The following is a 109,285-nucleotide window of genomic DNA, read 5'->3' as shown; positions in this document are numbered from 1 at the left end:
GCTTGGATAAAGTCATTTTTATCTCGACAACCCACTAGTTATAAAACAAGCATAGAGTAAAAGATTTTTTTTTTTTTTGAAACTTAAAAAAATTAAAATACTGAAAAATTCGAGATAAACAAATAATTAACTTTAAGGCCGTCAAATTTCAAAACTTTCAACAAATTTATTATTACTGTTCAGATATATTGACCCACTTTTTTGATTGCCTTCAATAACGTCGCACTCCAGCAGTTAAAAAAAACTCAAAAGCACATAAACAGAGTTTGGACTTAACTGCTTTCCCTAAAAAGATCACCAAGTCTATCCCACAGCAAGTATATATCCATCTTTGATAAAATTGTTTCCTATCTGACTATCTCAAACATGGAGCTGAAGAGGAAGTTAGGTAGCGTCGTCGAATATATGTCCTTCCAGGTGGAGGACATACATTCTTTTAATCATCACCCTATGCTGAGTGCTAATTTTTCATCAATGTTTTTTACCCCCCAATTAGGATATCTTCTTCCACCACCAGAGAAGCTAGTAGAGATCTCTCAAAAGAAGATACCGTAAACAAATAAATTCTTTTCACAGGATATTTTTCCTTCCCACTCGACAAATAATGCTGTAATGGGCTCCATCATAGAAATGGAGGCAGATGTTTGACAAACATTAGTCAGGACTCAGAAGCATGTGTGAAGGTGGTTCGTAGCTCAACTAATCTCCAAAGTGCGATGACTAGATGGCACAGATACCAAACATCGAATCGAAGAATGCAAAACGTTAATTACCACGATGGATCCATAGAATCCAACCCAAAATATACAAATTTTTCGGTGTCGTCAATTTGTGCAGGCATGCTAAATTTGTTAACACAATAGATCCATAAAATCCAACCCAAAACAATCAACGTTGACGGGCAAAACTTGCTTACCAATGACAACTTCAATAGAAATAAATCCTTTCATATTACACCTTTGAATGATTCTCTTTACCTAGAATAATCATGGTATATACGACATCCTTGTGAGCATCCACCATTAATAATAAATGCAAGGACTCGTGTTTCATGTGGTATAGTTTTGGGTGCTTATATCACCGTCTCCATTTTCATCAACTTGCGTGTTGCTCGTTGCCTTTTTTTGTGTGTGTGTGTGTTCACCCTGTTAATATGCCGATTTCAATTTCCTATTCAGATGAGGTAACTTCAGCAACTGTGGGTAGAGACGATGGCACTGAGAATCGAGCAGACGAAGCTTATAAGGACCCAATTGGGCCGTCAATGGAAGGCGGTGAGCTGGAAGGAGGAACGAGTTTCACTTGGGAAAGGAAGAACTTTCCCAATTGGGAAACGGTAGTATAGATAGAACACCGTAAATCACCTTTTCCATAGAATGAAACATCCTGTTTTTTTTTTTTTTTCTTTCCAGTGAATTCTAAATGCAGCACAAGAACAGCTTGCCCTGAACTTAAAATTCCATATTTTACTCCTTCCGTAGCCTCCTAAAATATATGATTTCACAATATAGATTGACTGCTGCTTAGCTTTTTCTACAAGATAGATTGAAGGTTCCTGTCAAAGACACATGACAGGTCGGTTAATCATTTCTCATAATATATGTAAATTATGGAGTTAGAACAGTAAAAAAGGGATTTGAAGTAACAGAGACTAGAAAGTTTCTGGTGGAACAAGAAACTACTACCACGCTTTGAAGGAAGTTCTGTGGATTTTGCGGGGTGCTTCCCAAGACTCAGGACATTCTTATTTGTCATGCTCCTACATTATTATTAAAAAGAAAAGATTTTTTTAAAAAAAGAGTTCTATCAGTTATACACTTAGAAAGATCTGTCATGGAAATTAGTGTTTTCTTATATTAAAAAAGAAAGGAAAAATTAAAAAGAATATTAAAGCATGAGGATGAAAAAGGAAAGAATGTAGCATATTATAAAGGCCCTTTACATTTCCATCTAAAGACAGACAGACTGATACAACATAGCTCAGCTAATACACCTTTCCTTTTTCCCATTACTGAGTCCACTTCCATATTACAGAACTGTACTCAGGTCTGTGATCTCCTCTTTTTGAGGAACCACTGCAGAGCTAGATGATTCTAAATCTGCACCAACTTTTAGCCCTTATTCTGAATTTACATTATTGCTCGATAATACAACATTATTGCCTAGTTCTGAACTGGTTTCGTTATTGAGATATGGTTCGATCTTCGTGTCATCCTGGGCACTGTTACTAGTAGTTTCGGCTTCTGAAACTCCATCCCCTTGAGACTCAACTGATTCACCGTTTACAGACTTTGAGCTGTTCTGCTCATTTTTGTGGGATGAATTCGCAGCTTCATTATTGGATATTGATTCAGTCGCTGTTACTTCAGCTGAACCATTACCATTATGTTCATCCTCAGTGACATTGATTATTTGAGACTCAGAATTCACATCACTAAGCTCTCTGTTACCTTCCCTGTCTACATTAACATCTCGAGATTCAATTGCCTCACCATCAGGAGTCACACTGTTTGGAGTCCCTGAACTTTTCTGCTCATTGCTGTCAGAGGAATGTGCAGCTTCATTATTGGAGGTAGTTTCACTCTTTGTTTCTTCAGTAGAACCATTGCCATTAATTTCAGCCTCATTGGCATTGACATCTTGGGACTCACCTGCATCCACATCAGTAGCTTCGCCGTTTGCTGGCTTATCCACATTTTTGTCTTCAGAAGCATGTGATGAATTTGCAAGTTCATCATTAGACTTTGAATCACTGTTCTCTTCTTCATGCACATTCTTAGGAGTAACTTCAACATGTGAAGCCTTATCACCATGGGATTCAACTTCCACATTGTTTTGCTCAGAAGCAAGGGATGACTTGGCAAGTTCATCATCGGATCCTGTACCAGTAACAGCCTCAAGAATACTGTTATCGGATTCAACTGCTTCTGTTTTAGGAGTCTCCTTGTTGGTTGGCATCACTACTTCATTGTTATCTTCAGCAGAATTCAATGAGTTAGTAATCTCATCCTTGGATCTTGTGTCACTTTCCTCAGTTTTTTCAGCACCAGTATTGTCTCCTTGGGATTCAGTAGTTTTCCTTTCAGGAGTGTCATCGTTGGTTGACGCAGCATCATTTTCTTCACTGGGGAGGGACAGACTGGAATGCTCATCATCTGATCCTCCATCAATTTTACCATCTCCAACCTCATTTCTGCCACTAATTTCAGCATCTGAAGCAATGGTCCCTTTAGATTCTACATCCACTTTTTTATGGAATTCATCACTTGTTGATGCATCGACATTGCTTTGATCTTCACTAAGAGACGACTTGGATGATCTTGCTGCTTCAGCCATTGCTTTATCACTTAATTCACCATCCGTTTCAAGATGCTCACTGTTAAGTTCTACAATTTCACTAGTTTCAGTTTGACTGGTGGAAAGCCCCTCTTCATCTGAACTTGTCGCTTCCCCATTATCACTGGTTGCCCCATTCAGTAAAAATTTTTCAACAACATGGTCATCTTTTGGAAGCACATTTTCTTCAATGGAGTCATCTCTTCCATCTCTATTTTCATTTTGATCAAAAGAATTATCAGTATCCTTTTGACTGTGCAGCCTTATAACTTCCTCTATGGCTTCATCTGTACCATCACCAGCACCTTCCTCTCCACCATTAATATGAGAATCAGCATTATTATCTTCGCTGCCTTGTTGCTCCTGTTTACTTCCTGTTGTCTCGGTATCTGTGATGTCTGCTCGAGGTTCCTCATGTTCTTTGATAGGAATGGCTTCTTCACCCTTATCATCAGGGTGCTGACTAAGAGCATCATCCAGACCTCCTCCAGCTTCTTTTGTTTCAGATGTCTCCTCAAAGTTTTCTACATGGTTGTCTATGACAATCACATTTTCAGACCCTGCTTTTGCTTTACGCCCCAGATGAATCTCTCCAGCTCCATTGCTAAGTTCATTTCCATCATTTTCCGTGTATCCATTATTCTTATCATCTGAGTGCTTGATCCGGTAGAGCAACCATATGGCAACAACTAGAAGCACAGTGACCTGTACTATGTTTTTAACCTTAGATCCTTTTGATCTCTGGTACCGGCTATTAGATTGGAGAAGCATCACTGACACCTGAACAATTTCTGCAATATTAAGAACCAATTTTCAAGGTTAGTAAATCAACTATGTGGATTGTGTTCAAACTAGTTCAATAGGGTATTTAGTTCCCTGTTAAACCGTTCTGTCTAGACAACTGAACCATCTATCGATCAATAGGCATCAAAAATCTTCAATTTGTTTCTTAATCTTACATGTGCATCTGGGGATTAATCAAAACACCATGTGTTAACACCAAAGATTTTTTAGTCTTGGAGGACTAAATGGTGTACCAGTCTGAGTAATAAAAAATTTTTGCCGATGGAATCAAAATTGATTATTTCATTGCAGAGAGAAGTAAAAGGTGGTTTTTGATTACAAGATTTACTAACAAATTCTAATTTTGCTTCAGGTTCAGTAAGAATGATTTGGAGAAAGGAAAGATATTTGCTAAATACAAGCAAAGCATTAATATTATTCGCAATAGAATAAGAAAGAAAAACAAATGTCTGAAACAATGGTCTCTTAAAAGTTATATTCAGTTAGTCTCCAATATAAGGGAAGGGGCCCATGTATTTGCATGACCCCTGCAGATTTTACCCTACCTACACCCGGAGCCAATCCCCTAGCGGTCCTACCCCCACGCCGCAGAACGGGAGCTCGTGTGGAACCTTGGATTTCTGGCGTAACTTTCTTCATAAGATAACCGCTTCATCCATACCCCGGTCTTTTTTGTCTCGTCGGGTAACGTAGGGGGCAATTTTGATGTATCAGTCGGAATCACTAGCCATTTCGACCGATCCTCTGACTCCTCATTTCTGGTTGAGCAGAGACAGACAAACTAGACTCTGGAATTCTATGAATCATTCATGTCCACGCCACAAGTTGAACCTATTGTTCCATCCAAATCCTCAGGAAGCAGAGAAGAGACAATTGGTCCTAATTTCCAAGTTATAACACTTTAAGTTAAATGCTTACCTAGCGTTATTTCTGTTTTCAGGTCCGATTCTATTTACAAAATAGCTCGCAATGGCTGATCTTAATGGTCATTTGATATAAAAAGTAACCCCTCCCACTTCTCCCTCATGTAATAATAACAATAACCTTATAAACCATTTTATGAAACTCATCGTGACCTTGAAGCATCCAGGATACTTATTCGACTATTAAAAGCAAACTAGTCGAAGTGTCCACATTTGTAAGGCTCAACTTCTTTCGACTCCAATTTTTCCAATTTCTTAAAATAACCTTCAAACATTACAATTTACATCAATGATCCTCCTTTCTTCGACTTTTCCGCACTCATGTCTGCACGCAGCTCCACGACATGGACCTACCATGCCATGTTTCTCACATGCATCATATATGCTGTACTCTATTGATATATGAATGACACATGGATTTCATGTGGACTTTAAGTTCTGATGACCTAAATATATGCAATAAACAAAATTATTTCTTCCAATCACTTGATAGACTCCAAACTTCACATAATCACATTTATCATAACCCCAAACAAAACCAAGAAAGCTCAACTTATCTGACGTCTAGAGAGTACAGAGCCATTTTCCTCCTATGAACCTATGAGGAACTAATCAAAGAAATTGTTGATAGCCAGCATCTGAGCTCTTAGGCAACCAATCCTCATAAATTATCTTGCTCAAAGTCTTCACAAAAATTCCTTCAAAGGACAAGATAGCCTTCGATCTTATTATAACTATATTCGATAAAATGTACATGGCAGAGCATACGTTTGGATCCCGTGGATTTTTGTAAGATTAATAGCAAATTAGATGTTACGAGAAAATGCTTTCTTTCCTCCAAACTCCAAGGGATTTTTTTTTTTTTTTGAGCAATAGGGAGGAGATCTACCCAAAACAACGATGGAATCTTGAATGCACAAAAGCTATCGATAAATTAATTCAACAAAATTATTACATAATACAAAGCAAGGCGATCTCGAGTTTCCCAAGAAAATCATACATCGACGCAGTAAATCCTACATTTTTTTCAAGAATTCCGGATCAAAAACAAGATCAAAAACAAGAACAGCGATTTTTCGTTAAAAACGTCAAATCTCCAGAGAAAAACAAACCCTAGACAACCAATAGATCTCGAGCATTCATTTAACCACGAACACAACCTAAAGATCCCGAGAGCTTATCGCAGATCTAATCATCAATGCAGCAAATATAATTCTAAAAGGATTGGGAAATTAAAAAAAATAGAGAGCAAGCGTACAAACCTTAGATCAGCAATACAGTGGCTTCAAGAAATAGAGATCGGATCAAGAAAAAAAGAGCCACTCAGCTGCTGGGACGCAAGCGAGAGGCGGAGATCCGAGGAAAAGGGTGCTTCGAAGACGAGATCCAAAGAGGAGATCCACCGCCTCTAATCCGGTCTTTCAGTAAAAAAAATAATAAAAATGAAGAAAGAAACAGCTGGAACTCAAAGAGGAGGCCGTTAATTCGTTGCCAGGGTTCCCAAAATGCCCCCGCTCCGTTTCGTCTTGGCGTTACCCTCACCGATGCCCGTTTCTTTCTTTCTTCTATTTGACGGAGAGCCGGCAGCGGAGCAGCCGCAGCTGCCGACATGTTCATCAAAGCGAGCATCTGGATTTCGACGGCTGTGATAACGCTACGTAGGCCTTATAAGACGTGACGTCGATGTGCTCTCATAGTTTGAACCCGGTCCTTATTAATGTGGCTCTCGATTTGTCATGCTAATCCAAGCTTGCTGTTAGGATGGCGTAGACATAAATATTTCTCTGGGCTCTCACGGATTTTGCATCCAAAGTTGTAGGCTTGATGACTTGATCATGAATTGTAGATCCTCAGATCTGCATAGAAAGATGGTGTTCAGCAAAAGATGAACTAAAGTTCCAAACACTTACGTATGGTATGATTTGATCGATGGAATTCATAGAAGGTTCTTTCTATGAAGAAATTATTAGATAGACCAGATCTAGTAGATCAGTCCAATAATTACTCGCCACATTACCCCTCTCTTGTATTTAAATACTTGACCAAAACAAGGGTTGGAATTCATTTTGTTATCCATCATGCACATGCCCTAGTATTTGGACCGGTCCAGTGGACCTAGTCCATCTAATAATTTCTCCTTTCTGGAAGGTACTTACAACTAAGCAAATACATTCACATTTTAGATCAGAACCAGCCAAGTTTTTCTTAAATAAACACTAAGAGATAGGTCATCTTTATCGGAAATGTTTCGAGGTATGTTCGAGCTACCAGCACAAGCAAGGTAGACTTCATACTCACCAAGATGCACCTTTTAGTATATTAGAAGAGATAGCTCTAGGTTTACCTGTATAGTAGTAAGCAACATTCACTTTTGGTTGATGATGTATCAAAGCAATTAATCTAGCTGGTTTACAATTAATGAAATTTGGAGCAATTGTGTAGTTTACAAATTTTGAGAAGCTACTAATTTGCAAAACTTACAATATCAAATCAAGATAACTGGTATAACTTTATGAATTAGATATAGATTTGTTCATATTAATTGTAATTGTTGAAAGCTGTCTTTAGTAATCCAGGCAAGATTAGAGATTGGCTTTTGGAAATTATGCAAATATATATTTGCAATTAGTCTTTTTAGGAAATATTTGCATTTAGAGTTGAATACTTATATTGCCACATTAGCCACACCCATATAAATTTCATACCTGAACCTACTAGATGTGGCTCAACATGGAGGTGTCATCCAAAGTTGAGAAGAGATTGGTTATTTTTCTTTTTACTTTAAAGCTAATGTGAAAGAGTACTACTTACAACAATTCGAAGCTGCAAGGGGATCAGAGCTGATGATGAGCTAGGCCTCATTTTAGCCGGGCTTCAGGCCGACCTATTTAAAATCTGTTATTTATGCCCAAGCTCGGCCCATGATTTGCTTCAAGGAGAATACATGAGCGAGGTGCAAATGTTTATAAAGTATTTCTGAATTTGTAATTTAAAACTCCAGCTGGACGTGGGAGATGGATTCTAGGGAGGTGGATACTACTTGATTTTTATGAGAAAAGAGTCCACATAGAAAAATAAATGCAAAGATTATAAAATGGATACGTAGGACATAATTATTTATATATTTTGTAACTTGTAAGATGGATCGCCTCAGACCTCATCAAGTTTGTAAATCCTCTTGGATCTGAACTCAGCTCTTGGCTTTACGAAATTTCTGGGGTCCATCGCCCTTGACTTAATTAAATGGGGTTTGGTGCGCATGTCATGCTATGTTATGATGTCTCAGATTCCTCAAATTAAGAGTCAAATTCATATGCATGATCTAAGATGCAGAACGAAACTTCTAACCTGTTTGTCAATTGGACGGATCTCTCATGCATGACACGAGCCCAATCCGGTCCCCCCCGGGAGAAGATGCCAACAAATGAGTCACCCTCATCAAGTTAGCATGGCCTGATGAGGAAACTACGATACCAACCTGAATCTCTATCAGCCTTGAAGAGCTGTCCCCTCGCACCAACAGCTGTAGATCATCATCCAAATCAAGAGATAGCGATACCTAGTTTTGACACGCGTCATCTCAAATAAATTATCGGTTGGACCATGTCCGCTAACTGCGACCAACCACGAGACGAGCATCATATGTACTACGTGGCGGTGCACTATGCCATTCATATGTGCATGTTCTTATGAACCAGTCAATGAGACGAGCACAAGATGAATGGAGTTCCTAAAAACGCGCATATATGATTGGTGTGGTGCACCACTATATAACACACGTGGTGCAAGGCTTGAAAACTAGAGAAGTCATTGTGCAGGTTAGGTGGCGGATGTGGTCTAACCAAAAATTTCAGCTCTTGGACATAGGACAAGCATTTCATGCAGTGGTTGGCCTACGTAATAGAGCTATTAGATCTTTTCCCCAAGATGGTGACATGAAAACTAGAGAGTGGTATCCCAAATTGAAAAATAATGGAGTATAATTGAGAAGTCAGTCGACAATGGAGGGATGGGAGGCTCGTGAGACATGCACCCATTAAAATGCCTTTCATTCAATAATTTTTTTGCAGTGCAACTTGCTTAGTCAATAATTAGGCCCTCTACTCTTTCACACAGCCTTTTCCTTTTCATGGTGCATATCATCACTTGGCCTACCATTGATAAATCTTAATCCACTCCACACAAAAGAGCGAGAATCACACAAGCTTTAGAGAATGTATGAGGGATATGGGCCCTCTTGGTTTTGATATGGTTCAGAATCGGCCAACTGGATGTTGCTTCAACTTCAGGATTGCCATCTTGCCCTCCAAAACCTGGTGAAGACGTTCAGAAATGCCCATCAATCATTTAAACGACTCTCACTATCATATGGCTTGTTGTTGGTCCCCGGTTGTATCTAGTCCAATTTTACCACACTCTCTCTTGATTGAGTTTTCTTGGCTCCAAAGTTTGCAAGATGGCATTCTCAACATACTTTAACTAATCTAGAATTACATAATCAACATAATTGATTCCGTTTGGATGCATGTATGTGATTTTATGTTGTTTTAGACCGGATTAATTTTGGACCATGATGGCGAGTAGGAACAGATTCTATTTGATCATACATGAGTCCATGCTTGCTTTGGGTCAATCAGGGTTGGGTTCGTGCAAAAGAACGATCGATCTTCTTTCACGATGTCATTCATCGGATCACACTCCATGCAGTTCTCAAAGCACTTCAAACCTTTTCAGTCATCTATCTGCGTAGATTTGGAAGCAACTATTGTGCAATCCAACGGTTAATTCGCGTGAAGGAGGGTGAATCCTTCTTTCGCGCGCAGAAGATACAACCCAGTCCCTATGAGTTAGCAATTTTGTTGTGTCAAATTCTATACCATGTTAGATATGGAACTGGTGCGGGCTGGTTCTTCATCCTCCTCGAATGATATGCCCATGAAAAAGGAACTCCACTGGCACAAGAGTGTCCTGGAAACATACTTTAGTGGACTATTGATGTTGTTCCTTTTGCCTTTTTTTTTTTTCTTATGCACTAGTGAACTGCCCCCAATAATATAATAATACTGCTGTGCCACTTTCATATATAAGAAAAATCGTGCGCGCCCAGCTACAAAGTTTAAGGCATTTGTGTGGATTGGGAACACCACCACAAAAGCAAGAGGGGGATCTTACCGGATCAAATATAAAGAGTTCAAGCAGATAATTTAATGTCACTTTGATAAAAGGAAAGACATAAAGGAGTTCACCCTTGCATTATATATAGAAAAATTAAAGATAAAAATAATGCATGGTGTTGTGGATGGCTTGAGAGCTAGGCTACAAGTCCATCTTTTAGAAAAATGCTCTTAAGGAATAGTTTCTTTCAGATATCCTAAGAGATCACCACTTAGGACGGTCGATCCGGGCTAATATACTTGGAAAACCTTTCACTTAAAAAGCAGAATCAAAAGCCTTAAGTTCCTGGAAGAAAGCAGTTCGACACTAGTGCATGCTTGTATTTCCAAATTTAGTACTTCGAGGAATGCTCCTTAGAATTAACATGCCTTTTTTTACTCGTTCATCCTTTCATTTCTCATAAATCATAATGGACTTATATACCGGGACTTTGATTCGTTCTTCTTCCAACTTCAATGGACTAGATGTCTTCTATCAGACTATTCCGCATAAATGATCTTGATCATGGTTCATGCTCATAAAGAAGTACAAAAAAAAGGCCAGTTTATTTAGCCAATTTTTTGGCTACAGAATTGTTTTTGTTAAAATATTTGTAAAAGAAGAGAAAAATAAGAAGAGTCCTTCAGCTTATAATTTGGACTGCTCATTTCTACCTCTTCTTTTGCGGTTGGCATAAGATGATCAGAAGTTGTTCTTCAATCATTCATTTTTATTTTTTTTTTTAAGATATGAAACAAAAGGAGCAGCTTGATTATTATTTTTTTTTTTTGATGACAGCACGATCAAGATATGCTCATCATTAACCATGATCAAGATATGCTAATCATAGTTGAATATTCAGCGCCAATGATTACAAGGAGGGGTTCAAGTTGTATCTTAGACTGCGCTCCGCATACATCTCAAACCAACCATTGTGCGATCTAACGGTGGATTCGCGCCCCTGTCCTATCAGGAGGAGCCTAAAGTTGAGACACCCTCTCTCCCTACCATAAGTTTCTAGAAGCATATATTGCACCTATGGTGGAAATGTGGGATCACCCATCTGGCTGTGAGAGAGAGCAAAATATTTCAATTGCTTATCCATTTAAATAGTTCTAAGTTAGGATAAAAGGCATTAGCTAAGTTATAGGTACTCTGGCCTACGTCTCAAAGAGAAGCTCTCTTACTTTGTGTCAGTTCCGGAAGTTGGACATCAGGGCTTTCCTTTTGCTTTAGTTCGGGAAAGAATGACTTAGATAAATACACAAGGTCCCGTTGGCACTGCTTTAGCTTTCCTAGTGGATAAACTTTCAGCAATAGTGCAGATCGATTCTCACCCACATAAGTTATTATTGGGGTTTATTATGAGTGGCACAAGGAGACCGAACAAGGAGCATTTCAATGAGCTCGTCTTCGGTTTTTTTTTTTTTTCTTTTTTAGGAAAAGGGAGGCTGAGCCACCCAATTTATTAAAAATGTGAGAGAAGTATATACATGAGTGTTGAAGGAGATAGGGATGGAATGTACAATACGAAAGTAGGAGGAAAATAAGTAACAGCCAGTGAGAAAAAGTAGATGAAACAGCAGGCAATATGATAAAAAGAAGATCGCACACGACTGATAGTTAGGAGTTAAGTTCAGCTTTCTTTTAGACTGGTCTTTGATTTAATTTAGCTTTCTATCAAAATACTTTCTTTCTTTGTTGTGGAAGCAGACTTTTTATGTCTACCATGGGGAAACTAGAAGGAGAATACATAGTAGGGGAAGGAAAAAAAACAAAGGGAATAGACTCATATTTCATGCAAATTACCGATCACTCGTTAATCATAATGGGAGCAAGCTGATCAGATGTTCATCGGATCTTTTTAATGGTCCGATGAATCTGTGGTCTCACTTTTTTGATGCATCTCGGCATTTGATTAATAGCCAATTCTACATAACTGGACCATCAAAAGGTCTTAAATCCTGATCAACATGAGATGACCTCTGCAGTGTTCTATTTATTGGGTTAGGTATTTGTTGACACGTGTTTAGTTGCTAGTTTGCGTAGTTCCACCATGCAAAGTTAGTGTGCATGCCATTGGTTGGTTTACCTTTCAAAATTTTGTTGTTGGGTGCCAAATTTTTGATCTTTCATTATCAAATATTGTGTTTTCTATTTTTTTAATAAAAATCTAGAGTGATACTTAGGGTATCTCTTTCCGCAAACAATTCACTCTATCTCAAAGGAGAAGTTGCCACAAGTAGAGAGCATGTCCGTAATGAGAATGAGAATGAATGTGTGATTCCACTCTAGTTGTTTGGTTGAGGAAAATCTTATTCTTATTCTCTTTCAAGAGAAGATTGGGAACATCCCAATTTTTCAAAACCCAATCTTAGCTCTCTTTCGGATATTTAAATCCCATAATGTTAGGTTTACTTTAAAAAAAATGATTTTCCAAAAACATCTCTCTAATTAATTGATTTTTAAAAATTTACTTAAAAATATTTTATTTCTAGCTACGAACCAAACATACCAAAAATATTTAATTCTAGTTACACGTACGCCAAGTAAAAATACCATCCAAAGATATCACTTTCATTCTCATGCTTCCATTAGAACTTCTATACTACTGTTCCTATTAGCTTAAACTTGATTTAAAGCAAAACACTGTTAATTAATTTTTCTTAGAAGGATGTTAACATTAAGGACACGCCGAGGTGTCCACGTCACATTTATAAAAAGGCCCATTTACCTTTCCATTGCCACGTGGCTTGTTAGGTGTCACCAATTCATGCTTGCCCACCCATTGAAGCAGCCCAACCAAGCTTAATTACCACAAAGCCCCTTTACTTTCCCTCTAAACATGCACAAATGCCTATTAAATCTTGTCTTAATCAACTTAAAAAGCCACTAATTAAGCTTAATATTCCATGTTTATCCGCCACGTTTCGATCTAGCTGCCATTTCGTGCCCCTCCAGTCTCTGATCTTTTCTTGATTGAGGACTTTCTAATAATTTATGAACCAATAATTGCCAAAAAAAAAAATCTCCATCCCTTTCTTCATCATTAATCTTCCCACTAAATATTAAAATAACCCCCCTCATTTTTTCTGGTCTCCTCTCCCTTCACGTCCCCTTTATATACCGTCCCCCATCCTCCACTCCACCCGCACCCAACCAACGCATTAACTCTTCTCTTCCTCCTCCTCCCTCTCTCTCTCTCTCACAAAAAATTATCTCGGAAAATTTTCAAAAATCCCCTGTAGAAAAACGGAAATAGAAGAAAGGACAGAGACCGACACGGCCGCAATGGAATCAATTGTAGCCAAGCGGCTGTGGCACATCGTACGAGCGGTGTACTACATGCTCCGCAAGGGAATCTCCAAGCGCAAGCTCTTGCTGTGGGACCTCCACCACGTCCTCCACCGCGGCAAGATCGCCGGAAAAGCCCTCGGCAACCTTATGACCTTCCATCACCACCACCACCACCACCACGACGGCACCGCCTTTGCCTTCTCGAGGTTCTCTTGCCGGTCCATGGATCCCAACCTCTCCTTCTACAACCCCCGGGAGGTGGAGTTCAGCTGCAGCGACACCCCCGCCTACCCTTCTTTCTTCACCGCCAAGCGAAAGCATCGCCACCGCCACGACTGCTACAACCACGACGTTGCCGCCATCGCAAAGGCCTTCGAGATCCTCAACTCCGAGGTATCGGATACCGAGTCGTTAATGGCATCGCCGTCACCAGCCCCGATTTGGAGCAGCTTCGGGAGGAGTCCGGCGGTGGTGCGGCAGCTGAGGATAACCGACTCGCCGTTCCCGATAAGGGAGGAGGAGGAGGAGGAGGAGGAGGCCGACGGGCAAGTGGACCGGGCGGCGGAGGAGTTCATTAAGAGGTTCTACGAGCAGCTTCGCCTCCAGCGAAGCGTGGCGGCCACACCGGACTATGCATTCCGCCGCGAGCCGCTGGTCGGCCGAGCTTGAGATGGCCATCGATGGTTACTTCAGTTGCTTTGTGGGAATAAATAAATTATAATTAAATAGATCTGTACGATGTGAATCTATGTTGTTTACTTGGCTCCGCTAGCTTTCCACCAATTGCTTTGGTTGTTGGAGAGGGTAGAAAGTGGGGGTTGAGTTTTTTATTTCTCTTGCACTTTTTTCTCTACTTGTTTATTTTCTTTAAGGGCTTTTTTCTCTACTTTGTTTATTTTCTTTAGAGGCTCTATACGATCGATCCTTATTGATCTTCTTAGATTCACTGGTATTCAGTATCACCGGTTGGGTTTTGAACTTTTTAATTTAGGGTAGGTAAAAAAGTGAGGATTCCCAAACTGCTATCATTGCTGGAGGGCCATAGGAATCCTATGGATGACCATAGCAGGGGGAAAGCTTATAGTAGATATATACTGGTTTCACAATAACATTGCTGAAGACAAAAACCATCCTCCATCAACTACGCCTCCATTGACAAATCCTTCAAGTTTAAGCAAAACAGCTTCTCGGAAAATTTCACCTTCTTAATTATGCTTCTGCGCCATGATCCAACTTGAAAAACTTATTAGTAGCTCGGCATGCAAGTGATTTTTCTTGGTTGCTATCGTTGGTACATGAAAAAAATATCACGAGAACTGCATGTACCATGATCTTGCTCTGTTTATCTATTATACTGGCCCTTGTCAAAGAAAATATGTATCACGTTCAAGTGGTAAAATCCTTGGGTATGATAATAATGGAACGTGCATGCAATCAATCATTCTTAGAATGCCCCAGGATCAATGACTTGTGGAGACATAAAAATGGGAAGATCAGTTGAAGTTGCTTTTTTTTTTTTTTTGATACATTGGCTACTCACACTACTCTCGCATGAGCACAACCAGCTACATCACTAGCAAAAAGACTAAATAAAGCAGAAGGAACAGAAGTTTGCTAGGTGCTGAAATTTTTTTCAAAATAATGAGTAGCAAGTAAGACGATCCAATCAGCAGTTTCTTTAATGCATGACTTAGCTAAGGCAAGCCTCTCAAGTCTCGACCAATAAAGTAGCAGACCGGCCAGATGTGCTTCTTTCACACGTGTTAACAAAAGAACAAGCTAGCAAATAAACAATTCATGCAAGCCTCCTTGCAGGCAATCCTCTTGTTGTCTTTCCCTTGGGTGGAAGCAAAGCTTTTCCCATATGTCCACGTATCCCCACGCTAAAGTCAGGAGACTTGACTTACGGCACTTTGCCTCTCTGCTTTTGATGGCCAACAGCTTAATTGCTTCAACGAGGCCATCACGAGTAATATTTTTTCTTTCATGAACTTTTATTAGGTAAAGTCGAGCTCGCTCTCCTAACCACTCACTCAAAGGGCTCGCCGCCCTCCGGCAACGCCATCGCCGCCGCATCACACCCGGGCACGGCGGCCGTGCTATTGCTATCAACAACCTCTATTACACTTCTACTGCACAAAAAAAAAAAAAAAAACCCTCTATTAAAGGATGTGATAGCTTTAGCGGTCAACAAGAACGGCACAAATCTCTCTCTTTTCTCGAAGAAAGAAAAGAATTACACAAATATTGATAGGCGAAAAAAATCACGGCAGACAAGGTCATGTCATGCATCACATAACTCGCTGAGAGAGGCCTGGTGGTTTCCGGGCTCTCTGGAGCTTCGTCTTCTAGAACATTGGTCCGCACCAGCTTCCCAACTGCGCCATCTTTGATACTTAGTATTAAAATAATATTAAAGGCATCATAATATTTTTCTTTATCAGCGCAATTCTGAGACAACTTATATTAATTTTTTTTATTAACATAATCTTACCAAAATAGTTTTAGAGACCTGTATCATTTATAATATTTTTTATTATTAGTGAGATTCTATATTACTCTATATTATTTTTTATGTATAAAGTCTGTACACGAGTATATTTCTTCTAAGATGTATCAAATATGATGAAGTAGAGAAATAAAATCACTTTTCTCTCTTTCGTTTTCTCTTATTTTTTTCTTCTTTTTCAAATATTTCAATACTTAGCATGATTGGAGAAAAATTGCAAAACAAACATATGCTTCGATGGTTTCCGATACACTACTATCAACCGCATATTCAATTTCAAAGCTTCGGCAGATAGAGAACTGGCAAAACAAGTACTCCACCTCTTCGTGCTGGTGACCTGCAAACTATGTGATGAGAAACTGAAGACCCCACATTTATTCGATGTCAAAACTGGACATCGATCAAAAACTAAAGAGAAGACGAAGGCAAAACTCCTTCATACATGCATTGCGAGAACCGCAGCCTACGTTCAGCCTGTGCTTCTAAGACGTTCCTCTGCCTCTTGTAATCTCCAAAGTGGAGTCCATTTATTCAATACCTTTTCTCCTCTCTGTTCCTTACTGACGGACCCTTTGTTTCAATCTGAACTTTTTCTGTACCTTAATTCGTGGAAAGAAAAAAAATGCAGCCATGGTTCTGCTGCTTGACAAATAGTGAGCTTACTCAGATGTCTAGGAAGGAAGATGAGAAGCTTGGGGAAGCAAAATCAAGTAGAAAAGAGTAATTAGGTTGATTGTGTAGAAAAAGATTTTAAAATCATTTGCCCGTCAAAAAATTCATGAATAAATTAGTCATTATTTTGTTACACCGCGACTACAATTTTGAACCTGCCATGATATAAATAAGAGTTTTTTGTATGAATATCCTCCTAAATATCGAATTTTGTATGTATATCCTCGTCAAATACTTGTTTTGTTATTCTATCCTTTTTTTTTATCTTTATTTTTGCATATGTACTCACATTATCTAACGCCGTTATAAGACGATCGTGATGGAGGACAAACAAAGTAATTTCAAAATTTTATTTTATTTTTAATTAAAATAAATATAGTTTTTATTAATGGTATTAGAAAAACTGTTATATTAGGAACATTTGTGAAAAACAAAGGTACGAAAATAAATATTATTTTAAAAGGGTATTTATGTAAATTTAAATTTTTAGAATGGTATTTATGCAAAAAAAAATTATAACTAGTTTCAACGTGTTGGTTGAATCAACATAATCAGGTCAACAAAACTTAGTCGCTCTTTGACCCGCTGTGGGATGACCAGTTTGACCAGTAAACAAGACGAGCGATCCAGATGGGCCGGCTGAGGGCACACAGAAGCCCAAGTGTCCCTACACGCATCACACTGATTCCAGCAATTTGGAACCTGACGTGGTGACATTTGGCACATATCAGGTGGGGTCCACGACCTTCAACTAGTTTTTGATATAAACTTAATGAATTGAAGTTGAAATTCTGTATATAGGATCTAATTTCGTACTAAATCGGAGTCGAATCTAGCTATGCTCGAATTCAAAAACCTTTTAATTCCAAAAACATTATATATATATATATATATATATATATATATATATATATATATATATATATATATATATATATATATATATATATATATATATATATATATATATATATATATAGCAAGTCTTCATAGAGTCCTACGCACTACAAGTATACGGGTAGCCATCACGATTTATGATTCATTGAATTGATAGAAATCCAACTCATGACAACATCAACATTAATGTGGGTTACCATGAATGGAATTAGAAATATCATCTAGATTTTATTGAATAGATCTTTTTATGCACTACCCGATCATTTTAAGTATCCAATTATGTAGACATTATCCACCGCAATGCCCATTTCATCTAAAAAACTGATTAAAATGATGATGCAGTTATTTTAATGGTTTTCTTACAACTTTTAAACAAATACGCCATGCTAGATGCATTTTAGTTTCTCATGTTGGATAAAATCAAGGATTCATTTTTGTTTCCACCCCATTTATATGTTATTTTTCATGCAGCCAAGTTGTTTTGCTCGGGGAATGCAGAATATATTTTTTCTTCTCATGAGAATGATTGGGAAAAAAAAAAGGTCAAAGCAAACAAATAAAGATACTATATACAAATTTGTGTTCCGTAATATTTTTTTATTAACTTCTTCTGTCTGGGCAAAATTCTTGTGTAGAAACATGTTTGCATTCGGTCCAAGGGCGAGGAATAGAAAGGTGGTGGAAAGTAGGGTGAAGAGGTAAAAAGAAACACAAGTTTTTTTTGCCAAAAAGACCAAGGGCTTGTTTAGTTCTGGAAAAAATATTAAAATATTTTTTTTTTGAAAAAGTTGATATTTCAGTTTATAATGTTTGGAAAAATAATTTTTGTATGTTTGGCTAACTACAAAAAAGTGGCACATTCCATAATGATTTATATTTAGTTGAGATCTACTTTTTTTAAAAAAAATATATAAAATGTCTGTTATACCTTTAATAATGAGAAACATCTTACCTATTTTATCTAAAGCTTAACATAATTTTTGAAAAAAATTACCTCTTTTTTAGCTAGTGAGAAAGTGAATTTTCTATATCCCACGTGAATTTTTATTTTTTATAAAATATGAAAATATTTTTTTAATGAGAAAGCTATTCTCTCTCTCTCTCTCTCCTCTGTAAACTTTAACCACATGTGAAGTATTTTTTTTATTTTTCGTTGGCCATACTTTTTTCTCCTCCTTTCTGTAAACCAAACGAGTCCTAAAGGAAGAAATGGATGCTAGATCATCCTTTCACCGGAGCCATCTCATTTTTCTTGGGGTAAGTGTTTTTTCTTTAAATTTAATTATGTTTTGAGTTTATTAACTCATTCATTAATTTTCCGGTGCAAGCATATAATTTGATCACATTGAAATATCAAGGCCATGAGAACGAAGTCTTCCACTGACATGGCGAGGTATGTGGTTTAATGGTCACTTTTAATTCAATCTATTATTCCATTGTGCATTCTCTTGCTTTTTTGATTTCGAGATTGGTTGATGTGTTGTCTGGTTTGAGTGATGTTTTCAGAACTGTGGATCTGTGGCTTGATTGTGATTAATTGATGAACTTTTGAACAAAACGTTTTTTTTTTTTTTGAATGGAAATGGAGGAAGCAAGAAATTTCCCCTAATTTTTAAGAGCAGGACTCTCCTGGCATAAATAGGAATAAAAATTAATCGATGTTTAAATCAGGTTTCAGCCTCGAGTCTTGTTGTAGGACTTAAAGGTCAGCTCATCTAATTTAGTTTGCAGCAAGTTAATTTTTCTGGATATATATGATCAGAAATAAGGGTGAAGTATGAGTTTGTTCATATCGACAATAGAATAGCCGAACTGGTATAAATATTGATGAAGTTTCAGTAGCCCCTGAAGTGCTGCCTGGTGAAAAAAATCAGAATATAAATTATGATCACCCTGAAGGAACAAATTCAACATATGTAGAAAGTTCACTGTTTCAATGTTGCACTTCATTTTTCACTCCCCCAAAAAGAGCTGCACTTAGTTTTTAATCCAAAGAAGTTTGTTTCCTATATGATAGGAGCCCTGTCCCCAAATGAGTAACTATAACAGGATGATGGAACAGAGTTCTCTGATTCATAAGAAAAGTCTAACTATAAAGATATACAGATGCATTTCTTGTCCTACTCTAAAGAAAAGCTTTCTATTAATGTGTCAATTTTCCTCTTTGGCTTATAATCTGTGCCTGAAACAGCAATGACTTGTTTAAATACCCAACTCACTTGAAAACAACCCTTTGGGTGGAGAATTTTCTACGTATGAATTGTCCCGATCCATCACCAGAGTTTAACGGTTAGACATCGGGCACACTTTATTACTGATCGACCGGACTCACTCCTTGCTCAGAATTCGCTGCATGGAATTCTTTCTATTTGTATAGATTAACTGATCTAATTATCGGTTTTTCTTGCGGGCTTGCCTCTTGCTTTGCTTGCTCCAAACACTGGTCCTTTTTTATCTCTGGCACATTAGCTTTCAACTGAATACTAGGTTTTATAGGTCCTCAGCATTTGTTGATAAGTCTATCCTTGTATATGGTTAGAATCATTCAAATATTTCTTCAAGGAAAGTAGAACATATGATGATGCAAGACAACTGCAGGAAGAATAGGGAAGGGGGAAGAAGAGGAGGGGGAAGAAGAAGAAGAGGAGAAGAGGAGGGGGAAGAAGAAGACAAAGAGGCTAATTTTCATTCATCATTCATCAAATCCTAAACATGAGCATGGACCCATATATATAGGGTCACAAAATAACAAATAAGCCCCTATAAATAAACAATCCCGAAAAGGCCCTAAAATGACAATATGCAAATAAACACAATCAATATAAAATAAACCCAACTAAAATAAATCAATTCAAAGTAAAATCAGGCTGGCTGAATCGGCTGGGACCCGCTGAGTTGGCTGGATCCTATAGCGACTGGCTGACCTGGCACTAGTGTCTGCACCATTTATCACGAAATGCTATTCTTTAGATGGTGTACAAGGACAGCCAAACACCTTAAAAAGTAGTTCTTCGTATCAAAGCTTGCCTTCTCGCTCTTTGCCTAGACTTGTTCCAGTTCATTGACTTAGAGTTACTCTCTGGCTTCATAAGCTTAATTTCTGCAACTGGGTCATCTCGGCTTTAAGACATTGAATAGTTCAAAACCAATTCCCACTTACTTAGGTTTGCTATCAGCTTGAGAACCCCTAAAAACTTGAAGGATTAGACTTTGCTTGGGTCTGGATATATCTTCTGTTCTATTCTAAGATATAAACTTGATTCATGTGTTGCCTTTTTTCTTGTTATTTGATTTTTTTTCCTGGTTTTTTAAATACAAGTGATGTTGTGTTTCTTTGCAGTCTCTCCATGGCATGCGTAGGTTTCAATGACCTATAGTGAATACTCCAAGGCCAACACCCCTTTCTTTGCTGCTGCATATCGTTATTCGATTGAGGCCTCCCGAATCCCCTCCCCTTTCTTTTATTCATGGATCCTCATTTAAAAATTGAAATTATTCCCCTAGCGCTAAGTTTTGGGCAAAGTAGAAATTCAACCCCTAAATCCTCAGGCAACTTAGCTACTGCTTTGAGTATGTTCTCATGCATTCAATCTCCTTGGTTCCGTTGTGAACCTCCTCCCTTATCACATCATGTAGGTCCTTTATTGCTATCATTAGACGGGCCAATCTTAGTTAGAGACGTGCTGTTTATTGAATACATGTAATTTGAAATTTTTGTCCAACAGATCCAGTTTACTTGGAAGTCAAAAAAGTATATTTTAATAAAATTTTGGTGTCTATATATATATTTTTTATATACAAATGTAACAACTTAGGACTTTATCTAAAATGGCTAGCCGTAAGATATAATTTAGATTCGTTGATGCTATATAAGTACCCAAGATATATCTAGCGAATAATCAATGTGGGACTAAACACACGCCTACACAAGTCCTCACATATTTTTTCTGTTTAAATCCTGACATCCTCATCAGTCTAAGAGTTTAAATTCATTTAAATCTAATCACAAACATCACGATCAGTCCGTGGTCAGCTCCAATAGATCCGTGCTACAGTGTCCTCTAGTCCGTATAGGTTATAAGCTAAGTCCGCTTTGATACTATTTGTAACAACTCAAGACCTCACTCAAAATGGCTAGCCAGAATGTATTATCTAGGTTTTTTGATCGTATATAAGTACTCAAGATTTATCCAGTGAATAACTGATGTGGGATTAAACACATGGCCGCATGAGTCTCACAACAAATACTTCTTAGTGCCTATGATGGATTTTGGAAGCATAATTCTCATGTAGTATGATTAGTAGGATCCTAGCAATGCAATATCCTATGTGTTGTTACCGTGTCTAATGTCATACTAGCCTTGTTCGTGTCACCTTGAATTCGTTAATACTTTCTAAAGGGCAAAAAAAGAACACGTTCTGCATCAGGTCAGCTTGCATTAACTGATAGCTAAGGCCACTGATATATCAAATTCAACCAACAGAAGAAATACATGTTGTATTTTCCTCTGTGGATGGTAGCAAACTGAAAACAAAGTCATTTTTTTCCATTTCGAGGAAGTATTTTTGACACTATCAAGGCACATTGATCTTCTGAGTATTCTGTTGACAAATATGGGAAAAACTGCATCACTTGAATCCACAAAAAAACTACGTTTGCTTGCTATCAAGGTTTCCTTGAGAACTCTTGTGAACCTTCTGCATCGAAGGAAATACCCTGGAGTAGTGGAGCTTTAGAAAATCAAAAAGATTAATGGAATTTTTGTAGCTAGTTTTGGAATAATATTCCTTTATCTTATACAAGACTCGTCTGCAAACAAAGTGAGCATCAACATGTGTGGATTGTAGCGAGATTCCTTTACTACTAGTTGTGATAAACATGCCATCTTTAGTAATCAAAAGATGTTATATCTTCTATTTTCTTGTAGCACTGTGATACCAGTGGAATTGTTTAGTATTGCATTTGGTTCTGGAAAAGAAAAATAAGAACAGTAAAAGTTGTACCTGTAGGAATAGTAATGACATGAGTTATGCCAATTTTTGTTTGGTTTCACTCTTGAATAGAAAAAGGTACTCCTTTGGAATAACTTTTGAATGTTGACTTCTTGGTCCATTGAAAAAAAGCAGGCACAAAAAGTGCCTTTATGTCAAGGAATAACTTATTAAGGCTCCACTTGGAATAGTTAATGCCAACCATGAGCAAGTTTGACCGGCTATCTCACACATTGATAGATTGAGTTCTAGCTACCTTAACAGTGGATGCAGAGGTGATCATGTGGCATCACTACGTGAATGAATTCATGGCTGAATGACCTTTTATGAAGTATTTTTTTTTGTCTAATAAAATTCTAATTAGTTGCTTGATTTTGATTCTTGAGTGGTTGGAATCTTGCTTGATAAGAGAATTGAAGTTCTGGTGCTAATATATCTCAATGTGTAAAGCGAATCAGAATGTCAAAGAGGCTCTGCAATCTTCCAAGTTTGTATTATATTAATGCTCAAGGGAGTTAACAGTTTTTGAATTCATATCGGAAATAGTTATGGATTGTTTATCAGAATCAAACAATGATGAACGAGAAAAAAAAAAAAAAGAAGAGGAAAAATCACACATTGTTTATGTAGATCATTTTGTACTGAATTTTTATATCTGTTCCTTTATTTCAAGCAATCTTAGTTCATGAAGAGTATAATAATTGGTTTTGGGACTCAATGAGACTTTATTTTTTTAATGATTTATTTTCAAGAAATATAACTTAACGAATGACTGAATTTAGGCGGGGTTAATGCATGATCATGCTTCAAGAACCATAAAGGAAGCACAAAACTTGACTTGTGCTTGCTTGTTGTACCCTACACACACATGCACAATTTATGCTGGATTCTAATAATTAAGTTATATAGTGTGTTTTTATTCATGCGAGATTGTAGACGGACTTAACTACTTGGTCGAAGAGTATCAAAATAAGTCTATATAGATCAAAACAATGGTGCCCAAGTTGGTGCGCTAATGCTAGATCTAGGGCACATTGCAACAAAGTTTTCGTTCTCTTTTATGTAGGAACAAATATTTTTTAGTATTAAAAATTATATACATATACAAATAAATATACAACCTTAGGCATCTAGAAACAAAATGTCTCTTAGGCCATGAGGGAAAAAAAGTTGTTCTGCTCGACATATACAAGATGTTGGGTGTAAACCAGCGAGATGCTTGCTAATGTGATATGGTGGGAGTAAGGCTACAAAAGAAACTATTTTTTTTTTATAAACTAATCAAACCTTTTCTAAAAAGAAATCCAGTTGAAGAAAATAATCAAGTTTAGGTCCAAAAACAATAATAAATAGAGTTAAATTTGGACATGACCATATCCATACTACTAGTGAGAGAAATAAAGTATGGTAATTTTTGCACATCATTGTCATGTCTTCCTAATAATTTTCATGTGTTCGGAAGAAGGCTAACAATTTTATGTGTCAAGTTATAAAAAATAAGCCTTCTCGGTAGGTGTATTATTCTACATTTTCCCAAAAGGACATTCATTCATTTCTTTCTTCCCCGTCTTTTAGTAAGAGTAAATTGACTTTCTCAAAATCGATGTTCGAACCGACTAACGCAAAACTAACAGCAATTCCATACAATCTTATGTATTATTAATACATTGATAAGTTGACGTGGTCATTTCTAGTGCTGGATTCTTGGTAGGCCTTCTCTTCCTAGGGAATGGGGAAAGGAACAATGTTCTATTCGTTCCTTCAGCAATAAGGAGAGGAATTCCACCATTTCTCCAGCTTGAATCTCATTCAATCCATAAACACGTGCAATCCCATCTCCAACTGAGACCACTGGAGGCAACTTTCGTGTAGACCAAATCTCTATCGCGATTGATTCCGTCCTATTGTGGGCAGTTTCCTAACACCTCCTACTCCTAAGCAGTAAACTCATCTTGCATTTCTTTGCGAACAACAGAGATAAAAAAAGCTTATTTAAATATGTATCTCAAAAGTATACTTAATAAGAGCTTTTGCTATGGTACTCTAAAGGGTATTTTTGTTCTTTTTATCATTGCTCTATTTCTAGCTGTTCGATTCAATGTGGATGACTTAAATTTATCCACTAGTAACTAGCTGTAGCTGGTTACATGTACGGCTGGTACGGTAAATATTTCAAACTTTACGGTTATTTTAGTATTAAAATGAATGGTAGGTCTGGTAGTTATTTCAAACGTCAGAGACTGTTTTCCAACTCCCTTCTCCCTCAGTCCCGATGGCTATTTTGGTTTTTGAGAGAGAGAGGGGGAGAGAGCACCACGACAACGTTGGACTCGATGCCTTGATTAGGAGGAAGTGACAACGGTCTCGTTAACGGCGGAGGCGGCTAGGTCATCATCAGGGGTAGAGGAGGAGGAAAAGGGAGGACTCGGTGCAATTGCCGACAGAATACGTTCATGAAATGAGAAGCATAATTATTAAGTACAATAGCAAAATCCTTTTGGGCTCGTTTGATTTACGGAAAGCATTTTTTTTAAAAAATATAATTTTTAAAAAATAAATTTTTAGAAAGAGAATGCCTAAAAAAAGTACTTTTGGAATGTTTGATTGACCATGAGAAAGTGACAAATTTCTAAAGTACTTATGTTTGGTTGGCCATCCACTTTTCTGGAAAAGTTATGTATAATTTCTATTATGCCCTTAATAAAAATTAGGTTTTTAATGCCTCTTTAATGCTTCTTTAATGTTGAAGAGTGTTTTTGGAAAAAAATAAAAATAAAGTAATTTCCGTCTAATGGGAAAATAACTTTTCCATGTTTCTCATGAGAAAGACTTTTCCATGAAAATACAACTTTCTCGTCTCTCTCCTTTGAAAACTCCAACCAAACAAGAGGTATCTCATACTTTTTTGTTGACCATACTTTTTTTCTTTCTTTTTCCGCGAACCAAACGGGCACTTAGTAAGATGATCGAAATCGAGAAGAAAGGCCATGTTTAGAGGGTTTGAGTTTGGACCTCGTTGAATTCAACTAGACCAACTCATTCGGACGCACCCTAGTGTGGAGGCTTCTGAAGCCTTGACTCGTCCACCCTTCAATGATCAAAGTAGTTGACCAAAATAAAAAGATTCGCAGGCAATGCGCGCAATACAGTGCGCAAAGATCACGTGCAGTCATCAGCGGTCAGACGAGTCCACCGATACGAGTAACAACCGTATGATTTCGCATAGCCGCCACGTGTACGATCGTATGCGCTCCGGTATACCATCACTCCAGCACGAATAAATACTTACCCTATCCCCCACCTCAACGCGTCATCCCCGTCGCCTGCGTAGCTTTCCCCTGTCGATGAACTCCAAAGCGCCCTCTCCCTTCCCGCTTCGCCAAAAAATCTCCTCTCTTCCTTTCGAAACCCTAGCCCTCGATCTATCCTCCCCCAAATCTATCTCAATCGAAGCCGGAATTCTCCCCATTTCCCAATTCCCTTGACCTCCGGTCTCCGATCGCCGATCCCGCCACCCCATCCGTGCCGCGCCGTTTCGAGATTCCTCTCGCTGGGCGCTTCTCTTTGAGGCAATCGAGCTAGGGTTTCGAGGAACCGGTGTGGAATCTAGGGTTTTGAGGGGATGGGATTGGATGGGTGAAGGATGCCGGAGCTCCGCAGCGGAGTACGCAGGGGCCGGGCACAGCCGAATCCGATAGTCCAGGCCGAGAAACCGGCAGCCGGCAGAAGGAAGAGGGCGGCGAGGAACAAGCAGCAGGCGGCGGGTGATGAGAACGTGGTGACGAGGTCTGCCGAGCGGAAGGAGGAGATCAGGTTTCTTGAGGGCGGAGGGGAGATCGGGGAGGATAACAAGGAAGGGGTTGGGGAGAGGAGGATGGATGAGTTTGACAGTGGTGCCAGGAGCGCCGATAAGCTCCCTGGTGGGGAGGATGAGGGGAGCACCGCGCCGGTTCCAGAAAAGGTAACCGTTTCTTGTTTGAACGGAAAATTTCTTTTTGATTTCTAGTAATGATTTTCGGGGATCTGGAAGAAATGTTGCAGGGGGGTGTTTGGTTCCCATGAAAAATGCTAGCCTTTCCATTTCAAAAGAAAGAAAAGATTGTATTTTGTTTCATCTTGTGGTTCATTTCGCAATTGTATTTCGTTTCATCTTGTTGTTTATTTCTCTATGACCGAAGATTCTTTTTTCAATTAATGAGGAAAGAAATTGATTTGTTTTTCTGCTTTTTGTACAGTTTTTCCCCTCAATCTGGTTTTCACTTGTTTGATTTTGGATTCTTGGTATCAACAAAATTTGTTCTTCGAATTGTGGCATCCATCAGACTCGAAACTATTTGAACCGAATGAATACCGTTAACATGACGACAAGACCTCATTTAACATTTTGGTTGGCATTTATGAATTTTAGTCCATCAAGATCTATGTCTTCCGTCATGGTGAACTTCGAAAATTCCTTAAACTGTTTCTGTCTTATAGTCTTCTACTGGAATTATTTTCGGGTTGTGCTTGATGCCCCATTTAAAGTCTCCTCCTTTCACAAATTCAGCTCTTGTCTTGTTTTGTGCCCATGTACCGTCTTTTTTTGCTGAAGAACATATGATTTAGAATCATGTATAGAATTACTTTTTTAGATTCTTTAATTATTTAGAATTTGATAAGAACTTCTAACTTCTGCTAAAGTTATAATGTATAATCTGATAATTGCACAAAGATTATGTACCCTTTCTGGACACTTGACTCCTCAGTTCCATTGCATGTTCTATCTTTGAATTGCTCATTACATGTACTGAAACTTTTGTATCATAGCTTGATATATTTCCTTTTGATATGTGACTCTTTTCTATTTTCCCTCTTCATTCTATAATCATCGATTCTGGTAATTTTTCTTGAGAAGTGAAGAAATAGTCTAGAATCGAATAGGATATAGATAACTGGCCGGATAATACTTTTATTAAATAATAGATAAGATTATCTGTTTGTGGAGTACTTCTACTAAAATTTTATTGGATTATTGATAAATTATTCTATGTATTGAAGATTTTTTTTACTAAAAAATGAAGGAATAATATTGCCGATGCAATGTCTTACTGAGTTTATTATATGAGCGAAGTTAAGGCGAGCATTTAATAGTGGTGGGGCTTATGAGAAAAGATACTAGATTAATGCAAATAAGGCTTAGTAAAGGCATGGATTATAAGGAAAATTTGAGGAGGGATCCAATAGGCGAGAAGGAAGGGGGGCAAGAGGTGTCTATGGCAATCCTATATAGAGACATGACAAGTGTTCCAAGTACTTAGGTGTTGTCCAGTGCTTAGGAATTTATCTTCCAAATGACATGGGTTCATTTGTGTATAATAATGATGGCATAAAAAAGTAGTTCAATATTTGTTGGCATTTAAAAGGTCGTTACTGAGGGCAAGCCTGAGCACAACGGTAAGATTGCTCCATGATGATCTGGAGGTCACGGGTTCGAAACATAGAACTGCCTCTTCGCATGCAGAGGTAAGGTTGCGTACTTTTGACTTTCTTTAGATCCCGTAATGCGGGAACCTTGTCCATTGGGCTGCCTTTTTTATTCTAAAATGTTGGTTACAATGTGTGGTCAGTCAAGAGGCCATACAAGGCATATGCGGTATTAGGCTGAATATGTGAATTGGGGCTTGTCCCAGTGGTTATACATGTTTTCTTAGCAACTAGATATTCGAGTTTGATTCTTAGACGGTGCATCCTTGAAATCTAGACTTGGGTAATTATAGTCTGGTTGGGTCTTCCTGTTTCTTTTTAAAAAAATAAAAGATAAGTGAAACATTTAAATACAGCAAAAGAAATGATAATAACAGCAACATTTTTTGGATAAATAATAGCAATATTAATAGCTATACAACCAAAAATTAGTGCTTAAATGGTGCCTAAAACCTAATAGGCTAATAGTAATAGTTATAGCATAACTAACATGTCAGTATTATTAATACCAATATCTGGCCCGCTCAAAATTGAACGCCAACCTAAGCATCAGCTTGAACATGCTCCATTTGCATGGGACGACATAAAAGTGGGATGTATATACAGATTCACAATGCTAAATGGACTACCTTTTTGGGTCATATGCGGTATGTTTGCATGTAGACAATGCAGTGCAGCCAAGCAGTTGCATCTGCATATGTGGCTAAATGCATCAGCATATGTTTCTGAATGCACCACATTTCAAGGAGAATGAATTTTATTGCATTTTTTTAGCTTTCATTAATGTAATTCTGAAGTGGGCTTCAAGGTTTGTTTTTAAGTAGGACTAGTGTGCAAGAGTCTTACTTTAGGTATATGCTGGGTTGGATAATTCAATAAGTTATCAGGATTTATTAAAAAAAAACTCGGTTGTTTTAAGTATCTCTCTCTATATATTTGGGATCCTGTATGTTGCATTTCATGAAAGATCTTGGCTGTTCATGTAGAGATTGGTTTTTTGGTTCTAATGAATTCTAGTTTACTTGTAAATCATGTCACGTAAAAGCTATAAAGGGCCTTATGGCTGGCTATTAGATGTTCTGGGAACTATTTGAATGAATGAAAGATATCGGTTGGTCATGTTCGGCCCTTCCTATCCTTTTTCTCTCCCCCTCCTTGATCACCCATATCCACTCTTATTATTTCTGATCTTTACTAATGTTATCTATCTTTTTACTCTTCTAAACTGTACTTTTCATCTTATTTCATAGCTAAATATCTGTTATGAGATTATCACGGACAACCACCAAATGGTATGTTAATTTAGAAACTTATTCTTAGGATTTATATATCCTCAAAAGGCCAAAACATAATTTTTTTATTGGCCTTTATAACTTTTAATATTAGTTAAAAGCATCTTTCCTTTCCTTGTTTTACTAGTAAGATGATTTCTTCCCCTAAATCCTATTCCCTTCCTCATGTCCAGCTATGCCTTCACAAGCCATCGTCGAGTACTTCCGCATCACCTACAATCTGTAAAAGGAAGGAACAAAAAACACAAATATCTTAAAATATGCTGATGGCTAGTTAAAAGCACTTTTATTTGAAAAACATTATATTTGTGCCATAATAACATTAAAGAAAAAGAAAATAGGTGTTTCATTTCACTTGAAAGGTCTAGACGCATTAGAGTAATATTATTTAGTAGTAACATCATTACAAATTCGTGTGTCACTAATTGGAATAAGGTGTTCTTTGATAAGACATTCCCAAAAAAGTGTGCTTCTAGCTGACATAAGCAGGACACTCCAGCTTTTTAGTGTCATTGATTGTTGCACAATGTCATATTCAGATGTGTAGAAGTGCTATTGCACTCCATAATTTTCAATTAAGGAAGATAAGTAACGTATATTCCTGATTAATTGGGTTATATGAGAGACAAGCTTATGAGAATAGAATCTTTTCTAGAGCTCAGTTATATTTGGAAAGAGAGCTAAGATGAATGCCCATTAATTAGGACCTTCATGATAGAATGGAAAAGTTTGTTAGTTATTATGAGGGTATGCAGTTTCTAAAGGTGGCTCCCAAGCGTCTATAGATGAGAAAGATGGACATCTAAGATAGTAGGGCAATTGGTTTAAGATAATTACCAAAGAAACTAATAGCAAATTCAAAAGAAAAATGACAGACCTAGAGTTACAACTCACTGCTGACATGTATATACACATGCACACTCTCTTCACTAAAAGAACATTTGAGGTAATAATGAGCATACAATGGGGAAAGTATTAAATACCTTCAAGAGTGGCCTTTCAGATTTGATGAATGGAATAAAGGGGTTCATGACCCCCAAGCCCCCCTCTCTGTCGCAGCACCACCACCACCACCACCACCACAGCAAACAGGAGAACAGGGGGGCCAAATCAAGCATGAAGAAATAGAAGTGCGCATGTAATGTACTAGCACGAATTGCGGTTCTTGCATGTTGAACTCATACCAGAAAGGAGCAAATCTACTTGGAAACAAACAAATCTATGGATTTATGGATTTGGTAGTGGAAGTTGGCTACTGGACCAGCATGGCATACAAATCATATCCGACCATTAGAAAAGGGAAATTATATTGGAAGATCTAGTGAGTGCATTGAAGGCTTGAAGCCCTTCAGATTTTGTAGAAAATTGGCCATTTTCAAGCAGTTGTCTGGGGTTGATTCATTCTGTTGCTGGTTTAGTGAAGCATTCTTGCAATGACGTGGCATGAAGAGAGGGATGGACTCTTCATACTTGTTAATGGGGATGGAGTTTTAATGGATTACTATTCTCTGTACCTCTTATAGAAGGCCCAAAAAGAACTTTGGTACCATATAAGAATACAATAAGTGTTTGAAAAGTAGCAACAAATGTCCCAACTAACCACCCACAGCATTTGTGTGTAGTAGTGGTGGATTTAAATAGTGTCAAGCTTACCACAATGCAAGGATTTCAAAGGATAGCATTTGAATCTGATGTATGGTACAAAGTTGCACCGAGCAAAGACTTGAAGTAACCTTTTACGTTACTTAAGTTACATGACCATTCTGGTTATTCTACTTTGCTTCAGAATGTGTCCCTTTTATCCAATAACAGAATGTTGGTTCCCATAAATGAAATAATATCACTTGAATGGTATGTAAAAACCTAACGAGCTTTCAATTGCGGCAATCATAAAATGCTTTCTGAAACACTCACTTTGCTCATGCATATACTTTTCCATCTCTTCACAGGTCCAGATTGGCAATTCACCAACGTATAGAATTGAAAGGAAGCTTGGGAAAGGAGGCTTTGGACAAGTATATGTAGGTCGCCGTATTTCTGTGACCAATGCAAATGATCGGACTACCGGTCCTAATGCTGTAGAGGTATGCATCTCTTCTTTCTGGTTATTTTGTATCTGGAACATAATTGCTTTCTTTTTGTTACTAAAGTCCACCATGTGACATGCACCTTTCTGTTCATGCGATTTAGGTGGCATTAAAATTTGAGCACCGGAGCAGCAAAGGATGTAACCATGGACCCCCTTATGAATGGCAGGTCTACAAGTAGGTGACCTTATTCTCTTTATACTATTTATTACTATTTTCCCATAGTTTTCTGTATGCTTCTAACTTCTATCTAGAAATCTTAAGTTAGCGTCGCATTTCTTCTTTATGATTCACATTAACTAGCATCTGTGCAGCACTCTTGGTGGCATTCATGGTGTGCCCCAAGTCCATTACAAAGGCCGCCAAGGTGACTATTATGTCATGGTAATGGAAAACCTTCTCTACAAATTTACCATCTCCATTTATATGCTAGTATTCACATTATTATTTTTCCCCACATCATTTTTGATATGCTTAAAATATGATACCATAATGTACAGGTCATGGATATGCTGGGTCCAAGTCTATGGGATGTTTGGAATAATAATTCTCATACGTGAGTATTCAAATTGCTATTGGTCATTGCACTTAATCTTTTTCATTTTCACTTATATAACTTGACTGGTTTGTCCTTTTGTTTCTGAGTCATACAGAATGTCTATTGAAATGGTTGCATGTATTGCTATTGAAGCAATCTCCATATTGGAGAAGATGCATTCTAAAGGGTGGGTCTTTTTCGCCTTTGGGTCATAAGCTCCGATTATTTCTGTATTTTCTTGGAATTCTGTTGTCTTCTCGCATCATATAATTAGATACTGCTATTTTTTCTTTATGGTATTAATATATAACTTTGAGCCCCTATTTTTGACAGTTACGTGCATGGAGATGTGAAGCCTGAGAATTTTTTACTTGGCCCTCCTGGAACTCCTGATGAGAAGAAACTTTTTCTTGTTGATCTTGGATTAGGTAATTTTTTGGCATTATATAACATTGTCGTCTGTCAAATTATTGTCGACATGGAGATTTCATATATCCAAGTATTATGTATCACTTAGGATGTCGCGTTTTCAACTGTTTCATTTTCAGCCACTAGGTGGAAGGAGACTGCTACGGGTCAGCATGTTGAGTATGACCAAAGGCCAGATGTTTTCAGGTATATAATGAAATTAATTATTGATTTTTGTATAGCTGTGGTCTTCAATAAAATGAAAATTCACGGTTGTAGTGCCTTTTGTTGTTATCCTGTTGACCATGTCCTCATATCTTAATCCTGCATCTCAATATTGCAGGGGAACAGTGCGCTATGCTAGTGTGCATGCTCACCTTGGAAGAACTGGGAGCAGGAGAGATGATTTAGAATCCCTTGCTTACACCCTCATTTTTCTCCTCCGTGGTCGTCTACCTTGGCAGGGATACCAGGTATAGCTGTTTGAAACAATATCGAAGTGCTACGACTCTTTCCTGCTCATCTCATGCCTTTTCTTTCCCCGCTGTTTGTAGGGTGAGAATAAGGGCTTCCTCGTTTGCAAGAAAAAGATGGCTACTTCTCCAGAGTCTTTGTGTTGCTTTTGCCCACAACCATTTAAACAGTTTGTTGAGTATGTTGTCAACTTAAAGTTTGATGAAGAACCTAATTATGCAAAGTGCATCTCCCTTTTTGATGGCATAGTAGGTCCAAATCCAGATATTAGGCCGATCAACACAGATGGTGCTCAGAAGGTACATTGATGTTCTTTCTTCCCTACTCTTTTCCATTAAAGTAACTTTCTGCTTCTAGCTCATTCCATTGCCTATCTAACCTCTAGTTATATGTTATGAAGCTTATATACCAGGTTGGTCAAAAGAGAGGCCGGCTGATGATCGAAGATGAGGATGAAGAGCAACCAAAGAAGAAGGTCCGAATGGGGATGCCTGCAACACAATGGATTAGTGTCTACAATGCCAGGCGTCCTATGAAGCAAAGGTTGGGCCTCAACAATGCATTGTGCTTGGCAAAAATTGTAAAAATAAAGAATAATGGCTCAGTTCTCTTTGATGTTGCAGGTATCACTACAATGTTGCAGATGCAAGACTCGCACAACATATTGAGAAAGGAAATGAAGATGGATTATTCATTAGCTCGGTCGCTTCTTGCACAAATCTCTGGGCCCTGATTATGGATGCTGGCACTGGTTATACTGCTCAAGTTTATGAACTCTCACCATGTTTTCTTCACAAAGTGAGTACCCAGGCATTCTTGCTTGTCATGCTATATCATCTGAGATAATGTCATTCACATCATGCACAAACTGGCATGTATTTTTCTGCTAATATATTATTGTTATGCCTGGTGGTTTTGTGTAAAGGAATGGATAATGGAACAATGGGAGAAAAATTTTTACATTAGTGCATTGGCAGGGGCAAATAACGGAAGTTCTTTGGTTGTGATGTCAAAAGGTAATTTCCTTAACGTCTTATTATTTTGAAGTTTGGAAATGTTAAGCAATTGTGCTCATAGCTCATAAGCTCTCATGGTTTCTTCTCCAGGTACACAATATGCACAGCAGTCCTACAAAGTTAGCGATTCATTTCCATTTAAGTGGATAAACAAAAAATGGAAGGAGGGATTCTATGTAACTGCCATGGCCACTGCAGGTACCAGATGGGCAGTTGTCATGTCTCGAAATGCTGGTTTTTCAGATCAGGTCAACTTTTCCCCTCTGTCTATTTGTATTTTGGTAATGGGGTTACTGCAGGAAGCTATATTTTGATGTTGTGTTGCTGATTTCCTATCCTGTTCCCCAGGTTGTGGAGCTTGATTTCTTATACCCCAGCGAAGGTATTCATCGGAGGTGGGATGGTGGTTATCGTATAACAGCAACTGCTGCAACATGGGACCAGGCGGCTTTTGTTCTGAGTGTACCCAGACGGAAGCCTGCAGATGAAACACAAGAGACTCTCAGAACCTCAGCCTTTCCTAGTCAACATGTGAAGGTAGGTGCATTTAATCTTTTTTGTTCGATGTCTGCAATCAAGTCTTTTGGCTTTGTTATCGACAAATCTATTTACTTGCAGGAAAAATGGGCAAAAAACCTCTATATTGCATCCATATGCTATGGCAGAACGGTATCATGAAGTTCCATTTTCTAGCCATGACAATCGAGAATTCGCTCCCTCGTGCAACAACAATCTCATACATTTTCCTGTCCTGGAGATGAGTGCCTTTGGGCTAGAGAATTTTGATGTGCAAGCTTTTCTTAATTGTAACCCATCTGACATGTCAGCTACAACTTAAAGGTGGTGCAGTATCACTAGGAAATTCTGGAGATGTGCTTGCATGAGCTATTCAAAAATGGATTGCAAGCATATTTATTTAATGTTATGTTTGTATAGTGAATTAACGTGACTGGTGACAAATGTATGATCTTAATGCTTTAGAAAGTTATGCCAATTTGATATGACCTGCATTTTATCAATGGCACTGGTACAATTTCTTTTTTCTTTTTGAATTTATTGGTAGTGCACAAGGTTTATTTTGGCTATTTATTCAATTACTGGCTGAATTGAGGCAAGTCTTGACAATTTTATAAGAATGTCTGCGGTGCCGCATCCAATGCTTGCCATTAATAAGCTCTGTTTAATGGTTAATGTTGTTGTTCTGTTAAATATTTATTTGTAAATTTCATTGCGATTAGGTCATCTGTTGATCTCCATTCATGGCTGTGATCTTCATGCTTCTTACTTGTGAGATCTTTTTTTTTCCGTTTTGTTTTTTTGGTGAACATGTGAGATCTTAATTGAACTAGAAAATTCTTGCATTTTTCCATCGATTTGTGGCTTTCCACTTGCTTAAAGTTATAGGGAAAGCAAGTTTGTATTGTATATGTATATTGTCATTGTGGCTATCAGTTAGCTTTGTTGATCAGGGCAGTAGCAAGATGTTGTTTATATTTATATTATACCAGTATGAAATTTGTGTTTTGCATTGGGATGGCTTTGTCTGGGAGGTTGTTACCTTCCATACTTCATGTTAATAATTTTTTTTTTCAAAAAGATAGTTGTCAGTATTGATGGCCTTTCAAAATGTCAATTGGGGATGGACCTTTTGGTGGACTTTGTAGTGTATGATTGGCACGTAACTTGCTGGATTGCTTTCTAGATTGAAAAAATTGACAATTGTTTGATGTTTTCTGACTACCATGCCGAGTCGACGGACCGTAAAACTGTTTTCTTAACTGAAAGCAAACGGTCCCGTTGAGAAGGTGACATGGCTTCCGCGTGCACGTGGTCAAATGCTCTGAGGCGGCAACGAATTTACGAAATTGTTCCATGGAAGACGCCGTCAGCCTAACGTCACACTTTCTTCAATTTATTTTTGACACGCTCTATTGTGCCAAAATTTGCAATTAGTCAGGCTGTTGCAGAGTTAACGCCGTCAGTTGGGTCGATTCCCAGTTTCCTCGGATCGCCCCTCCCTCCTCTTTTTCTGTGGTCTTCACAGCCTTTCAGGAGCCGAAAGCTCTCCATAGACTATAAATAGCACCGAGTCGTTCGTTCGTTGGAAGAGTAAACAAGAAAAATAAAACACGAAGGAAAGGAAAGAACGAACAAACCAAAAATAAAGGTCGGAGGTTTCGCGGCTCCAAGAAGCCCAACAGTCTCCACTTGTCTCGGGCTCCCCGCATTCCATTCTCCTCTCCTCCCTCTCAATCTCCTATTTTCGGTCTCCAATCTTGGCTGTCGAAGAGGATGATCTTTTCTTTTTCTTGGTTTTATATCGCCAGCATTGTTCTTGATCCTTCTTTGGATATTTGAGCTAATCAAAGATCCTATCTGTTCCACTTCCTAGTTCTTTCTAGAGAGCCTTCTTTTGGCAGTTCGAAGGATCAAAAATTTCAAGAATTTTTGGTGCGAAATCGCCAGCGGAATTGTTAACATTGGCGCAAGAATGATCGCACCTCGCATTTTTTTGAGATTTCTTGGTTCTTTAGGAAGATCGCTCATCATCTTGAAGTCTGGGAACAGGTTTGGTGCAAAAATGATCGCACCTGGCATTTTTTTGAGATTTCTTGGTTCTTTAGGAAGATCGCTCATCTTCTTGAACACCATTATCCGTAGGTTTGCCTCGTGGTGAAATCGGTGGTCTGAATCAACATGCCTCCTGGTGAAGATAATGTGAACCTTGATGCCGATATGGGTGAGGAATTCTGACTTCATTCCTTGTTTTTTCCTTCCTTTAGTTTCCTTGCATAATCATGGGGGTTTGTGATAACATGAAGAACATCTTTCTTTGCGGTTTACTCAGCTAAAAAGCGATCAGAAGTAATAGAGTGGCTCAACGACCTGTTCCCGGACTTCAGCATGGCTCCGGATGCATCAGAGGAGGAATTGAGGGCAGTGCTGTTTGATGGTGCTGCGTTTTGTGCTATTCTAAGGAGACTGATCAGTCCCGGCAGCGCAGAGGAAGTAGAATCATTGGCTACTCAAAGCCTTTCCGGTACCTGAATCAGATATAACATGTGATTTTATGCTGCAGGTTAAAAGTGGTGGTTGTTCTCCATCGGGGAGATGCTTGGAAAATATAAAGAAGTTTATTTCAGTTGTAGAGCATATGGGGTTGCCCAGTTTCAAAGTATCAGACCTAGAGCAGGTATTTTCACTTGTTAACCACAGAAAGAAGGCAAGAAATCTTTTATGTTTTGAAATTACGTACAAGAATATGCAATAGCCTCAGCTTGATCGATGAGTATGGAATGTCCCAACTTACAGCCTCCTGTTTCTTCTTACTGCAGTTGAAACTGAATGGATTAGAAACACTATCTTGTCTTTTTAAACTAAAATTTTATCTGTTTATTTTCTTATTCTGGGTTCAGGGACATATCTCTGCAGTAGTAGTGTGCCTTTTGTCCCTTAGGGATCGTTTTAACTCTAATCTTGGTGAAGATAGAGATACAAATTTGCCAGCCAAGTGGGTAATTGAAGCAAAGAAGAAGTTGGAGGTTATGGATGTTTTACGAGGAGATAACACTCTAAGTGGGCAACCGTCTCGAATTTTAGGAGAGGAAAGGAGACCGAGCCTCACGGAAGCAAAACTTCAGAGAGTTCTAAGAAGTCCTGTTATGTCAGGTATGGCCACTTTTTTGAACACTCTTTGAGTAATTGTGGCCCAAGGTTGTGAACACTCTTGATAAGATTACACAATATGAAGTGGCTTGTGATTTTTTTCTTCTTCTTTTAAATGCATGTTACTAGTTAAACTAATATACAAATAAGGAACAATAGAGAGAGACATGCTTGATAAGTGGTAGATCAACGGTTCGAGATCGGATACCTTGGAGTAACCAAGATGATAGCCAACCCAAATGAGAAATTATCATGCTAGCAACAATAAATAACCATATTCTCACTAACTCGATTTTCTTCACTTTTATGTTTCTTTTCATCTTCTGAACTTCACAACATTGTGTTGTGACTCAAGACCTCAAAGTTTCTCACCTTGCTGAGAAAGGGGTCTAGCAAGCAATCAACCAACATGTATACCTCTGGACAAAATGCCAAACCAAAAAACCTGATAGGTTCTGCATGAAATCACAATTAATAAGAGAAGGCATGGTGTCTCCCAAAACCTCACCATGCACATCATAGACATGATTGCCATAACCATATAATCGTATCCCACAGATTAGTGTATCTTTATGAACTTTTCTTCACTATACAATTTCTTAAAGGTTTAGATCCCTTCACTAGTGAGATTTTATTAATCTTTTATGATTTCCATTCTTATCTTTGTGAGGCTGTTCCATCCTCTTTTCCAACTCCCCCTCACATATTCAAGGGCCATTCCTTATTTGTGTAACCTTAACGCATTGGTCTTACTATCATAACCATAAAATGCCAAATGGTTGTGAATCTTTTAACTGCTTCATCTCCATTTCCTATGACTCCTATGCTTCAGATAGCATACACATTAGATGTTGTCCTTTATCCTTTGACCACAAGTCCATGCAGTATTATTTGTCATCACCATGATCATCTATACAATTTACTCATTCTATGCCGTTGAACATATTGATTTATGATGCATGTCTCGCAAGTCTTAGTGTAAGAATGGTGTTGGCAATGATACAAATTTTTCACCAATGCCCTTGCTGCTGGAGATTTGAATTTGAGATTCTGGTCTGCTTTCCTTCCAAGCCTTTCACATTTATCAAGAGGCCAACTAATGTGATGGTTGGCTAGATGGTGAGGGTGCGAGCCACCTCAACAACTTCAATTTAGCATAAACTACCCTTCTTTCTTTATTAATCAGTGCTGGCTGCAATTGCACTATCAAGGGCCTATTCCAATCACAAGCATTTATTTTGTTAATGAAGTTTAAGGAATGAGATAATGGGATATGAGATTGTTAGACTTGTCCTACTATAGTTAGAACAAAACAAGTTGTTATGTGTAATGTTGTGAATTTTACTTGAAGATATTGTTGATAAAGAAAAACTAGGATGATGTTTAGTGATCCACACCAAAGAAAAGGGAAGGGGCATCTCTGACACTATAAGATGCTACAATAACTTCGAGTAAAGAAGCAAAAGTATGTAACAAGTTGAATAAACAATTTGTTTTTTTAGGCGTGAGAAAGACAAGATAAATGCTAGTGGTTGTGCTTTTCTGCTTTAAATAGAATGAAGAAAAAGAAGGAAAAGGATGATGAAGTAAAAGTCATAGAAAAGAAAAAAAATATAAAAAAAAGAAAAAAGATGATATGATGAAGGTGAGAGAGCTGGTGAAAGGAATGGCAGTGCTGTGCTTGGATGATGTTAGATGACATGAGAGTGATGCTTGATATGATGATAGGATGATGGTCGGTCATAGTGGTTAGGGATGTGAAAGCACTGCGTAAAAAGCTATATAAGCTTCATTATATCATTTTGATCGAGTTATCGAGTCAAGCCATTGAAAAAACTTGGATATTTTATGCATGCTTTTTTGCCTGTTAACATCATAATCAAGGTTTCCTTTACCGACCCAATGCTTGGCACCCGGCTTTACCATATTGAAAAGGTATCTGTATCTTACTGAGCCTTGATATGGTACTGTATTAGACTATTAGCACACCATATAGTTGCTGTCTCACCACTAGCAGCATACCATGTATTGATATAAGGGTGTATTGTACTGGTCCCTACCATACCAATAAGCTATTGGAACAGTGCTTGGTATTGGTACAACCAAATCTTGATCATAATGATAAATATGAAATTGTTGCAACATAACAAAACAAAGGAAAGATTATGATGGCGTCTATATGTTAGCAGCATGATTTTTGAAGTTGTAACAATGCCAAAGGGGGTTACTTGGAGGAGTTTTCAAAAATTTACACTAGTGTTCACCTTGTAACATACTTCAGCCCCTCAGTCATGTACCATTAATTTAATGGGCTACACCTTATTCCTTATCCCAAGTTTCTCGTTGTTGCAGCATAAGATTCTGTTGTTGCAAAGGACCAAATCAAATAGATTAGTCATCTGAGAATGGCTTGAAAGAAATCTTTCATCCCCCCATCTTCATCTTCTGCTTGACACATTCTCCAAATCCCTCAAGAAGAAAGATTCTCCATCTATGTGTGAAATACAGAATTTTAGCCTTATAATTCCTTTCAGCAACTCTAGATGCACCCACTGCAACTAGATTTCGTTTGTTATTTTGCTGAAACTGCTTATTGATATGGAATGCTTACTCTTCTAGTAAATACCCATGGAGAGGCATCTACCACTAATAGCATAACGTTAAGTATAATCTTTACATTCTTTTCAGGGTGCTTCAGAATGTCTGTCCAGGTGGCATGGATGGAAGAAGTTGTAGATTTTAGATGCAAATTCATCCCAATAGGATTTTTGTAAGATAACCTCATGACAGAAGTTCTTTCTTTGATAGCTTACCTAGGCCCCCTTCCCCCCTCCCCACTCCAAACAAAAAATCATGAAAAAGTATAGTAGCTCTAGCTCATGCTCCCCACATCTGCTAGCTTGTTTTATAAAACATGTACTGATTGTGATGATACTGGTGATCTAGGCTTATCATGTACTTTGACCTAGGATAGTTGGATCCACAAACAAGCTATAAATTTTTTTTGCAGTATGTCAATATTGGTATTGTGTATTTTCCTTCTCCTTGTTCTCACCTCTTGTATGGCACTTAATTTTTCATATTACAGTGTTCATCTCATCTTGTTCTGGAACATGTTTATAGTTATAGGCACAATAGAGATGGGGCACATGGATTTGTTAAATGACGTGAAAGAAGCATATCTAATATCTTGGCACAACTGATTAGTTATTTCAAAAAAAAAAAGCAATAGTTATGCAACACTTCTACATATGGTTGCCTTTATCTTCTGTACATGGTGCCCATATATGTCAGTGGTACAAGTACAACAGTGTTCTAGAAAAAAAAAACTTCATGTTTTTTTTCTATTCATTGACTTATCATCAGCAGTTATCATGTCTAGCAAAACATTTTTTTAATTATTTTGTAGAGCCAGCATCTGCTCTGTCTCATCATGCTGGACACAAGTTTCATGAAGTTTTCCAGTTAAAACAGGGGCGTTATTCTGATCTTCCTCCTGCTAAGATTTCAGAAATGATGAAATCAAACAGTTTAGATGTAAGCCCACTTGTATATTGAAACATGAAATTTACTTTTTTCTGTTTCAGCACTTTCATGCGGATGATTTCTTAACATCACAAGATCCTTTTCTAGCAGAATGCCCCTACCCAGTCACTTTTGAGTGTTGTGAATGGGATTCTTGATGAAAGCATTGAGAGAAAGAATGGGGAAATACCTCAGGTATGCTACTTTGATTATAGTTGGTTTGTGCTAAAAATATATATCATTACGTATCTAGTCTTTGATTGCCCTTTACCTGTTTAAGCTCTTGATAAGCTGTAGAGAAAAGTAAGATGCAGCCCTTCTTTTTTCTCCCCTTAATTTTTTATATCATGATTGTTTCCCTCTAGCGTGTAGCATGCTTGTTGAGAAAAGTGGTGCAAGAGATTGAACGACGTATTTCAACTCAGGCAGAGCATATTCGAAATGTAAGATAGAATGCTTTTGCATTTGCTTTTAGTCTTAAGACATTCTATTATGATTGTCTTACCTTCTTACAGCAAAACAATCTTATCAAAGCACGTGAAGAGAAGTATCAATCAAGAATCAAATTGCTTGAGACACTAGCAACTGGGACAAATGAAGAAACCCAGGTATTTTATGAAGGGGCAGGGATCATATTTTGCAGGATTATTTATAACAAAAAATGAGTTTTTTCTGACGTGGCATAAATAAATTTTTCGCTCTTTCTTTCAGATATCAATGAACCAGCTACAGCAGATAGAGGTCTATTTCTTCTCTATAAGTCCGCTATTCTATTTTATAAGACTATTCTTATGATTCCTCCTTATTATTATTTTTCTTTCTAGTGTCTTTCATTATTTTCCCAAGGAGGGCAAGCCATCTTTTTGAATGTGAACTCCTCTTTCATTTCCTTTTAACTTTGTCGTTTCACATGAATGACATGAATTATGATCAGCAAACAAGATGAGCTGCAAGTTGTACAAGTCAAAATTTCAGAATTACCCTATCCCACAAGGATCGTTTGCCTATAACTACACAATATCTTTATGAGAAAAATCGATAACATCAGAACATTTCTATACAAGATTGTAACAAACATTCTCTATATTCTCTTGTACCTGGTACATACTCACATAGAGCCGTACATGCATATATTATGTGTTTGTTTCTGGTCATAATCTTGGAGAACCACTTCTCCAACAGTCACTGGGTATCTACAGGCTTAGAACTTTAACTGATGCAGCGATACTTTAAGTCTTTAATTTCCATGTTTCTGATCATAATCTTGGAGAACCACTTCTCCAACAGTCATTAGGCATCTACAAGCTGAGTTCTTTAACTGATGCAGCAATACTTTTATTTCCATGATCCGACCTAATGACCTCCTGGGTGCCTTTGTTTGAACTGAGTTGATATCATTGGTGGAATATCTTTCCAAATTGATTTTGAGTTAGAATGTATGCACTCTGCAGAGTTATCAAAGTTAATGCTTCAAAATAGATGTCACTGCTCCTGTTGATGTCTTAATCAAATCACAGGCATGTTTAACTTAAGCCTCATCTGGAAAACTGTAGGAATTTCTAGTGAACTTCTATCAAGGTTGTGCTTGACCCAATGGCTACCCAAAAACAAAAGGATATGCACAAAAGAACAAAAAATCAATGAACAGTCTCAAATGACTTGCTGCAGCATGCAGTAATTTTGTTATAAAAGGGTTAAAGCTACTTACAAAGGCTTGAATTAGGCATCTTGAAATGGCTCCCATAGGCCATATTAGAATATATGGTTTCATCAGAGGTTAGATCACATAGCGCTCTCCAAGAATTCAAATAAGTGTCCAATGTAAAAAACAACAAAAATGCTTACCTCCTGCTGTTATTTCCGTGTCCTGCAAGGACTGCTAATTCCAGTCATATTCTAGTCATTCTTATGTCATGAATCTGGCATGCCAAGTTATAATATAAGTGTTTCTCTCTGCTGGCTGGACCATTACTTTTTCTTCTTCGCAGATCAAAAGGCTTAAAATATCGAATGATTCTTTTCTAATTGGGTGAACAACACAAATGTTATATCCACCAAAAATTTCAAGGATTCATGATCCCCAGTAAATTTCTTCCAGATAAGCATGTCAGGTGCTAATTTATGCAAAGATAGAACAAGTTCTCGTTATTGATCATGTTGCATATCTAGATGTTAAAATTATGGTCGAGCAAGAGTTCCTTCAGTTTTATCATTGATCTCACAATATGATGTGCTAGGACATAAAGCTGGCTGTCAGTATTACTAGCATATTTGAAAAGGCAAATTGGTATTTCTATGATCCATCAACTGGAGGATTAAATTTTTTACTTATTGAGCATAAAATATAGCCCTTGTAAAGTTGGATTTTTATGAACCAGTTGTGTAATTAAACTTGTCAGGTGGTTTAACATGAAATGAACTCAGAGTGAAATCTTGTGTCTCACACAATTCTAAACACTATGTATCCAAAAACTACAGCTTATATAGCTAATGATGTTATAGCTTTGGTTCAGTATAATATCCATTGTTATAATCCACCTTCCAATCGAAGGGAATTTCATGTTTCCAACATCTTTTCTGTGTAATGTTGTTTCAAGCACAAGGAGCTATTAGTCATAGGTTCCCATTGAAAGCAGACTGGACAATATCTATGTCGAACTATATTATGGAAATCCATGTCCTAATGTCCCGACTTCTGGTACATGAGTGGTCAACCAGTCATGCTCAAGAATCGTATAAGTTCTCTCAGGTTAGGCTTTGCTGTGAACTCCAATTATTCCTATTTACTTGGGCCACTTTCTTGGACACCTTATATTAACAATTTGATACTTGTTGGTTAGTTTATGTTACCCTGTAAACTTTTATGCTCTATAATAAGCACAAAACTCAGTTGTTCAATTGTTGAATATTATTTATCATACACATTGGACGTCTGGTGTCACAAGGAATATGCATGAGCAAAAGCTGATTATTGTAAGAAAGAGGATAAACTAGAAATCAATATTCAAGAGTACAACTGATAGGGGATAATAGAAATTGGTTGTTATGATAGAGGATAAATAGAGGACATAAGTCAAGTAGCTCTAGTCAAGTAGCTCCAGTTCACTTCTCGTGTTAAAGCTGTTATTTGACCTTTAGCTCTATAATGTATCTTTAATATTTTGATTTACATTTCTCTTATTTCCATTTTTATTATGAGCGAACTTCCAATTGCAGATGGAGAAAAACAAAATTGAAGAAAGAAAGAAAGTCAGTGAGGAAGATGTGGTTAGGTTGATGAAGGAGAAGGAGGATAGTGATAATATAGTTTCAAAACTTAAAGAGGACTTAGAAACAACAAAAAACTCATATGAACAACACTGTCAGCAACTGGAAACTAAGGCTAAGCAAACTAAAGAGGAATTAGAGCGGAGAGTAAAGGAGGTTGAATTCCTTTTAGCAGAGTCAAGGAAGAGGACAAAAGAACTCGAGACATTTTCAGAATCAAAATCTCAAAACTGGAACCAGAAGGCATATGTTGTCCACAATTTCATAGATTTACAACTGCAGTCAGTGCAGGTATTACAAGCTTAATCATGCAAGCAGTTTTTCTTGGTATGGTGCTCAAAAAGACTAAGCATCCATACTTGTCACAGGAGTTGAGGATGTCTTCTGCTTCCATCAAGAATGAAGTCATAAATACTCAAAAGAGATGGTCTGAAGAATTTACTACCTTTGGTAGGGAAGTTTTTGCTGATTAATTCATTAATTCATTCTCATGTTTTGATACTTTCACGACTTTTGTGATACATATATCAAATAATTGTGTTTTTTGCAGCTCAGAAGCTGAAACAATTAACAGACGCTGTCAAAAATTATCATACAGTTCTTACAGAAAACAAGAAATTGTACAATGAGGTTCAGGAATTAAAAGGTAAAGCTAGCATTATAATATCAGCCTATCATGTAAAGTTCTGGTTTTATAATTATCATAAATACTTTTTTGACTTAGTTTGATTATGCTCCTTGGTTAGGCAACATCAGAGTTTATTGTCGGATAAGGCCATTTCTTCCTGGAGAAAACCGAAAGTCAAGTACCATAGATTATATTGGGGAGGATGGTGAGCTTGTTCTTGTTAACCCCTCCAAACAGGGAAAAGATGGACAAAAGATGTTCAAATTTAACAAGGTTTATGGTCCAGCTGCTTCTCAAGGTTCCATTTATGAACTGTGAAATTTTGTGCTAAATACTTATTTTCATTTTGTTTTATCGATCAACCTATGTGTTCTCTATATATTGTCATGAAATTTGTTGCTTCACTAGGACAGCAGGTTATGATTAGCAGTTTGAGGCTTGATTTCCTTCTGATTGTCTGTATCTAACTTTTTTTTATATATATATATATTAATAGAGGAAGTCTTCTTAGATACGCAGCCTTTAATACGGTCAGTTCTTGATGGCTACAATGTATGCATCTTTGCATATGGTCAGACTGGATCAGGGAAAACCTACACGATGGTATGCCATTTTGTTTTCCCCATGGTGGCTACAATGTATGCATCTTAATATGTAGTGGCATAATGTTGATATTTCCCCATAAATTGTTATTGTCAACCGGAATTATTCTTTTATCTGTTGTTTATGATGCAATTTGCTAATTTTATTATAATAATGAAAATTTCTTTCAGACCGGGCCTCACTCACCAACTGAGGAGGAGCGGGGTGTAAACTATCGAATTCTGAATGACCTTTTTCATATTTCTCGAACTAGGAGAGACACTTTCATGTATGAAGTTGTTGTTCAGATGATTGAAATATATAATGAGCAAGTCCGTGATCTCCTCAGCAATGATGGTTCCCAAAAGAAATATCCTTTCATACTTATCTTTTAATATAGCTTCCTCTCTAAGGACCTCTCTGTTACATTATGAAGATCATGAGACTTATCAAGTGTTGTGAGTCTGCTGGTTCCTAAATAAAATCTTCTTGGTATTTTTTGGCCTGGTCTTTAATCTTGCATAGGCCAACAATGAAAACATGAGTTTTCTTGACAACATTGTGTTTTCTTTAACTTGCGAACACTTGGGATTGCAAACACTTCTCAACCCAATGGACTTGCAGTGCCCGATGCAAGTATGCATCTTGTTCAATCAACCTCTGATGTGATGGATTTAATGCAAACAGGACTGAAAAACAGGGCTATGAGTGCTACTGCTCTCAATGAAAGAAGTAGTCGCTCACACAGGTTTTCCTTTATGATCAGTTACATGAATATGAATTTTCAGATGATTTCTCAATGCTGCTTATATGTTTTCTGTTACAGTATTGTGACAGTTCATGTTCGAGGAGTGGATTTAAAAACTGGAGCTACTTTGCGTGGTTCTCTTCATCTGGTAGATCTTGCTGGAAGTGAGAGAGTTGATCGTTCTGAAGTTACTGGAGACAGGCTCAAGGAAGCACAACATATCAACAAATCTTTGTCTGCTCTTGGAGATGTCATATTTGCTCTATCACAGAAAAGTCCTCATGTACCATATAGAAACAGCAAGCTTACTCAAGTCCTGCAGAGTTCTTTAGGTATAATATCTTATCCCTTTTGTTTTCTCCTTTCATTAATGGGGTTACAACTTTACATTGTTTCTGCCGGTTCATCTTTGGCGTAAGGTTGAACTAGACTTCTTTCTTTACTATGTAGGTGGACATGCAAAGACACTAATGTTTGTACAGATAAATCCTGATGCTGGATCTTATTCAGAGACTTTAAGTACCTTGAAGTTTGCTGAAAGAGTGTCTGGAGTGGAGTTGGGAGCTGCTCGGAGCCAAAAAGATGGCAAGGATGTCAAAGATTTGATGGAACAGGTTTTTTTTTTAAATGTCAATTACGATTATCTTTCTTATTTCATAGCTCATTCAATTTTGATGAAGTAAAATAATTACCAAATGACCTGGTGGATACTAGGAGCAGAACTGTATGTTAAAGAAACACAATAACCTCCTCCTTGAAGGAGGTTTCTTAACCTTGAATAGGACACATGGTAATTCTGTCTATTGTCAGAGCCTCGGAGGATATTTTACAGCTAGCCTTTTCTTTCTAGTTCACTGAAAAGAAATACAAGTATTAAGCATGAGCTTCAAGTCTACATGGACCCATCTGAAATTACTTAACCTCCGCCAGTGTGAAAGTTCAATTTGATGGCTTTCTCAGGGAAGATTTACTAAATAAATATCGTTTTACGGATGGCCTTTAGAATTTACTCATACATGTCTGTGCATGCGTATATTGCAGAGTCAATCTGTCTCTTTCATGGTTGATGATAGTAAATGAACTAGCAGTCCATTGGATTGAGAATTCCAGTTCCAATGCGAAGAGTATGTAGTTAAAATTTAAGAGCTGAGCATTTCCTTTGTCATATTATATTCTCTGTGTCACCTCATCTGCTGATGCTCCTATATTTGTAATTGACATGCACAACTATGCCCACTATTACCAGAACAACTTTTATGCATATACCAGAACAACTTTTATGCTTTAATATATTAAATTTCACAAGGTGCCATGTTGTTTCTTATATTTGTCATTGTAGGTGGCATCTCTTAAAGATACTATAGCAAGGAAAGATGAAGAAATTGAGCAGTTACAATGGCTCAGAGATACAACGAATCAGTCTCCTAGTGTAAATAGTGAAAGACAAGGTGGTAACGCATTAAAACATTCATCTTCTGCTCCTGGCATTTCATCACGAAGTGGGACTGTGCAACAGGGCTGGAGGCTGTCAGGTGGAAAAGTAGTGATTTCTAATAATAAAGCAGCTTCAGATCCTGAAAATTATTCAGACCACAGTGATAAGCAATCTGAATCTGGTTCACATCAGTCCACAGATGATTTGAAGCACCAAAAGGAGATCTCAGGCCAACCTAAGCTCACTGAAGATGACCCAGGTCAGAGTTCTGCAGATCTTGAGCTTTTGGGCTTTGGAGATGCCGATTCAGAGGAACGATTAAGTGACATATCAGATAGTGGTCTTTCCATGGGAACAGAAACTGATGGTTCAAGCAGTGTCATTGAGCTTACTCTCTTTCCTGAGCAATGCAAACCAACAGAGATCACAAAAGAGAAAACAACGTGAGTATATCCATATTCTTAGGATGGGTGAATTCATTTCCTAATATGGATATAGTCTGTCCAGTTGCAATGGGATAAGTGTTCCCTCTTAATAGAATTTGATGACATTTACAACAATTGACGTTTAATCTTATCATTCCCTTTTCCGATGGTCCAGTTCGTGAAGTTTATAGGATAATTTCATAATTTTGAATCTGGAAAACTGGGAACCATCTCTTTATCACTATGCTTTCTTGCAAGCTCTACATTGCATGAATTATTTATATATTTTTCACTTATGTATAATAGCCTCATAAACTTTTAATGCTACCACAAGTTATTGGGTGATGACACTTTTCTGTAGATAAAATAGGCATTTTCTATTTTTAAAGGGGTGTGTGTTATTGGCAAGCTTGAGAACTTGGAGGAGAATTTTCAACTAAAATCCCAAATATATACATTTTCAGATGTTTTGGTTTCTGTGACTTCACCAAATAACTAGAATCAAGCAAAAGGCACTAGTTTCCTTTACAGTATAGACATATGCAGAAATACGTTTTCATACAGTCTATCTACCTTGGCACTTAGACCGAAGCTCTCAACTATTACTGCCACTAACAGTATTTATTCCTTTTATTGTAGAACTGTTCCTGAAAGATATTTCTAAATGGTCAATTTTATTCCTTCTTCATAAATGCAGGCCAAAAGTTCCAACTCGAATACCAAAACCACCTCCACAAAAAATTGGGCAAACAACATCAACACGACAAAAACTAAAAGAGACTCCGAAGTCACCAAGTAAGTCTAAAATTAGTTAATGAAATAGTTGATTCTCAAGTCTAACTTTCTGGGGTTTGTGATTAAATTCTCTGTTTCTTCATTTTCAAATCTACGCATGCGCAACTGGACGCCTTTATGTTTATAAAACCGGATTCTTTAAGCTACATGAATCATTGAGTGGGTTGGAAAAAAATTCCAACAAATTCCTAGCATGTAACAATGTAAATGTGGTGATCCACTTTCAGGTACAGTTAAATAAGATTGATTTGGAAGTCAGTCAACTGGAATTGAAGCACCTTTAACTAGTTCTTTAACACTTCATGGTATAATTGTTATCACAAGTACTAGCAACACAGTTAAGTCCATTTGAGCTTGTATTATGCAAAAAACAGCACATACATTTGACAAGAAAACACTGTTTTCAACTCGTCTATGATGATCCTGAAGGCTGTTATTTTGATCTGATCTGAAGTAATCCACTTTGTTTCTTTGCCAGTAGGACAATTCTCTTTATATGTTGTTAGCATCTATATTTTCTTCCTTTTAGTATATCTTCATGCAACTTGTCTTACAATACCAGGTTTAAGAAAAAGCGTGGCCAGCCAAGGGACAGCATCTTCAGCCAGGCTTGCAAAACGTTGGCAGTAGAGCAAGTTTTTTTTGTGGGATTTCCTTGTTCTATATTGATACAATTTTGTAAGTGATTTACACAGCATTAAAGCATGTTTCTCTAACAACCACAGTGCTTTGTAGCTTACTTTCTGATTCCACAGTGCCAAGTGTGATGCCCTGTATTACTATGTAGCCTATGTACTTTATAATTCATTATTAATGATCATTATAGATGATCTTTTGTTTTTGCATATCAAGATATTGGTTTGTTGATGTTAGCACGAAAAAAGTTCCATTGCAATTTTGTTCAAGGCCAACCCCAATTATTCTCCTGGATTAGAGTCTGGAGCTCACAGACATCATTGCCGTTTTCACCGGAAAAGAAAAAAAAAAAGCCTGCAAGGCAACGAGAGAGGATGTCAGAAATGTAGAGTGCAACCAGACCCAATTCTATGATACTCTTATGGCCAGTCTACACTTCTGACAACATTTGGCATATGCCATGGTAGTAGTTAGCATAGAAAAGATGAATATATAAAAAAAAAATTATAGAAAACTTTTCCTACCTACTTTATGAAAGAGTCATCCTATATATTTATAGTTGAAAATGTACAAAAAAAATTATAACTAGAATGATATAAAGATAATAAAAAAAAACAAATAGATCTTGTATTTCTATTAGGAGCCTACTGTTGCTCATCACGTGCGACGCATGCATGGGTCCAGCATCCATTAAGGGCTGGTCAAGTGCATTGGCCCTGACCAGGCTATATTACATCTTGACTGTCATTTAAACTTCTCACTGAAATAGAGTTGATGGGTTAATTTCTAGAAACTACCATGGCCCATCACCAATCAATTCAAAGAAGTGAGAGTTAGCTCCACCGAACCATCTTCAAATTAATGGAGGATGGGTGCAACTTCAATCGCCATGCGAAACAAATTCTATCCATCGAACTGGCCGCTGAGTTGATCAAACACCCCAAAGTTGCAGCCAACTTGAGTCGGTGCACCATAGGGCTGCCGGACCGCCTCCATTTCTAAATGTGGGCCTGTGGCTCAAAAGTCCAGTCTTTCATGGGTATCAATCGGGTTGGGCTTACCATATTTGACAGCTAAGTCTATAGGATGAGTCAGTTTTCTATACTGCTAATGCAAAAGAGAAATAAAAAAGAATAGATAAATAAAAAAAAATCTAGAAATTAGAATGCCGAATGCAGCCAATTCCTGAGAACGTGAGTTTGGTCACTCCCTCTGTCTTTCTTTTGATTTTTTTCTCCATAATTTTATTTTTTTTACTCATGTTCATGGCACATACCCTTTACTTGTATCAATGAATATTCAGTTGGTATTGCTTGCATGCGACATATGTATGGCATGATGCATCTTGTGCATAAGTTTTGATATACCATGCATCTTATGCACTTTGCTGTGTGATATTTGACCTGTGCATCTTATATGGGCATTGTATTTTTTCCGTAATTCTCATGGCTTTTTATTATTATTATTATTATCGATCTTTAAGACGAGTTATGCCGATGCACTTGGTGTTCTTTATTATAATATTATTTGAATATTTTTGACGAAATTTTGAGGATTATGCTCTAAACTTCTAATACTCTAAATGATGAGGACTTTTCTGAAATTTCAGAGAAGTCAATAATGATCATCCAACAGTCTAGAACTAATTATATTTCTTTTACAAAGTTCTATATTTTAATATTTGAGTAGATATGATTTGAAATGGAAATGTGATTGATTTGATGTTTCTTTCCAATTATTCGGAAGTTTCACGAGAAGACGAAAGTACGGCAAGTAAATTCAGCTAGGAAATCAATGCGGGTCCTGAACTCCTTGTCCATATGAGCCCTTTACACATTGGCCTAACTAAGACCTCTAAAAAGGAACTGCATAAAAAAAAAGCCTATAAAAAGGACAAGTTTTTTTCCATCATAGTTCCCCTGATTTCTTTGGAACGTTGCACTCCATCTTTAAAAAAAAAAAAAGGTTGATGATTTTTTTAAAGCCAAATACACCATATCATTTTAGTATAAATATATTTAAAAATTAAAATAAATAAAAATAAATAAAAATAGTAGAGCATACTCGTAGCTTTCAAATAAGGCGATCCTATCATCTACACTGCTCGCCTCATGAGTTATTTAAGAAATCTGAATGCGCTCAGCTCCCAATCTAACATATGCGTAAGTAATTTCTTTTTGAGTAGTACTCAGCTCGGCTCCTAAAACAAAAATATCATAGAATCAGCTCCCCTGCCGCCATGGAGTCGGCGTCCTCATCAACGAGTTACTTCTTTATTAAAAAAAAAAAAAAAACTACTGTTGATGTTCTTGAAAAAAATACGGTTGATGTTTCTTAAAATAAAAAACGAGTTAATGGCTAAGAATCTCTTCTACGCTGGGCAGAATCCTTTCACGGGGCGGGAAACTGCCTTTTCGATCGTTAAAAGGGGCTCGCCTCGTCATCGCCGTGCGTCCTTTCTCTAACGTCTCTTTTCATCCGACGAGGGTACTTGCTAGCTTAACGAACAAGGAAAGCTTTTTATTTTTTTTCGGGTAATTAAGGAAATCTTGCGGAAATAGGATTTTTTTCGTTTCTTTAAAAAACCTAGATCAGTTCTTCTGCGCGTTCCCATTTCGCCATGGCTTCTCCTCCTCCTCTCTCTCCGCCGCTATCCGGCCACCACCATCACCGCCTCCCAAGCGCCGTCGAGGAGCTCCTCGCAAGAATATGCCGCGACAAATCCCTCCCTCCGCCCGATCCCATCGCCCGGAGCGAGCTCGCGGCCCTCGGAGAGGAGGCTTCTCTCCGAATCTTGCACGATATTTCCGCCGCTAGGAGCGTCCGGAACCTTTCCGGTTTCATTATGTACATGGCGAGGAACTCCCATGTTGCTTTGGCTCGGAACGCCGAGGCGCACTCCACCCAGGAGAGTGCGTGCTTCTCGGGGTCGTCGTCCCCTGCCTTGACGTCAAATAGAGGTAATTCTTCTCGTTCTTGGATTTGAAACGAACAATCTTTATGTAGTATTTTGATTTCTTGTATGCTAGTTGGTTTCAAGAACCCACCTTTTGGTTGAAAGATTCGGTGAACGTAGTTTTATGTTAAGTTTCTTGTACAGATGAATCTACTGCGTGCCCATTAGATTGCAAGATTCCTCAGAGGCAGACGGCAAGCCCCCAGATGGAAGCATTGGGCGAACTGGAGTTCATGAAAGCTTTCTTGATTTTAAGCTACATTGGCAAGTAAGTGCTGTATGGAAATTTTCTTAGTTTACTACGTATTCATTATCTTAGAATTCGTAATATTATGTAGAGAACTAGAGTTCCAGAATGCTTTCTTGATTTTAGGCTGTATAGGCAGGTGACTGATGGCAAGGTTTTTTCTTGTTAAGTGTACCACTGATTATTTTAGAATTCATAGAATCTTGTAACGGGAACTCAAAGTATGATTTAATTCAAACCCAAGACAGAATAATCACTTGTAGTTACTATCTCTCTCTCAAATTAAACACCAACCCACAAATATGTGGAAAATTCATGTATTAACTACAGACATCACCTGCTCTAATCATGTTCAGGAGCTCCGATGGTGATGAATTTGAAAATGTATTGGGCCATCGCTTCTGTTAAAGAAAACAGGAACGAAAAATTTAGAGCCTGTTTGGTGTTGTTGCGGTTTTTATTTCTCTACAAATTAATGAAATCATACATGAATGACAGCATTTGCACAAAACTTCTGCTGTTCATTGCTTCTAGTTTCACATTTTCTGAAAGCAATAATCTTTGCTTCCAAAAGCTTTGAAGATTTTACAGACAATTTAAAAAAAGAATAAATATTTTAAATTCACTTTTCTTCTTGGCTTTTTCAAAACAAAATGAGAAAACAAAAGCAGTACTAAACAGGCTGTTAGTTTTCCATTTTGCATATTTGCTACATTCATTGAATTATTGAATTATCTTTTCTTTTTTCCCAAATCCTTTCTCTCTGATCGTAACGAAGAATCAACCATATTTAGCCACAAGTTCTTTGAAAACAATGCATCACAAGACATGCTAACTTTCGACGCTACCTACCTCATAAGGTATGCTTTTGGTTGACCTAACTGAAATGCTTATCATAATGTTTCAAGTCCACTACTAGTTTAGTGAAGATGCTTGCAACCTTACCTCTCTTAGCGTATTCTCTGGCTTCTCTTATTAAGTTGATTTTCTTGAAGACGTGACAGTGTGACACTAATGCTTGTTACGTGTGATACATACATGTAATACTGCTTTCAGATTCGTAACACTAAATTTTGGCATTGTTAAATTTGTACAACTACATTGCAAAGATTTTTCTTGCTTTGCTTTTCTGAAGCCTTTGACTAGACAATCAGAAAAAAGTTTTGTAAAGGTTTTGTGTATTCCAAGGGATGGGGTTTCCCAAGGGACTTAAAGGGTTTGAGTAGGAGTGTCTTGAAGGCGAGAGGAACCCAGCGACCCTGAGAAACACTTAACCTTCTTTGCAATTTGTCATACATCCACTCTTTAGCTGAGTCGATTAGAAGTAGCATCAACCCTAGATGATTTAATCCTCCTAGGTCCATCTTGCATTAACCCACGTGCCTGACCCACAAACCTTCATCTACTGTACATATGAGTAAGGCTTTAATTATCATCTTGTCCTAGTTGGTATCAGGTGTACCGTATAGTATGCTACAGGGGCTTAGAACGCCTGATTATCTATACATCATATGGTTGCTGTGTCAAGTCCCGCTACTATATGTTGGTACAATGGTATACCCTACCATACCGACCTGTACCAATAAGGTATAGGTACGCAGTCCAGTACGGATATATAAATTATTGCATATGATCTTGTTGGCACCCAGTACCTAACCAACCTGTTCAATCTAAAATAAAGAAACTGGTCCCATGTATCACACCTTATCCAGGTCAACCAGATTGGGAAATTTAAAGTTGAGAAAAAAGAATGGGTGCAGCATTCTGGTTGGTACATGAGAATAAGTTTTTCAGAAAGGGGAAATTTTTTTTTGAAACAATGCGTTCTACCTTCTGACTAATACAATTGAGGTAGGCTCACAAAGGGCAATTAGTTTTTAAGTGGATTCTGAGATGCAAGAAAGAAAAAGAAGGTTATTGATGTTGTAAATTTGTTCTTAGGTTGGTGGTGGTAAGTTGGGGGGGTGAGAGTGTGTGATAGAGAGAGGGAGGTTGTGGAGAAGGGGTACATATTTAGAAAAAGAAAGTTTTTGACAATGCAAATTTTTTATCAGGTTGGTGATGTTAAGCAGGGGAGAGAGGTGTTGTGGAGAAGGTGTACATATTTAGAAGTTGGTCATGGATGAAGCGGCCTACATAATCCATAAATGTTTATCGACTGATGCAATATGTGACTAACATTATTTTGTGAATCAATTTTGGAAGATGATATTTAATCCATTTTTAATGTATTTGACCCACTAGTTTCAACTTCAACCCAAATTGTCGAGTCATGAAGGTTTATAGGGTTGTTTTGAAAAATTGCAGTCCTACAAACAACCTTTTGTTATATCTCTTTTGGCATAAAATAAATTTCTATTTTGCTTAAACTTTGGGATCCAAAAGGCATATATTTCTTGCTGGAGACACTTAACTTTTGACTCGATTGATAGGTCTTTTTAAGTGAGTAAAATCAGCTACATTATCCTTGTTAATGATTCTGCTGTATCCATATATGTGAAACAACTGGCTGCTTGTTTTTACACCATTTTCAGAGAATTGATAGAAGCATCAAGTAGACTTCAAATGTACAAAGATAAGATACTGTGAAATCTTATTGCACGACAATTGGACTTAATTATAAGTATGTTACTCCTATACAATTGACATGCCCTTTTAAATTGAGAATCCACACAATTGATCATGACCTAAAATACTTTAAAGAAAAATATGTTTTGGTTTTTCTGTACCCAAGTTTGTTATGGGCCAGACACATTAAGAATGTTAACCATTGTTGTGGTTCAAATTTGGCCCGAGGGTGACCAAGCCGGAGGAGTCGGGAGAGCTGCCGGTTGAGGCAGAGAAAAGACACCACCTCCCGTGTGCCGGCGTACTCGCACATCACCGGTGAGGGCCCTCCGATGCTTAAGTTAGCATGGAGTTTTAGTTGGCCAAAAGGTCCTCAGGCATTACCTGATGGGGCTATTTATAGTCCCCGCGAAGGTGCCCAGGTGGTGGAGGTCTGGCCCATCCTCATCATGAGGAGAGATGGCGTCTGTAGGTGGCAGAGTATGGCCTTTGGTGCCAGGGCTTGCTTGAGGCACACGGTGTAGGCCGTTCTTATGAACGGTATGGTGTTGACGGAGGTGGCAGAGTATGGCCTTTGGCAGCAAGGTATGGCCCCTGGTTAACATGTCGTGGAGTGGCTAGCAAGTAAAACATGGCGCGGTGAGGTTGTAATGTACGGTCACATATGCGGGCATAAGGGCGCGCGTAGGTGCGCACATGGATGTGGCCGTGGACGAGGTCGGGCTCGCTTGGAGGCCGTAGCATATACTCTGCGAAGTCAGCTCAGTGAGCACTGAGGTCGGGCCGACTTAGGGACCGCGACGTATGTTTGATGAGGTCGGCTCGGCGAACTTTGAGGTCGGCTTGTCCCTGGCCGGGGTGTGTCGTCGGGGATGCTTGGCGCCTCGAGCTCAGGTCGGGGCGCGTCGTCGGGGATACTTGGCGCCCCGAGATCGGGCTGGGGCGTCATTATGTTATTGGAGAAGGTTGCTGTAGGTCGTAGCAGTAGAAAGATCCGGACAAGGTCGGCCGGTCCTTTGGCGAAATCCGAGCTCGGACTGGTTCTTAGCGGCACCGAGGTCTGGCCTGGTCGGCGCTGAGGTCTGCTTGATCGGAATGGGGTGATCCCCTATCCTGAGCAAGACGATCCATTTTATCCCCTATCAACCATCAATTGTGATCTAGTCATTTTAAAACACATGGAGACAAAAATTTGTTCGAATTAAATTCTTGTAGAACATAAATCAAAGCAAAACATTGTATCATGAGTTTCTGACACAATAAATGTCTATTTCATTCTACTTGACTCTTAAGCAGGAAGTTTCCAAGTTTTTTACCGTTTAGGTTTAGATATTATAAAATAAATACTGAAGTTTATGTTTAAGAGTGTGCTTTTCTCAAGTTAAAAGTCTCATTATGGGTCTTGGATGCACTGGATTGATGTTTCAATCATGCTGTACGAATATTTGCTTGATTTCCTCTCTCTCTCTCTCTCTCTCTCTCTCTCTCTCTCCAAACACATATAGTTTATACAACCCACTTCAGCTATATGTGCATGCTAGACACTCATACTTCTGGCACATTTGGGTTGATGTGGTTGATATTTATCTTCTTGCCCTTTCTAGGTCTAGCCTAGAAAATGCAATTTCTGTAGGTTTCATTCAGAGAATAAAATTCTTCCCAATGTCTCTCTTTGAGTTGGAAGTGTGGAGAGAACTTGGTCATAAGTACATCTCTGATTCAGACCGGAGAAAGGTGAGCCCTGTTGTTCAAAGCTTGCTATGATCATGATTTTACTTACGTCTTGATATATCCAATGTGCATATCTTTGTCAAATCAATCCTCACTGCAAGATTTCACTTTGAAGATATGTTAAAACTTGCTATTTGAAAATGTATTGTTCTTTGAAATGAAGGAAGACCGCCAAATTCCTGATAAGGAAGTTGTTTTTGGCTGATAAAGATTAAAGGTCTAATAAATGGGTTTTTGTCTTCAATTTGATCCTCTATCTTGTACAATCTGCCATGGGTTTTTTCTGTGTTCATCAATATTCTGATGCAGTGGCATATGCGATTCACTTACATGATATATTAATTATGTTGTTTTATCTTTTATGAGACCGAACTGGTTACAACTTGTATTTTGCTACATGTAGTAACTGCTAACAAATATAGACACGAAGTGACGTATACACACAGTGAGGTGCTTATTTTGTAATTTACGACATGAATTTTAAAAATGAACCTGACCACCTCCACTTTTTGGTCATTTAGCCCAAGACAAAAGTTTGTAATTGAGCAAGCATTTGGGAAAAAATTGAAATCATTAAAGATTAGAAAAGTTTTAGGTGTAGAGATACAGATTAAGAAGTATTGGGATTATGTCATCAAGTGGTAATTTCAAAAAAAATAATTCAAAATAACTCATGAATAATTTTCAAAGAAATCATAAAATAATTTGTGAAATTTATCAAGCTTATACAACATGTTTTTTTTTTGGAATTTTTTCACTACTGATTTCATATCAAGAGATCTATCATCTTGAAGCATTCAAAAATTATTAGTGTTTTGACAGATATATTAACTGGTAATGTGACTGCTTTTGTTTTATTTTTCAGAATCTTGACTGGGATTCAGGAAAGACACATGTTTATCATTGTTGTGTAGATCTAGATGGAACCTATATATTCAAGGTTTGTGCGAGGTCCCTGAATCTAGGCAGAATGCTAGACACTTTTCTGTTTTACTTGTTGCTGTCTTTTAAGGCCAGTTCTGTCATCTGTTTGACGTAAACCACTAACTTGGAATAAGTTTGCTCATTGTTATTTCTTTTAATTATCGTAAGTAACATTGTACATATCACATTCACATGTGTTCTTTGTGGCATTCTTTTTGAATGGTAGAAGTAGTAACATAATGTTCTTAGCTTCTGCATTAGAATTCACTTTTACAGTTCATGCGTCTCATGCTAAAAACTATTTAACTAGTTTACACTCCTAAAAGAAAAAAGAAACTCTTTGATGATATATTGATTCTTGTCTGAAAGGCAAGTTTATTTGGCTATTTGAGTGTGGTCACAAGCACTGACATGACAAGAGAAAAAAATTGCAAAACTGGGGTTTAAGATGCACATGAAAAAAAAAATGTACCGAAGACACAAAGCAGTGTTCACCTAGCATATTGCAAAACAGTAGTTTAAACTGTTAGTTCTAAACTAGAGCAAGCTCTTAGAAGCCGGGAATAGAAATAAGGTTACTTGGTGGGAGCTTTAAGATCAAAATTCTCAGTTAAAAGTGACACATGATTGATAATATTCTGTGAACTGTTGAATTGTCTTGCTGAACAAGTGATAGTTCTTAGCCTCCTATTTCAATGCTTACTAGCATACCAGAGTTGTGTAGCAGAAACATCACCTATACAGAAGGGATCTCTTGCCATGACAATCCAATGAAGCCTAATAATCCGATGTGAAATTGGGTACTTGAAGGTTGATTAGCATCTGTAATTAACTGATGTGAATCCCATCTAGATCGCAATCATCATCTTGTACAAGATCATGAACTATTGAAGTGTATTTGACAACATAAGGATTTTGTTATTACCAGATCAGAATTTTCATATACTTGTTGAAGTTGAAACAGTGTTTGAGTCCCTGGAGACCTCACTTGTAACTCATAGCAAGTTATTACTGAGCAACAATATTCCCGTAAAACAATTGAAGTCAGTGGGTATACAGGATATTGTCTAGTATTAGCTGAGATTTGAAGAAACTTAGCATTAGATTTTCTTTGGAGAAAACTTGCACACAAGAGTTAAAAGATAATGGTAGCCACTGGATGACATGCTCAGGTTCTGGAAGCCTATGATCTTTTTTGGTTATGCAATTATAGATGTGAGAGATATGCTTGAACTTGAACTATGATGTAGCAGTCAAGCTTCTAGGTAGACTGCATTTATATTTAGTGCACCAAAAACCTTAAGGCTGATCACTCCTCTCTAGGGCAAAAATGTTCAACAAGGAAGGGGGAAAGAAACTATGCATAAAGAGCTTTGTGATACAAGATTGAAAGATATGAGTAAAAAGTTGGGCATGACTGGTACTTGTTCAGTGGACTCACTTGAGGTGGAGGATTGAAGAAAATATTGTTATTCATTTTGGGGACTTGTGGGTTTTGGTCCTTTCAGAGAAGTTGTTTTCAATTCATTTTGATACCTGCTCATTATTGTGTTTTAAGCAGGCATTTTGCTCATTTAACCTCCTCTAGTTCTTTTTCTGTTGTTACTTGTCTAGATTTGTTTAGAGGGCGAGCCTCAGTGCCATGGTAAGGTGCTCCATTTTGACCTGGATGTTCGTGGTTCGAAACATGAAAATAGCCTCTCCATGCATGGGATTAAGGCCGTATTCATTTGACCCTCCCTAGACCCTGTAATGGCGGGAGCCTTGTGCACTGGGATGCCCTTATCTAGATCTGTTTCAATCATGGTCTGCCGTACCGGCTACGGTCCGGCCTGAGACCGGTACCGGATCAGCGTGGAATCCGGTACCAGTAGCTTATCGTTGGAGAACCGGTATGGAACTAGTACGGACCGGTACAGACCGGTACGAGACCGGTATGGGACCGGTATGTACCGGTCTGGGCCGCCATCAGTACGCCGACCGGTACTGGTACAGCGGATCTTGGTTTCAATGATTATTGAATTCGTGATACCAGCATCTCAGATTTTGCATCACTGTAAAGCAAGATCATTTTTTTCCATTTTTAATGGTTTTGACATCTAGGTTGCCACATTCAGCATTGACAAGCTTCTAGGTGGCCTTAGGACTTGCAGACTTGGCTGGACGACTTGCAGTTATTGATGGATTGTTTTCAATGATGCTGCAAGTACTGATATTGTAATATGTATGTCTTTCCTCAGAAATTATGACTACTTTAGAAATTTATATTCTTTCTAGGAAGTTATAATAGTAATATGATTAAAGTAGGAAACTAGAAAGCATAATTAACAAATTTCTGACTTAGAACCATACCTTAGTTGAAGTTATGTATATTGTTATGGTTCCTCTATTCTTCTTTAACGTCATTCCTCATTTGCCTGCATGATATTCATAAAGTTTCTTTATGCATGCAATATTGTTCAAAGTTGTGGCATTTTCTTCTGTTTGGAGAAAAGAATGAAAAAGAATGATTTTTTTTCAACATATCGTTTTTTAAAAGGGTTGTACAGCCAGCATGTTATTTATATGTATGTATTATATCCACTGGTGATACATGATTGCTAATTCATTCCAAAGGATGTATATAAATATTCAGGAATATATATTATTCATCATATAAGTTCATATATTAGTTTGCCATGTAAATATTAGACTCTTGACTCTTGAGTTTGTTTGTCTCTTTTGTTCTTATTGTCTACTAATGCTATCCATAAATATTGTATGTCATTTACAGAGTCTTTTTTAAATTTCTGCTGCCTTTACCTTAAACCATATATGCTGTGATCCTCGGAGGGTGTACCAGCCGACAACCAGTTCGGCACGGTAGAGGTCCATATTGTGCTATTCCAGGGCATACGGACAAAGGGAGATCCAAAAAGAGAGGGGGAGAGGGAGAAGAGAGGGAAAGAGGGAGAGGGAGGAAGGGAAGGAGGGGGGAGGGAGAGAGAGGGAGAGGGAGGGTTGAGCGAGAGAGGTCCAGAGAGTGGGAGAGAGGGCTCAAAAGCCCTAATTGAAACAAGGATCCCCTAATCAAAAGGTCAACACAATGATCAACTAAGAAAGAACTAAAGTATCTCCATGTGTGACAACTTAAATGACAACCTCACCCTCCCAACGAGAATGATCCTTCTAGAACTTTAATAGGACTATATGTTTATAGTCATGTGTTGGAATTTTTTCTAACCTAGATGGTATCTGAACTTTTTATCATCCTCTCCATAAATATATGAGATGTTTTCTGGTTTAATTTTTCAGACTAGTTTCTTCTCTCAAAGTTTTCTCTTTCAAATTCTAGTTCTCTTCTAGCATTTCGATGTGTGTCACTAGTCACTTGTATTATTTTATAAATATCTAGTTATAAACGTAAATGGATATATCCAGGGCCCATATCTTCAAGTCACCAAAACTCACCTACAGCGGGTCTTGGGAGATGACAATGTGCTGTTAGTAAAGTTCGTGGAGGAAATGCGCAGGGAAAAAAGATCTGCACATTGTATTGTCTCTTCTAGTGATGTTTACCATAAAATTGCAAAAGAAGGGATTCTTGTAGGTTTACGACGTTATTATTTTTTTGGTAAGTTGTTTTAAGTGGTTTCTGCTTCTTATTCCTAGTCTAGAGAGAGGCTGGTTTTTGATTATCCACACATGGTCAGTATTATCCTTTCTATGTTTTTGAGTACTTTAACATAAATGACTTATTGTTATTTGGTGTTGTACGTTTATTAAGAATGAATCTGTCATAATCTCCTTATATTTCACTTCATTCTGATTTATTTAGCTGAACAATGGCAACAAATTATCATACGGTAATTTTTAATCTAGATTTCTTATAAATACATGGAGACATACGCATCCACATACACTGATATAGATGCATGCACGCACATACAATCAAAAGTTAGTAAGTCACATTGCTAAGCTTAGAAAAGATCACTTTTATCTCTGTCATACTAATGTTTGTATCATTCCCACTTTGGCAAACTTGAATGATACTGCAAGATTTATATATACACTTTTCATATGCAATTCTTGATTACGATGGAAATAGGAAGGTTTTATACATTTCACATATTTAACGTATTTATTTTCACATTTTGAGAGCCTTTTTCATTGCTGTAATATTCTTTAGGTTTGCTTTGCCTTTATGATAGTCTGCTTCAGGTTGATAGTTTGAGAGCACTTAGAAGAGTGATTTTTCCATTATAAATGCTTATTTCTTGGAAAGTTAACTAGAAATAGTTTTTGTCCTGATATGAATTTCTTCATAGATCATACAGAAATATGAAGATCTGCCAAGGCATTATGTTATTGTTTTCCAGAAGTGGTCTGTTCTCACATGTTGCTTTGAGGAGATGGATTTAGCAGATTAGAAAGTATGCTTCAAACCTCATTATTTCATAATGTTAGAGATGGCTCATCAAAAGGTTTATTTTCATTTAGCGAAGGTCTTAAACAAAGTGGCTGTCTTTATTTATTTATTTTTTTTATGGGAGAGTTTGGAACTGGGTGCATACTAGCATACTATTCCGACTTTTAACTACTAGGCCAGAGTGGAAGCCATCATGTAGTTGTCGTGTGCTAATTATGTGTTCATTTTCTGGGAAGCCGATGTTATCTGAGCTAAGCTGCTACAAGTTTATCTTGCTTTGTTGGTGAACTTGTTTGACAGTGAACTTTTCTAAATAATTTGTGGGTTAGAGTAGCTTAAAAGTGCTTTTTGAGGGATGGTTTTATGAGATATAAAGCCTATTTGAAGTTTGATTCTTCTGCTGTGCACTGGATGAAAACAGGTAAACATATTCCAGAAATAGATGTGTGAGCTTAAAATGTAAAATTACTATCTTCAGATGGAAGAATCGAGTAGATTTCTCCTGACCAACTTATGCCTTCTGTCTGTGATCTGTACCGTGGCATTCATCTTCCTGTACCCAACTTGATTCAAAAATGTATTTATGAAAGAGATGCATTGTGATGGTTATCAGTTTCATTCCTTGTAAAGTGGGAAGGTCGTCTACATAACAACAAGATGAAACACCTCAATGTAGTTCTTGCTGGAAGTGCTTGCAGATGCTATCATATTGTACATAATGTTTAGGGAGAAGAGTAGTTGATGGCAGATATTATACATAGACTAGTGATGGTTATCAGTTTCATTCCTTGAAAAGTGGGAAGGTTGTCTACATAGCAACAAGAGGAAACACCTCAATGTAGTTCTTGCTGGAAGTGGTTGCAGATGCTATCATATTGTATATAATGTTTAGTGAGAAGAGCAGTTGATAGCAAATATTACACAAAGCAAGGTCCGCTGAATCGGGCCGAACTGCCTGGTTCAGCCTGTACCGAGCCAACCCAGTAGGGGACTGGGTCGATTCACCTCTTTTTTTCGGAACTGGCTCCGAACAGGCCGGAACCGGTTCCGAACTGATAGAAACCGGCTGTGAACCGTCCGAACTCAGTCTAAACTCTGAACCGGCCGGTTCCTTACGGAACCAGTGGGAACTGTCTGGTTCGCACCGAGTCAGACTGTTCTGAACCTACCCCCCTCGCCCTCTCTTCATTTTGCTTTAAAAGATGATTGGGAAGGCCTAAGAAGCAAGATCCGCTGAACTGGTACCAGAACCCATATTGGTCGGCGGCGGGCGAGTCGGTATGGTACCTGTTTGGCACCGTACCGACACCCAGTACGCTTGGGCGGAACCGACACACCCAAACTTTTTTAAAAATTTTTAAGTTTGATAAATTGGTAATCATTTTTTCAACTTTTTAATGATTTTAAGTATAATTTGATATTTTTGATGTTTCTATAATTCCAGTGCAGCCTAAATGATGCATTTTGTTATTTTAAAGTAATATAAAATATAAAATAATTAGTGAGATATCATATGCTGCAAGAAGCAACATGAAATATCATAAAATCAACCAATGAGGTAAAAAATATAAAATAATACAATCAATTACATATATGTAAAGTACAATATGTATACCGATATCTAAAATTTTGTCGAGTGGCGATGCCTTTCGTAGATATTCGGATCATAATATAATCAAGTGGCACATCAGCCCATCTCTCTAACCAAGCGGCGTTGTAGTCCTGTATGTTCATTCCATAAGAAACATGCTCTGAGTTATAAGCACTCTTGGATCTCTCGCTGAAGCTTTGCTTTTGAGAGGTGTTCTCTGGCTATTATATGCCGGCAGCAAAATCCGACTAGTGAGATTCTCCAGGCTGCGTAGGGTAGTAGCCATCAAAAGGTGATGCCTCAGATGTACCATATCTATATCCGTATCCATATGAGTCATAGGCTACCTGTGGCTGCGAGTAATAGAATCCAGTATACGACTTAGAACCTGATACGTCTAAAGATTTTGTTCTATGTGTGAGGTCATCTGCAGTTGCATCATATTTTCTGAATGACCTGGAGAAGCCCGTCTTCTATATGCAATTGTATCCTTGTGGGCTCTACCAAATCGTGCACCGTTGTCTTTATCCAGTATAGCATGCATAAATGGAGACTCACCGGCGAATCGAACCTTCCTACGGTTGTGTCTCATAAACGGTGGTCTCATATCTTCTGCAGGGTGGTCTTCAATTTACCGATGTTCTAGTTTACGCATGCTACAGAGGATAGGAACCACGATGCAAGATCTGGTAGAGCCCACAAGGATACGATTGCGTATAGAAGACGAGCTCTTCGTAGTCATTTAAGAGGACACGATGCAGCTACAGATGTCCTCGCACGTGAAGCAGGATCGATAGACGTATCAAATTTTGAGTCATATAGTAGATCCTATTGCTCGCAGCTGCAAGTAGCCTATGATCCATACGGATATGGATATAGTGCGTCTGAGGCATCGTCTTCCGGTGGTTACTATCCTACGCAGCTCGGAGCATCTTACGGGTTAGATTTTGTTGCCGGCATATTCGGATGGGCCCCTCCACAACCATATTATTAGCCAGAGAATACCTCTCCAAGCCAAAGCTTCAACGAGAGATCCGATAGTGGTTATAACCTAGAGCACGTTTCTTATGGGATGAACATACGAGACTACAATGCCGCTTGGTTAGAGGGGTGGGCTGATGTGCCTCCTGAGTCTTGACTATCTTAATGATCCGGATATCTACAAGAGGCATCGCCATTCGACGAGATTTTAAATATCGGTATGTATGCTGTACTTTAAATATATGTAATTGATTGTATTATTTTATATTTTTCACGCCACTAGTTCATTTAAGGATATTTGTTGCTTTTTGCAGCATGCAACATCTCACTAATAATTTTATATTTTGTATAACTTTAAAATAATAAGATGCATCATTTAGGTTATACCGGAATTATAGAAACATCAAATTATATTTAAAATCATTGAAAAAGTTGAAAAATGATTACGAATTAAACAAACTTGATTTTTTTTTAAAAAATGGGCAGCTGGTTCAGAACCGGCATGCCCAAGTGTACCATATGTTAGTATGGTACCGGTTCAGTACCGTACCAACTTGCCCGTCGATTGTTCCGATACTGGTTCAGTGGACCTTGATACAAAGTAAAAGTTATTTATGTACTTCACTGTTTGCTGGTGTTCCATCCGAACCGGCATGCCCAAGTGTACCATATGTTAGTATGGTACCGGTTCGGTACCGTACCAATTTGCCCGTCGACTGTTCCGATACTGGTTCAGTGGACCTTAATACAAAGTGAAAGTTATTTATGTACTTCACTGTTTGCTGGTGTTCCATCGTTCTACGAAATGAGAAAGCTTTTTTTTTTCCCTAGAAAAAGCTTTTAGAAGAGTTTCTGTTAGATTGAGAGATTGTGCTATAGGCCGTTGTAGATGGTGGGTTTCTCCAGTAACCTAAGCTAAAGATGGCATTTATGATTTGCATATTCTCATCCGGGAGCTTTAGTGTGGCTTGAAGTATTTGGAATATTCAGAAAAATTAGTTGATTCATCCAAAAACCTTAAACAATATTTGACTGCATTTTGTGTAATGAAAGTGCCTTTAGCTGCTGAAATTCATTTTTATGTTGGAAAATTAAAAACAGATTTCTGATGGATGTCTGGTTTGGTGCTTTGTCTAGTGATGATTTTGTGTTATTGGTAAATATGAAGGACAAGCTTGTAAGATGACGGCTGTATGTGGCTGAGGATGACCATTCTTGATCAGGGATGTGAATTGTGGCTCCACCACCTTATGTCTAAGAGAAGCTTATGGTCTTTGGGTGTTTTTGATTTCAATGCCTCTGGAGATGGTGAGAATTGTAACACATGAAGAGCTCTGATGAAAACATGATCAATAAGGGTAATGTCCTTTCTTACAATAATTGGCCCATGGATCACATCTTTAAGATCTTCCACAGGAACATTTGTTAACTTATAATAGTAGCTAAGCACTTTTCTTGGACGGTTTCTTTTGTATTTCATTATTTTTTTCGTGTAGATTCAACTCAATGCTACCCCATCTAATTGTTCCTTTTCCCTTCTAATTCTGTTCTTACTATTTCTCATGTTAAAATTGAAAGAGAAAATTTTGGTCTGTACTGCTGTTATTGCCCCTTGATATAGGGGGTACAAATGAAAGATATAGGATCATGGTGTGATTAAAGCTAAACTAATCATTGACTGCTTTCTTCCATTGTTGATGCACTTGGTCCACTTATAATTCATATTTAGATGAAGCAAAGTTGTTTTAAACATTATTTCTAGTATCACTCATTCTATTACATATAAGCTTCATGCTTTTTGGCCTCCATTCTTTCAGTTTCTATTGAACTAACTCCTTCATGTCAAAAATTTTGGTATGGCATTATCTCTAGAAAAGTAAATACAATCCGCTAATCCAAGTCATAAATAATATTAACAGTTTCCAAAGATGGAGGCAAAGAGGAGAAGAAGAAAAGCCCAACTTCATCTCCTGTGAAGTGCTACTTTGTTCGCATGGAGTCTAGCTGGGCTATGGATAAGGATGAACCTTACATATTGTCTGACAAACTAATACATGAAGCACGTACTATTTTCATGCATGCACATACGGTTTCCAGTTTGGCAAAATATATGGCCAGGTTAAACTTCTTGATAGAATTATTCTATTTTCATATACATGCATTTGATGCAAGTACAGATGGGTCAACATGTTTATTTGCATTGTTGGTTGAAAACACTGTTCAAATGGAGAAATGCAGGTTTTCTTTAATCCTGTCAAAGACCATCAAGTTAGATATTGATCTCGCATCTGTTCATGTCAAGCAGATTGAAGACATACCATGCATGGTATCATTATATTTTTCCCACAGGATATCAAGTTTCTACTTCATGGGTATTTCTCTTTGTTTTGTGGCTTATTTTTGGATTCATATTTCTACTGTCAATTGCAATCTTGCAGGATGAAGATGGAAACATTGTGTATGATGAAGATGGTAAACCAAGGATCCATACCGATGGGACTGGGTTTATTTCAGAGGACTTAGCAATGAAATGTCCAGGAAATATCTTCAAGGGGCATTGCTTGATTCCAGGGGACATCCAGGTTTGCAACTTTATTTATCACTTTTCAACATATCAGGGAAAATCAATTTTATTACAAATTTGTGGAAAAAGGAGAAAACCTCTCTTGCGTGTCTTCTTGTTGGCCAAGGTACTTAGGGTAAGGACGTTAAACTTTTAGTTCACTGAAATTTCTTATGGCCTTGTAGCAGATCATGCTGGACCATTCTATTCTTCTATTGCATATATAATTGTAATTGATTGTTTCATGAAGTTTGTGTCCAATAAAATCACTTGCATAGTTTTTCATTGCTGACTTATTCATGTGAAAAGTGGATTGCTTAATATATGCACAGACAAATCTGGTAGCAGGCAAACAAAATTTTAAGACCAAAAACAATGGATTGATGCTGTTTGTATTTAACAAAATAAAAATGTTTTGATGCATACATTTAATATCTCTGAATAACAGAAATAAGAAGCATCTAAACTAGGTAGCAAAGTTGATGCATATGGAACACTGTTTTGTGCTCAGTTCCTGTAAGATATATGCCAATGTGCTTGGATGATTCATCCTACGATTCTAAATATAATCATGATAAAAATTTCACATATTCACAATTTTGGCCAGGTATTACAGTACTATTTGTTCCAAGCAAGGCCTGCCGTACCGGTACCGGTGGCCGGCCGGACCGGTACGGCGCGGCGCTGTGGTGGTTTTGAAAAAAAATTGGCGTACCAGGTTCGCACTGGTACGATGCCGGTATCAAGCAAGACCGGTATGGACCATGTACTGGTCGGTTCTCCTAAAAGAACACCTGGTACCGGATTCCACGCAGATCATGTACCGGTCTAGGGCCGGACCGGTACGGCAGGCATGGTTCCAAGGTTTTAAATCCTGTAAAAGGGGACTGTCCCGGTTTTTCCATGGAATGGGATGAGCTGCCATCCTGCAGGCGTTCCACCAGGATTTGAAACCATGGTTTACTCTATCTAGTCAGCCTAATCTAAACCTTGCTTGCAGGATTATCCTAGTCATTGCCCCTGTCACGCCCCGGATCCGGACATTTTTTTTTTTTGTGTTTTGCATCCCAGATCCGGCTCATGACATGGCCGTGCTATTGTAGGTTGCTGCCCACAATAACACGCAGCCTATGATAACAATATTATTTTATGAAATAAAACCAAATCCGATCAAGTTTATTGACTAATCATAAAGAAGCAAATACGGAGCATCTAATCAAATACTTGAGTTTGCAATATTACAACCCAAACATATTAACATAGATACTTCTAAGAGTCCCTATAACTATGCTTTCACTCCAATTTTCATTCACTCTTTTCCGCTCCAAATCGTCTTAATTATCTGAAATAAATAAAGAAAACAACAGGAGAGGTATGAGCTTGCTACTCAGTAAGTAACCATGTACTATCCCATTAGATCAAGCATAATTTTTCTCATGCCAATGCATCATTTGAAGAACTTAACAGAAAATAAAGCATTTCATAGATAAACTATTCAAACAGGTTTAAAAAAAAACAAAATATGCTTCAACCATGCAAGTTCATAAACATGATAATTCAAGCCTTATAAAAATGTTGCCATTCATCCATACTTTATAAATCTTACTCTCAGACGGGTGTGCTGCTATGGTCACTATAATCCCGTGACAGGGTTCGTATTCGTAGTCGACAAGTTTTATAACTTATTCTTATTCGTTACCAACTTTAACCTGTTGGCAGAGGGCCATATTCGTTGGATGCTAGCTCCAGAGGGGTCGACTGACCTCTATTTCTAGAGGTGGGCATAGCTATCTGAGAGTTCATAAATCATTATTCTTTTTCATAAGTCATACTTTCATACATAGGTTAGAAAATGACAAATGGCATCGTAATGTATAAAATTCATGATCATGCCACAAATGTCATTTTCATGCAATTTATCATAACCATAATTCATCGTAATGTATAAAATTCATAATCATGCCACAAATCTTATTTTCATGCAATTTATCATAACCATAATTTATATTGAAATATTTATGATGGATGCAATTTAATCAAACTCATTAATCACATGCAATCATATGCTTGATCCTATTTTTAAGAAAATATATCATAACAAATATATTTTTCATTATTTTATTCTTACGATTAAACAGTGATTTTTAAATTAATAAGATCAGTGCCAGGGTTACTTACCTTGATTCGCTCACGAATCTCTAGAACCAGATGACAATTTCACTGTACCTATCATCATCATAGAGGACAGATTATTTACCACTCATTCATCATTTTTTTTAATTATAATTTATTTATTTATTATTATTTCATTTCATTTAAATACATCTATTACCTTAATTCTCTATTTATTTAATTACATATTTATTATTATTATTATTTATTTTATTTTTCCTTTTCTTTTTTTTGTTTTTGTTTTTCTCTCTCTCTCTTTTTTTTTTCTCCCGATGCTTCCCCTCTTCCCGAAGTTTCCCCTCTTCTTCTTCTTCTTCTTCTTCTTCTTCTTCTTCTTCTTCTTCTGGTTCTCTCGTCCTCCCCCCTTTTTCTCTCGTAAGGGAGGTCGGGCTCGAGAGGGCCGAACGGCAATCGGCGACGCCCCTTCGGCCGACTGGCGGCGCCCGCGGGTGGCCGTCGCCCGCGGTGCCTGCGGCACCCGCGGCTGCGGCCGTGGCCGTACCCACGGTCCGCGGTTGCAGCCGTGGCCGAACCCACGGCCTGCGGCTGGCGGTCCCCGGCCTCCGGCGCCCGCAGTCGCAGGCCGTGCCTGCGGCCGGCGGTCCCCGGCCTCCGGCGCCGCAGTTGCAGGCCGCGCCTGCGGCCCGTGGCCGGCGTTCCCCTTCCTCCCCCCCTTTTTTTTTTTCTTTCTTTCTTGCTTCTCACCCAGGGAGACAGGCGTGAGTCGCCCCCTTTGTCCCACTAGAGGGGAGAAGGGAAAGGCTCTGATCCGGCTGCAGTCCCTACCGACGACTGGTGGGGGCTGCGGCCCAAACCAAACGGCACTTGTGGCCGGGAGCCGGCGACGCAGACGACCACAGGTACGCCTTCTTCCCCTCTTCTTCTTTTGTTTTATTTCATTATTATAAGGTAAAAAGGACACAGGGTTAGGGTATACCTTGCTATAAGGAGAAGCTGCGGCTACTCTCTCCGGCGGCACTGGTGCGAGCTCCAAACCCTAGCAGCGGAGGAGAAGAAAGGGGTTAGAGGCAGAGTGGGGTGGAGAAGGAGGAGTGCTTGGTGGATCTCAGATGCGGTCAATGGGGGGAAATTTTACAAACGGCTATGCTCATTCACCGCCGCAATTTCAGCGACGGTTGCGCGGGTTCATCGGCCATTCAAATGGCCGCCGCGGATCTCGCCCCCGTTATGCTCGAGAAGGCGCAGCCGAGGATTCCGGCATCTCCTTCGGCTTGGGCCTCACAGCCCCATTGCACGTTCGAAGGCATCTTGCTTTGTGTTTAAATGGAGTGATAATTGCTCAAATAAACTACGAGCTTAGAGAGCAGACAGATAATGTTTCAGAGCTGATGTTTAAACTAATTGTCTAAAATTATTGGATATTTATAATTCTGGACAAGAGTTCTCCTTTTGGATCTTGTGCAGTTCCTCTAGCATTAGTCATTCTTTGGCTATCCAAAACTCCCATAAAATCATATTTTGTTCCTTCTCATCAAAGTTGAGCTCCAATTGGATTAAGAATCTCTTGTATTGTTATATGCTAAAAAATCATATCAGATAGTGGGAACCCACCGGATTTCCCTTTCTTCATCCTGATCTTTCTTTCCTTCCTCTCTTTGTCTTGATACACTTCCACTACACCTTCATTGGCAAAAGATGTGGGCCCAAGGGCACATTAATTTAGCAACTATTGTTTTGACATGGTCCATTTCAATGTTTTGAAAGACGGCTGAGGTATGCGGGCGGTCAAGGGATTGCATAACACCAATGTATCATGTAGGCTGCAGGGCCACATTAATTTAGCGGCTATTGTTTTGATATGGTCTATTTCAATGTTTTAAAAGGCGTCTGGGGTATGAGGGTGGTCAAGGGATTGCATAGCACAGATGTATCATGCAGGCTACATGTGCGGTTAGTATTTTAAATATTTAAAAATAAATAAAATATGTTAAATATAACAATGTAGCAATGGTGTTTACAAATAATAGCAATATTAACAGGAATAACATCTAGCATAATTAACATATTGATATTAATGTACATGTAGCCATCCCATGTGAAACACATATCCAACTAGATTATGTAGTGGCACCATGTTCAAGGGCCCACAAATGCGATCAACGTATGCAACTGCACAATGCTAATCTTGCTGCATATATGTGCAAAGTGCTAGGCAAACTGCCTTTTCGGCCCATATTAGCCAAACTATATACAGAAACTGCATATAAGTTAGCGGTGTGGTCAAAGGATCGCAGAGGCATATGCAGCCTCATGCACCACATTTTAAAGACCGGTCGATTTGATATGAACTTACTTCCCAGCCTTAGTATCCTTTTGGGGCTCAACATATCAGCTCTATATTCGACATAAAACAATAGTCACTCCCATAACAATGAAGTGACATCCACTCATTGTGGCTTATGGGGCCTCCATTAAATTATTGATAAAATATTTAATGATCAAAATCAATCATAGTCCTTTCAAATTGGTGTTTCACACCATTGATTGTGATCTCACTACTAGAAATGCCTAGAAACCAGAAAAATATGTTTTGGTAGCATCTAACATGCATCAAGTGGATGCAAAATGGATGGCTTTAATGACATGATACAAGGTTTTGTTATGATCTGAGCATCACAAGTAATTTAATTTTGATATATAGAAATTTTAAGATATGTAGATGATGATCAACAAAGTGGATTCTCACTTTAGATGTCCTATCATGTATTCTAAACATTAGCACAATGGGCATCATGGCACCCACTTAAGGCATAGTTTTGGATTAAAATTATCGGTATAGAGCTTTGATTTGGAATTTTGGATGGCCCATAATCTATTTGGGACTTGTTAAATCTTTTACCAAAGATTTAATTTGGTATGTAGTCCTAAGGTTTTAAGTTCTGGCAAGACTAGAGGCATCCCGACCGCCCCATCCTATTCCTATGAGAAAACAGTATCGGGACGAGGTCGGGACTTCGAAACCTATCCATGCAGGGAGAGAAGAAGAAAGATGAAAGGAAAAAAGAAAGGATAGATGAAGAAAACGGAAAAGTGAAAGGAAAGAAAGAAAGGGAGAATAAAGGAAGGAAAGAAGTAAGAAAGGTAAGAGAAAGAAGAAGAATTAAGAAAAAAAAATAAAGGGACAAGAAAAAGAAAGGAAAAGAAAAGGAAAGAAAGGAAGGTAAAAGAAAAAGAAAGGAAGGAAAGAAAAAAGAAAGAAAAAAAGATGAAAAGGAAAAAGAAAGAAAGAAAGAAAAGAAGAGAAAGACGGAGGATATCTATCGGGATGCATAATCGGGACCACTACTGGGATAAGGTAGGACAGTGGGGCAACCTCTTCCATGGAGAAATTAGGACACCCCCATCCCACGGAATTTAAAATCTTGTTTAGTCTAAAACTGAAGACATTTGAACAAGGTCGGAGGAACCGGTATCGGGTACCATGCTGGTTTTCCGGCGGCATAACTTGGTACGGGCCGTGCCGAGCCTGTACTGAGAGAGGGCATGGTACCGTGGGAGAGAGAAAAAGAGAGAGAGAAGGGGGAGAGAGAGGGAGGGATGCCGGCAGAGGCCGGCCGAGTCTGCAGGAAGCAAGGCCGCGGTCTCCGCCGGCATCCCGACCTCTCCCTCTCCCTTCCCCACTCTCTCTCTTTCCTTCTCCTTCTCTGGCTCCAGTAACGGATCTCGTTTCCATTATCAGAACCATACCGGTAAGCCACCGGTACGGCTCGGAACGACCGGAACCGTCCGATTCGAGACAGTTCCGCCAACCTTGCATTTGAATGTTAGGCTCACAAAAGTAATATTAGTCAAAATTGGGACTATATTGAATAGAAGGCTTCATGGTCAAAAGGCAAGATACTAGACATATGATTGATGTCAAGGCCCACCATATCAGTACTGGTTGGCGTACCGGTGGCTGAAGTGGAACCAGAATGCAATAGCTCGCCACATAGTTTTCTTCTTATCCTTCATCCACATTGAGTCTATTCTCTGCTGCTTTGAATCTTTGTTGGGAAGAGCATGCGGATATACATCATGGATTGTCGCTCCTAGTGGAATCTCTCTAGATAACTTCTTTCGGCTACCAACACCACCCAGCACGGATGCAATCCGGCCACGTTCTCTGCCGATGCCCTTCCTGACCAAGGTTGTCCTCAAGAACTCTGAATCTTGCCTGGTGCTCCCAGAACCACCGTCCGACTCGTAGGAAGAGGGTCCAAATCGAGCCCTATGTTTGCCTACCTCCTCCTGCTACCACTAATCATCCAAGCTTGCTTGTATGGCAGCCTGGATCTCTGCCTTCTCCTCATCTAGATCCTCAACCTCCTCTGGCTTCCTAGAGTGATAGGAAGGTGGCTCGACGTTTCACCTCCGCCTTCTTCTTGGAAATCCTCTCCTTCGTTTCTTCGACCTCAGCGGATTCTGCCTCATCAGCACACGGATCTCGCCTGGACAATTCGGGCACGTAGCAACCTCACCGAAATTTCCGGCTAAGTGTTGCTTCAACCTGGTTACCCCTCCTCTCTTGAAGACCTTGTCGCAAAAGTTGCATAGAATCTGGTGCCGCTCTCCGACTCTTCATTCATAGGACCAACCAATATCACACTTTGTGGGGTTGGTTTTTCATGAACGCTCCATTTCTACCATAAATTTACAGCATATCAAAAATTTAAGCCAAAATAGAAAATTTTGGCGTGATCTCCTTTTTTTGGCAATTTCTAAAAACTATTTTTTTAAGCTACTTATTAACAAAATTAAAGAAATAAGATAGAAGAAAGAAACCACACCTTAAATAGTCTCCGCTGGATTTTTTGAGAAGGACCTCTTCCTTAATTTGTGGGCTATCTCTCAAATCTGCCCTTCTCTGGTTATCCCTCGGAGACTTATTCTCCTCGCTAGATTTGTAAAAAAGAAGAGACTCATTCAGTTTTTATAGCTGAACGAGAGGAGCCGCGTGAAGTTTACTACTTTGGCTTTTCAAATTTTGTCGCCGAACGGCGACAAAAACAAGCGCGTGGCCAAAAGCCGTGGCCCTTTCAGCCACGTGCTTTGACATACACGGATTGTGGCCGAAAGGGCCATAGCCCATGACCTGTGGCCGAAAAAAGCCACAGCGTACGCGTTGTGGCTTTTCGGCCACAGTAAAAGAAGTGGCCGTTGTCGGCCCCTTCTTTTAAAAACCACAACGCCGCGCTGTGGTTTAAAAATCCACAGCGCGCAGCACCAAGGTTCGCCGAACCGACCGTACCGGCGTACCGGTGAGCACCGGCACCGATACGGTTCCGGTTCGGTACCGGCTTGGAACCGGTACCAAACCGAAGCCGCGCGCGCGGCCACACACGTGCGAACATCAAAAAAAACAAAACAAAAATAAAACGCGTTCGCGCGCGCCCGGGACGCGTGCGGACCTGTCAAATGCCATAGAATGGCATTTAATGCCACTCTGTGGCATTTAATGCCCCCACGCGGGCTGGCAGCCCGCGTGGGCACGGTGCCCCGCGCGGGGAACCGCGCTTAGGCGCGATTCCCTGTTGGAGAATCGCGCGCGGGCGCGGTTCCTGCCCGGGGAATCGCGTGCGGCCGCGCGTTCTCCGCTCGCGCGTCCGCGCGCGTTTCCCAAAAAAACAAAAAAAATGCGTCTGCGCAGACGCGTTAAATGCCGCCCACGCGGGCTCCAGCCGCGTGGGTGCTCTTCTCTGCGCGCCCCGCGCGGACGCGTTAAATGCCGCCCACGCGGGCTCCAGCTGCGTAGGCGCTCTTCTCCGCGCGCGGGGCGTGCTGCCCCGCCCGCGGGCGCTCTTCCCCGCGCGCCCACGCGCGGGGAAAGAGTGGCTTGGACCGCTGCCCGGTTCGCACCGGTACCGGCTTGTACCGGTGCGAACCGGCCCGGTTCAAGCCGGTCCAATTACAGAACCAATCGATTCCGACCCAGTTTAAGTCGGAACCGTTTTTATACACTGTACTGTACCGGTGCCCGTTGGCACCGGTTCGGTACAGGCTGAACGGACTGGTACAGGTCGGTTCAGCAGACCATGTGCGGCGCTGTGGATATTAAAAAAAAATTAGCATACCAATGCGAACCGGCCAGTTCGCACCAGTACATGATCGGTACCGACCGGTATGCATGCATTCTGGTCGGTTTTTGCATGGGAAGCCACTGGATTCGATATCTACGCTGTTTGGATACCAATTCCAAACCGGACCGGTCCGTACCAGTCCGAACCGTTCGGTACGGACCGGTTCGATTGATGTACTCCTTTATTCTTTCTTCTAACTACTTTGTGGTGTCAGGACTTAGGAATTATGATATGCCTTAACCCATGCAAAGTTCGGGTTATTTCTTTCAATATTTTAATAGTAATTTTTTTTTCTAATCTTGTATTTGAGATATCAACCTTTTTCTTTTGACATCTACTCAAACATCTGGTTTTCTCTTCATTCTAACTATGCTGTGGTTTTAACATTTATTTATGCTTTTCATTTGAGTATAGATGATCATTCCTTTTTTATTTTACTAGTAACAATCTTCTGTTTGGTCATTCAACTTTTTATCTTTAGAAAATTTTGGATGGGTCTGGCATTTTAGAGAGAGATTCAAGTTCAAGACAATGCAGATCTTGTAGTGCTGAACCGGTACGCATGTAACATGCTTTGCAATTTCTAGCTCTTACATTCTCATGCATGATTAGTGAAACTTCCTATCCTTTTCTTTTCTGATAGCCTTTGCTCATCCAATTCCGCTTGTTCAAGGATGGTAGTGCTGTGAAGGGAACCCTTCTAATAGACAAACGGGTAGGTATATTTATTATCTTTGCCTTTAGTGACAGTGAAAGGTGTCAGTGTGTCTTCACAATAACTTGAATCAATTCATTTGCTGTCAAAAGTTTGCCAGTAATTCAGGATTCTGTAGATCATGTTGCATGATATAGATAAAAGATTTTTATTTTTATGATAATTTCATAATGGTGCTATAACATATGGTGTAGTTACTTGGTTGGCAAGCTATTACACATACTAATGACTTTATTCATAAGTGTTATTTAGAAAAATTTTGCTAGTGGTGTAAAATTATGCAGTCTCAAAACATATATGACAATTGAGAAGTGAAATTTAGAATGAATGTAGTAATCTACATTCAGTACAGCTCAAACGAAAATACTTTTACAGCACTCAGGGTTGCAAAGCAAAGTACCAATCTGACTCTACTTTGTATAGGTTTGGACAAAAGGAAGAACACATTAGTTGATTGTGCACTAAACCTTTTCTCTATATAGCTGCAACTGTACTTCAAAAATGCATTAGTGCAGATTGTTGTTAGAAACATTTTATTGGGTGAACGAGCCTCTAAAGAGGGTTTTCTTGTCTATATATAGTGGAGTGGTTCACTAATATTGTGCTTAGACTGTTGCATGTGATAGTTTAGCGGCTTGAAGGTCATCAAGGCCCTAAACATACTGCAGCCTAGTGAATCCCCCCTTGAAGGGATAGAAAACACGTAAGGGGGATTTTTTAGCAAGAAAACATTCTCACCCAAGGTTTGTTGTACTGGTTGGTACCTAACATACCGTACTGTACCGATACCGAACCAATACGTGGTACTGTACTTTACCGAATTACCGATACTCGATACGCCGAACCTTATCGTACCGTACCGCATACCGATACTGTAATAGAATAGTATTGGTATGAGGTTTGATATCCCGACGACAAACCTTGTTCCTACCCTTGTGGCTCGGCCAACAAATATCTATATATCTTATCAAATGAAGTCAAATCTTAACTTTGACAAGATTTAATTCATAGGAGCGTCCCTTATTCAGATAATTTTATTGTTTGTTTTTCGAATAACATTAAGATTAATCTCTTTTTAAATTCTAAATGAAAAAGTAGCTTTAATTTATTGTTCCCCTAAATCCACCCTCCTTCCTTCAAATTGGTAATTTATAAGTTCTAAAATTTTTTCTTACAGGTTAAAAGCTTAATACATTGTAGGGCATATCTTAAACTACATTCAATTATCTTTTTGACAAAGCATGATAGAATCTATTTTTTTAATAATTATTAATATTTATGGGAAAATTAATGATACAGTTGGTAAATTGTTGTTATATCTTATATGGACAATTATTTTTTTTTAAGTTACAAGTTTTTATTGCCAAAACTTCTTGAATTTCAAATTAAGTTAACAAAAAATTTTAATAGAAATATTTTCTAGTTATTTTGAGATCTACATATGTATATTCTAGTAAATTTCGAAGTTGCTTTCATGTTTGGGGACATGAATTCATGCTGGATGGATCAAATGTGCCCTCATAGAAGTCAAATGTAAGTAGTGTTTGTACATCTTTTGCAAAAGCAATATGTACCTTGATTAAAAACTAGCTATCCTTAAATTTCACTAACCAAAATCATCCCAAGTCATTCTTTTAGTGATGCCAAAATTTAGGAAAACCTGAAAATAACTTGTTCATCAGACATGTTTGGTTTGAACGGTTTATGGGCCATGTTAGGTCACTACAGTTGAAGAGATGTGGGAAATAAGGGAGAAAACCTCTCACTCTCACCCATTCCCATTCTTAAATGATGTAACCCATAATAATCTAGGGTTTGAGGGATCATGGAATTCAAAAGGATCTGTAAGACTGTAAACTAAGGAACCCTTCAAAGATTCCACAAGTTCCAAGAAGATTAGAAGTCCGTTCTTATGGCCTAGATTCTTATCAACATCTTCAAGTTTCCCTTCCTTTCTAAAATCTCCACCAGACTCATAGGAATCGCCAAGCTTAACTTTTAGTTTGGCCCCTTGTTTGGCATCTTTTATTGCTTCATGGTCTTTAGGCCCTTTTAACTCATTGAACGAGGAATGAGGCCTTTAGATCTTGATTTATATACCCATGGGGGTGACCATCATTTCTATTTTCCCTGACCAGGTTTACATGTGAGGGAGAGAGTAAAGCAGGGGTTCAGTTTTAGGTGGTAAAGGAAGAGAGATTGGGGGATTATTTATATTGTGTATATTTAATATTTAATTTTTATTCTAATCGAGTTGACTACATAATCTAAACCTGAGGTAGTTTACAGATGTGGATTGTCCTAACCTAATCATGTTTATGCCTAGTTTGGGTTAATCAAATTTTAACTAGACTTGAAGTTGACCAATTTGAATTCAACTTGATGCAATCACACTACCACAATGGGACCTTCAATCTTAGCTAGGCACATGTAACTTTGTATTGAATCAGGTAGGAAAAAGGTACGACCCAGAACCAACTAAATTTTTCAACTGGTCATTTTTTTATTCCCAGACTTGAGCAACAAGTGCAAAAAATTGCGTCGAGTGGGCCCAACTGAATTGGATCATAGATTGATCCAAGGTTTGCAAAACCAGTATCTTGACCTATACTTGGTTGGTAGTATCGTACCATACTATACTGACATAGTCCGCATGCCGTGTTAATCAGTGGCCACCAAGAGCAAACAAGCAAGAAGGAAAGAAGAAGGCAGAGAGAGAAGGAAAAGACATACCAAAGGAGAGGTGGATCGGGGGTCGGAGCTTGTTGATTAGAGCCTGAAGGTCATTGATCAGGGGACCATCTATTGGTGAGGTTGGACGTTGTCAATTGGGGTTGGATGTTGTTAATCAAGACCAAAGCTCATCGATCAGTGTCGAGGCCGTCGATAGGGGATGGAGATTGTTGATTCGGGCCGGAGCTATCTACGAGGCCCCCCATGGAGTCATCGCCAAAGGATGAGTAGGGGATTTGGAGGAGGGTGAGGCGGAGGGGTGGGGGAGAGGGCAATGGCTAGGGTTTCAAAGAGGAGAGAAAAGAGAGATCAGCTGATCGAACATGGGGGGTGGGGAGGGTCAGGTTTTATAAAAGGGCCCAGTTTGTCCTGGGCAAATTGGGTCATAATCGTTTGATGCTAGGTGGAACCAGTTTGTTCAGCTAGGTTTCGGACCCCAGTTCGACCTTGTTTCATTTTGGGTGGCGGCATCTTCCTGGTTTCTGGCTAATTCAATTCCTAGTTTGGCGGATCTTGGTTTGATTTGATAGATTCGGCCCCAATTGCTGGCACCAATCTTAGAGGAGTCAAGTGTGTTTATATGGACTAGAGATCATGCTTCTAATGGGTAGAAAGTCCTTGATTGATGTTTCACTCACTCATCAGCTATTTACTTGACAATTCCATGATGTTTATTATATAATTTGTAAATTTTGCATGATACAATGTTTTGATAAATAAGTGAATGTTAGTACTTTGACGTCTTCAAGTTTATATTTATATTTTTAGTTTTTTTAATAATAATCTTGTCTAGGCAAGTCATTTTTTCATATATATGTTTATAGCTTCCTCCAAACACTATTCTTATACGACCTTCAATGCTAAAAGTTGAAGCGGATCCAAGCATCTCATACATCCAATCTTGCAACTCTTTGGAAGTTGTTGGTTCAAGGTATGTTTAATCTGAAACGGAAGGACAACGTAGTGTTGGCTTCTCTTTTCAAATCCATATTATTATTTTGATTATTTCATGATGCAAATTACTTTTCTGTTTTGCTTCTGAGCTATGCTCATTGTGGTTGACTCTTGGCTTTTTGGATATACATACTATGGTTTCTCATCTTTGACATGCATTAATTTCTTCGATAAATTTATATGCTTGAGGGAATTTTAGAAGTGACTGTGAATTAGATTTCCCATTTGAGCAGGAACTCCTGTTGCAATTTATTATAGTTGTGTGCAATGTTGATGTTGCATAGCCTGGTTGGCAACTTTTAGATGAATCCATGCACCCCTGTGAAAATAACTATGTTCACATATATCCCTCAATTTATCCTGTTTTTGTAGCACTGCCCCTCCTGTTAGATTTTTAGCTTTTGGCATAAATACATAACTATTTTAAGTGTAAAATGATTCTATATGCATCAATATCTCTGACATTCAGTCTTTAGTTTGTACTACAAAGAGCTGTATTTTTGTATAACTTCTGGTTGTGTTTTATTTATTGTGTATAAATGATATGCAATTTTAATAAATTGTGTTTTTTATCATCATAATTACTGAGATTTTTTAAATGCTTCTAGATCTACAGAGACATAATGCAACCTGCATGTGCATTCATCGTTGGGTACCTACATGCATGCTTACATATTGCACCAACCTTAAACTAATATTTTCTGAGTTTTCGTAACTTGAAATATGTAAAAAAGGCTTTCTGATTATTATCTCTCTTCAAACTTTAGGGATTTCATTGTTACTACATATTGCATTGATGGAAAATTGAAAAAGCATGTGTAATATTTTTCTTGCCTCGGTCAGTATATGTATTGTTATTACTATATGTTTTCACTATGATGTGAAAACACTTTAACATTTTTTGTTCTGCTATGCATCTTAGGAAATAATAACTGTGTATAACTTGACATATATAAAGGCTTTCCGAATTGTGATTAACATCTCTCTTCAAGCTTGGGGGTTCAATTGTTGATATACACTGCATTGATGGAAAATGAAATGAATTATTACCTAATGCTTCATGTTGCCTAGTTTTGGTGAATAGTGAGTGCAGCTATATGATTTTACTTGGATGTAGAAAAGCTTCAACCTTTCTTCATATGCGATGCATTTTAGAAATAATAATTGTTCCTTTTTCGCTCCAGCAATCGACCGAAGAGAACATTTTTATCGAGGAACATAATTGCTCTTCTTCACTATGGAGGAGTCCCAAAAGAGTACTTTTTGGAACTTCTGATGAATGCTCTGGATGATGCACAAAATGTTCAGTACAATAAACAAGCTGCACTTAGAGGTACCATTTTTGTAAATGCACATAGAGCGATGGTATATTTACTTTAGTAAATTGTAGTAAGACTATGGTCGGCGGAACTGTCCCGAATTGGCGGTTTCACCTGTTCCGAGTCGTACCGGTGGCTCACCAGTACGGTTCGGGTTGTAAAAACGACACGCTACCAGAGCCGGAGAAGAAGAGAAAGAGAGAGCAAACGGGGGAGGGAGGGAGAATGAGAGATGGTGGACACCGACGGAGGGCCGCAGGGAATGAAATAGGAAAATCAGCTGCTGCTGCGGCCTCCGCTGGCCCCCCCGCGGCCCTCCGCCGATGTCCGCCGCCTCTCTTTTTCCCTCCCTTCCCCGCTCGCTCTCTCTTTCTCTTCTCCTTCTCCGGCTCCGACAGCGTGGCCTCTCTCGGTAGGGGCCCGGCACGGTCCATACTGAGTCGTCCCGTTGGAGAACCGGTACGGTGCCCGGTACCGGTTCCTTCGATCTTGAGTAAGACTATCTGTTATATTAATGTTCAAGATTCGCAATTTGATTTTTTTTTCTAGTGTCTTTATTTCCCAAGCTACTAATTGACATAAAAAAATTGCATTATGACATTGATCTACAATTTTTTTCTAAAAATTTATTTCTGAAAGATATATTTCATCGACCTAAGTTATTCATTTAAATTACAGTTGCACTTACATAAAAAAATTGCATTATGACATGTTGACATTCATCTACAATTTTTTTCTGAAAATTTATTTCTGAAAGATATATTTCATTGACCTAATTTATTCATTTAAAATTACAGTTGCACTTAAGTATGGGGATATGGATGATTTTCTTGTGGCAAGAATGATTCTTTGTGGAATTCCACTCGGTGAGCCATATTTGCAGTCTCGACTGTTGGTGCTGAGGAGGGAGGAAATGAAGGCACTCAAGGAAGGAAAACTTCCTGTAAGCGAGTGTTATTACTTAATGGGATCAGTGGATCCAACCGGAACATTAAAACCTAATGAAGTTTGTATCATCCTGTATGTATTTTTGCAACTATTATTTATAATTTTGCACAAATTTCCCCTGAATAATTATCCATTCTTGCTCAAGTCCTTGCATTTGTAATATTAAGCTCAATTCACATTCTCTAAAATATTTCTGGTTTGATATGCATCTTTTTATCCGTAATATGCAGTGAAAATGGACATGTTTCTGGAGATGTTCTTGTTTATAGGCAACCTGGGCTACACTTTGGTGACATGCACATCTTAACTGCCACTTATGTCAAAGACCTGGATAAGATTGTAGGAAATTCTAAATATGCTATTCTCTTCTCTACAAAAGGGCCACGATCTTTGGCTGATGAGATGGCTGGCGGTGATTTCGATGGAGATATGTATTGGGTCTCGAGAAATCCACAGGTTAGTGTTTAGGTTCTGATTGACATAGCATAATAGCACACATAACCATGGGTATTCTTAATATATAAATCACATATTTCGCTGTTAATAACATTTTATCTCTTCGCTTAATAACAAAGGATCCTTTGTTTTCCATATGGAGCACTCCTAGCAGGACTCAAATATGGGACAGCTGATGCTGCATTACCTTTTCCTTAGGATGCCATCTGCTGGGCCCCACAGAAAATAATTTGCAATTCTATGAAAGTAGTAGATATTAATAATAAATTTTAAGGATCCCATAATTTCTATCCCTCGAATGGGTCTACCAAGCATTTATCTTTTGCAAAAGTTGGGGGAAGAAATTTGTGATTGCTTGAAACTGAAAGTACCACTCATTTGAAGTAGTGGTTGCATTTGGGAATGAGAACTAAGGTTCTTTTCCAATCCAACATGAAAAAATTATTACCTTTTCATTGAAGAAAGTGAAATCCTCTTTAGATGATTAAGAGAGCTAGTCAAGTAGACTAGTTTTGGATCTGAATCAACTAAAGCCTGACAAAGCTAGATATAATCCATTCTACTCACTCTATTTACAAGCTTGATTTATAGTTTTTCCTGGCAGTAAGCTATGAATATTTTAATACCTATTTCCCTTTTTTGAATATTTTGTTCTACTTGCTGACCCCAGATGGTTGGTGAAAGGCTGGATGGTTATGGTTGTAAACTTCATGAACTTATCAACATAACAAATTGCTCCTCATTTTTATTTAGCAGCATGCTGAAGTATGTGAATTTCCTTAAAGTCTTGAGATATGCTCTGTGTACAACCATATTCATAACCAGCAATTTTTAACATCTAGTTCTGGTGTACAATCTTAGGAATGTTTATTTCTTGATGGGATTCCACTACTGTCTTGAATGCCTGAATAAAGAAAAGGAAAAGGTAAAAAGGTGTCTCTTATTACTATTAAAATTACAGTATACTCTGATCCTTTCTTGATTTGTAATCCACAAGTCTAACCTAGACATCATCTAATTACAAGGGTTTTTGAGTAATATGATGGGGATGCCATAATTAGTGTTTGAACCCTAGACCTAGTACAAGCGGAGAGGGATGGCAACCAGCTAACCTAAGGCTAGATGACCCAGTACTGAGGTGGTTGAAAAGACGCATTAGTTTTGGCAGCAACAGTAAATTTTTAATGGTTCAAATATGTAATAGTGTGTCTGTCAGACTTGTGTAGACCAGTTTTCATCGGAATCTTATGGAAAATACTGAAGAAATTCTGAATCTTGAAAACATGGAAAATACTAAAGAAAAAATAAAATGCAACAAAAGCTTGATGCAATATTTTTACTAAAAGACAGCAAGGGGGACTTCAGCATAAACTAAACAGAAGCAAGTGGCAAATAAGCAGCGAGTTGAAAAGTTCCCACCTGAAAAATTAGAAGCCTAACCATTATCAAAAGCTAAAATGTATCTATACCTTTTCCCAACAGATATGCCAAATATTTTATATGCACAAAAATTGTTAAAAATTCATGTTGTGGGGTATTTCTAGTCAGTTACGCCTCTGGCTAATCTGATTTAAACAATATAACATGGTTTAGTTGCTTACCCTCAAGTATAGAGGTATTTTTTCCCTCTCATTGTCATATCATTTCATTCCTCTTGTTTGCATCTTCTTTCCACCCCCTCCCCCCCACGCCCCTCCCCCGCCCCCCCCCCCCCCCCCCCCCGCCACCACCACCCCCCCCACTATCTGTATAACCCCTTTTACTGCTTTCTGCAAAGAGATTATTCACAAAATTAGACTTGTGCAAGGACAGAGATACTTGCATAGCCAGTTGCTGCTTTAATGCAGCATGTTTAACATAGTTGTAAGTTGTAACATGGTACAAAACTACCGTCCAGGCAATTCATATCCAAACATAGAGGCACAAGCTTTAGTGGTATCTCTAAAGTATTTGGACTTGCTTGTGTTTGTCATGGTGGCCGCTTGCTTAATTTAAGTATTTAATTCTTCTGTCACCAGAGTTACCAAGACATGATACATGTGTGTCAAGTACCTAAGTGTCAGAAAATTTGACTTGCAACCTCAGAAAATTTGGATGGGGAGATGGGTCTCTCTTAGATGCAGGGTATATTCTAAATTGAATTGTTTGTTAATTTGGGAGGATATTAGTGGCATCTTACACCTCAATTACCCTCACTGGAAACCAAATAAAGAAAATACTAAACTAACATGACCTTAGGGTATAATCTTAAAAGATGATGCTACTGGCTTCTAGGGTTAAAGGGCTACTAGGCCACGAGTTTGCTTGATAAGCCCTTAGAAGGGGCAGTTTCTGGAACTAAGTTAACTTGTCTCACCTCATGTTACAGATTGAATTGGGAGGATATAAGGCCCATCATGATTCTTGCCACAGTACCCACAAGTCTCGACATCTTTGTTCTTCTTACAGTTGTTCCCCTGAGTCTTCCTGCTGGTCAATTTGGGCTCTTGTTGGTTTCAGCCTCTTCCTGTCACCCCTCTTATTTGGATCTCGTACGCTTCAACCTTTAGAGCCCTTTCTAAAACATCTTTATAGTTGGTGAAAAGATAGAACAAGTGAGACCGAATTGCATATCTCAGCCTCTTCTTTAAGCATTGGAATGGGTACTCTCACTTTTATATCTTCGGGGAACTGTAACGCATCAAACATCATCTCTATCTCCTGAATCCACGTCTCGGCTGCTAAAGGATCAGCTCCACCGTCGAACTGTGGCGGTTGAGCTTCCTAAACCTCTCATCGTAGGATTCTAGAGGATAGGCAGGTTGAGGAGAGGCCTGAAACTGTTGTTGCTGCTCGAGTAGTTGAGCATACTCCATCAATATCTGCCTGGGTGGCTGGAGCACTGGAAGCTTGCTCCACTGGTTGGTTATCATCTCCTCTCGTAGCTACTCTTACTCCTCTGTTTCTAGCAGCAAAGTTGGCTAAGATTCTCTCCTCCCCGAAGCTCATTTTGCCTTTCATAAATACCAATATTACCTAAGAGTAATAACAGAATTAAGAAAATTTATGTACTCTTATGTAACAAAACATGACCTAACTAGACGAGGCCTATCTACCTATTTCTAAGCTTTAATTTCGACCTATAATCAAACCTAGGCTTTGATACCACTAAGTGTCACGCCCCAAATCCGGAAAATGACATGACCGTGCTACTATGGGATATTGCCCACAATAACACGAAGCATACAAAAAAAAAATGTATAAAAATTTATACAATAATAAATGTGGTCCAATTTTTTTTATTTATTAAACAAAGAGGTGTAGATATAGTGCATCTAAATCCAGCATTTAAATGTTCTAGCTACATAACCCATAAATTAATAGTCATAAACTAAATTTATTATTGGCTTGCTACTATGCTTTGGTGCATAATATCTCGACCTCCACTTGAATTATCCCTTCCCTCACCTAGCAACCTTATTTGTCTAAAAAGAACAAAGAGGAAGGTGAGCTTCATAGCTCAGTAAGTAACAATGCACTACCTTATTGGATTAAGCATAAGTTTTACATAATTTAATGCATCATTAGAAAATAACTTTTATTACAAATCAAGCATTTCATGGACATAATAACATAACAACCCATGACATGAAAATCCGACCAGGTATGCATAAATCATGCACATTTATAAATACAATTCTAAGTATGTAACTTAAATATAGTCTTAATTCATGAAACCATTTCGCCATGTAATTAGAGCATTTCATAAACACAGTATAGCAAAATACATCATGAAACCAATCATGTTATTGCATATGCAAATTCCATAAATAGCCATATCATTGCATTCAAACAATACTCTCATACTACATACTAAAGTCACCTTATAACTGTTACAGGGTCGTAATCGACTGGATATCATAGTCTGCCAACTATTATATCCGCTAGCGGGGCCATATGCCAACTATTATACTCGTTGGCTGGGCTGTATGCCAACTATTATACCCACTGGCGAGGGCCAAATGCGAATTATTATATCCGCTGGCAAGGGTCGTATATAGCTATTTGAGAGCACGTCTTATTTCTTAAATCATTTTTTTAAGTCATATTTTTTTAAAGCGTACATAAATAAAATACTAAATGACCTTACGGAGTTCGTAATTCTAAATAATCTTTAATAATAAAACTATCATGAAATTATTCTCAGTAAATCAACTATTTTCATAAAAGTTCATAATTCATATTTAGACCTATATATATCACCTTCGTAGGAAAATGCACTTTTTCATAATTTATAAATCATTCACACATAAGTATCCACGAGACAATGTTATAAATACATGAATCATTTCACAATCATATACTTGATCCTAAATTTTTAAGAAAATACAAAGCCAATCATATCAGTATAATTTTATATTTTTATACTTCCAATAAATTAAAATTAACTAATAAATCAAAAATTAGTAAGGCTTGTGCAGTTGTGCTATTATCACTTACCTCCATTCGTCCAAAGATCACCAGATTTAGATGGGCAAATTGGCTACAGCTATCCAATACCATTTAAAAATATAAAGTAATTTATATTCAACTATTTAAAAATCTAAATACAGAAAAATAAGAAGCTCTAAGGGGTCGAAATGGACTTGGTCTGACTTTGCATCGAAACTGGAGAAAAGAGGTGCAAAAAAGCGATCCAAGCGGTCGCCGCAATGCAAGTCTAGCACCCTCTATTGGGGTCCATCTAGGATACATAGAGAACATAACAAGCAGGGGATGGAATCTATCATTTTATTTTATTTTATTAATTATCATTATTATTTTTATTTTCTCTCTTTTCCTTCTTTCTCTCTCTTTTTTTTCTTCATTTTATTTATTTATTTATTTTTATTTTTCTCTCTTTTTTTCTTTATTCTTTCTCGCCCTCTTCTCTTCTTTTTTTTCTTTTCGATGGAAAGGGGGGTGTGAGCCCACCCCATCGAGGAGTAGGGGAGGGAGGAGGCCTCCGGCCCAAGGTTTGCAGATAGTGCAGACAAAACAAACCATCATCAGATATATTTATAACCATGTGTGGGTTCTTTCACTGATGAGAAGGTATGCAGGATGAGAGATTTTGAGACCAGAAGTCACATGGTTTGTTGCCAACTACGTTGCACTTGATAGTCTTCCTGAGAAAGCAACCCTACGTCAGATGTTTGCTAGTTCCAAGTGGCACGAAAGTAGATATGCGAGGGTCGACACTGAAGGGAGCATTGTGGAGGATTTGGTGGCGAGGCAGACATTCTGGCGGCGGACTACTGTGATAGTGAAGGCTATCAAACCATTGTATAAAGTGCACTCCCAGATGGGCTTCTTGTATCGCATGGAGAGAGCAAGGATTCAGATTATGGGGGCAGATCCAACTTATGCCCATGAGTACATCGACATCATTGAGTAGTGGTAGGACTGCTAAATGGGTAGGAACTTGCATCTAGCAAGTAAGCAAGAATATTGAAAATTAGACTGCTCCTGTACTTGTATAATTTTACTTAGACAATAACGAATTCTATCTGCAGCGTACTACCTGAACCTTCGGTTTCAGTACATCGTAGTTGGAATCAATATGGATGATGAACTTCTGGTCACTCTACTAATGTGATTTACAAAATGAAGCTTGATCCAAAAATCGTGGCCCTATGTCTAGAAGAAGTAAATTTAAGTAACATATATAAGTTAACTGTTATATTCAATTATTAATATAGTACAACGTAGTTTTTTTCACAGACCAAAATATTTAGAGTAAGCACCGACAGCTTTGGAGTTTTGGCAGTTGTCGTAAGAAAAGTATGAATCCAAGTATATTATACATCAGGAGGATATTTATCCGGCGTTAGATGGTTATTAATATGGTACTATCTTAGATATAATTTTTTTCAATATTTTTGCAGCTAAATGGTGGATTCATTTTGGGTTGTCCTCAAAAAATTTTATGCGGCTAGCTATCCAGATTCTCTCTCAAATGATCTTCTTGAGTGGCTATGAGTGCAACTGGTCTACTTTCGTCCTCATCCATAGCAAGCAGAGGAATCATTTGACATAGAAACGCCTCAACGACCTTATATATATTCACTACAATCTGAGGTTAAGGCTAAAGTTCATTCAGAAAAAAGTAAAGCTAAAGTACATAAATTTGATCCATAGTGCTTTCATTGATGATAAGGATAATCTTATGATTGGATTGCTTGTGGGCCAGCAGCAAGAACCGAAGTTTGACAAGCGAGGATCGTCTCCACGACTGGCCAGTTTTGTAGCCAGCGAGTCTAGGGTTGATGCAGGGTAATGGGCAGAGAGCAAATTCTATGCATCCTTCCAGTTGATCAGCCATAGCTACAGGATAGCTGGTCACCATATGACTCTTTGTCTGAGACATCCTCTTAGATATATGATCTTGAGATGCTTAGACGAGACCACTACGCTATCCGGTCGACTTGGTCAGAAGGGTAAATAGGAAGCGAGTGGCACGAAAGGTAAACAGGCAGCGAGTGGCACGAAGGGTAAGAAGACATCTGTCCATCACACCAAAAGAGAAATTAAAGGTACCTGCAACCCCATTGGAGAGTATCGAGGAGGAATTAGTTTATTCAGATTCATATTGGGAGCAGCAATTCTGGTGGTTATAAAACTGCTAGCCAGAAAGAAAGTGGAGGACAGGAGACCATCGTTTATGAGACAATCATAGGGTGGTCTTCGATTCATTGGTGAATTTCAGTTTATGCATGATACACAGGATAGGAACTATAATGCACGATCTGGTGGAGCCCGCCAGAATTCGATTGCATATAAGAGAAGAGCTCTTCGAGGTCATTCAGAAGGACACGATGCAGCTGCAGATGATCTAGCACATGGATTAAGATCTATAGACGTATTAGGTTACGAGTCGTATACCGAATCCTATTATCCACAGCCACAGGCAGCCTATGACCCATACGGATATGGATATGGTGCGTCTAAGACATCTTTCGATGGCTACTATCAAGATACGCGGTACCGACAATACCGACGTACCGGTGGGCATCGGTACTGGTACGGTGCCGAACCAAACCGAGCCGAACCGGTACTGTACCGATGGGGCTAAAAACCAAAAAAAATTGGAGCCGGTACGGACTGGTCGGTTCGGGCCGGTACCGAGTCGGTATGGGTCGGTACCGGTCGGTATGGGCCGGTACACGTCGGTACCGGTCGGTACGGGCCGATACGGTTCGGTACCGAAATATGTAGCTGTACCGTACCGGTAGGGTCCGGTACCGGCCCGTACCGACCGGTATGGCAGACCATGGCTACTATCCTACGCAGCCCAGAGCATCTTACAGATCGGATTTTGCTATCGGCTAATTCGGATGGCCCCTTCACAACCATTTTATCAGCCAAAGGACACCTCTCAGAGCCAAAACTTTAGCGAGAGATCCGAGAGTGCTTATAACCCAGAGCGCGTTCCTTATGGGATGAATATATAAGACTACAACGCCGCTTGGTTGAAGCCTGAAGGGGTGGGCTGATGTGCCTCCTGACTATGCTGATGATCTGGATATTTACAAAAGGCATCGCCACTCGATCCAATTTTAGATATTGGTATGTATATTGTACTTTACATGTATGTAATTGATTGTATTTTTTTATAATTTTTACCTCACTACTTTATTTAAGGATATTTCATGTTGCTCCTTATAGCATACAACATCTCACTAATTTTTTTATGATTTGTATCGTTTTAAAACAGTAAGATGCATCATTTAGGTTAAACTGGGATCATAGAAATATCAAAACACATCAAAAAAACATCAAATTAGACCTAAAATTATTGAAAAAGTTCAAAAAGAGTAATTACCAATTAAATCAACTTGAAATATTCCAAAAAAAAATTGGGCATGCCGGTTTAGAATTGGCACGCCTTACTGTACTATGTGTCAGTACAGTACCAAACCGGTACCATACCGAACCATCCGCCGACCAGTATAGGTTCCGGTACTGGTTCGGCGGACCTTGATTAATGCTAATGTCACCACTATCTCACTTCCCCTATTTCCATTCTACCAGTCATCCATGACCTTCATGCACTCAAGGAACCCATAAATTCGCACAGAGGAAACTGTTCTTTTTTTATTATTATTCCAAAAATATGGCCTCATCTGAAGTTGTTCATTGTTTATCATGTTGCTAGAGATAAGAGTATTGAATCGACTTTTGAGTAGACCCTAGTTTATGATCCTTAGTCTCATTGGAATTCTGCTTGCATAAATTTTAACCTTGACTTAGCTCCTTATTGTTTTGAATATAGTGTTATTATAGAGAAGTCATGATTGAATGTATTTAGTGCCTGTGGAGTAATGATATTAATTCAACTATTACATGCCATAACTAAACTTTTTTCCATTATTCTTCTTTCAGTGTACTATAAAGTTATCTTTTGGATCATCTTTTGTGTGTGGAATAATTTTCCAGGATGATGATAAATATGTTTTATTTTTATTGGTCAAGGATTATACTTGTTTTGTGCAGTTACTAAAATATTTTAAAGCTAGCAAACCATGGGTTCGTACAGCTCCAAGGATAAAAGTTACTCAGTTGAAGCCTACTCAGTTTTCCAATACAGAATTGGAAAGAGAGCTCTTTGAACAATTCTTAATCAATAGATTTAAGCCCAGGTATGTCAAATTCTTGCATTTCTGTATTTCAATGTTTTGCTTATTTTATTTTCTACTCTTCTTTTCCCACCATGACAACCGGTTTACCTCTTTTGGCCAATTTTCGTGAATGATAAATTTATAGTGGTTGGATCAGGAGCCATACTATCCAGACTAAAATTGTGTCTGAGAATTTGTCGTGATTGCTGAAAGTTATCACAAGAGAGTTGGTAATCTTGGACCATGGTCTTGTTGAGGTAGAAGAAGACATTGTCAGGTTTCCTGATGCATGTGTGTTATCATGTCTGTCAATTAGTTCTTATTGCTGATTATATCATGAAGGAAATTGTTTAGGTGATTGCACTCTTCAGAAGAATAGGAGGGGTAGAAATTTGATGTTTAAGAAGAACGAGTGAATTCTTATAAAAGTTAAATAGATCGGAAAAATAGAAAAATATCTTGTCTCTTTTGTAGAATAAGATATTGATGGAAATTAATTAAGATTTGACTATATCTACTCATGGCATAAATGCAAATCAGTTATTGAACAATTAGTGCATGGTCATCTTCATCTGTATTATTTCTGTGGCAGCTCATCTACAGTTAGAATATGTTCTTGCCAAAACATGTCAAATTTATAAATAGTAAAATTTGTTCCCTTTTAATAGTTGTCTTGGTAATGTTTGTTGGTTACATGGTAGCCATCTATTCTTCCTTTGCTCATCCAATGGCCTAATTATCCACCAATATTTGTTTTTTGGCTTCATCTTCTTTGTGCATTGTAAAAGCCAAGTTTTCTGATCATTGAAGAATTTGTTGGTGTTGGATGCATCTATAGTTTATACTTCTTCTTCAAGATTTGATTTATACTTTCTTCTGATCTAGTCTTTATTCATCTTACTCGTATAGTTTAAAATACTAAGTCTTGGAAATTGGTGATGTTTATTTCAGTTACACAATCGGTACGGCATCAGATTGTTGGCTGATGTATATGGATAGGCTGCTGACACTGGGTGATGAATGTGCTAAGCAAAAGCAATTATTAAGAGAAAAGATGCTTGAGTTAGTTGATATATATTATGATGCTTTAGATGCATCAAAAAGTGGACTGAAGGTTAGTTTCTTTGTTCTATTCATGGACATTGTTTAAAAAAGCTATCTTTCAGACTGTTTTGAGGCCCCTAGCCTCCATAACAATCTTTCTCACAAAGATACTTACATGCTGCTTATCCCTAAATGCCCTAGCAGAAAGCTATCTTTCGGAGTTGGGCAAAATTCTGTTATCACCAATTGCCCTAGCAGAAAGCTATTTTATGGAGCTAGGCAAATATTGGTCATGTGCTGTGTCAGTAATTTATCCTTAGATTTGTCTTGGAAACAGGATAAGTTAAATGCTGGAGGAGGTCCTGTCCCACCTCAACAAGCCATTTTTCACTCCTGAACTTCCCTGGTCAAATTTGGTTTGACACCATATGACCGACTCCTTAGGTATTGTTGGATTGTGCTATTCAGGGGATCCAACCTTCTTATTCTGACTTCATTTTTCAGATGACCAAAAACTCCCTCCATTTACCAATTAACAGGGGAAAAGATAGTGGCGTTTTTTATCTTCCTAACCAAAAAATAATCCTGGTGCTAGTGATGTGCCCTGTAGTATTATGTTTATCATTACTTGGGAGAACAATATTTTCTCTTTTGTTTTAAAGAAATAGAAATTAAGCTTTATCCATTTCTATGCTTATCAAGGATTAAAGATTTGTCTTCTGTCAGCTTCCAAATAAAGCCTCTTTCTTCTTATAATTCACTGAGTTATAATTATCAATAACATGTGTATGACAAGGAGTGTCCTTTTGAAGCTGGAAGGTGGCTATGTGCAACTTTGAATAGGTCAAATATTGCAAAATTCCTGATTCTGAATAGCCAACTAGAATGTCCTCCATAAATTTTGCTTTTCTGATTTCAAAGTTATATATTTGTGTATCAGCGGATTGTGAGCCAGATTGTAAACAAATATCGTGTTTATGATGAGCCTATGCTCTTTCTGCTCAATATTGTCTTTAGTTGCAATATAAGGAAATTCCACTTATTCCCCATTCTCCAAATCAGATTGAAGTTCCCAGTGAGCTGAAGCCCGACCAGTTTCCGAATTTCATGGAGAAGAAATATTTGGATAAGGACAAGGAGTATGAATCAAAATCCATATTTGGATTGATCTATGAGAAGGTGAAATTATCGCAAACAAAGGATCTTTCATCCAATGGTAAGTCATGCTTTCTATGCCTGCACGACCAGTGCAGAGTACACACCACATTTTACAAAATCAGGTTGTCAAGAAAAGAAGCCAATCTAAAATGACATAAATCCTTGAGCAACATCATGAACAAAATTGGTTTTCGAAAGCTGATTCTACACACTACTTTTGACAATGGCTCATGCAATGATTTTTGCAATTCTATGGATATGGAGTCAAACTGATATCCTTATCAAGAAAAGCTGCTAGTGAATACAACGGATGCTAAATGTTTATGGTCATGAGCTTTATATGTTAAATCCTGATAGCATCGGACCATGATTCAGTGGTTGTACTTTTAAAATTCTTGTGATAGTCAGCTTTCTATCGTATATTGTGGTAACCATATCTTCATGATTTGTTCCTCTTGCATCAATATTGCCCTTTTTTTTAGAAATAACCTGATATAACCGGTATGAACTACTTTGTTAATGAAGAAATTAAAGTGTCTCATGCACTATCATGATGTGGAGGCTACATGCATGTATGATGTTTATTAACCTATAATTGTTCTATGAATGTATGGTATGGTATGGCTGGACACAAGTATACTGTTTGTTATCAAGCAAAGGAATTCTGTCCAGGTGGTGGCTGTGATAATTAAATCTTGCATAACCTTCTATATCATGGAAACAAATGTACACGTGATGTTTCTTGTCAGGCATCAGATTTTTGTTACCCCAGATAGTGGCAAGCTCTGCTGCTCTGGCTTCTATCTTTGTTTGGATGTCAGCGACACACCAGATTAGTCTTTGTTTAAACCTCTAACAGAACAGGCAATATGCCATACTGTTATGCTAAAGACATCAGGTTGGTTAAATTCTAATCATTTTTGGTCAATTGCTCCAATAGGTAAACTTGGGTTACTTGAAAATTGACTCAATATTATTATTACATAATGAAAGTAGTAACAACCCTTCAACCATGTTTAATAAAAGATGGTGCAGCATAGTTACCACCCTTGTTTAAATGTCAAAGCGGTCAGGATCCATTTCATTTAATAAATATTCTCTGGCTTATTAATGGAAGAAATAGGTAAATGTAGAAATTTGTTTGCTTAGAAGATAAAATGAAGCATACAGCTGGAAAAATCCCTTCACTGTTTTTATGTTACCCTTGCTCCTATGTATTTTTTTTATTTTGGTTGTGTGCAGAAATATGGCAACTTCCTTGCTTTAATTTGGAGATTCCACCTTCTTGCTTGAAGTCATGGAAGGAACACTATACCGAGTACTTAGCAGAGATGAGCCAGGTTATGTCCATGGAACATGAATCCAAAGAATCTAAAGACTGGATGGCAAATAAAGTTATCCAAAAATATAAGCAGGTAAGCATACTGGAATTTTGTTAGGGACATGATTGGCATAGCTGTTACCATATTAAAGGTTTTTAACTAGTTGGACAAATTTATAGATGCTTTATGGAGCTTCAGAATTTGAAGAGAGCAACAGGGAACTTGATGACATATTTAATGAGGCTCTTGCCATTTATCATGTTACTTATGAATATGCAAAGAGTGTCAGGATTGCTGGCAGGTGCTGCTTTGCATGGAATGTTGCAGGGCGTGCTTTGTGTATGCTCCATGCAAAGAAACAAAGTCAATATTCTTCAATTTTATGCTTATCTTCTGTACTTCGGGAAGTCATCTGTTAACAGTTTAATTTACATAATGTTGTAATCCGGCGTAATGCTATGAAAGTTCATTAAGCAGATGAGAAAGGTGCATCAGAACAATAGATAAGGACAAAGGAGCCTTACCTCCGCTGCCCAAGTGTCATGCATTCTTCTGTATGCTCGTATGTTTATGTAATTCCATGTTATTCATCTTGTATATCCACTTATTGGTTTTTGAGGTCTTCTCCATGAGCATTCTCAATTATTCGTTCCCTGTAAATTCTGGATTCTGTTGTTGGGAAGATATTGCTCCTAATTTAGTTTCCAGACTCCAAAAGCTTAAAACATGACACTGCTTGATATCCAGGGTTTGTGCAGGTTGTGTTGCACATTGTTATGTTCTCAGCTAGTTTTCATCCTTTCTTTCTGTATGGTGCAGCATAACAACTTGTACATGATGTTTGTGTTAATATGTTTAATCAACGAATCAATAAACTCAATTGAGATTTTAATTTCAAGGGAATGATCTTTGTCAAGTCTGGCAACTAAAGAGCACTTTTGGCAAATCCCAGCAAACTATTCAGAGTCCTCATTTCATAATATAAATGAGGTCTCATTTCTATAAAGATTATTGGAAATCAAGAACTTTATAGCTTTTGTCATGGTCCTCATCTTGTCCATGGGTAAGTAATGAGTTCTCATCTTTTCTTTTTGCCTTTTTCTTGGTTTCTGAAACATGCTGATGCACCTTCTTTTTTATTATATATAACCATAAATAACCTTCACATATGCAGCTCCAAAGTCAGATAACTTATTAGCAGATTCAGTTTGAGCAAAAGATTTTGTTGATTGTCCGTCTTTACATGCAGACTAACATGCCCTTTGACATTGTTTATGCTTTTTACAATATTTGTATCATCTAAAAAAACTTCCCTATCATTGTGAAATCATTCTAGTCAAAACCAGTCATGAGTATATGAAAAGCTTCATGAATCTCGACCCTATTTTTTTGGTGCAAGCTGCAAAGTATTTCTCTTCACCTGGTAATCATTTGATTTGTTTTCGTCTGTTCTTTTTGTCTTCTGAATCTTGCACCATGCAGTCATCACTCATCAATGTGAATGATGATCATGATGATGATGCGTCTTGTCATTCATGTATCAACTGCAGTCGTGGCAGGACCAAAGACATGCATTGTCCACACTTTGTCCTGATCTAATTAAATGGAAATCCCATCCCGATAAACTTTATAAATAATACTGTACATAGGCAACAGGGCAAATGCTAACACAATGCCATCAAGAGGCTAAACCGATTTCGCCCATTTACTATCACCATTTTTATATTGGTATCTTGTCACCATGTTCGGTTGCGGCACAACTGTAATTCTGATCTAAAAATAATAACCCCCACCCTCTTTTTCTTTTCTAAAAGAATACTAGAGATTGAAGCTTAAGATATGTCATACGGTACTGAATCAGACAATATAGCTATCAGCACCGAACTAGTATACGGTACAGGCCGATACTTAGTACGCAGAACTGATCTCTATGCCAAATGTGCTAACACAATAATAAAATAGCACCAGTATAGAGCTCGGTGTTGAGACGACATATCTTTGCTGAAGATAAATCCATCCGTATTCAATTGCATGAACCATGAACAAAGCTACCCTTAGATGGTAGCTAACACTATTATAATAATATTCACACTTACGGTTACCCCTTGTAATTTTATCAGTTAAGAGACGATCTCATAAACACATCCAAGGCAATGTGACCATTTTTGGAAACACTTAGTATACATGGTATATTTACAGTAGATTGAAGAAGAAAATAATAATTACTACAAAATCTCAAGCAGATGGCCAATATGGAGGCTCTCTGATGGAAACGATGAACCCCTTACCACTTAAATATGGTAAAGTTGATCTGCTGCTGCCGAGCTTTCTTCATCTCTGCACCTCCTACCTTTGCTGGAAATTCAATGTCTTGATGCAGTAAGCAAACAAGAAGGCAAAGAGGACAGAAAAACCTACTAGAACTGTGGCTACGACGCCCATGAAATCAGGATCGTATCCAAAGTGGTCCTTGACATAGTCTTTGATTATTGTTTTGCCGTTGACCTGTCCAGGCACTGAGATGGGGTCATCTAGATCTCCATACTGTGTTACTATGAGCCCATAAACAGTCCAAGCTAATGGGCAGATCCAGTAGTACCAGATCCACCACTTGGGAATTTTCTGCAATCCAAACCATCAAAAATTATATGAGTGTTCGAATGAGTCTTATAATCAGAAATCATGTACTTGCCATGACTCATTTCCAGAAGCACATATGAGGAGGAACAACTCACAGGTCTGGGGATGAAAAAGCCTGAGAAGAGGTTGAAGATTGAATAAAAAGTCGCAGCAAAGATTGCAGCAACTTGATGGTTCGGTGAGATGGAGACAGTCATCATCCCATAGTAAGTGAAATATAGGAAGGAGAAGAAGGAGACGAAGAAGAACCACATGAACTTCACTGCAGTCCATTGGAAATTCATCATGGAATATATTATAAGGGAATAATACAAGCCCTGGACGAACACATATGGTATTTCCACAACCACCTACATTAAAGCATAACAATGTTTACATCAATCAAATATGCGAATTTCAAAGCTCTATCTGTAACTTGTATTTTTCTAAATATGATGAAGAAATTTATTGATACAAGAAGATTGTATAGCAAGATAAGCCTATATATGGTGAAAACAAATGAATAACGAAATCATTTTCCTCAGATTACATAGACCTTAATTAGAATTGCAGGATTACCAAAGACTTCAGAGTTTATCCTAAAAAAACAGTCCTCCATGGTTCAAGCAGATGGAGTCTCCTTACCTGAGCGAGGGCATATGGTAAAGCAGAATACATCCCTGCAGCCCTCTCTCGATAGAATACCGTCCTTTCGACTGAGACGATTGGCTGCACTGTTGAACAGTTATTGATTCCCACAAACAATACTGCTGCAAACATGGCGCCAATAACGATCATAAGATCGTTTGCACTATCCCTGCACCACCATAGACACAATTATGCCATCTTTGAGCGAACTCAGAATTTTTTCAGAGGTGAAGACCTCAGAATCATCACCAAAGGGTTGCATTGGTTAGCCTCATAAATATACCTCTTATGCCCAATCCTCCAGAAGATGCTGCCTAGAAGTAAAGCAGTGAACAAAGTGAAGAAATATCTGACAAGGTTATAATCAGGGCTACGCCAGTAAGTCCACCACTGCTTCCAAAGGCAAGCTTTGAACTGCCCCATGGCCGATTGGGAGTACTGTGTGGCGAAGTGCAGATCACTCGTATCTGGTGCTGGTTTACTCAGCTCGCTAACCAAAGCCTTGTTGCGCCTAGTAGTATCGTTAGCCGGTCAGATTGGTGAATTTATCTTATGTCCATACGAGTTACTAAATCATGAAGTTGAAAATGGATAAAGGGATAGACTGGATGCAGAAGTACTGGTACAAAACATGCATGATAAACAGAAGCAGAATTTTTTATTTTTTTTTTCTGTGAACTATTAATGCTGATTTAAGGGTTTTCCAAGTGAATGCCGCATTTCGCCTACCGGTGAAGATCTGACGATCTGTAATACTCGGCAAAATCAATTCCTAACCGTACTTCAGCAGCAATTGAACTCACTTCCAGCATCCATGTTGCAGGATTGTATTTGTCCTTGATTTTTGGGACTCCAGGAATTGCCTGGCAAGGTTAGAAACAAAATGATACAGTCATATAATGATCTTCGCCGCCGCTTTTCTTTATTAAATGTGAAGTTGGAGAAATAAGGAATAAAAACTGAAACTAATGCAACTCTACACTAGCCATTGAAACTGTAAATATATACTAACAATGGCATGAAAGTTACTTTAGTGGCAATAACAATTGGTTGCTACTAAGAAAGGGTAAGTCCGACAACAAGTAGTTTTACTCATAATAAGAAATAATAAATCAGAAAATCACAATATACTCCATTGATAGATACGAATATGTAGAAGAGCACAGACCTCAAAATATTCAATTATCTTGTGAGAGTTCCGCCCCAAAGGCCCGGAATAAATCACTTGGCCACCTCTCTTCATCAGTAGTAGCTGTTGGGAAAAACAAGAAATTATAGTCTGAGCATCTAAACATGTGCAACTTATAGAAAGGACTCAAACAAGCAAATAGAAAAAGTATCTGAAAGAAGAATTCATAGGGAAACGTGCTGTTTCAAGATATAGCTACCTCATCAAAGGCTTCAAATATGTCAATACTTGGTTGGTGGATTGTACAAACTACTGTTCTTCCAGTGTCGACTGTGTTCCTCACAGTTCTCATGACAATGGCTGCTGCTCTTGCATCGAGACCTGATGTTGGTTCATCCATGAAGATGATTGAAGGATTGGCGACAAGCTCTACAGCTATCGTCAATCTCTTCCTCTGTTCTGTTGACAACCCTGTAACCCCTGGAAGGCCCACTATAGCATCCCTGAGATTATCAAGCTCTACCAGCTCCATCACTTGATCCACAAATTTCTGAGAGGGACAAAAGGAGAAGAAAGAATCTCGGTTCATAATTATTGAAACATAAAGCATCTATTTTTTTCTTTTTTGCTATTGTTAGCCACATTAGTTTACTCTAGTAACTTTCTTTGCTATATCATTCATTCCATATTTCTCAAGCCAGTTTGATTGTCCAACTGCAGCTTATTGAAACCTTCTAAACCATTGCATTAGCCGAAAATTCAGATATTTAAAAAATTTAGAAACCAGGAACAAGAGCAATTCCAACACTCACCATCTTTTCCGCATCACTGACTTCTTTAGGAAGACGGAGAAAAGCGGAGAATATCAAGGACTCCCTTACTGTGACCTGAGGCGAGTGGATGTCATTTTGTTCGCAGTAGCCAGAAATCCTTGCGAATGTTGCCTGATTCTTAGGGTAGCCAGCGATCTGAATGTCTCCTTCTATGTAACCCCCAGTCTTTCTGCCTGCCAGAACGTCCATGAGAGTCGTCTTTCCAGCCCCACTAACTCCCATTAGAGCTGTTAAGACACCTGGACGAAAAGCCCCTGTCACCCCCCTGAGCAATTGGAGCCTGTCTTCAGTCACTCCTTGTTCTTTCATTTCCTGCCAAACCAACAAGTTTCCGTCATTTCTTGCTACCATTGTGTTCTAGTATCCTTTTTCCTCGCTTTCTTTTTTCTCTCTGATATAACGGTGGCAAAGCCACCTGCTGGATAAGCCATGATAAGGATATAAAAGTTGGATGCAAGCTGCTGCTACTGAGCTGAACTCGGCTTGACCTCCAGAACTATTAGCTAGTTTCATTTTATCAAGGTAAAAGCAAAGAAAGAAGCAAAAAATAAGAAGTAGAAACTCACCGCAGGCATGTCGACATAGTACTTGACTTCATCGAAAGACATGGCTAGAGGTTTGAATGGAAGAACCATTCCTCTCTTAGGAGCAACTGCCTTCGTTGTATCAATAGACATATCCCGAGTAAGCCCATTGGTAGAACCATTGGCGGTACTACCACTCATGCGCACAGTCATCATCTCTCCTGGAAGAAGTACAACATTATGGTTTTAGAACCAAGCAGTAGCACGATATCAGTCCTCAGTTCTTTGTAGATTTTGATGGTAATTGAATGGCTCTGTTGAGCATCTCTTACTGGTGTTGTTTCCGTCCTTTGTTGATAATGCTGGAGGTAAAGAATCACTACTCAACTCCATCCTTTTGATCCTTGGCAACTCCTTTGATTCATCTCGGTTGGTTTCCATTTCCATGGCCGCTTCTTCAGATATAACAGCTTGTGGTTTTCCAAGAGCTATGATCAAACAAGAAAAAGCAACAAGATCAAAGAATATAATTATCCAGGTTCTCACAATATAAGAGAAAAAAAAGAAGAATAAGATCTGCACCCTCGACAAGATATTCGGGTTGCAACAGTTTTATTCCACCCTTCTGGTAATCAACTCTTCAACCCAAGATATGGGGAAAAGAAGCTAACAAAGGAATCTACAGGCATTGGTTGGCTACTTACGACTTAGATACATAAGCGAAAGGGTGAAGAGCACATTGAAGAGGATGCTGAATCCAAAAAGTGCGCCGCAACCAATCCAGAACCAATTCTTATCTGGGAAGACTTTGGCATTCTCGAGGATTTTCATCCCTAGAGGCCTACCATCATTTGCCTGTCAGCACACGAACGAATCTTAACAGCAATCGCATGACCAGGAACTAAGTACAAAAGCTGATATAAATCACTATTTTAAAGTTTGACTATATTGAATATAAATCACGAAAGACTAGTTTAGATGACTTTGCAAGGTGGAAAATGTGATACATGGGCAGGAAGCACCTACGTTCACGTTCATCCACCTGGGAGCGAACAATTCATTGACTGCAATAGCATTGTATCCATATGTCAACGGCGAAACCCAATAGCCCCAGATCCACCAATTTGGGATCACATCTGTTAGCAATGCAAGAATAAAGGAACTCCTTAGATAACACAGGAAGAAGACATTCCATGGAGCCATGCCATGCAACAAAGAGAACAAATAAGTTAATGCTCTGCACCAAGTGATTACTTCTTGGTAGGATGAAACCCCCGAGAACGAACATCAAGAGCACAGCAAGAGCTCCCCCCGTGTTGGCGATGATCATGGACCTGCACACCCCTGCAGTGACTCTGAAGAGCCCGGCTGCCATTTGTTGGATCAAGAATACAAGCAGCAGCTGCTTGAAGAACCTACGACATAAAGCACGAGAGAATTATAAAGAACATTGCAATGCCAAGGCTCGGAGATGCGGACTGATAACTCATTAAAATGATACAAATTTTACCTGCTGGCCTCAGGGGCGAACCCGATGGTGTAATAAGTCATGACAACCCATACAACAGACTCCACGATGGAAATGGGGATTCTAAGAAGAAAGTTGGGAAGGGTGAAGACCCAAGCCGGATGGAAGAGGAGGTCCCTCTGCTTGTAGAACACCTGGAGTCTAGAAATGGCGATCGACAGCTCCGCGAAGCCGTTGAACATGTTCACGATCATGCCGAACAGAAGCGCTCCAATGTAGACCGTCCCGTCCTCCTCAGTGTCTGTATGCATCCGAGTCCTCAAGAACACCGTCGAGGCAATAAGCGCAGTGATGATAATCTTCATATAAGCGTCAGAAAAGTTAAAAAGGCGACGTGAATCAATTGGTCTCGAGGTGCAGATTGTTTTAGAAGGAAAGGGATGGAGGTGGGGAGGGGAATATGAAATGGCCATACCTGGACGGTCTTGAAGATGTAGACGAAGGAGTTGCGCTTGATGAGGAGCCACTCCTTGGCGAAGGAGGCCTTGAGGAGCTCGGTGGCGGGGACGGCGTTCTTGTCGAAGACCAAGGCGGCCTTGTGGCTGCGGGTCTTGTCGAAGGGGACCGAGAGCTCGTTCTCGAGGCGGAGGCCGACGTGGAATCGGCGGAAGCGCTGGGCGAACTCGGAGACGGAGATGTAGCGGTAGGGCTTGTGCTTGTCGGCCCAGTACTGCTCCTGGTCCTTGCGGGAGGTGACCTCCTGGAGGAAGTCGGCGGCGCCCTTGCGCTCGGGGCAGCGGAAGCCAGAGGCCTCGAAGAACTCGAGGACATACTCCCGGGGACCCTCGTAGACGATCTGGCCCTCGGAGAGGAGGATGATGTCGTCGAAGAGTTCGAAGGTCTCGGGGGCAGGCTGGAGGAGAGACATGAGGATGGTGGCCTCTCCCAGGTGCACGATCTGCTGCAGGCATTTCACTATCTGGAACGTCGTCGAGCTGTCCAGCCCCGTCGATATCTCGTCCATGAACAGCACCTTGGTCGGACCAACGATCATCTCACCTGCGTTTCAAGTTCATGGAAGTTGATCAGACTACAACAGCAACGCCGCCGCCGCCACCACCACCACCACCACTCTGAAAAATCCGAAATCAGCTTCCCGCCAAATCCAACACGTACTGTTACAGGCCCGTTAATATGGGGTCCGGAGCCAATTCTGTGGCGAACTAGTTCCATTCTGTTCGATTGAATTGAGTTCAGGGGTTTGTCAGGTGGACAGCTAACCGGAAACAGAGACTTCATCCACCTGAGAGGCTGCCGCCATGCATAGAGCTTCGACTCAGGAGTAACTCTATGTGCGGCCGTACCATAGAGTTCCGTGCAGCTTTTGATGGCCGCTAAATAGATGGCCATTGGCGGCCGCACAGCACTATATGGTGTGGTCGCACTGCAGAGGATCTTGGTTGCTCGTACTCATGGGGATGTAATGAATGGCAGGAGACGGTGTGTAAGCAGCCGTTTGCTAGGAGGCCGTATTAACTATTGGGCTTATCATTCATATAGGCCCATAGACCGGGCTCTACAGCCTTATGGTTGATATTACACTGATCCAATGGGCTTGGCAATAGTCTGAACTGTGAAGGCCAGTTGATTAGAATAGAGTTAATGATAAGGCAGCTCGTTACTTCCTAGGAGGACAATATTTCCTCGGAGGATACCACTACTTTTTCTACTAGGGAGCTTGTTCCAAAGAAAATAATGTAGATCGAGATCTCCACACTCACCTGGGTTCTAGGTCTTAGCTAATCCCTCCCAGTTTTAGGGCATAAATATCATGCCTCAAATTTGAAACATAACATGGCTGTGCTACGAAGCCCACAATACATCTGTGAGCTTCCTCCAAGATTTTTTTCTTCAATTCAAAATTCACTCGGATGGTACTCTATAATTTGGAAACAAAGAGACATTCAATAAAATTGAAATGATATAGAGAAGATTAGCATGGCTTCTGGGCAAGGATGACATGCACAAATCGAGAAATGGTATTGCAGCAAACCTGGCTCAACTCAATCTATATGGAGTAGAGGATACTGCAACAAAAGTTTGTTGAGGTTGACAACAGATTAATTATAGTATTTATGATTAGATTTGAATGAATTTGGATTTTTAGCCTGGTGAAGATACTAAGACTTAAACAAAAGAAACATATAAGAATTTATATGGATGTGTGTTTAGTCCGATATTGGATATGTACTAGATAGATCTTGAATATTTATATAAAGTCAAAAATTTAAATAACATCTTTTAATTAGCTTTTTTTCAAATAAATTTTAAAAAAAGATAGCAGCTTTGTTATGCATAAGTTTAGCATATCAGCCTTACCTTTTTTATTTTTATCAACTCTTAGAATGAGGGGTCGCAACATGCATCCAAGGGTGTGGCAGGTGGTCGGACAAGTTTGTCATTTTTTTTCGGTAACAAAATATTTGTATCCAAGCCTTGCGATATATCCAAGGGATCACAACTCTTTTTTTTTTTTTTTTTTTTTGCTCGCAACATGTATCCTAGTCTGTCGTGACATTATCGTTCATACAATGAAACCTTTCACATGGCGAGCTAGTAGGATATGAGGCTTACAAGAGTTGACTTTTTGATTTTCAGAGCAGCTGGGGGGTCCAATCAACTATAACATATTTGTAATATCCTTGGCTCTCACATCAAGAAATTTAATTGAACCCGATGACTCAAAGCCGAGCCCGAATATTATATCATGATGATATCACGCTGATATCATGCTTCCACTTCCAATATATCTTTTTTAAATAATTTCATATATTAGATCTTGGGTTGCTCTCATGCATCAAAGAGTAACACTTTACTCTAACCTATCTATACCGAGCAAGGTTAATTAATTAGCATGGGGAACGAACCTGTGGTAACCCGCTTCTTCTGCCCGCCTGATATCCCTCTCTGCATCTCGTCCCCCACAATCGTGTCCGCACAAATGTCCAGCCCAAGTATCTGAAACCACAAATCACAAACCATCATTACCGAACCTTAAAACAAATCCTGTTCCCATAGCAACCTCACTATCTTAGCTTGGCCGGTATTATTAAAATTTCATTTTAGTTTAATATGTGGTTAGCTTTCCCTTGGTAGATCTTCTGGCCGAGCAAAACATCGTAGTGGTCCGCCCGCCTCGGCATAACAACAAACACCGCATGTGCCAAAGATGCCGCTATCTAGTTTCTGGGAATCTCGCGGAGGCCGGGGACCAACCATTTCGCCGCCTAGCGGCAGTAGGTGAGCTATTCGTCAGAGGACGGCGGACCGCGCGCGCTACTTATTCGCTGTTGTCAAATGTGGGCCCCGTATCGAGATTCCCGGACCCTATAAAACTAACTCCTCTACTTCGATCAAGATTAATAAGCGGAATTATATTATACCCTGAGGGTGTAGTCCGTTTGGAGACTGCTCTCGACCCCTTCCATCGCCGTAGCCTGTAAATTCCCCCCCCCCCCAAAAAAAAAAAAAAAATTAGCATACCAATCAAGTTACAGGCAAGCATGTGATCAGAATTTAAAATTATCTTACCTTCATGAAGAGATCAACTTCGGCTTCGGGGAATATTCCAGCGACCTTCTCCCTCTGTGCCAGCTCCGTTAGAAGCTCTACGTACACAGTGGTTGATATTAAATCTTAGTAAAATTTTAATGAAGTTATGTAATAAGCTGTTAAATTCTTCTTCGCTAAATCGCTTGCTTTAAAACTTAATTCTTCTGTGTTAAAAAAAAAAAATTACCATATCTGGCGCCTACGCCTTGACACCTCGCTGAGAAATCGAGAGTTTCCTTGACGGTCATCTCACCCACATGGATATCGTTTTGACTGATATAAGCTGCCGTTTTCTGGGGCACGAACTCCCCGAGCCGGTACCCGTTGTACGTCACCTCTCCTCTCGCCTGCAGGTATTGCATCATGCATGGTTTTACTTCAGTACGGGAGCTGTGAAAAGCCGAGTCGTACCGCTAATAGTTAAACTTTTCTTAGAGAGCTTAAACCAGCTAACCTTGAGACTGGGATCTAGCTTCCCGGCAAGAGTTAATAGAAGAGTGGTCTTCCCAGATGATGGAGGGCCCAATAGAAGTGTCATCCTGAAAAATTGAGGCATTGAATCATCAAAAGAGTGGATGAAATAAATAACGAGTTGATTAGGGATGATGAGATCATGATGATTGAGTGAGTGTTAAACCTGGAGGGTCGTACGATTCCGGAGGCATCTTTGAGGATGGTGAGAGTGGCCCTCTTGGCGAGCCTTATGCCGAGAAGGCCCACGGCCGACTCGGCGAGGTTCCTCGCCGAGTTCAATAGAGTCGGCAGAGCTCGGTTGCCGATGTGGCATTTGGCCTCCACCGTCAAATGATCGAACCGGACCTCGACGGTAGGTAGTTGTATGCCAACCCTGCAATCAGAAATCACTAATTAAGACTGGTTCCAAGCTTACTCGGTCAAGGAAATAGTATATATCTAATTGAACGATTTTTATTTTGGGGAGGACCAGTGAACAGTGGGATGGTATATGTAGTAGGAGAGGGACAGGGTCAATTTCCCGCACAACCACCTTCTTCCGGTCCAATTAGAACTCGATGTCACGATCAAATACACCAACAACCCACTTTCGAGCAGTGTGCCACATGTAAATTAGGTGAGATAATTAAGATTAGGTGAATTACGTCTTTTCCCAAGAAGCTGCCAGATTTTCCTGCTTAACCTTTTCTTTCAAATGATTAGAGTATGGAAACCTCTCATTATCACAAAAAAAGAAGATTAAAGTTCCAAACCAACCTCTGAGCTGGCTTGAAGTTTATTAGTTATCGCAACGTACAGGGTGACAATTTGGCATAACGAAGTCAAGCACTGGGGAATTAGATCCGCTTAGATTAGAATATACAATTTAATGTCAGTGACGTTTAGTAATAATCCACTCCGTTTTCTTAGGTCTTTTATAAGTTAGTTAATAAAACTTATATTGCTAAAACAATAATCGGAGATGACATGGTTTTTCTAAAGAAATATTGGCGGCACACTATATATCCTAAGTCAAAGGAGTGCGGGTTAATCATATAGGAAAATACAAGTTGAACTCAAAAGTCACGTGCACATAGACCAAGTCTACGGTAGAAGACTCGCATATGAGAAAGTATACTTTTGCATCGTATGTATTACCAGCTGTGCACTATAAAAACAATCCAAGATGCAATGAGAGTGTGTTAATCCAAGACAAGCTACATGATGAATGAAGACTATGGAAATAAAAAAATGTGATCTCAATTTACTAGGTACATGTCTGGATAAAAGTCCTCATGTTGGTGTATGTAATATCCTTCTATGCAAACCTACTTATAAATCATCAGATGCACATGTTGCATATTTCTATATATGTGTTCTTAATTTTTTTTAAAAAAAAACAGAAAAAAACAAAGGGGGCCTGTAGACGAGTGGTTCAAATGTCCGGTAAAGTGGAACGACCTCATATATTAAATCATAAAAGTATGCAACAAGCAATGTCTTTTCAAGGTAAAACGAGGAGAAGTATTTATCATATTCAGCGATCAAAAGGCAAGCATATATGGAGAAAAAATATCTATCCTCAAAAATTTAAAAAAAAAGAAGAAAGAATGGAAGGAAAGAAAGTATTGATATGTAGTGGAAAACAGGGAGGAAAAACAAAAACACTTCCAACAAAATGCATAATTATGCTGTGAACTGTGTAATGTAAAGAGAGAAAATATATAATACAGAGAAATAAAGAAGTAATATTATATAATAAAACGAGGAGAGGCTCTCACTTGTCAATCCGGTTGCGGAGCTTCTTGAGGAAGCGCTCGTTGTCCTCCTCAGCTACCTTGAAGATGCGTTCGATGAACTCCTGGCGCTCGTTGAGGCCCAACTTTCTCACGTCCACCTCCTTGTGCTCGTAGCTCCGGCCACCATGATCAGCACCCTCCACCACCGTCTTGAGGATTCCCGTCCGCAAGCGGTTGTAGGTGGGGAGCTTCTCGAGCGCCGCCCACCGCAGAGCCTCCTCATCATCGTCCATCCCCCTCCTGCTGCCCCCTCTCGATCTTCTGCTTGTGCTCGACCTCACGAACACGTCCTCCATCCCCCAATTCCCCATGTTCATGTTCCTGCCGATGCTCCGGCTCAGGTTCCGGCTTGCCCGACGCCCCGAATCCCATACTCTCTCCATGCTCTCCATCTTCTTCTATCTCTCTCTCTCTGTCTCTCTTTCTTTCTTTCCTCTCCCTCCCTCTCTCTCTCCCTCTCCGTGCCTGGGTTTGAGGGCTATCTCTATGAAGGAACTCTGAGAAGGGAGAGTTAAGGGGAGGGAGGCTTTATATGTTTGTTTACAGGCAAGAGGAACCAGCGCAGGATGGGAATTGGGAAGGGAGAGGGTTGGTGAGGGCTGTGTATACGTAGGAGCAAGGTGCGGGCCGGCGCGGTTGACCGTGCCAAAGGCGCGGTTGGTGATGGCCATTTTCCCTATTTGTTTAAAGCGTACTGGGTCCTGATGTTTGGTGAGGCCTGCCATCAGGGACCTTGGTTTAGGATCAGACGGATGCGATTGGGGCAGAGTGACGACTCTTTGGAGGTTTCATTTGGGCTGGAATGATTCTAAGCCTCTCGTACTATTAAGGTACGGGAAACTATTAGATAGACTGAGTCTACCACGTCACGCACAACTAGGCCAATGAAAATTGGCCACATCACCCACCGACAGCTGCTTCCCCTAAACGCGAACCATGGTTAATTTAGGAAAAGAAGAAGAAGAAGAAAAAAGAAGAAATCGCTGATGAAACCCCATTCGCCCCAAGTCCCCGTTCGTCCCTGTCTATTCGATCGCCCTGCTCCCCGTTAGTCCCATACGAAGCCTCCCGCGCCGGCGAAGACCTCGGAGAGGAGGAAGGTGGTGAGGGAGAGGTGACCCA

The 109,285-nt window shown here is 38.8% G+C and overlaps 6 protein-coding genes, 1 long non-coding RNA gene and 1 pseudogene across 11 annotated transcripts; 5 read left to right on the top strand and 3 right to left on the bottom strand.

Annotated features, from left to right (window-relative positions):
* Positions 1-1,901: 1,901 nt before the first annotated feature.
* On the bottom strand, positions 1,902-6,593 carry LOC103708437 (GATA zinc finger domain-containing protein 14-like). Of its 2 annotated transcripts, XM_017843769.2 has the most exons (3): positions 6,326-6,593; positions 3,177-4,127; positions 1,902-3,137 (listed from the first exon to the last, which is right to left on the bottom strand). In XM_017843769.2, exons 2-3 carry the CDS (start codon positions 4,105-4,107, stop codon positions 2,119-2,121), a joined length of 1,950 nt encoding a protein of 649 aa, XP_017699258.1. In that variant the 5' UTR covers positions 4,108-4,127; positions 6,326-6,593; the 3' UTR covers positions 1,902-2,118. The 2 variants fall into 2 exon arrangements, with proteins under 2 accessions (XP_017699258.1, XP_008791586.1); XM_008793364.2 differs by having other exon boundaries at positions 1,902-4,127.
* Positions 6,594-13,371: 6,778 nt separating this feature from the next.
* Positions 13,372-14,454, top strand: LOC103708427. Its single transcript, XM_008793352.4, has one exon. The coding sequence runs from the start codon at positions 13,509-13,511 to the stop codon at positions 14,181-14,183; it is 675 nt and encodes a 224-aa protein (XP_008791574.1). The 5' UTR covers positions 13,372-13,508; the 3' UTR covers positions 14,184-14,454.
* Positions 14,455-25,879: 11,425 nt separating this feature from the next.
* Positions 25,880-34,881, top strand: LOC103708420 (casein kinase 1-like protein HD16). Of its 2 annotated transcripts, none has more exons than XM_039129329.1 (16): positions 25,880-26,545; positions 31,289-31,423; positions 31,530-31,603; positions 31,741-31,810; positions 31,927-31,982; positions 32,080-32,151; positions 32,298-32,392; positions 32,513-32,579; positions 32,716-32,845; positions 32,927-33,145; positions 33,259-33,389; positions 33,470-33,644; positions 33,772-33,862; positions 33,953-34,110; positions 34,211-34,399; positions 34,481-34,881. In XM_039129329.1, the coding sequence occupies exons 1-16, from the start codon at positions 26,228-26,230 to the stop codon at positions 34,538-34,540; spliced, it is 2,040 nt and encodes a 679-aa protein (XP_038985257.1). In that variant the 5' UTR covers positions 25,880-26,227; the 3' UTR covers positions 34,541-34,881. The 2 variants fall into 2 exon arrangements, with proteins under 2 accessions (XP_038985257.1, XP_038985256.1); XM_039129328.1 differs by having other exon boundaries at positions 25,881-26,545; positions 33,247-33,389.
* Positions 34,882-35,060: 179 nt separating this feature from the next.
* On the top strand, positions 35,061-49,780 carry LOC103710952 (kinesin-like protein KIN-14D). The gene is made up of 21 exons (XM_039129330.1): positions 35,061-36,430; positions 36,524-36,602; positions 36,711-37,055; positions 37,279-37,531; positions 40,938-41,065; positions 41,165-41,248; positions 41,419-41,496; positions 41,569-41,661; positions 41,765-41,794; positions 44,270-44,611; positions 44,689-44,778; positions 44,876-44,966; positions 45,067-45,246; positions 45,445-45,551; positions 45,722-45,884; positions 46,116-46,278; positions 46,357-46,610; positions 46,729-46,892; positions 47,618-48,156; positions 48,836-48,933; positions 49,496-49,780. The coding sequence occupies exons 3-21, from the start codon at positions 36,933-36,935 to the stop codon at positions 49,561-49,563; spliced, it is 3,048 nt and encodes a 1,015-aa protein (XP_038985258.1). The 5' UTR covers positions 35,061-36,430; positions 36,524-36,602; positions 36,711-36,932; the 3' UTR covers positions 49,564-49,780.
* A 2,154-nt stretch (positions 49,781-51,934) lies between these two features.
* Positions 51,935-95,824, top strand: LOC103708395 (probable RNA-dependent RNA polymerase 5). Of its 3 annotated transcripts, XM_008793300.3 has the most exons (19): positions 51,935-52,529; positions 52,670-52,793; positions 56,945-57,074; positions 57,937-58,011; positions 61,416-61,608; positions 66,895-67,093; positions 67,214-67,301; positions 67,414-67,557; positions 76,272-76,346; positions 76,434-76,505; positions 80,063-80,169; positions 81,377-81,525; positions 82,309-82,531; positions 82,690-82,915; positions 91,430-91,575; positions 92,506-92,668; positions 93,661-93,814; positions 94,999-95,171; positions 95,258-95,824. In XM_008793300.3, the coding sequence occupies exons 1-19, from the start codon at positions 52,190-52,192 to the stop codon at positions 95,495-95,497; spliced, it is 3,021 nt and encodes a 1,006-aa protein (XP_008791522.2). In that variant the 5' UTR covers positions 51,935-52,189; the 3' UTR covers positions 95,498-95,824. The 3 variants fall into 3 exon arrangements, with proteins under 3 accessions (XP_008791522.2, XP_038985255.1, XP_008791538.2); XM_039129327.1 differs by lacking the exon at positions 57,937-58,011; XM_008793316.3 differs by lacking the exons at positions 76,272-76,346; positions 76,434-76,505.
* LOC120111646 lies at positions 68,582-72,779 on the bottom strand. Its single transcript, XR_005513103.1, has 2 exons — positions 70,648-72,779; positions 68,582-69,764 (listed from the first exon to the last, which is right to left on the bottom strand). It is a non-coding gene; the product is annotated as an uncharacterized LOC120111646 (long non-coding RNA).
* A 1,293-nt stretch (positions 95,825-97,117) lies between the features above and the next one.
* On the bottom strand, positions 97,118-108,772 carry LOC103708414 (ABC transporter G family member 42-like). Its single transcript, XM_008793330.4, has 22 exons — positions 108,146-108,772; positions 106,549-106,758; positions 106,366-106,450; positions 106,099-106,258; positions 105,891-105,967; positions 105,743-105,796; positions 105,227-105,317; positions 102,775-103,358; positions 102,342-102,658; positions 102,086-102,246; positions 101,858-101,967; positions 101,536-101,686; positions 101,164-101,319; positions 100,874-101,052; positions 100,287-100,619; positions 99,734-100,024; positions 99,514-99,597; positions 99,075-99,208; positions 98,629-98,856; positions 98,343-98,514; positions 97,814-98,068; positions 97,118-97,700 (listed from the first exon to the last, which is right to left on the bottom strand). The coding sequence occupies exons 1-22, from the start codon at positions 108,553-108,555 to the stop codon at positions 97,425-97,427; spliced, it is 4,518 nt and encodes a 1,505-aa protein (XP_008791552.1). The 5' UTR covers positions 108,556-108,772; the 3' UTR covers positions 97,118-97,424.
* LOC113463013 lies at positions 104,234-104,343 on the top strand (annotated as a pseudogene).
* Positions 108,773-109,285: the final 513 nt, after the last annotated feature.

This window comes from Phoenix dactylifera, chromosome 8 (genome assembly GCF_009389715.1).
Source record: "Phoenix dactylifera cultivar Barhee BC4 chromosome 8, palm_55x_up_171113_PBpolish2nd_filt_p, whole genome shotgun sequence".
NCBI classification, from domain to species: Eukaryota; Viridiplantae; Streptophyta; class Magnoliopsida; order Arecales; family Arecaceae; genus Phoenix; species Phoenix dactylifera.
Note: the sequence above shows the minus strand (reverse complement) of the source record. Positions and strands in the feature narration are given on the sequence as shown.

Excerpts from the sequence above, each read along its gene's own strand:
- LOC103708437 (XM_008793364.2), bottom strand. The coding sequence starts at position 4,107 with ATGCTTCTCCAATCTAATAGCCGGTACCAGAGATCAAAAGGATCTAAG.
- LOC103708427 (XM_008793352.4), top strand. The coding sequence starts at position 13,509 with ATGGAATCAATTGTAGCCAAGCGGCTGTGGCACATCGTACGAGCGGTG.
- LOC103708420 (XM_039129328.1), top strand. The coding sequence starts at position 26,228 with ATGCCGGAGCTCCGCAGCGGAGTACGCAGGGGCCGGGCACAGCCGAAT. Across the intron at positions 31,424-31,529 it reads CCGGTCCTAATGCTGTAGAG|GTGGCATTAAAATTTGAGCA; the intron begins GTATGCATCTCT and ends CATGCGATTTAG. Across the intron at positions 34,400-34,480 it reads TTCCTAGTCAACATGTGAAG|GAAAAATGGGCAAAAAACCT; the intron begins GTAGGTGCATTT and ends ATTTACTTGCAG.
- LOC103710952 (XM_039129330.1), top strand. The coding sequence starts at position 36,933 with ATGCTGCAGGTTAAAAGTGGTGGTTGTTCTCCATCGGGGAGATGCTTG. Across the intron at positions 41,066-41,164 it reads TGAAATCAAACAGTTTAGAT|AATGCCCCTACCCAGTCACT; the intron begins GTAAGCCCACTT and ends CTTTTCTAGCAG. Across the intron at positions 48,157-48,835 it reads ATCACAAAAGAGAAAACAAC|GCCAAAAGTTCCAACTCGAA; the intron begins GTGAGTATATCC and ends TCATAAATGCAG.
- LOC103708395 (XM_008793300.3), top strand. The coding sequence starts at position 52,190 with ATGGCTTCTCCTCCTCCTCTCTCTCCGCCGCTATCCGGCCACCACCAT. Across the intron at positions 52,530-52,669 it reads TGCCTTGACGTCAAATAGAG|ATGAATCTACTGCGTGCCCA; the intron begins GTAATTCTTCTC and ends TTTCTTGTACAG. Across the intron at positions 61,609-66,894 it reads ACGACGTTATTATTTTTTTG|TTTCCAAAGATGGAGGCAAA; the intron begins GTAAGTTGTTTT and ends TAATATTAACAG.
- LOC103708414 (XM_008793330.4), bottom strand. The coding sequence starts at position 108,555 with ATGGAGAGCATGGAGAGAGTATGGGATTCGGGGCGTCGGGCAAGCCGG. Across the intron at positions 105,318-105,742 it reads AAACGGACTACACCCTCAGG|ATACTTGGGCTGGACATTTG; the intron begins GTATAATATAAT and ends TTGTGGTTTCAG. Across the intron at positions 98,857-99,074 it reads AGATCGTCAGATCTTCACCG|GCGCAACAAGGCTTTGGTTA; the intron begins GTAGGCGAAATG and ends CGATACTACTAG.